This window comes from Brassica napus, chromosome A2 (assembly GCF_020379485.1).
Source record: "Brassica napus cultivar Da-Ae chromosome A2, Da-Ae, whole genome shotgun sequence".
Lineage (NCBI taxonomy): Eukaryota > Viridiplantae > Streptophyta > Magnoliopsida > Brassicales > Brassicaceae > Brassica > Brassica napus.
Genome location: NC_063435.1, coordinates 13041448 through 13183441, shown reverse-complemented (window position 1 = coordinate 13183441; position 141994 = coordinate 13041448). Strand labels below are relative to the sequence as shown.

Here is a 141994-nt window from a genome sequence, read left to right as displayed (position 1 = left end):
CGCGCGCTGTTAAACTCGGTGGAGTAGTCGCTAGTGAACTTTCTCGACGAGGATGATGTAATGCTGCGGAAAGACTCGTCAAGAAGAGAGCGAGGGACAATGATCTGTGGCTGTCCAGGGACCGTTCCGCCTTCCGCAAGAGAAGAAGCGGGGATTGAGTGCATAGCACAGTGCATTCTCCTTGGACCTCGGGTGCCAAGAACGTTTAGCTCGTAAGACACTTGAGCTATCTTGTAGCTGCCGCTAGGGACTTTGGGAGATACTCTCTTCGAGTAAAACCTGCGGCTAAGGCCTAGCGGCTGGAGCGCCTGAGAGGGTTTGTTGTATGGAGGTTGTGTGTCGTATATGATGAACTTTGTACCAAGGAAATTAGACCTGCAACAATTAAAGATGAGGAGACGATAAGACTTGAGCGTCAAGTAACTTTGGCTTCATATAGTTTTACCTAATCTTGCCAATGTAGGTGTTGCTTGATCTTGAAATGGTGTCTGCGTGCATAGAGATCACGTACTCAGTGTAAGTACTTCTTCTTATGCGTTTCGCCGAAAGTAGAAACTTTCCATTCTCAACCAACAAAGCTGGAAAATAGTAAAGATACAACCGACATAAGCCAAAGTATAACTTTGAGTTAAAGCAGAGAGAACTAAGCTTTACCAGGACTGAGACAAAGGTATAGATGGTAAGTGAGATTAGACTTATCCCTTTTGATAAAGCATTGCATTGTCGCATCTCTTGGTCCAGGCTATAACAAGAAAGATCAAAATCATGATACTAACCATTCAAAACATATGCCACTCTCCAGTCCTGAGATTTTGGGGGCTATAGATAATTAAGTAAAGGTTTATACAATTTTTCTCTTTTTTTTTTTTTCTAAAATATCAGTGGTTATTAGGCAATGCTTCACTAGTCTATGCTCAGGACCGGCCCAAGAAATGAAGATCCTTTACCTGTTTGAGGGAAACAGGGAATGTGATTTTGCCGGAAAGCTCGGGCCTTTGAACAATCTCTTTGCACATATCTCTCCATGACCTGCAGACAGAAGCACAAGCAACCACATGTCTACGAGCAGGCCAGGCGCTTTCGCTCTCTTCCAGCCTTTTGATCACATCATGCAACAGCTCAGGAGGAAGATTTGCCCAAGGGGTTTCTTGAACAAGTACTAGAGGCTGTTGTTGTACTTGTTGTTCCTCATGACAGTCTTGAACCGAACCACGAGATTTGCCTCCTTCTCTGTGCAGGCTGCTTAACTTAAAGTCGAATCTACGTCTTGATAGGCTTCCTATACTGTCTCTCACATCACGAACTATGCTGCGGAAAGACATTTGTTTTCCTCTCTCTCCCTCTCAAGGTTCTTCTGAAACACACACAAGAAACCAAACTCTGAATGATACTTAATAGCAAAGCAACGAGAAAGAAAAACGAATAAAGTAACAAAACAAGATTCTTGTTAATGGACCAAAAGCAAGCACACACACCTACAGGCTTTTATAAAAAAAAAAAAAACATTCTTTTGATTCATATTTTTTTAATAATAAAAGACAGATAAAGAAACTAACTAATTTCAAAATTTTAACTCGGTATAGGATTCAAATGTAAGAATATTCGAAATTTAAGTAACAAAAAGCAAAAGGAAACAACAGTAACAGTCTTTTCTCCTTCCAAGAACAATGGTCCCAAACAAAAATAGAGATCTGATTCCAACTAGTATAAACAATATCTGAACTATATTCTTTGAAATCAATCAAACAAAGGAGGAAATTTTGGAGATTTACAGATGGAGAAACAAAGACGATTGATTCCAGATCTTACCTAATTTATTGACATAACATGAGTAAAGCAACAAACAGTTACTTGATTAAACTGGTCTATAAGATGAATAGATCTAGGATACAGAGCATAGATCTGTAAACATAAGCTGAAACAGAGAGAACAGAACAGGGAACCAATCAGTTTCAGAGATGGGTCTTACAAAGTTTCTTTCTTTGTTAGTGTTTCGATCTCCTCGTCTTCTCCGTTTCAAACCCTTTTCTAGCTTTTGTCTCCGTCTCTCTCTCTCCTAGAAACCAACTACGTTATCTTCCGCTACACGAACACGAACACATCTTATTATTTATTTTAATCAACATTTTTATATGACTATATAATAGTAAAATACTATTTAGGAAACTGTTTATTACACTGACTAAGAAAGAATACTTTCTGGCTTTATGCATGTTTAATTTAATAAATAGATCTTTTAATGATACAAACAAAATCTATTAATGTAAGCAAATATGTGAAAACTAATTATTAATATACATCCACTGACTATGAGAAAAAAAATATATATATATATATACAGCAAGTTGTTTTTAGCCGTTGACCTCCCACTCCTACTTCTTATTTCTTGGAAATTTCCGAGAAGTAATTTTTGTAGAGATAATCACATTTTAATAACTCACAAGTTACTAATGTTGACCTAATTGTGTTATCATGTTTGATTTATGTGCAGGGCTGTATAATTTAGATAATATTTTCCTATGTAAAGAAAAAGATTTCTCTAAATGAAAAAAATACAATTAATTTTGTAAGTAGTGAATTTTGAAGGGCTTACCTACCAGTCTTTCACTAGATCATTCAACTTTGGTTTTTAACAAAACGCTATTTCAATATGGATCAATTCAAATTAATATATTAAAGGTTATGTGGGAACTAAACCCTTTTCAATATTTATTTACAAAATTTAAGATAATTTCGTTAAAAACCAAATATTTCCAGTATTTATTACACACCAAACTTATCCAAACACTTTCTTTAAATACACTAGAGTAGATCTATTATGCTGAAACGACAAGCTAGACTCAAAAAGCATTTTTAACCTTTTGTAGCAAAAATGATATCACTTTGATTGGACTTCACTTTATAATTGAATCTCCACTATCATTTGGTTATCGTTCATTTCTTCAACCTTCAAATTATTTGCTACCATTATTCAATTAGCATTCCCATCAAGAAATATACTAATTATATTCTAAATATAAAATGATGTATTAGATCGATTACGTTAGAGTGTGATAGATATGTATAATGGATAAGGTTAAAAGAAAAATATATAATCTTTATATCTGAACGGCTGAGATTGATCAAAACGTGATGAGGTTTGTTGAGCGACACACTCTCGTCATAAAGACGAACTTATGAATGAAATGACCGTCTTTCTCGATTCAACATGATGTTAAATGTACTACTATAATGTACTTACTACATACAATTATAACTGATGAAGAGGCGTTTCTATAATAGCCACTGAGAATTTGAAAGATAGATAACTTTTTTTCAAAGGTGAAAGATACATAACAAACATACCCAATACATTATCCTAATTTGTTGTGTCAACTATATACTAGTATATGATTATTTTTCTTGTTAGTTATAATCAAATTAACCAAGAAATACAAAGGAGAGCAAAAAGATCATGACAATACGCATAGGTAGAGAAAGATAGCGATGTGTTCAATTTATCATGCTTTTAATTGAATATTTATTTATTTTGGCATCAACGCTATGAACGATTCGCAAGCTAGAAACAACTAATTCAGAATCGAGTTACAGCAAGATGACAAAAGGAATAAATTTCGTAGATTTCTGGATTAGATAAAAAGAATAAATTTCCTTTTGAAAAAAAAATAAAATAAATCTCGTAGATTTTTGGATTTATGTTTTAAAGCGATACGTCGTGGCCGGTAAGGCACATCAAATATGTTGACTTTGACCTGTGAAGCCTCCGACTTTCAGAGAGGCTTAACTAAAGAATAAAACTCCGAATGGTACATGCGGTTTGAGCGATACGGGACAAGCGGTTTAATTGCAGTGCGGTTTTAACAGTTATAAATATATATATATATATATGATATATGTAGAGATTTTTGTTACTGTTAACTGCGGTGCAGGGCAGAACGGTTCGTAACATTTGAAGCCTAAAATTAAAGAAAATCATGTTTTGATATACTAAAGCTTCGAATGGTGACCATCGTTCCGCTCCGCCCCGCAGTTAACATTAACAAAATTTCTACATGTACTATATATCTATACATTTTTATAACTGTTAAAACCGCACCACAGTTGAACCGCTTGTCCCGCACCGCTCAAACCGTAGTCACCATTCGAAACCTAAAACGAAGATCATAGGAAATTGCAAATATTTTGGCAGTTTTATAAATATTTTTTTTTGTCGACGGAAGTTTTATAAAAAAAAAATTAAAATGTTGACTGCCAGATTATTTTGCTCATTTGTCAAATGACTATTTGGAATAATTAGCTTGATTTAATCAATCTTTTTAATTCTATATTGTAAATATACTTGTTAATTAACCGTGTTATAAAGAATACTGTATAGAGGTTAGTGTAAGGAATTACATAGAAAACAAAGCAAATTCATTGGAAGATAAAAGCAATTCAAAATATCATTCTGTTTAAAACTGTTTTAAATCAAAGTTGGCATGAAAAAATGGAAACCAACCCAAAAGCAAAAGTCCACCGAGCCGATAGTGTACCGAACAGTCGGGCTGGACAAGTTAATTTGATTTGATTTGTTATTTGTTTCGATTCGATCCGAAAAATTTGGATATCTATAAAATTTCAAAACAAAACAAATACTAAAAATCAATATTCCTTAAAATAAAAAAAAATCACAAATACTCAAATTTTAAGAAGTGGATATCCGCTCTTATGTATAAATACATGTATATTTTGATTAAATTTAGAGTTTTAAATGTATAAATTTATAAAATTATTATTTAACAAATATTTTAATAAATTATATTCATATTATTACTTATAAAAGTATTAAATCAAAAAACATTATATGACAATCATAACTTTTTCTTAAGTTTTGTCTTATTATTGTTAATTAAGTTTAAAATTTATAAAACATATACTTTCACTACTTCTTTTAATATTTATTTTATATATTATGTATAAGAAATATTTTAAAGAATAAATTTAGATCAAATTTTCTAGATTATTTGTATTAAGTAAAAACAGATTTGATATCCGTAAGTATTCATAAATATCTTTAAATATCTATATATTTTTTGGATATTCGTATTTTTTTCGAACCAAAGCAAGTAAGAAAATTATAAATACCGAAAATTTGGTAGTATTTTCTTTGTGCCCAGCCTAACCGAACAGGTTGAATGATTGCTGTTGACTATTTTAAATACGGAAAACATATGTATAATTGCATGTTGAAGTGTGAGCGAGACCTAGTCACCTAACTACCTAAGACTATGAGAGGCTTCAACATACGGCAAGAGAATATAATAAGGCCAATTTGGTTATATTTTTTTATCAATCGACTAATTTTTTTTTTTTTTTTTTAACAGGAGGTTCAAAGGTGACCCGTAATCCGCACGTGGTTTCCGTTTGCCCAAAGGCCCGTAATCCGCACATGGTTTCCGATTGCCAACCATCTAATCCCCCTGGCCCGGAACCAGCCGGCACTAATACCCATTACCCAAGGACCCAGCACCAACGCCGCGATAACTTTAAACTTGGGGAGGGCATAAAGCATTCCGTGGCCACAGGGGGTATTCGAATCCGGGTCCGTATTGGTGTGTTAACTACCTCAAGACCACTAGCCCACCACCCTGTTAACTATCGACTAATCTAACTCAGCGTACACACGAACACGCACAAATATATAAGATGGTTAGATCATAATAATAATAATACCGTGACCGTGTTTTCTTATAAAGAAAATAAAATCGCAAGTATTCAGATCGAACATAATCTTAACCGCTTTGTCGAATTTTTATTTATAAATACACTTGGGTGGAAACAGTGGAATATACATACATGCGCGGGGAAGGGTGGTCCTGAACATAGGCTACATAGCGAACTGAAGCATTCCACTAGGATCTCCAAATTTTGAAAAACAAAACACCGAGAAAGACCTTCGAAATGATAAAAAAAATTGTTAAAACTTTACTAAAATGTTTATGGTTCCCCCAGCATTTCAGGGAAGCGAGCATGGGCAACATTGTGTTTTATATTTCGATAGCAAATTAACAATGATATTTAATATCATGTACTCTCTCCGTACCTAAATATAAGACGTTTTAGGTAAAACACGGTTATTAAAAAATTTATTTTTATCTAAAATATATTATTAAAACTTTAAATTAAAAACAATTGAATCAATTACAAAATAAAACTATTAAATTTGATTGGTTGCATAATTTTTAACAAAGTTAAAGTTATCACGAACTATGAAAATATCTTACATATTGGAACATAAAAATTTCTTCTAAACATCCTATATTTAGGAACATAGGAAGTATGATTTCTAATAAGAGAAAATTACTAGAATGTTACACATTTTATGGTTTATTACTAGAATGTTGTACATCTTTGTTTTATTACTAGAATGTTTTCTCTTTCCTAGTAATTTACAATAAGGGGCTTTTGTTATGTTTTATTTTCTGAAACTAATTTTAAAGATCAAAGCCACATCAGTTATTAAAAATCCACATCACATCAGTTATTTTCTGAAACCAAACCGTCTCTATCACTATCACTATCATACATACGGTTTTGTCAAAAAAAAAAAAACACGAAGAACTGTGTTGTGTCGAAGAAGGAACCGCAAACCGAAATCCTCTCACCCTTCGAAACCCTCGTCGACATTGTTCTTTACTTCCTCGAACTCTCTCTAACTCTCTGTCGTTGAACTCTCTATAACTCTCTGTCGTTGAACTCTGTCTCGTCGGAGTTTTTAGAAACCGTCGTCTGTACGAAATCGCCTTCACCGCATTCTCATCAACGAGTTCATCTTTTCCGGTAAGATGTCGCGACGTTATATATTGTATTTTGGTTGAGTTTGTGGGTCAGTTATATATTGCGACTGAGATTGTTTGTGTTTTGGTTGAGGCTGTAATATGGGTGTGTCGAGGTTTTTGTTGCGACTGAGTTAGGGTTATGTTGACTGTGCTATGGGTTTGTCGAGGATTTTGTTGTGTCTGAGTTAGGGTTATGTTGCGGCTGAGATATGTGATTGTCTAGGCTTTTGTTGTGTCTGAATTAGGGCTTTTTGTTGTGGCTGAGTTATGGTTATGTTATAACTGAGTAATTATTATGTTATGGCTGAGTTATGGTTATGTTATAACTGAGTAATTATTATGTTATGGTTGAGTTATGGTTATGTTATAACTGAGTAATTATTATGTTATGGCTGAGTTATATATATGACCTAATATATTTTAATATTATGATATGGCTGTGTTATTTTTATGTTGTGGCTGATTTATTGTTGTGTTATATGATCAGACGGATGTTAGTCAAGTCGAACCACGTGATTACCCTCCAAGACTTTACCCTTCTAACCTAGAAGGTAAAGATATCAATCATAATTTCCGTGCAGGACATTTCCCCCACATTAAAGAAACAATAGGACTCGATGTGTGGGAAGAACTGGTGAACTCTCCCATTGGACTAGTTGCTAGGCTACTTTCACGCGAAAGCATTTGGTCTGGTAGGACCGTACACTATCTGCTATGTAGACAGCTGCGAGTGCATAAAAAGGAGATATGGTTTGTTGTGGTTGATGATGTTATCAGGTTTAGCTTGCTCGAGTTTTGTGAGATCACTGGGTTAAACACAGGTCCATTGCCAACAGAAAGTTTTGAACCTGATCAATACAAAGAGTTTTGGGAGGAGTTGAAGGTGCCGCTTGGGATGGGACCCAAGTATGATGAGCTGAATGCAGCATTAGAGTTCTGTCCTGGTTGGAGTTTTGAAAAGCGTAAGTGGTTGGGGATGTTATTTCTTCAAGCTATGGGACTGTACTGTTTGCATCACAATTCAAGGATACCCTTTCAAAGTGCAATAAGGGTATTCGACGATGAAGCCATGAGGTCGTATCCATGGGGTCGGACTGCATACGAAGTTCTTGTTGACTCTCTGAAAACACTGTCTCCAGATGGAAAGTCATACACAGTAAGCGGCATGAAGGACGTTTTATTGGTTTGGGCGTATGAGTCCATCGTCTGTTTCGGTGAGAAGTTTGGGAGAGTGGTCAACAATGAAGACGTTCCTCTTTTGCGATGGGGTGGAAGGCGTACACGTTCAAGTTTTGATACTGTCTTGTCTGACGAAATCAAAGATCATGGCGAGGTAATGTTTAACTGCTACTTATACGACTGAGTTAACAGCTACTTAATGGTTGAGTTTATTTTATATTGTTGCCGAATTAGTCTATTTGATGGCTGAGTTTATTTTATATTGTGACCGAATTAATTTATTTGATGGCTTGGTTTTGTGTTATTTGATGGCTGAGTTTATTTTATATTGTGACCGAATTAATTTATTTGATGGCTTGGTTTTGTGTTATTTGATGGCTGAGTTTATGATAAACTGGTGTTGCAGGTCCGTTTGAGGAGAATGGTTATGAATGAGTCAATTGAAGAGATGTTTCCTGTATGGTCGGATGAACCTGACGACCCACAACTCGTTAGGTTGGTAGAAGACATACACGCAGGTAGATACGTGAAAGGTTTCTGGGAAGTACAGAGGGATGAGCAGGGGAAGGGGAATGAGAAGAAGAAGAAGAAGAAAACGAAGGGAGTTTCATCAGAAGCTGAGCCATCAACAAAGAAGCAGAAGAAAGAAGCTGCTGAAACGAGAAAGGGTTCTAGCGAGGAGGAAGCTGTATTGGACAAAGCGACTCTGACGAATCTTGTGAGTGCTCTGCAGAATATTTCAGCAAAATTTGACGCTTACGATTTTGACCGGAACCGGCCAGTGATGGACGAGAAGACCCTAGATAACGTGGTGAAAGCTGTAGTGCAGCAGAGTCTGAAAGTTTTGGGGGAAAGGAAAATTCCCGACAACGATGCTAAACTCTCCTCCGCCGGCGTAGAAAAATCTTTATCGGTGACATCATCACCTCGTAGGAGGTCGCCACCGGAAAAGTCGGACAAAAGTCCAGTGGTAGAACCGCAGGCCCAGGAGGAGAAGTCTGTAAAAACTCCAGTGACAGAACCGCGGCAGCAGAAAAAGCCTGTCAAAAGTCCAGAGCCGCCGCAGCAGAAAGAGAAGGCTGTCAAAAGTCCGGTGCCGCCGCAGCGGAAGGAGAAGGCTGTCAAAAGTCCGGTGCCGGCGCAGCAGAAACAGCAGAAGTCAGTCAAAAGTCCAGCGTTAGCTGAGACCCCTGCAAAGAAGAATTCGGAGCTTGAGAAGGATACAGTGGTGAGAAGGATTTTGGGTGATGATTTTAATGAAATTGATTTCATCAGTGTTTCTCCTGCAAAGATTACTAAGGATGCTAAGGATGGTAAGGATGCCAACGTTCCAGCCTATGGACGCGGCTTACGGGGCAAGGCCAAGCGTACTGTTACTGTAAAGGATGAGGCTATCGAGGATAAGAAAAAAGCACAGCGGGCAGAGGCTGCGTTGAAGAGGAAGGAGAAGCAAGAGGCTAAGAAAAAAGAGAACGAGGAGAAGAAACAGAAGAGAAAAGCGGCTGAGTTACAAAAGAAACAAGAGGCTGGGTTACAGAAGAAAAAGAAGGAAGACGAGGCTGAGTTACCGAAAAAAAAAAAGGAAAAAGAGGCTGAGTTACCGAAGAAGAAGAAAGAAGAAGAGGCTGAGTTACAGCGGTCTGAGGAATGTGTTGTGACGAACGACGAAGTTCTTGCGGAAGATAACGCATTGGCGGCGGAGTCTGATGTCGAGCCAGCTGAATTGATTAGATCTTCCGTGATAAAGGAATTTCGGGAGAAATCAGTTAAGTTATCTCCACAAGGGTTTTCATTGACGAACCTTGATTCAGCACCAGTTTTTCCGTACATTGGAGACAATGGACAGACGACTTGCATGAGGAAGAACATTACGCCTTCATCAGCAATATACGACCCTTGCGCACCTGTTGATCCGGCGCGACTGGAAAAACTGAAGCAACACATTAAGGCAATTCCACCCAAACCACCAGCACCTAAAGATAAACCAGAAAAACTCTCGGCTGATCATGAGAGTGACTTCTACAGCATACTCATGCATGAAAGACCGTGGCCTGACAAAGAATATGGATGGATGTTTGATAATGTAAGTCTTTATTAAGTCTGACTTATATATTCTATAAAGGCTGACTTATATATTTAATTCATTATATTACGGCTGACTTATTATTTTTCTTTGTCTAGCATATCGCTGCGTATATGAACGTCCTCATACAAAGGTCCATGCGAGATCCCACTCCATTATGGTCCAAGCGGATTGGTTTCATAGACCCTTGGTTGTTAAGTTTTTGGGCTTACGATTACAGGCAGTTCAGGATGAAACCTGCTTCGTTCAAGTTCAAAGACAGTGGTTATGAAGCGTTGGTAAACGGGAGATTCCCCGAAGAATTTACAACAAACTTGAAGTGGTATGCAGATGTGGATCACGTGTACGGATGTCTTCAAACCGGCGGTAATCACTGGGTGGCGTTTCACGTGGATCTGATCAAGGAGAAGATAGATTGCTACGATCCAATCTATGGAGAGTCAACACCCGAAAGTGAGCAAAAAATGATAAATGCTTTTAGACCTCTACTGGAGATGCTTCCCTGGATGTTGAATGAGCTTATTCCTGCCGATATCCGAAAGCATTCTAGGAAGAGGTTCGCATTCAGACGGAGGAGCAAAAGATACATTCCACAAAACAACTTGTCAGGTGATTGTGGGGTTTATTCGTTGAAGTTTGTGGAGTGTCTAGCGTTTGGTGTATCTTTTGATGGCATAAACGATAGTAATATTCAAGGGTTACGGGTGAAGATGGCAGCAGATATCCTTGAGGAAGGATGAAATGTTGGAATGAACAATTTGTTGTCAAAATGAAACTGTGTTTGTTTGTGAACCTGTGTTTGTTGTTATGTTAACTATTTGACTTTGGATATTATATGTCAGTCTTTTCGTTTTTATAACCCAGCCCTGTCATAGATGAGTAACTAAGCCAAACCCTAAATAGTCCCTAAAAACGAAAACTGCTGTAATAACTCAGTCGTATCGATTAGTAATACTCAGCCAGTACTCATTGATAACTCAGTCATACCTCAAACATACCCTAGAATCAAAATAATTAATAATTTTTCATTCGAATGTTATATATAAAGTCCAATTATCAAAATAATTAATAATAACTCAATGTGTGAGCATGATCTTTGTTGACTATACGAGTTTGGAATCGATTATAATCTTGAGGTATATGTTGTCTCTTACGAGTACCTAAAACTCTAAGCAGTGATATGAGGTGTGAGCATGATTCAAAACACGTAAACTGTTATTGTGTTATTTATTATGAATTTGTGATATTTATCATATCTTGTGGTTCGTACATCATAAATCATAACCCTAAACAATCTTATTCGGAACCCAAACCCTAAATAACTAAACCCTATACCCTAAACGGCAAACAACAAATCAGCCGTCAAGGTTTTAATAACTCAGCCTGTTAGTGTAAGTTAATATTTACATATGGCGCGAAAATTTTAGATATTTTATCTCGCGACCTTTGATGTCTTGCTTGACCAAACCCTGGCCCGGGTGTCTTGCTTGACCAAACCAGCGTAATCTGGTTTAAATTTCTAAGCGATCTCTCCCTGGCCATCCCGTCGATTTTAGCTGAAGGATGGGTTCATGATTGGCCGACATGGCGCACCATTCCCGATCATTTTAAGGAATGCTGGTTTCTTCAACTCGCTGTAAGGACAACATCTTTGAATTGTTTTTGATATTAGACATAATAACAGCACTTACATTTGGAAATTGGTTTTTTGTTGTAGCGCAAACGCACGTGGGCACGAAGATATAATTTTCAAGTTTGGACAAATTTTAATCTGGTGGCCAGAACGGTGTTTCGTTGTCAGATACGCCTCTTGAAGAGGAGGTGGACACATGGGGGTGAGAAGCCTGCGTGGATGCTAACTAGAGTTTGGCGTGATCTTGTCCACATGTTTGAAGAATTTGGTCCTGATAATTTTGGTTTTAGAAATTGATTTGTTGTTTTTGTTTGTATTCAGCCGTCAAGGTTTTGTAAAGTTGTTTAACTCAGCCGTTAAGTTTCTATAAAGTTGTTTAACTCAGCCATTAAGTTTCTATTAAGTTGTTTAACTCAGCCGTTAAGTTTCTATAAAGTTGTTTAACTCAACCGTTAAGTTTCTATAAAGTTGTTTAACTCAGCTGTTAAGTTTTTATAAAGTTGTTTAACTCAGCCATTAAGTTTCTATAAAGTTGTTTAACTCAGTCGTTAAGTTTCTACAAAGTTGTTTAACTCAGCCGTTAAGGTTTTATAAAGTTGTTTAACTCAGCCGGAATTGTTTGCGTCAAACGTCAGTGTTTCAGTTAAGTAACTCAGCCGTAATACTAATTAAGACTCATTATTATACGGCTGGCACGCATGTATTGGATTATTTACATAATCGAGGTATTGTTATTTTTAATGTAACTCAGTCAATACGTCTACGTTAACTCAGCCAAAATATAGACGCTAACACAGCCGTAATACGAATTCAACTTAAGTGTTTGATAAAATAATAAAGAACCTTTCGTATTTCTTGATTTGATTGAGTTCTGTAATAATTAAAGTGCATCAAGTGTGTGGAAAAATACGGCTCAAACCTAATATCGAGGCATTTAATAGTTTATTAATTTAAATTATTCCTCTTTATTTGAATTTTTTTAAAAAAATGATTTTATATTACTACCACTATTGTTTAACTTTGTCTTTCACACCAATTTCTCTTTCATTCAAAGAAAATGTCTTCTTCATCATCTGTGTCTGGTAACACTTACTTTCACCGCCGGCATGTGGAAAGAGGAACGCCGAAACAGTGTTGGTGTGGTGAACCCGCTGAATTATGTACATCTGCATCACGGGCTAATCCAGGAAGACTGTACTATTGCTGTCGCAAAGGATATATTAAGGTTTGATTTTTAATTTTATTCATTATACTGTCAATGTGATACTAAGAGCTGGGCATGTTGGTGAAATCAGAGACATTTATTCAAATGGGCGGACGAGTGCTTGGTGGAAGAGGTAGAAGATATGAAATCGGTGATGAGTGACATGACCAAAGGCATATCAGATCTGAGAGTACACGTTGGTCGGTTGGAGAAAGAACTCGGTAAAGCGGAAAAGATGAAGTGTTTGATGTTTCCAGTGGTGGTTTGTGGGTTTGGTATGGCCATATTTTGGCACTATTTCTTTGCGTAGTCATGTGTTGTAATCATAATTTAGACGCAATGTTTTTAGTAACTCAGCTATTACGTTCAATGCAATTCAGCCAGTACGTTAATTAATTCATAATCAAACAATAACCCAGCCATAATACGAGTATTCGTCAGTCATAACGTTTTAATAACTCAGTTATAACGTTCATTGCAATTCAGCCGTTACGTTAATTAAGTCACTATCAAACAATAACCCAGCCATAATATGAGTATTCGTCAGTCATAATGTTTTAATAACTCAGTTATAACGTTCACTGCAACTCAGCCGTTACGTTAATTAAGTCATAATCAAACAATAACCCAGCCATTATATGAGTATTCGTCAGTCATAATAAGATAGTAACTCAGCTATAACGTTCAGTGGAAGTCAGTCATAATCAAACAATAACATAAACAATAACTCAACCATAATATGAATATTAGTCAGCCATAAAAAGAGACATACATAAATTTCTGGTTCGACATACATAAGTTTAGGTTCAAAATCACTCTTCCCTTTCCGGACATACACACATTAATGGAGTAGTTTTCCCATCTCCAACCACATTGAACACAAATAAGTCTCCTATGGTGCATCTGTTAGCACGACAAAACTTTCTCCAGCCTCTTCTGATGTAATACATGCCGTCTGCTTCGCTAAATCGCAAACTCACAGTCCATGAATTTCCCTCTTTGTTGACAAGTATTATCTCTTGGCATTGTTTGTTCAAAGCAGTACAAGTCGTAGCTCCCTCAGGAAGATACTGCAAACAAAGAACGTAAAGACACAGAACAGATCAAATCATATGTTAATAACTAACTAAATACTGCAAACACAGAACGTAAAGACACTGAACAGATCAAACCATATGTTAATAACTAACTAAATATGGTCTATAACTGAAAATAGACTCACAAGTTTGTCTTCTTTTAGATTCGAAGCAGTGACCTCAGCCTGAAAAAATAGTCAAATGAGAAAGAAGGAGCATCATCCGCATCGGCTTCTTCCTTGATGATGTGAGGATGTGTATACTGAATCTCACAACAGCTAGGACCAAATGGTGTGACATGAAACACCATATCTCCTTCGTGTTTGAAGATGACAATGTCACCGATTTGAAGGTCATGTGCTGTGGTGAAATCTTTCCAACCTCCGGTGAGTCTCCTGCCTTCTTGTATCACTTCCCAAGTTTGATCTGTAGCGTCCGATCTTAGTTTCCATGTTTTCCGGTTTGTCTTCCCTTCTATGTGCTGTGAGAAGAAGCCAAGTGGTATTGTCTGCAGGTCAGAAAAGCCAAAGTTAAGCAAACTCTAAAATAGGAACATATACACATGAGAAATAGAGAGTGTGTGTCTACCACGCCACTGTAGAAATCGGAAAGCAGAGGCTTCAAGAAATGAGGTTTGTGCGAATTAGGCATCTGCAAACAAGAAAAGAATGGGAAGAAAACATCATCGAACCTAAGCTGAATCCACAAATGTGCAAAAGAGAGGCTTCGGTTTTACCTTCGTATCGAGACGCTTCGAAATCGCCTTTCGTCGAGAGCTTTTCTTTTTTTTTTCGCGTTGGGACGAAAATGATTTTTTTTTTTCCTTGTGTAAAGTAAATAATGCCGGAAAATAGAACTCATCCGTAACATTGTTAATAATTATAATGCCGAAAAATAAAACTCAGTCGTAACATTGTTAATAATTAATAATGCCGAAGAATAAAACTCAGCCGTAACATTGTTAATAATTAATAATGCCGAAGAATAAAACTCAGCCGTAACATTGTTAATAATTAATAATACCGAAAAATAAACCTCAGCCGTAAAATTGTTAATATTTAATAATGTCGAAAAATAAAAGTTGACCAAAAGAGTCATACATAATTTAACTCAGTGTCGAGTTATGTCCTGACACGCATGTCCGAGTAATTTACGATATCGAGGTCATTATATGTTTATTTTATTTGGACACGCGTGATCTTTATATTTAATATGATTTCTCTATTATATTTCGAATATTTACAAGTAAAAGATAAAGGAAAAACCAGAGTCGACTTCTAAAACCTAAAGTAAGTCTCTTTCGTCCAAAATCGATTTTGAATTATTTTTTGTATTTTGGCCTTGTTCGATTTTGCATTATTTTTGTGTGCTATGATGTATAAATTAGATGGATCTACAGCGTGGAATTCCAAGAACGTGCGACTGTGGAGCTGCTACCATTGTGTTAACGTCAGGTACAATAAAGAATCCGGGTAGAAGATTTTATCGACGTGGAGCAAATTCGGGTCAAAACCATGTTTTCAAATGGCTTGATGAAGCACATGATGAAGAGTTTGTAGTTGTGGCAAACAAACTCGCGACGATAGAGCAGGATTTGGCCGCTATAAAAGCAGAATTAGATGATATGAAGAAAGACATAACTGAGATCATAAGAATTATTGAATGTCTTAGGATGAAGTCTTAAATGTATTAGTTGCTACTACTACTTCTTTGTTTACTCAGATTCTGTACTCATAAGTCAGTCTATATTTATGTCGTCCTTAGTCACATCAATGTGCCATAGGCAGAGACATTGTCGGTCCACAACATTTGCACATTGGCAAAGGTAGAAGGACGAAACATAAGTAGAAGTGAACATGGCCTTAATTTGACGGAACTCGTCAGTATGCCACAAACCCCATCCCCATTTCGCATCTCGAACAAGTTTCCCGACCCTGTCAACAATTGCTCTTGGAATTCTCTGAAAATACTGCGCATCACCGTAAAAGATTGCTTGAGTCATAGCGTGTGTATACACTACTTTCGTATTCCACTTTAAAATCAATAATTACGTAGGGGCTATTACGTAACGTAGGGAAATTAAGTACGGACATTTTGTTTTTCGATGTCTGTGTCTCTCTTAAGTAATGGGAAGCGGGCTAGTCCCCGAAAATGCCAATACAAGACTTGCTTATATTGGTCAAGTAATAATCCAGCCGTAGTGCAAATCAATGAAAATAAAAACCCAACCACAATACAAAATTTGAAAAACATTAACGCAGCCGTCATAGAACATTAAAACAAAAAAACCCAGCCGTATTACAACACAAAACCCAGCCGTATTACAATTAATAATCCAGCCGTTGTGCAAATCAATGAAAATAAAACCCAGCCGTATTACAACACAAAACCCAGCCGTATTACAACACAAAACCCAGCCGTATTACAAAACAACATGAAAAGCAATTGCTTATATCGGACAAGTTCTCGCATTATGTCCACTTTGACTGCAACGAGAACATATGTGCTCTTTCCTAGGACGTTTGTTTGCAAGTGCAACTTCTAAAGCAGATTTCATCCTATTTTTTTTAGGTCTTCCCGGTTGTTGACGAATAAACGGTGGAAAGCACTGTACGTTAGCCACGTTATCTGGAAGAGGTAGCGCTGAGTCAACCGGCATGACCGATTCAGCGTATGCGCTAGCTAAATAAGTGCTTTTATAGTAAGGACTGCACAGTGATATACGAGAAACATTTCTTTCCTCTGCAGCTGCGATTGCGTGTACACATGGTATTTTCTCGACATCGAAACGCCGACATGTGCACTTTCGCTCAACCAAATTAACAACATTCAAAGACTCGCCAGCAGCGCCATATTTAACTTCAGTGTGATGGTCATCAATCCTTTGAACCGTCCAATCCCGGGAGGCACTTACACGTCCCTATTAACAAAACCCAATATTCGTGAAACGGCTTACTTATTATTTATAAAGCTGGCTTATGCAATATAATGACTGACTTATTAGATTTAAAGACTGACTTATTTTATTGTTACGACTGACTTACTTGTAATAGTTTCTCCACACCGCGCGTGAGTGTGGTTGACTGCGATCTGGCATATACTCTTCGTTCAGCAAACCATCTGGTCATCATAACCCGTATCGGTTCCAATATTCGAACAATGTTAAGACCTCTAGCGTGCGATAATGCTCTGTTCATTGATTCCGCTATGTTCGTAGTCATCAAATTGTACCTCTCGCCCGGGAAATAAACACGTGTCCACAGTCTGACATCAGCTCTTTCGAGGTAGCCGTGGAGATCAGGATTAAGTGCTTCAATCTCCTCGAAAATCATATCAAAGTCAGACATTCTAAAACATCTCGCCGCTTTCTTCACCAGCCGAAATACATCTTTTCCTTTGTACCGTCCCAATGTATTTTTATACAAATGATAGGTGCATATTCCACGAGCAGCTAACGGATACACATTTGTAACTGCATTCCCTATCGAGTTATGCCTATCTGATATTATCGCAAGACCCTCCTGGTAAGGAATCAACACTTTTAGTTGCGTAAAAAACCAATTCCACGAATCATCATTTTCAGTGTCAACCACTGCGAAGGCTATTGGAAAAATCTGAAAGTTACCATCCTGAGCTAGTGCTGTGAGTAGCGTCCCTTTATATTTACCATTAAGAAACGTACCGTCGACGACAACAACTTTGCGCATGAAAGGAAACCCATTAACGCTCGCACAAAACGCAAGAAACACATACATGAATCTTCCAAACTCATCGATTTGAAGACGCGTAACTGTATTCGGATTTGCCCTTCTTATCATGTATAAGTAAGAAGGCAAGAGTTCAAAACCACACTCAGGTGTGTCCTCATCGATTTCCCTTGCACATTTAAGCGTCCGGTGTGATTTCCAATAATCCATCTGCTCACATGAAAAAACAATTTACATAACTCAGCCACATCATATCATTAAGACGGTCACAACGTAAACATAACTCAACCATAGTTTTGTAACTCAGCCATTTCTAACATAAAATAACCCAGCCTATACTCTACCATAACTCAGCCGTTGTAACATAATTACCTTTACACCAAACTGCTTAGTGATAGCTATTCCGACACTCTCAGGGCGAACGGCCGGACCAACGTCGCCGAGAAAGTTCTTGTACAACTCTCCTAAAATATCCGGTGTTGCATTTCGAGATCGATTAGAACGCTCAGTTACAGAACATGCATCATCCGAGTCGTAAATACGAATATAAAACTGCGGGGACAATCCTTCGGTAGATGCACGAACTCTCCATGTACATCCATCAACCCAACACTTAACAACGTATGTTGTCAGGTTTGATATTTCTACATCAAAATCAAATTGATGCCTCACTGTAAAAAGTTTCAGTCGTCTCTTCAAATGCTTTTTAGTCAAGTATCGTTGTCCTACCGCAAGGTCTAACGACGACATCTCCAACTTCAAAACCTCCAGATTCCCTTTAGATTCGCTCATCAAGAAGTTCTGATATCTCTTCTTGTAAGGTAGCGTTGGTGAATCTTCGTCTTCTTCGATAGGATACTCACCGTATGTGCTGAAGTTATCATCTTCAGATGACGCACCGTCCGAGTCATCGAACATATCAAATCGACTTTCAAATTCATCATCTTCTTCGTTTTCTTTGCCTATTTCATCTTCTCCGGCTACGTCGTGTATTTCAACGTTACTAAAGCAGTCATTCTCAATTTCATCTTGTTCATCCTCCAAACTGCAACCATCGTAACTCCCATTCTCTATAGACTCAACTTCTATAGCTTCTTCTTCTAAAGCTTCTTCTTCTGAAGCGTCTTCTTCTGAAGCTTCTTCTTCTGAAGCTTCTACGTCTGAGCTGTCATCCTTTTTCTCTGTAATCTCCACACAGAGACGTAGTTGTTCGCTTTTCTTTAAGCTTAGAAAACATTGCAATTGTCGAGTGTTGGACACGTAAACTGGTGGAGTGTTGTGCGCCATTGTTTTCAATGTTTTATTCGAAAACATGTAGCTAAGCAGAATATGAACCTTCAAATCATTCAAACCGTAATCGTCGATGACAGACTTTGTGAAATCTTCAAGTTTAGTTTTATCATCTAAATGAAGAACTCTACACCCTCTACTGTCGACGTTGAATACATATCGTTTTTTCATAATCCATTTACCGGAAACAATAATAACGGGATCCATTACCATATGAGAAAGATGAAGAGGATAGATAACTGAGATGATGAAGAAGAAAAGAAAGGCTGTGTAATCATTCAAAAATAAGATGAAGAAGACAACTGAAAGGTCTCGTAACTCAGTTGTAAATTGGGCGACCGTTAGTGATGACATGTCAAATCCGAGTTGATGACATGGCAGATGACATGGAACATCGGTTAATCAGCCGACAAACAAATCAGTAACTCAGCCAAAATAAGTCAGCCATCATGTTTACACTTTGTCAGCCAATACATGGAAACATTCTAGTAATTAATCTTTTGACAGTAAGTCAGCCGCAATAAGGATGAACAACCATATGTCAGCCGTATCGTTACGTAAATCAGCCATCAAACGAGAACATTCTAGTAATTAATCTTTCGCTCATACGTCAGCCGCAAAGCAGCTGAGTTTACTGTTTATCCATGCTTTAACGGCTGACTAATACAAACCCAGTCGTAACACCATCCCATAACTCAGCCGTGGCTTCAATAACCCAGCCCATCCATGTTCCTTTACTCAGCTGAAAAAAAGTTTCTCAGCCGTTTCTTAACCACGACTCAGCCAAATTTTTCAGAAATCAAACCGCCGATGTATAAGTCAGCCGTCATTTGTATCATTAAGTCAGCCGTGGTCACATAACTCAGCCGGATTTCTGTAAATCAGTTGTATCGGCAAGCTGACTTGTAGTTTTAAGTCAGCCACTTTCTCTTAAGTCAGTCGTATGTATTAAGTCAGCCGTAACGTAAAGATAAATCGGCCGTAACTACGTATCTATCGCTTAACAGCTGACTTAATGAAAATACGGACGCAAATTCCTCCGTGGCGCCGGTTTTTTGCCTACGTGGCAGCGAAAAGTAATGGCATTCTCGTAAATACGTTTTTTCTCATAACCTAAAAAAAGGGTACGCTTGGTATCGAAAATATTCTAGTAATAAAAAAAAGATCTGTATCATTCTATTCAATACACCTAAAATATGTAACATTCTAGTAAACTTCCCTTTCTTATAAATGTATGATTTTAGATTTTTAGTCTTGCTCTCGTATTCCATTCGTCTAAACTCTAAAGAATCTCTACCAACTATGAGCTTGATAATATAACCATGATTTAATAATTTTCTTGTTCAAGACAGAAAGAGTCGTTGGACAAATCTCATATTGTCACTTTTTGGATTCTCTCCGAGAAAGAAAAACAAGTATAAGGATATCTCCAATGATCTATTTTTTATTTTAAAATAGAGTTTAAAATAAAAATGATTTAATAGTACTGTATTTCTTATTCTATAATAGAGTGAAAATAGATTTACTCCAAATATAGAATAAAATACTTTTTTGGTTCATTATTTTATTTCTACTCTAAAATAGAGTACAATCAGAGTAAACTTAAATTATTTTATATAGTTACTTTATTTTAGAGAAAAAATAAAGTAAACCATTTAAAATGTTACGAGTGAAGCTTGTGATGGTAGAAACTAGAAAGTTGATCGATCTCTTTGGGGAGAAATTTATAGCATGGATTTCACGAAAAAAAGACATCTACGGACAATGATTAAGGGAGAATAAATGTTTTTTTTTTGTTTTTTTACAGTTTATATTATGTTTTAGATAACTGCGTTAGTAGTTTATTTAGAATTGTCATACACTATCCTTTTGGCAATTGAGAATTAGGTATATAACTGACTGAGACATCGTTGAATGTTTGTGGCGACCTATTTGACGGGTTCATGTTTTTCTTTCACAACTGTCTTTGTCATTTTTTTTCTTTAAATGCGTATAGAGTTGTTTTTGGTCTCATGTTATTTGTAGGTCAGTATGATATTTATATTTGTTAGAATGCAGGAACAAAAACAATGAAGCTTAGAGATCATGTGAGTAACTGAGTATCTTATGAAAATTTAAGAAGTCTGTCATGAATTAGTCGCTGACGTAGTTGCTGAAACAGACGTCGTAGTGAGTGGTGAAAACCATGTGGAGTCAAGGTGATGAGTAACTGAAGCTTAGAGTAAGGAGTCAAGGTGCTGAGTAACTGAAGCTTAGAATGCAGGAACAAAAACAATGAAGCTTAGAGATCATGTGAGTAACTGAGTATCTTATGAAAATTTAAGAAGTTTGTCCTGAATTAGTCGCTGACGTAGTTGCTGAAACAGACGTCGTAATGAGTGGTGAAGACCATGTGGAGTCAAGGTGCTGAGCTGGAGTCGTGTAGACGTAGAGAGCAAGAGAGTATCTTGGAGATATGGAAAGAGCAATAAATTTGAGGAACAAGTTTATGACTGAAAGACAGAGAAATAAGTGCATTCCTAGAAAAAGAAAATTGCACTTATTGATATGGAAGATGTCCATACATGTTGTCTTGGAGACTATGATTTTGGGAACGTGGAGAATAACTATAAGATAGCTATGGGGTCATCTGTATAGAGACAGAGACACAGAAGCTGGTCTTATAGAAAGAGAGAGAAACTCTTTGAAGTGTTATGGGTCGTGTTGAAGCTGTGGCTGAAGTACTCGACGGAAGAGAGACACAAGCGGGTAGCTTAGGAATCTTTCAGTAGCAGTTATTAGGGTGTAACAGACTGTGTAAAGCTGATTAAGCAGAACTTGTAATAGAATATACAAAGCGATTTCTAATAAAGCTTAAGGGTTGCTTGTAGTTGTTTGTCTCTTACTTTACTTTCTGCATTACCTTATTGTGTTTGCATCTTGCACTTACATCTCAGTTATATATATATATATATATCGGTATCTAAACTATTTTTGGTTCAGTACATGTGAATACAAAGCAACCAGTGCAAGTAAACAAAAACTTGAACAAGTAGAGTAGAGCTTTTTTTTTGTCAACTTAAGTTTCATTGATTAAACCTATTGGGCATTACATTTGGTATCAGTTTATAATATACAGCGACAGAGTAGCCCACTAGATATTAAAAGCCCAAATAAAGAAACATCTGGAAGCTTTGCCATGCGTTGACGAATCGATCGACTCAAAACCACGTCTGGGACACATGTCTCGTGAGTGTTGAACGGCAATCTTGCCCGCACTGCCAAACAACACCATCGCCAGCTTCTCGAAAACGCCTCTTTAACTCTATCTCTCCGCCGTATAGCTCCACCATAAAGTTAAAAACAATTATCCGATACGGGAGTTCTGATACCAAATATGAAACGCCTTCCACTTTAATCTGCGGGTACTTGAGTAAAGAGGACCTGATTCACCGTAGTTATACCTGAGGAGACTTAAAATAAGATGAAATAAGACTCTTTGACGGACCGTTTCGGAAAACGCCGGTTCTGCTGAATCGCTTCATACACGATTCAAGGTGATAGAGAGCGGAAGCTAAGGAATCGAAGATGAAGGGTTTGATCTTAGATTAGGTAACATGTTTCCGAAGTTAAATTCGAAAACGAGATCGATAGGCGCAAATACTTTTCGCAATGCTTGGGAAAGCTCTTTAAAACCAAAACTCTAAATCTGTTATTCAATAATCAAAATGTGCCTTTACATTCATCCCTTGTCTATATATATATATATAAGAACTATAAAAGCCATAACCTAAGGGATTTGTGATTCCCTTAACTAATAGGAAAACATACTATTCGTAAAAAAGAAAACAAAGCCGACATAAAAATAAGAAAATATGCCTAAGATGCCATAGTGGCAGGAACGTCACGGATGATCGGTGCTGCATCACAAGGCATCCTATAAAACTCATCATTCTTCCATTAGAGATTCTTCGTAACATCCATAGACGGTTATAATAATAAACTAAGACTGATTCTCAAGGTAAGAAATCTTGAGTGAACGATAAATTAGGATCTTGCCCCAGTAACCAAACGGGATGAAGTTGAGAACAAAGCGGAAAGCAAGTTACAAACCCTATTTTTATTAATCAATTTGGAAATCAGAGATAAAAGAAGAACTTGAAGCAAAGCTCTGAAACGGACCGAGAGGGGACTTGCGAAATATTAATCCGACAAGCGGAAAAAGAGATTCGCCGAGTGAAGATATCTACAGACAAAAAACAAAAATTAAAAGGGGGTTGGTGACGCAACGCCACCTTATGCATCTCTAGACTGTCTAGTAGAGCTAGATTCTGTTATTTTTCTAAACAAACAACATTCTTAAAACCATAAAACTCAAACTGAAAAATCAAATAGGCCATCTTATGCATCTTTTTTTTTTTTTTTTTTTTGTCACTGACCATCTTATGCATCTCTAAACTAAATGTAAGGTTACTTGAAATGAGATAACTGGGTCTGAAGCTATCGATTTGGGCTAGGCCATTTAATATAATGCCCAAAACTAAAAATCATTTTTCAATCTTATATACCCAGCAATAGCAAAGCATATTAATAACATATATGTACATATGCATACATGTGTGTCCGATGTACATGATACTCGACCCGACGAGAAATAATACATTAAACAAATAAGCAAATGGAAAACGCCACAAATACTATAGTACCACTTTCATGTTTACACTAAGCACTTTTACCATCACTTTTAATAAAAGATAAGAAAACACTTATACTCTTAAGGATTGACTAATCTAAATTTAGGGTTTAGAGTTAAACGGTGTGGTAGGATTTTTGGAATGTAAAATTTAGAATTCTAATAAATATATAAATAAATACTTAAAATATATAAAAAAATTTAAAAATAGTTTCAAATATAATTTTTTGATTTTCAAAAAGAAATTTTGAAAAATAATAATAAAAAAACAAATTTATAAAAAGTTCAAATTTGAAAAAGTATAATTCGAAAACATAAAAACAAATTTTATTTTTTTCTTATTATTATTTTTATTTATTTAAATAATGATCTATTATATATGTAAATAACAAGGGTATAAAAGTCTTTTGCCACTTAATAGATAAGATATTCTTGAAAATATTCATTTAGTGGTGGTAAAGATGAAAAATGGTACCACGAAAGTGATAAACATAAAATTTTGCTATAAGAGCACCTCCAATGAAGAGTTTTACACAATTTAGGGGACACCATAACTGCATACATATATACAATATATACATACACATATTCATATTTAAAACTCCAATGAATAGAACTTCCATTCCAGTGGAGGTGCTCTAATTAATAATGGGTCCCCTTAGATAACTATTTTTTATTGTAGTTTAAGTTTTTAACTAGATTTTGATCCGCGTTTGAAAAGCGCGGATTTGTTTTCAAAATTAAATAAATTTATATTAAATAATTTTTATACAATCTAGTGTAGTTTTGGACACATGTATCCGAAACCGCGAATCGAATTATACCAAGCTGAAAAAATGAAACTAAACTTGAACTGATTTTCATAAACAACCGAACATATCATATATATCTAAAACCAAAAATTATTTAAAATAAATTTACTTAATGGTGCTAAGAAAAAATTCTAATTTTACTAATTAACTTAACTCTTTTTAATGGATAAATATGTGGTTTATCGACGATTAAAATATGATATTCGACCCGGACCTGTGGTCGTAGCGGTAACCCCAATGACCATATATAATTAAGATTGATATATGTTCTTCATATAGTATTTTATTATAGGTTCTACCAACTGATATATTTCTACAAAATTCGAATTTATTGAAAACCTATTAATTCAAAATTCGGTAAAATCTAAAAACTCGCCATTAACTTTTGAACCGTTTGACCCAAAAAAAACCTAGAAAAATATGAAGAATTGTACACATCAGTATATAAACCATTTATTGGTTTAAAATATGAAGTATTATACATGCATCGGAAAGATTAATAATATAGTTATTGTGTATAAAATGTGTACCGAAAAATTCCTTCTTAGGACATCAATTAATAATAACTAGATCATGACCCGCCCGACCGGGCGGGTGTTTATTTTTTGTTTCAAATTTGTTTTGTTTATATTCATGATTTATTTGTAATAGTTAGTCTGTATTACATTGAGTAGTGACTGTATCCGTGTTAGTAATCATATTTTATGAACGATATTTAATATCAAATAGAGAAAGTGGAAAATAAAAATGAAGATAATGATGCATTAAAATAAGAAATATAAAAAAAAACAATTTTGCCAATTTAAAATATAATGAAATAAATAATTATGAGTTAGTATAATATATATGAAAAGGAAAATTAAGGTATAATTTTTTATTGAGATATATTTATTCTAAGGCTATGGAAATATAACATATTAAAATTTTGATTAAGAGTAGTCTAAGAATAAATAAATTTATGAACAATCGTAGTTACAATTTAATTAAAGGCTTATGTTTGTGTTAAATAGATAACTATTTGTGTGATTTTAATTTAAAAAGCCCAACCATTTCGAAAGCTCATCGAAATTAGTTAGAGATAAGAAACTCCTATCATTACGGTAGTCAGATCCAGTAAAAACTTTTTTACTGGTAATACTGATATTATAGTAAAGTCCTGTTGGTCGATATTTTCCACCTGCTTTGGAAACCTTAAAATTCTCAACAACACGCCACTCTCCAATTGGAAAGTTACGTTGAGTACGAAACATGTGAGCTTTATTGCAGGATGCATGAATTTTACCACCCTGAAATTCACAAAATAGTATTAGAAAGTAATAGTATTGACAGATGGGAAATTTTGTGTATGAATGACTTACTGCTTCATCAGCTAAGACCATTTCAAATGTTTCTTCGGCATAGCTGGGGGGGGGGGGGGTTTGTTTCCACGAGTGTATCAGTTTCACTCGCACACGCCATGCCGACTTCCAAGGTTTGACATTGGAAAGCAAAGAGAAACTTTTGTTTAATGACATGATTTTTTGTTAACAATGAAATGTTTTGGTGAATATTGGTATGAGGGAAACTATATATAATGGAGATATGGAACCCTAGGAATTCTAAATCTACACAACGCCCACTTTGCCCACTTTGCAAGTAAACCGAATATGCTGTGCATAAAAATATTTTTATTACCAAGAATATAGCTAATCGTTTGATAGAAATCAATTATCTTTGTTATGTTAAATATATTCTTGTTACCAATAATCGATAACTTTTAATTATTTAATGTTAAAAATAAATGTTGATTGATGCGCAAGGTTAGGGGAGGAATGATTTTGGTAACTAATTATATGCAATATATTTTTTTGGTAACATGAATATAGTATTGATATCTTTTTGGTTAAATCAGAATCGCTCTCCATTTTTTTCGATTTAATATATTTTTTCCGTAATTGAAGCTATTAAGTTTCTGAAAGCGATTTTCTATGTATTGATAATGATTAAATAGTTTAAAATTTTGAATATATGGGGATCAAATATTGTTGGTAAGTAGGATCCTGTGTGCACTCGGATTTAATCAATTCTGTTTTCAAATTTTGAACTTGTTGTAGAGACTTTCGCATGTAAAGCAAGGAAGAACTGATTTGGAAAAATAATTTATACCATATAATATTAACGTAAATACCAAAACAAATTACACAATATATTATTAACGTACATATAAATATTGCTGTTATAGTTTACAGTACCAGTAACATGATTTTAATGCTAATTAGTGTTTTGGAGGAATGTTAGATACTATATAATTATTATATGATATGAAAGAAGAATTGAATTGATGATTTACTTTGAAGTCATCCGATTTATAACATAACATTCCATCATGGTGAAGACTTTAAGTCATTGTTTCCGTTTTTGTAGTGTATAGTATAACATTAAATAATCGAAAAAGACAAGCTAATTTTAAGGAAAGAGTAATAATAGTTTCAGTGGCTTTCGAAAGTAATTAACATTAAAAATTCAGGGTTAGTTTAATTTTGTACTCCTGTATTAATAGATTAGATGTCATTTACACTGGTTAATGGTTAACCGTGGATAGGATTGTGTTTGGTATTATCGATACATAAACCCAATTAATAAATAAGCCAATCCCTTATATAATAAAGCACAAGTCACATGATCAATCAAATTCTGACACATGGCTTGTGCTTCAATATAATTTTAAAATAAAAAATAAATGCATCAGTAATACAGTTAAGATTTTTTCGATGAAAAATGAAGTTGCATTGTTAAGTCTAAACCGTTCCTTGATCAAAGCCACGATCCCAACAGTTTCCACAAATAATTTATTTTCTTTTGTGCATGGAACTTTTAATCATCTCAATAAATATTTTCTTTTACAAACCGGTCTCCGTTCTGATGGTTTCTTCATATCATCTTTCGTTTTCTGTGAAACTTTTATAATTCATTGCATAGATTCATTTGTACGACGGGTTTTTACGAAATGGAAAAATCTGAGTAAATAAAAACATTAAGAGATCCATCTTTGTATTATTCAGTTTTTGAAACTATTTTATTTGCTGCAGACGTGTATGAGAAATCAAAGGTACAAGAAGAAAAGAAGATATGACGAATGTAGTAGAGAGAACTGCAAAACGTTTGACCATTCAAAATTCAGGTAAACAATATTTTTATTTACTATTTAGTCTTTACAATTTAAAGAAATTAATTGTCTAATTTTTTTCTGTAATTAATTTTGGAATTTCTCAAGTTTGGTTACTGAAATTTGTTTTTTTTTTTAACAAAACAAATTCCCATGTGTAGCATGGGGTCAATACTAGTCAGTATATAAACAAAAAGCCACTTATTTGGTAAATCAATCAAAATACATGGTTATTAAATAATATAGATATTGACTAAATTATTGTTCGAGAAATATATGAAAATATGTTGTTAGTCTAAATTTAAGGTAAGACCAAAGTATTAGTAGTTTAAGGAAATGGTCCAAACAATTTTTATAAGTATACTTTTTTAGGATTCTTTCTCTGATTTGGGTCAAGCCAAGCAAGGTTACGGGTAAATCAAAATATGTCAATTATTCCGATTATTATACTTGACATCGACCTGGGTGATAGCGATGGACGGTAACGAACTTGGCATAACAAATGAGGTTGAACAATATAATTTAACCTTTTTGCAAACATCGATTAATCTTTTTTTGTGTAGGGGATAAACATTGATTAATCATAGTTAAAAATTTAAGTACTTTCTAACGATTTAATATATAAAGGGAAATATACCTAGGATTAGATTAGCCTTTTGTTGACAAAAAAATATAAAAAGAAATAAAATAAGGGAAATTAGCCTCAATAACTATAAAAAAACACAAATCCACTATCTAACCAAAAACATCATCTTTCTTTAATTCTTTTCGTATTTCGATTTAACTTTCTAAAAATCTAATTACTCCTTTTTTTTTTATTTGGCAAATAAGCCCATAAAACAACCCAATCACCACTGTGGTTATTTTCTATATCAAATCACTGTGTTTATGAAACGTAAAGTGGTTTGCTTAAGAATTTCATAGACAATTTTTCTTTTTAGTGATTCGCATGGTTTGTTTCAAGTGTTTTATTGCTCAAATGCAAGCCTCTCTCACTCGATTTTGGTTGGTCTTATTTATAAGTTAGATATGTTTTTCTTAGGAGGTTATTGGCACAAGAATTCTTAATAAAGTTAGAAAATTTTGAGGATCTATTGTTACTCGTATATGAATTTTTTAAAAATTTTTACAAAGTATATTGTTATTGATTTGATGATTTTAACAATTTATTTAATCTATTGTTATTTAAAATGTTATTTTTACTCATGAGACGCAACTTTCACAATATCATGTATATCTATGAAATTTTCAAAATATATGTAATATTTTATTTAAGAAACAAAATAACTATTGTTAACAAAAACATAATTCATCATATTTTATACTTTATTACCTTTTTCATGGTACAATAATCTTTTAATGGTGTTTTCACGACAATTTATAGACAAAGATTATACAGTTAAAAGTGTGTACATATTAACATAATTATATATATATATATATATATATATATATATATATATATATATATATATATCTCAACGAATGATAGGAAGGTGATAAACTTTTATACCGGTGCAATCGCACAGATATTGGTTTTTACATTTTTATATATTGATATTTTTTTCATAATTAGTGTTATATATTTTAGATGTGTCGTAATTTAATTAATTGTATTCAAAAGATCTATACCGAATCGGGTAATGTAGATATTTTTGGTACAAATATCCAAACCCGTTTCAGATACATTTGGTATTTAGATATTTTAGGTTTCTATACATCAGAACCGAACTAAGCAAGACCTAGAAGGATTCATCTCAAAACTCACACATAAATTTATAATATTCAAGCGGGACCAATTTTAAAACAAAACAAAAAAACGATATCCAAAAAACAACCCGTATCTAAATGGATAGCCAGTGTTCATGCCTAATTTATTTTTAAAAATAACAAAAATGACTTTTTTCTATGTGTTTGGCTAAATTAAGTGAAACTAAAACTGTTTTTTATTTAATAAAATAATTATACGAAGTGAAAAATTAAGTGACAATAAATTTAATATTTTTTTAATTTTGATTTAAGTTATTATTTCATTCACAAAAACATGTATTTGAGTTATGTTTTTGGCTACGTAATTTTCCACCGATTGAAATTAAAATAAAAAAAAGTTTTAGTAAAACAAACTAAAACAAACGTTTAAGCATATGCAAAACACAGTTTTTTAAAAAAATTTAATTTTATAATTGACATAAAGTTAATATTGTATAACTAATAAATAACAATATGTACTATTATTATTATAGTAATATAATTAATGACATGATGTATTGTTAAAGTAATATAATTAATGAAATTGTTAATAGATATTTTATTTACAAAAAGATAAATAAAAATGCTACATTAGTTAGAAAAAATATATTTAGAAAATACATTTAAAAAACATACATCACATATTTACTTTACAAAAATAATGACAGAAAAGAGGTTATACAATAACAAAAATCTGTAACAATCTATAAAAAAATTTGATAGAATCTTAAAGGAAAATTGCCACAAATAGCACATTCACAGTACCACTTTTCATGTTTACACTAACCACTTTTATCATCACTTTTAATGAAGGATAAAAGATAATTATACTCTTAGGGTTAACTAATCTAGATTTAGGGTTTAGAGTTGAGGGGTGCGATAGGATTTTTAGAATGTGAAATTTAGGATTCTAATAAATATATAAATAAATACTTAAAAAATATATAAATTTTTTTAAAAAATAGTTTCAAACATAATTTTGTTTTTCAAAAAGAAATTTGTAAAAAAATAAAAAAAAATTCGAAAAAATAATAATTTCAAAAAACAAATTATAAAAAAGTTCGAATTTGAAAAAGTATAATTCGAAAACATAAAAGAAAAGTATTGTTTTTTTATTATTATTATTTTTTATTATTTTTATTTTTATTTAAATAATGATTTATTATATATATAAATAACAAAAGCATAAGAGTCTTTTGCCACTTAATGAATAATTTATTTTTGAAAATGTCTTCTTAGTGGTGGTAAAAATGAAAAGTGGTACCATGAAAGTGATAAAAATGTAATTTCCTCAATCTTAAAAATAAAATAAAAAATGTATTTGCATAACCCACATAACTTTTAGAATCTATCAAGTATCAACGTTTAGAATTTTCAAACTTTACACAAATATTAGAATCATTGGTAGAGAAAATAGGTGTTTTATTCTCCAATTATTTGTAATCAGTACATTTAATATCCAAGTATTACTCCACAAAGTTATTTTTGAACTAATTGTTGATTGCACAAAATTGGACATGAACTTCTTTTGTAGTTTCTCATACAGTTATTGGTTTTTGTTTTTGTAAAAACCCTTTTTTTACCAATCAAGATTTTGGAGAAATAGATTCCCTAAAATATAGAGAAATCAGATTTTGTAGTTAACTACGTATTTTCAAGTAAAAACCAAAAGCCACTATTTCTTGGTTTTTAACAGTGTATGTGGTTTTTTTTTTTTTCATTCATAGGTTTTTAGTTTTTATTTATTATTAATGTATTTGTATATTTATGTAATATAACCAATCTACATATTCCTTATTGCTAATATACAAATACATAATTTTTATTTATTTATTGATTTTTTACTGTCACATTCATTAAAACCAATTTACTTATAAATCATATTTTTTAAAATAATTACATAAATAATAAATCAAATTTAGAAGAACAAAATATTTACAGAATAATCAAATAATTAATATCTAAAAATAAAAATATTGCCAATGTATTATACATATTACAATTTTATTTAATAATCTAGCTATTACTTTGTATCTTTTAATTTTTGAACTACATAAATTTTATGCATTTTACCATATTTTTTAAAAAAATATAAATATTTAATTCTATTAATATAAAATCAATTATTCATTGTCTATAATTAAATACGCTTTACATGTCCAGATATTTATATTTATTTTGTTATTGCAAAATCAAAATCAAAAACCAAAAACCAAAATCTAAAATCTAAAAACCAAAAACTAAAAACAAAAACCAAAATTCAAAATCTAGAAACTAAGAGGGCGGCTGGTTTTCCCGCTACCACCCGCAAACGCAGCTTTTGCGGCTGGTAGCGGTTGTCGGTAGTTTACAACAACCACTCAAATCGCTCTAAACCGCTTCAAACCGCTCCGAATCTCATAAATTTAAAAGGTGGCTCCAGCTAGCGTTTGCGGTTGCGGGCGGTTGCGGGAGGGTAAAATTTTTTTCTTTTTTTTTAAACAATATATATATAAAAGTAAAAATATTTAATAAAAAATTTAAAATTGAAATTATGAAAATATTAAAATACATCTATTTTATTTTAATTAATATTATAAAATTTTATAATAAAAAAATTTCAATAAATTTTCAAAAATTAAAATTATAACTTTCTTAATATAAATTTTATATTTATTATAATTTTTATGATTTGTGATATTTTTATAATTATATTAAATGTAAATATTGTTAATTTATTATTTGACTATTACCGCATTTGGTAGTTAACCAGTCATAAGTTAACCGCAAACGCACCAATTTTTAACCGTAGTACCAGTCGTACAAATCTCTTAAAACCGTTAGAAACTGTAACCGCCCGCATGCACAAACTCTCGCAACCGCAACCGATGCGTTTGAACCAGTGGGTCTGAGAAAACAATCATCACCTAATTCATAAGCGGAATACTCCTGATTTCATCTATTTTTAATGGTTGAATATTTTAATCTCAATTTTATCCAGTCAATCAACGATTAGTCCTATAAATTAAATTGCAAATATTACGTGGATATTGAATGTGCCGACTGCTAATAGTTGGGTTTGTTTGTTGTGACCCCTATAATTAAATATCAATCGATTTTTAAATATTTGAGTTATGAAAAAATATCAATTATGCTTACTACAACACAAGATTGACTAAATCAGAGATCGAAAACCATATATATAAGGGGGAATTTGCAAAATATGATTTAGAACTTGGTTCTTACTCTAAATGTATATCCAAACTTGAATCAAATGTGAAAATAACCTAAAAATCCAGTAAAATTACAACCAACCTCTTATGAACAAACAAAAAATCAGAAATCATTTTTACGAATATAACCCCGTAAAATCTTCTCAAGTTTTGTAAGTCTTTTCATATAGTAGATCTTAAAAATAATTTATAAATTTTATAAAAAATATTATTTTTGGGCAAAATTGAAATCATGTAATTATAAACATTTGTAAATGATATAAATTAAGATATAGTAAAATTGAATTGTTTTCAACATAGATGAGTCATGGTATTATTTGGTTAATGGTTTCGTAACATATGTTGTAGTATGTATGTATTTTTAGGGTTAGATTTTAGAAACTTAACATTTAAAAAAAATTAAATTAAATTTTGATCTATATGTGTTTAGTTTTGTGTATATTAAACACTTTTATGTTGAATTTTAGTTTAATGAATTGTTTGTTTCTATTGAATTAGTTATTTGAATTTATGGTTTATATTTAGGGTATAGACATGAGAAGACTTCAATGAAGTCTTATAAACCGGATTAATATTCCCGCCAACAGTTTTAATATACCCGTTAAATTTTTTTTTTAAATTTTATCTTCTGCTTAAATATTAATTTTTCTCAAAAAACAATAATTTTTTAGAAAAATTTTACATAATAATATATTTTACTTTATTATATCAAAATTCAAAACCCAAATCTCATAATTTTTTCTCTTCTCATCCTCTTCTGTAGCTTTCTCCCATGGTTTAACCTCTCCTAGTGACTCAGTGATGATGACAAGAGCAGCATGAAACTGATCACTAGACAGCGACGACGACAACAAATTTGTCGAACTCAAGATCAGACTCAAAATTTCTCACGCTGGACCACCTCCCTTGGCGCCACACCAGATCTCTCTCTCTCTCTCTCTCTCTCTCTCTCTCTCTCTCTCTCTCTCTCTCTCTCTCTCTCTCTCTCTGACACCGGGGATTTCTATCTCTTGCTTGCCCTCAGGTCTCCTCTCTTGCGGCCACGCGGCCATACCATATTTCCTCTCGCAGGACCTCTCTCTCTCTACGTCATTTCCGTATTTAGGTCGGTAGTGCACTATCAGATCTATAGAACTCAAGAATCAAAGTAAGAAACACGTTTTTCTTATTAATCACTTCAATGCTTTAGATAAAACCAACTCAAAACCCAATGCTCTCAAATCACAAATCACAAGTTATGCAACACAATATGCATCTCCTTATATAGAACTAGAAAACTCCTAATCCTAACATATATCATAATTCCTAATCCTTTAGATAATCATAACATAATAAGAAAAAGGAAACTTGTGATTCAAGCTTATCCAACATTCTCCCCCACAAGCTTGAATGCACCTTCGTCCACGTCCTTGACACCAATCAGATTTCTCATCTCGACAATCTTAGCCCTTCCCAATGATTTCATTAATATATCAGCTCTCTGAAGACTTCCGGGTATGTGCTCCACCTCAACTTGCTCCTTTTCAACACACTCGCGTATAAAATGAAATCTCCGATGTATATGCTTGCTTCTACCACGGAAAACTGGGTTTTTAGTAAGCGCAATTGCAGATTTATTATCAACTCTTATCTTCACTTTCTCGCACTCTCTCCCCACAATCTCACCAAGTAATTCTTGTAACCATATCGCATGTTTTGCTGCTTATGTGGCAGCCATGAATTCAGCGCCACAAGAAGATAGTGCAACAATCTCTTGCTTCTGAGAACTCCTAGTTATCGAACTATCATCGAGATAGAACACATGACCCGTTGTGCTCTTACCAGCATCTTCATCGACATTATATGAGCTATCACTAAACCCAACTACTTCCAGCTTTGTTGATCAAATGAATATAAGACCAAGAGAGATAGTTCCACGTACATATCTCAGTATTTGTTTCAACGCTGTGCCATGTGATTCTTTTGGTTCCTGAATGTATCGACTTAGTAGGCCAACGCTGAATGACAGGTCCGGACGAGTATGCAACAAATATCGCAAGCAACCTATGTTTCTTTTGTACTCTGTTTCATCAATCTTCTTTTCTGCAGGAAACTTGGATAGCGTCACATTAAAGTCCATGGGAACATGGGGTAAGCTGCACGTACCCATTCCACTTTCCTCAAGGATCTTCATCGCATATCGGCTCTGTTTCAATGTAATGCCACCATCAAACTTATGTACTTCAATACCCAAATAGTATGTCAGCTTTCCAAGGTCGCTCATCTCAAACATGATTGCCATGTTCCTTTTGAACTCCATTATAGCTGATAACGATGAGCCTGTGATGAGTAGATCATCAACATATACTACTACGATAAAAAAACTCGACTTGTCTAGCCTCTTGTAGAGCGTGGTTCTTTAGAGCATCGGTGAAAGTTTAAACCAACAAGTATCTTTTTTAGCTTAACGTATAAAGCTTTCTTTAGTTTGTACACCTTTCCTTCTTGCCATGCGATCACAAAACCCTCAGGCTGAGAAACAAATACCTCTACCTTTAGTTCACCATGTAAGAATGCAGTCTTTACGTTGAGGCGATGAATTTCCGAACCGGATGAAACGGCTAATGCAATGACCAGACAAATTGTCTCTATTCTAGCAACCGGAGCAAACAATTCATCGTAGTCAATTCCATGTCTCTGAACATACCCTTTAGCTACTAGTCATGCCTTGTATTTGTTAATACTCCCATCGACATTGCGTTTTATTTTAAACACCCACTTTAATTGGCACATTTAATATTCAGATATAAGTTACGTAAAATTATTCTTAAATTTATCGTCGTTGCTGACTGTGAAAATTGAAATGAATATAATCAATACTTAAAAAATAGACGAAATCATTATTTTCATTTATAACAATCAATAATTTATTCAAGAATAATTTTGCTTCATGAATACTTAAATATTCAATACCGATCATTTTCCCATCATTTGAACCGTCCTCGAACAATAGGAGTCCATTGGTGACAAAATCTCATTCAATGAAAACAATTTTGTCAGCGTTTTTAAAAAAAATGAAAACAATTTTGTCATATTTCATCACCATTTCCGTGAATACATGGATTGATTACATATTAGAAAATTAACCTTATTATAAATTAAAAAAAGTTGCAAAAAAAAAACCTTATTATAAATTTGTCCTATTGTATGTTATATTACATATGCGGTATATGCCTTAATAACGATCACGTTATTCGCTACTCACGCTGGTTAGCCTACCATATAACGGTCTGCATACGTAGAAAGAAATCAAGTTGAGTTCACTTTACAGAGCCATACGTAGTTGAAATACAACTGAATCCAGCTCATTTGTAACCACTGCTTTTAATTCATTTCCTCTCGTTTTATCTATTTTTATCCCCTTATAAATAATAGGAAACTAATAATAATTCGAATACATCTAAGCAAAAAGTAAAATGAACATAACTCAATCAATACAAAAAAAGAAACAAAGACATGCGAAAAATATGCGAAAAATGGGCATGAGTTTGGTGTTTCGGACAAAAAAGCAAATTAACTGCCAGTAAGATTATCCATTCTCCTATTAGTGTTTCACTGTTTTATTATACTTAAACAAAACATCTCCGTAACTGAAATGTGATCGCTTTCTCCTAAATGTGTATATAAATTTTTAATGGCTATTTATTCATAAAAGTATCCATATATACACAAATTCATAATAAAAATGCAAAAATATGATCCTACTATTGTGAAGAACAAACCTTGCTCTGCGCCAACAAGATCAGAAACGATCAGTAGAACCAATGCGGCTTGGAACAAAATATCAAAGCGAACCGGTCTCGCCTGGATCTTCACAGGAGAAAGAATGAACTCCAAGTTGGAAGGATCAAGTACGCAAGCATTCGTCAAGTCCCTCCTGATAGCCGAAGCTTTCGCGATGCGACTCGCCCTCATCAAGACAGCAACCCTAGAGATCTCTTTTCTCATGATGTCCTCCGATAACCTAACTCTCATAAGACCAATCAACAATGACATGCAGGTGAAGGAAATTCATGGAATCATTTGTGATATCCAGGCAATCTGCTCTGCGTTCGTCAAAATCTCTTTTTTCATACTTCTCGTGATTTCAACAAAGAAGCCGACGTGTTGGCTAAGCTCTTAATTAGATCTGTCTTTATTGGATCCTCCAATGGACTGACTTGGGCCTGAGGCCTTTCTTTAGTATTAATATTATGAATTGTGCACAAAAAAAAAAGTTTTGGAAAATTTTTTAACTGTACATTTGAAAGAAGCAGTTTAATTGTGTTTTTATTGAAATAAGTTTTAGGGTAAAGTTTGTAATCTTCTTGGTTCAGGGAGATGAATCAATTGTTATATCCACTTCTGCAGTTGATGAGATTCAAATATGACACTTTTACCTTTTGAGAAGAAGGCTTTACTAATAGAGATAGTAGTTTCGATTATTTTAACTGTATTTTTCTGATAATTAACTGGGAAACATGATTATATAAAACTATTGAATAACTTATATATTATTTTGAGCCCGTCAATAAAACTTAAAATCATTATCTAGTTTTAGCAAGTCCATTGTTAGGTGGTAAAAGCGTACGTAGTAACGTATGGTCAAAACTGGCAAGTGAAAAAAGACATATATAATCTAGGGTTAATTTGCCAACTAACCAATTTCGGAATCAATACTAAGAATATAGCTATCGATTTGACATAATTAAATGGATAACACTTTTTTTCTTTTTCCTTCCGGTTGTAACCTTGTGTTTTGCAGGTACACGGTAAAAAAAATAATTGATGACATTAAAATTGAAAAAGAACCCTGGTTCGAACCCCGCTGGCCACACGGATATGGGCTATTGCTTTCGGCTCATTTGAATGCCCAGGAGAGGGTCTATCCGTGGGCTGTACCTCCACCCGGGGGTTAGGTCTGTGTCTTTAATAGACCCGGGTTTAACCCTTCACAGTTCAAAAAAAAAAAATTGAAAAAGAAAAGAAAATGAAAGGAAGTTATGAGATTTGGGTGATGACAGTAATAAAAAAAACAGCAACGTTTATGAAACAATCGGTGATGATAATGTGCTAGATAGCTAAAAATAAAGCATATTTTAGAATCTAACTAAAAAAAAAAGTCTCCATTATTACTATATTATATACTATATCGCCCTTAGTATCCGGTCATTAAAATCTCAAACACCTTCTTCTTTAATTACTAACTAGATTTTGACCCGCGCTTTTTTTAAGCGCGGGTTTGTTTTTGAAATTAAATAAATTCTATTGAAATCATTTTATATAGATAATATATAGTTTGGGCATATTTATCCGGAAGTGCGTATCGAACCATACCAAACTAAAAACAACAAAATCAATTGAACTTAATTTCATAAATAACCTAACAAATCATATATCTCTGGAATAAAAAAAATAAACAGAACCGAGAATCAAACGGATACCTGAATTTTATAATTTTAAATAATATAATTAAAATATTGGATTAATGAAAACCTATTTATATATTCAAAGTTTGACAATCCAAAAATTTGTCATTAACCCCTGAACCAACACCGGTTGACCTGACAAAGACCCAGAACAATCTTATAATATTTTTAAAATTTTGATTACATTTCAGATATACATTATAATAGTATATAAAACTGAATCAACTATTTGATCCGCGATTTTAAAGAGCGGAAATATGTTGTGACAAATTTTACTTTAACAAAAATAATGATATTTGTTCCTTGCATTTTTATATTTGCAATATTTTATTAAAATACAAATCTGAAAAATAAACTGCATCCAATTTTTATATTCAAGAAATCATTTTATTAAAAATTAAAAATAATAATTTTTTGACAATATATTTTGAGGTGTATATTCATATTCTAGAGGTTTGAAAAAGTTTGTTAGTATATTTTAAGTTGCAGACTTTTATATTCATATTTCTTAAAAATTAAATTTGTAATATTTTTTATACGATAGAAAATAAATGAAAACATGTATTTAAAGAAACTAAATATTTCACATGTTACGCTAGAAAATAAATAAGGACATGTATTTAAAGAAACCAAATATTCCACATGTTACGTTAGAAAATTAAATGAAGCAACATTAGCAAATTATCTCAATATATATGGTATAGTTAGAGAAAATAAGGGTAAGACTAAAAAAATATTAATGAATAGATGCAACAACTTTTTATAAGTAGATTTTTTTGGACTCCTTTCCTTTTAATAGTATAGATCACTACCACCATCGTTTCTTTCTTAATCACCACTGTCTCTTTTATTGTCACTGCTTCCACTACAATCACCCATTATAGCCCAATTTTTCTATAATGGGTTAATTTGCCAACTAACCAATTTTGGAATCAATATTAAGAATATAGCTATCGATTTGACATAATTAAATGGATAACACTTTTTTTCCTTTTCCTTCCGGTTGTAACCTTGTGTTTTGCAGGTACACGGTAAAAAAAATAATTGATGACATTAAAATTGAAAAAGAAAAGAAAATGAAAGTAAGTTACAAGATATGGGTGATGACAGTGATGAAAAAGAAACAGCGACATTTTGAAACAATCGGTGATGATAATGGTTTCGATGTTACAGTGCTGGCGGTTATCGGGGTGATGGTGATTATCGCATCGGCGGCGGTCGTAATTATGGTAGGGGCGGCTATGTATCGTGACAGTGATGATTATCATAGTAGCATAACAATGGAGATGAGTAAGGTGGTGATGGTGAAGCGGCGATAATTTAAAATATGTAAAAGAGACAATGAGATAGGTGGTGGTTGTGGTGGTAGTAACAATGGTGGTGGTGGTTTCAAAGAAAGTGACGGACGTGGATACGTAGAAACCAATGATCATTTATAACATAGATTTGAAATAGTATAGAACAAACTAGATGGTATAGCAAGTATTAGTAAAATTATTAAATATAATGGTATGACCGGAAATGAATTGTGTTCACCTCTTCGACATCTATGGCTGATTTCTACACATAAATCAAACACTAATCACTAAATCCTAAAGAAAATATAAACCCTAACGGAAATATCAAAATATGCACTATGTACATAATATGAAGTATTATCAAAATAAAATAGTAACAAACGAAATGACATAGTACATATTATTCAAATTTTAAAATGTCTATGAGATATTATTTACACCAACGTCAACCCAATCTTTCCATAAACTAAACCTAAAACACTAATCACTAAATCCTAAAAGGGAATATAAACTCTAATCCAAATATCAAAACATGCACATATATAATACATAATATGAAACATTATTAAAATAAAATAGCAACAACAAACTAGAATAGTATATATTATTCAAATAGCATAGTACAACTTAAAACATATAGTACATACGAGTGGTGGTGGTTATGGTGGAAGAGGTGCCGACTGATATCAAGGAGATGGGGTTATTTTGAAGAATGCTATGGAAAAAATATGAAAGCGAAGATTACAGATTTTAATAATTAAAAAAATGATAACAATAGCGGTGGCCAAGTGACAGAATAACAGAGTTGATGGAGGCGGTGTTGATTATAGAAGAAGAAATGCTGATTGATACGATTGTGGTGTACAAAAATATAAAATAATGAACAAAGATTACTGATTTGTGGTGATTGTAGTGGAAGCTGTGACAATAAAAAAACAGTAATGATTAAGAAAGAGACGATGGTGGCAGTGATTAGGAATTAAAGAAGAAGGTATTTGAGATTTTAATGACCAGATACTAAGGGCAATATAGTATATAATATAGTAATAATGGAGACTTTTTTTTGGTTAGATTCTAAAATATGCTTTATTTTTAGTTATTTAGCCCAATTTTTCTATAATCTAATATCAAATAATCAGAAAGAAATACGTAACGGCATGTAAAAAAAATTAAAATTAGTGGTAGTCCAAGAACATATTTACGTAAAAGATAGATACATTATTACTTATTAAAGAATGTTTAATGGATGATTATTAGGGTGTGATTCTTAGCGGAATATAAGAACTCGTCTCTTAACTTTTAACTAGAAAAGTTAAGAACCGATTCTTAAATAAGATTTCCGTTAAGAACTTCACCCTAAAAACTCTCATTAAACATGTTCTTAGGCACCGAAAATATTCCAATACCATTAAATAAGGTAGGTCATAAGCTAACTAAACCATGTCTCTACTTGCTTTTTCTCATAAATGCATTGATATCCGCCTAATAACCATATAGAACTCAGACATTTATCTAACTCCACGTCTAATTTAATACCGTAACTTGATGTTACATCAAAACTTCCACATGCAATATTAATCACACCACACCCCATTTCTACTTCAGATCAATAAAACTGATAAAATGTAATGTTTCAACATCTTATATATTAAAAGAGAAGTCACAACCTTGATTCATGTGTGATTTTTTTAAAAATGGACTTAATGGACCTATTCATAAAAATTCATACTATATTTTAATTCAGACTAATAATAAATATAATTTTTAAAATATTTTAATCATAGTATCTTTTGATATCTTTTCATTTTAAATATAAATATATTTATTTTAAAATTCTACCAAATCTGTTTAAAAAGATTTTTACAAGATCTTCATTTTCGAAATTATATTTAAATATTTTCACTAATTTCGAAATTAGTTTAAAATATTATTATACATTAATATATTCAGTTATATAAAATGAAAAATAAAAATTCTATAATATTTTAGTTATTATATAATCATAATCAATCATATTAAATTAAAGTTATTATATTGAGCTAAATATAATAAAATTGTATTAAATTTATATATTTATATATTTTATTTTCGTAATTATAAATATTTATGTTCAAAAATAAAATCTAATATGCTGGTAAGATGGGTTAAAATTATCAAACTATATAATACATGTATAAAAATTAACATGTATTTCTTTAAAGTTAATAATATAAAATCTTTGTAACTACTTTAATCATAATATATTTTCATTTTAAATATAATATATAGGGGTTTTTGCAAAATTGACCTATTAAAAATCATGTTATTATTATTATTTATGTTATATCTATACTATTAAAAAAGAAGTCATAATGTGTGATATTCTAAATGGACAATTCTTAGAAAATTGCTTACATTATTTATTTTTTGTATTTTCATAACAATATCCTAACAAGATATTTAATTCTCTTTTTATTTCATCAAAATGTTATTAGATATGGATAATTTCGAAAATATATTTATTCCATCAATATATAATTATAGTTGCATATAACCATTTATAATATACTAAATAATAATAACATTTAATTATTCTAGAGTTAATACCTGCATATGATCTAATTAGTAATAATAATAATAATTAATATTTATTATGCAAATAAAATCATGTTAGAATTACACCATGCAAATAATAAAATCGAATCAAAAATCATGTTATTATTATTATTTATGTTATACATTATACATGTGTCAATATTTATTAAGATATTGTGTTAACAAAAATGTACTGATAAATATATAATATTTTAAAATACATTTCTATGGATTCAACCATACACTGGTTTTAATTTGGACCATTCCTTAAAATTTTATTAAATTTTACATGAAGTAATTATAATATTATAGTATTTATCTTTGTAATTGAATACAAATGATTTTTTTAAAGAAAGTTCTAAACAAAATCTTTAAAAACATTTTCAGAATTTTTTTAAATTGTATACAAAGTAATAAATTTTAAATTATTTATCATAAACTATAATTAGAAATTAAAGTTTATTTTAGTTTTGATTTATATATGAAAATTTAAAATTATACAGAGTATTATAATTTTATATTCAATGATAATAACAATTTCAGCTGATTAATTTTCAAAAATAAAAATTACAAAGATTTTGTTAGAAAGATTCATTTTTATTTCAAATTAAAAGAAGATATTTTATCCAACTTAGTGTATTTCTCAAATATGATGTTTACGACAAACTTATTTTGAAGTACAATGTATTATAGTATTTCTTTAAAAGAAATTCTTTAGAGTATCTCAAAAATTTCTTCTCTACTATATTGATCCAAATTAATTTGCTTTCATATAAATTTTAAATTTTAAATAAAAAGTATGTAAAGTAATATTGTTACATAATAAAGTTTCCAAAATAATTTTTGTTACAAAAAAACAAAATTTATAGTAATAATATATAAGCCATGTAAACATAGCTATTATAGAATTATATAATATATAACACTAAATTATATTAATTTATTGGTAAATGTTGTTATATAAACTAAAATATTTTAGTATAGAAATAAAAAGCCCGCACGGTTGTGCGGATCCAGATCTAGTTTATATATTAAATGGAAATGATGTATCATAACCGTGCGGCTCGAGATCTAGTTTATATATTAAATGGAAATGATGTATCATAACGGGGAACATGACGTGTCAGTTATTGGGTTACAAACTAGTTGCATGATTAGATTAGATATGTCAACATTAGGGGGTAAAGAGGTAAATTAACAGTCATCACCGATGTATCCAGCGGCGGTGAAAAGCTAATATGGGCCCACGTGGGCTCATGCTACCCGAATACTATCTCTATCGTCTATATCTGCAGCTGTTCTTGTTGATTACCTTAATTATTTTAAATTTTAATTAGAATTTAAAAAAAATAGAATTAAAACAAAAGGCACCCATTATGATGTCAATCATTTTAAACATTAATGTAATTATATTCTTAGGCTTTTCCAATCTCCACAGCTCACAATCTCCAAGTATTGTTATTATTTCATATGGAATCATCATCTTGATTATTTATTTAGGGTGCAACTGAGATGTACTTTTTAGAATAAAAATTTCTTAAATACTTAATTTTTGTGCATTCCAAAAATTATTCACCAGTTAGAATAAAAAATGAAAAAGTATTCCATTGCATTCAACAATATTCCATATTTTTTTAGAAGAAATTAACTTTGATTTGCAAAATCATTCCAAATTGAAATATTTTAGAATAAGTGGAATGCTAATTCTATTCCATTAAATTTCATATATAATAATTTTTACCATTTTATATATTTCTTTAATTTGTCACCAGTTACACTTTTATTGTTTACTGCACTATACTATATACTTTACATAGTATACAGATATGCAATTCCCAGTAATAATTTTAAGAGAGGTGTGATGGAAAAAAATTCTAAGTGGGACAGTTAAAGACTCTTCAATTATACTTATACATCCACGTTAGAATCTCTTTTTAATAATTATATGTAAAAGTATATGGATTGACGTAATGAATGAGCAACTGTATCTTGTATCGGAACGTAATTTTAGAGTTTATAGAATTCAGTTCTAGCAGTTCATAAATTATTGATATCAAATTATTCAGTCTAATTAGGGTTTTGATTTTTAACCAGTTTTAGTACCACAACCGATGGCAAGTTTCTGGAATATTCATTGCCGAAAAAGCTGATAAACCAATCATTAATCAGATGTTACATCTACTGAGAGAATGTTCAAAAAAACTCTAATTTATATGAAATTATTTTCTGGTACCAAAATTTTCTTATAAGCAATGAGAAGATTCCCAAATTTAAAAAGACAGAAAGAAAGTTAAAAGGTTTCCCTTTGAAGTCCCACTCCTCCTTTTGTGATATATTGAAAAATAATTATGCAAAATATATAACGTATACAAAAATGTCTTGATATATGGTCCTCCCACCCAATTAAAAAGATAAATTTTACCAAAAAAAAAAAATTAAAAAGATAAAATCACAATAGACGAAAAAACAGAAAATTCAACCACAACCTTCTCTTCTCGTCAAACTCTTCATAAACTCTCTCTGAGGCATCCGGATTCGAATCTTAAGTGTGTCTGGAAACTCTTCAGGACTGTTAGATAGCTTCGGCAGTGGCGGCATGGGCGGTTCAGGCGAGGATGAGAAAGATATGAAAATGGAGGAAATCGGAGAAGTAGGCGGAGGAGGAGGAAACCGGTGGCCAAGACCGGAAACTCTAGCTCTCTTGAGAATACGTTCGGAAATGGATAAAGCCTTTCGTGACTCCACTCTCAAAGCTCCCTTATGGGAAGAAGTCTCCAGGTTTTTTTGTTATATACATATATATTCTGATACATGCATATATATTCACTGGAAAATGAAAGTGAAGTTTTACGATCTTGTATATACGCTTACACATTTTGCACATGCCTATATTGTCATATTTTCATAATTTTATTTGAATGATCCTATACGGCTAGTTATATGTTTGTATATATCTTAAAATCTACTTACAAACTACATTTAATTATGTAAAAAACTAGATATATCTAATCGCAAATTTACATTTAAATATGTAGTAAACTAGATACATGATGCATTAACATTTCATACTGAAAAAACATACAGAAATTTTATGATCGTGTATATACTTTTTACACATTTTTGGATATATCTATATTATCATATTTTTGGTATTTTCATTTGAAAATTTCTATATGTTTATATGTATCTAAAAGTATAATTATAAGTTTATATTTAACTATCTAGGAAAAATATATTTTTGTGATGTTTTTTACGGTGTTTATTGTTTGATAAATAATTAGGAAAATGAAGGAGCTTGGTTACAAAAGAAGTGCAAAGAAATGCAAGGAGAAGTTCGAGAACGTGTACAAGTACCACAAACGTACCAAAGAAGGTCGTACCGGAAAATCCGAAGGCAAAACTTACCGGTTTTTCGAAGAGTTACAAGCTTTGGAGGCTCTCAATTCCTATCCACCCGAACCCGGGTCACAACCCTTAAAATCTTCTACAGCCACAACGACCGTGATAACAACGACTTCTTTGATACCATTGAACCATCATCAGGTTAGTGTGAAACCAATCGCCACAATACCTACCTTCCTAGCCAAGCAACCGTCTCCTACAACACCTTTCCCTATATATAGCAACAACCATGCAACTACTATTGATACTGGTTTTAGTCCAACTTCAAATGACTTGATAAACAATGTCTCGTCGCTGAACCTTTTCTCGAGCTCAACTTCTTCATCTACTGCATCTGATGAGGAAGAAGATCATCATCATCAGGACAACAGATCAAGAAAGAAGAGAAAATATTGGAAAGGATTGTTTACGAAGTTAACTAATGAGTTGATGGAGAAACAAGAGAAGGTGCAAAAGAGGTTCTTGGAAACTTTTGAGAATCAAGAAAGAGAGAGAATCTCAAGAGAAGAAGCTTGGAGGGTCCAAGAGGTAGCGAGAATCAATAGAGAACACGAAACACTAGTCCATGAGAGGTCTAATGCCGTGGCTAAAGACGCTGTAATCATATCCTTCTTACACAAAATCTCAGGAGGACAACAACAACAACAACAGAAACATGAAGTACCACAAAGGAAACAATATCATAGTGAACATTCAATAACATTTGAGAGTAAAGAGCCAAGGCCGGTTCTATTCGATAGCAACCATTCACTATCTCCTAGTTCTTCAAGATGGCCTAAAACCGAGGTCGAGGCCTTAATAAGGATAAGGAAAAATCTTGAAGCTAACTATCAAGAAAATGGTACTAGAGGGCCATTATGGGAAGAGATCTCTGGAGGGATGAGAAGATTGGGATACAATAGAAGCGCTAAAAGATGCAAAGAGAAGTGGGAAAACATAAACAAGTACTTCAAGAAAGTCAAAGAGAGCAACAAGAAACGACCTCTTGATTCTAAGACGTGCCCTTATTTTAACCAGCTCGAAGCTTTGTACAATGAGAGGAACAAAAGTGGGGCATTGTCAATATTACCTTTAATGTTGACTCCGCAGCTTCTCCCACAAGAAACGCAGACTGAGGTTAAAACTGATCAGGGGGACAAAGCTGAAGAAGGAGAGAGTGAAGAAGATGATTACGAAAATGAATATGAAGAAGGAGACAATGAGACAAGTGAGTTCGAGATTTTGTTGAACAAATCATCACCTATGGATTAACAATAATATTTTCACCTTTTTTTGTATTCCTCTATATAAACTTATCTATTAAACTACGCAATGGGGTGAAAAAGAACATATACAACAAATGTAAGTAAATGGATTTGATTTTTAGAGTTCCTTTTCGTGGTGTTTTATAAAATAATTAAATTTGTATCTATATATATATATATACTAGTATGTTTCCCGTGCTAAGCACGGGTAATCTTTCATTGTTTTTAATAAAATTGAAAATGTTATTTTTCTTCTTCATAAATAACAAAAACCTTTTTCTTTTAGTTCAACTTTTAAAAGCGTTGCGACCAAAAAAATATATTTATTTTACATAAATTGAAATTTGAACAATTATAAGAAAAAATTGACGATAACATGACATATTAGTATATTTATTAATGATGTATAGTAAAAGAAACATTGCATAATTTAGATATTATACTTGTTTGATCAAAATTTGAGATAGTATAATAAATTTTATGTGCAAAGTTATTTAGTTGTCGACAAAAAAATGTAAACATATTTACTTTTGTTTTAGTCGGGCAGTTTTGGTTGGAAGAAGAAAGTCATCGTTGCGTGAAGATGGTAACATTGGTTTTTCTACAAAACAAAACTAACATAAATTCAAAAATGCACATAATAAATTAATTAAATGCTGAGACATAAAGATAACTCATTTGCTAATAACAATAATATGAACTTGTCTCGGATACGCCACTTACCAATGTATACCGGCAAATTTATGTAGATCATCTGTAAGGTTCGCTTCATCTTTTGCAATATCATTTTGTACAGATCGTTTTCCTAACTTCAAAAACTTTATAGCTAGCCACTATTAGATTGAAGGATAGTCTTTATTAAGAAAAGAAAAGAGAAGAATAAGAGGATGATCTTTGTTAAATTCGTGGAAGAAGTAAACAGCTTGAAGTTTTTTTTTGTAAAGTTATTCGCTTAAAGTTGATGTAACAGAGGAGGTGGTGGAGATCATGGCTGTACGTTGAGGCTGATACAAATAAATTTGCTTCTTCATTTTTTAGTGGGGGAAGAAATAAACTGTTTTTGTTTTTTTAACGTAAACTGTTTTGTTTGGATTGTTATTTTTCAGTAACTGTTTTATTTTTTTTTGAAATTTGTTTTAACCAGGTGGCGAAACAGGATTGGTTGAGCGACTTGCGCTTTAGTATATAAGGGATATATATATTACTATGCGTATATCTAATTATAGAACCACAAGGTTCAATGGGATCAACCGATGAAATTTGAATTAAAAATTAGCTCAATTGGTGGGGAGAAGCCAACGGTTAATCAAGCATCCATCTATATCCATGGTACCGACACACGTAGTAAAAGATTGGACCTACGAATTGATACTGGGTCGTCGCTTTCATCAATTTTCTTCCTTCGAATATTATTGCAAATTGTGAAATCTCCGTTTTTTTTTTAAATGGAATGTTAAATTTCACTAAAAAAAACATCCCTGTTACATCAAATGTGACCTTTCAAATCTGAATAAAAGAGTCTACTACTTTCTATACTCTATTTATATAGCTTTGTCTTGTGACAAACTAAAATACTATTCCTCCTTCATAGTCACCACTTTCCTTCCTTCTAATAATAGTAAATCTATTTCTCATGTTCTTATCTAGCATCTTGATTAGAAATGCTACCGATAAAGAAGTTTTTCCATATCTCCTTCTATTCCCCTCCCTCCATATACTATGAATCGCAGATTGAAACACATATCGAATGACAAAGATCTTAATCTTACTCTGATTTGTATTGGACACTATCCTCATCAGATCATCTCACTCTGTTGTATACTGATCACATAAGACTCCTCTCATCAGAGCATTCCAAATTTACGCAGAGTAAGGACATTCAAAGAAAATATGTTTTCTTGTCTCCATAGGATCTTGACATAACACACATGAAGGATCGATATTTTCATTCGAACTATGAATGTGATCCCATGTTGATAATATTTCCTTGATAGCAATCCATATAATGAAAGAGTATTTTGGTGTAGCATATATGAACCAAACCGCTTTCTCCCAGTGATATTCTTGATGTCTTTCTCTTAGCACTTGCCAAGTTTCACTAGAAGAGAAAGTTTTTTTCAATTTGCCTCCACTATTTCTTTAATGATATGTCTTCTTCCTCCACTATGTTGCTTTTATATCTTTCTATCTCCATTTCTATTCTGTTGAGAATTGTGATCATGTGGTGCCTTCTCCGATGACTTCTACTTGCACTCACTACTTCACTAATTGGAATTCCCAGATCAATATATCCTTTACCTTCCAGTATATCTGCCAGACAACCCAATGAATTTCATGATTCATGCCAGAAATAAGTTTTTCTCCCATCCTTCACTTCCATTTTATAGAATTTTTTTGCCACTTCTCTGCACTTTAGAATCTTTCTCCACATCCATGAACCTGATTGAGTAGACTCTTTTATCGTCTATATTGATCATTTTCTTACCAGATAAACATTTATCCAATCAACCCATAGAGAATGAGCTGATAATATCCGCCAAATCAACTTCAAACAACACACCAAATTAATCTTTTTCAACGGCCTAATTCCTAATCCACCTTCCTTTTTTGTTTTACAGATATCCTTCCAATTTATCTTCACCTTCCTTTCATTTTAAATCCGGCCTGACTACAAAAAGGCTGAACATAACCTTTCTATTTATTTTACACATGAGTTTGATAGACGAAATGCAGCCATCCAAAAATTGGTTAAACTTGTAATGACTAATTTAATCAATTGCATTCTTCCTGCATAATAGAGGAATCTCATTGTCTAAGTGCTTATCTTCTTTCTCATCTTTTCAATCAAAGGAAGGTAATCTGTAACCTTCATACTAAGAGTCAGCAAAAATAGATCCAGATAACGAATTGGAAGCTTTGCTGCTGCCAAAAAAACTGTCTAATTAAAAATATCCTCCTGATTCTGATTTGTAATACCCGCCATAAACAGAGTAGATTTTTCCCCTTATAAATTTTGGATATATAAATTTACCTAAAATAATCTAATCATAAGTACCGTCCGTGTGGTGGATGGCATTGGTGTGTTTCTTTCTGTAATTTGTGCCTACACACCACGAGGTGGACCAAACAAAAACACATCATATTCGAATTTGTACAGTATAATTTTTGTTTTCTTTTATTGAAAAGACTACATTGTCTTTGTAACATTTCAGTAGACATGTGAATTCAGAGAATAATATTTCCCAATCAAATGATATATTCAAAAAAGAACAGAAAGGAAAATAACGAATAAAGAAAATTACCAAAAATAGTATATTTGAAGTTCATAAGGAAGGTGCATAAAATTTCTCATTTAGTATATTGGATTCTAACAATTTCATTGAAATGAGCTGCAATTTTATTTGGATTCTAATTAGACTAAATTTAAATAAGTTTATTATTTACATATAGTTTAATTTTTTATTTTGTATTTGCAAATACTACATATATATTTTAAAAATTGGTCTCTAATTCTTTTTAACCCATATTAAAAAGGTAAATACATACTTATCTTTTTAGAACGAAAACAACATTAATAACAAGCAGTCATATTAATTCAAATTCATCAAAGTACATATGTAGTTATTCTGTAAAATTAATATTGGGTCACAGAAAATAATCTGATTTTCCAAATAATATTCTATACTATTTAGCTTAATTTTTTTTCTCCTTTAATTTTTTTGTATCAAAATTAGATTATTAGTGATATTACAAAGGGTTACAAAAGTATATATTATTGAAAATAGTGATAGTAATACTTTGCAACTGCATAAAATTATAGATTAAAGATGTTTCATGACATAATATAGTTTTAGACTTTTGTTTCTCAATCGGTCAATCCTCAGCACCATGAGAAATCTTCTGCTCAAAATTTATAATGCCCTACCCCTACACCCCCACGAAATGTTGATCTTTTCCGTGTCAAAACAAAAATAAAAGCTAAATTTTATATTATATTATATACAAACTAGTTTTTCAAAAATCTATCTATGGCAAAATATAATCACTTTCTTTTGATATGTTGCTTCTTTTAGGTTAATTAAAGCAAATATTCCAGTAACATCTTTAATCGAAAATGGGATTACAAGATAATTGAATTTATTATTGGTGTGTATGGGATAATAGATAGACGGAGGTTAGTTCTATTTCACTTCTAGTTTGAATCCCAATAAAAATGGTTTAAACTATGATTCAAATTTAAAACAAAGACTAGGGAGAGATGAAAGCTAGAAGCCCAACTTCTTTTGAAATAATTAAAGATGGGAAATTACCACGAATAACACATTCATAGTACCACTTTTCATGTTTACACTAATCACTTTTACTCTCACTTTTAATGAAGGGTAAAAGATATTATACTCTTAGGGTTAACTAATCTAGATTTATGGTTTAGAGTTGAGGGGTGGGATAGGGTTTTTGGAATGTGAAATTTAGGATTCTAATAAATATATAAATCAATACTTCAAAAATATATTAAAAATTTTTAAAAATAGTTTCAAACATAATTTTTGATTTTCTAAAAGAAATTTGAAAAAAAATTTAAAAAAATAGAAAAAAATTCAAAAAAAAAAAATTTATAAAAAAGTTCGAATTTGAAAAAGTATAACTCGAAAACATAAAAAACAATTATTTACTTTTATTTTATTTATTTTTATTTATTTTTATTTTTTTATTTAAATAATAATTTATTATATATATAAATAACAAGGATATAATAGTCTTTTGCCACTCAATGAAGAATATATTTTTGAAAATGTCTTTATAGTGGTGGTAAAAATGAAAAGTTGTAGCATGAAATTGGTAAGCATGTAATTTCCCATTGAAAGATCTGTATTTTTTATAATATTCGTTACGCTTCAAAATATTTATATTTTAGAAAAATTGTTTAAAAAAGATTTATTTTTATATTTTCAGTGTATTTTTATTAAGTAATAATTGTAATTGTAAATTTTTTTAAAAACTTAAGTGTGATTATTGAATTTATATTAGTTAAATATTATAGGTAATAGTTACTCACAAAAACAATAACTTATAATCAAAATTTTATTTTTAAATATGTGAAAATTTTAAAATATGAATATTTGTTTTAAAACATATAGAGTATTAAAGAACTCATCAATTTCAAAGGATTCAATGAAAATATGCTCCAACATATGTATACCTAGTTTCCATCATTTCCCCCCTCATACAGTCTTTAAGTTTATTTTAAAAAGTGCGCTTTTTTATCAAAAAAAAATGCGCTTTTATATATGAATATACATATTGTTATAAGTAAGACGAGAAAATAAACAAATGATGTATATGATTTCATAAATAATGAATTCTTTATGTAGAGATATGATGTAATAGAAAATTTTTGTTTGAAAACTATATTGAACTTGAAAAATAAATAAACTTTGATATATAAGTAAATTTAGGATTTTACATATAGGATATCACATAATATTTATAACATATATTTAATATTCAGATGGTCATCACTGTTGTAGACCCTCAAAAAGAGACAAAGAAAATCGAAATTATAAAACATGTATGCAAAAGAAGAAAATGAAACTTCTTAGGAAAGCTTTTTTTTAGTTTATTTTCATAAAATAGCTTTTAATGAAGAAAATGACCAAAATAAGTTTTATTAAAAAATAAAAATATTATAGGGTTAACTAATCTATAATTTAAGGGGGGGGGGGGGGGGGGGGGGGGGGGGGGGGGGGGGGGGGAGTTATTGGACAAAGAATTCTAGAGGAATTATTAAATTTTGAGATTCCATTGTTATTGGTTTGTGAATTTTCAAAATCTAAATAGAATCCATTGCTATTGGGGTGATGATTTTAAAATTCTACTCAAAATACTTTGTTATTGAAAAAATTTAGTTTTAATTGATTTTAAGATTTTATTAAAATCTATTGTTATTGGGATGTAAATTTTCTTTGTTTTTACTCATAGTACTCAATTTTGAGAATATCATCTATACCCATATGATTTTTGAAATCAATGTAATAAAATACACTCACATACAAAAACTCAAATTGAAGAATGAAATAATATACAAATCACAACTTTAACATAATACAATTCACAACTTAAAAAATAGAAAAATATTAAAATTTAAAATAAAAATTGTAAAAATAGTTTGAAAAAGCACTTTCAAATTAAAAAAAAAAAATTCAAAATAATAATTCAAATTTTTTTTACAAAAATTCAAATTTAAAATATAGATTTCGAAATTATATAAAAAAATAATTTTTATTTTTTATTATTTATAGATCTATAAAGTAAGAAGTAAAAAATAAATTTTTTGGTCATTTTATTTCTTGAGATCTTTTTTGTGACAAAAACTTTTTTAAAAGTTGTTTAAGAATTGCCTTTATTGAAATGATTTTCGTTCCTTTTTTTCTACCACCATTAATTTTTTACTTTAAAAGTTAATAACAATCAATAGAATTCTATACACAAGTAATGAAAATCTATGTAAAAGTATTTGATAAAATTTGTTAAATCTAGTTTACTTGTAAAATCCTCTCAACTATTAAAATCATCAAATTCCACAGAAATTCATATTCCAATAATCCTAGAATTTTGAGGATACATTTCAAATTTTTCAAAAAAAAAAAAAAATTCAAAATAAAACGGAGCTATTTTTGTCATTTTTTCATTGAATACTGTTTTGTGATAAAATTTTAAAAAATATTATTTGAGAAAATTACCATGAAGAAAAGAAGAAATAATATTAACATTTATGGAAAAGAAAAAGAAGAAGATTCCGTTCCTAATGAGTAGCCACCATTCTTTCTCATAAATCATTTTCCCTTTTACATTCCCACTTCGGATTTTTTTTTTTGTTGTAACTTTCCCACTTCTGATTTTTTAAGTTTCATTTTCAGTTCTTTTAATTTTCAGTATATAGTTTTGACAATTATTTAATTATATGCTAACCTAATACAGATATGTATAATTAGACATTAACTAACCAAAAAGCAACGATAAACTTATATACATTGTAAGAAGATTAAAATTTGGGGCTAGATCGTAAGCACGACTGCTGCATCGAACTATATCTAGATTATGTATTTTATTTTTCATTGCAAAAACATATTTACTTATTATATATAAGGACTAAATGTCATTTTGTGGGATTAGAAAAGTATATATTAAGCAGAAAATAGGTGGAAAAAATGATTGGAGAGCATTGTTTTCAGATACAGCGATCAAATGCTGTCCGCTGGTTGATTTCTTTTCATGGAGGTACTTACTAGGTAGTAGGTACCACAAATTGTTCGAATTGATTACAGAGCTAACGTCTACACCATGTTATACACGCAGTACAATTTTATATATTCTTGAAATAATAATGATTCTGAACGAATAGTGTTATATATATATAACTTTTTTTTGGACAACACGAATAGTGTTATATATATTTGTATTAGGATCGGTCCGCTCTACGGACGAGATATATTTTACTTGTAATTTAGGTTATTATTTTTTGTATGATTTTGTGTGTTGTGTTTTTGGTTTACATTTGCAAGAGATGTATATGATGATAATGGTTTTTATCTTTTTGAAAGTTTTAGGTAAGAAGAAATTATATATGATAAAATATATTTTGCTTGTTTGCAATAGTTGTTTCTTTACTAAAGAGTTGTGGTATTGTTATATTGTGAGGGCTTCAAATGGTCTCCATATTGTTTCTTTTTACAAAAAGTTTGATTTCGTATTTGGTGTGTTATTTGTGGTTTGTAATATTTAGGTTCAGAAGGATTTGGTTGTGGGTAATTTTTTGTGTATGTTATAAAAGTAATTACTCTTTATGTTGAAGTCATTGTTTTTCGACATGTTATTGGAATGGAAGTGGTAATTATTTGAAATTGAATTTCTTATTAAAAGTAAAATTTTAAATTAAATGAAAAGAAAGTATTAATGCAAAGCTAATCAAAATAAGAACACAACGAAACTGGAAAGTGCGAAAACTTAGTAGTGGTCGATGAGTGTAGGCACTTGTCAGTTACCGTAAAACCAACACTAAGAACTTCTCCATTTCTACATAGTAATAACAATCACTATATAGATTATTGAGATGTGGTGGCATTAGAAAGATCATATTAGTCCCATAACACTTCTTTTTCATTATAAAATGCCGCATAAAGAACGATTGATATATCTCATCATTTGTCTGCCCGAGACATGTTGGTTTTCTGTTCATAACGATCAATAAATTTCATGCATTCCTTAATTTATCATGTGCATAACAAAATTATGGCATAGAGATAGTTGCCTCACCAAACCACAGTGTTGTTTGCTAATATGTGAAGATGTTTTAGTCTTGTGGCGGTTTTGTTTCAGAGTCAAAATTATTTGTTTTTTTTTCCTAATAATAATTCTTGTATAGATTAAGTAAATATATTTTTTACTTAATTTCATACACTGAATTTTACTGTCATTCATCTGAAGAGAACGGTTATGGGATATTTTAAATTTTCTATGTTACAGTTAAAATAAAAAACAAAGAAAAACACATTGGTTAAGTATGTATAATTGGTTTAATAGTTGTTCTTATTTGAGAATTCGGCCAAAAAAACACGAACTTTTCACGAATTGCCAAAGAAAACCTGTACTCAAGCCTGGCCAAAAAAATCATTTACTTTTGTTGACTTTTTTAGTTTATTAATAAACTTAAGATTGTCTTGCCAATTTAGCACGCCGTGAACTCACAGTTAACACAGTGTTAACTAGACGTTAAATGTTGGCATTAAGTGAAACGACGTCGTTTTCATCTCATTTGAAAACGACGTCGTTTTACATGATTTGAAAATACAATCATGTAAACCCCTGGATTCGAACTCGGGTTAGTTGGTTTAAATAACAAGGTCTTTTACAACTGGGCAAGTGGAACTTTCAATGTACTTACTAACATGTTTACTTTTATTTGGTACTGATTGAATATAAAAATATTCTCTAAAAACTTAAAAGATCTTTAAAATTCCAAAAAATTGAAAAATAAGAAATATTTTATAAAATTAATTTTGAAATTTGAAAATAAATTTTATTTTTCTTTTTAAAAAATAAAAACTCTTCCAAAATTTTCTAAAAAATTAAAACGATCTTTAAATTCCAAAAAAATTGAAAAAAATAAAGAATTTTTTTATAAAATTAATTTTGAAATTAAAATTGAAAATAAAATTTTATTTTGGAATAGTTTTTATTTTTTAAAAAGAAAAATAAAATTTTATATTTAATTTTAATTTCTAAATTAATTTTATAAAAATCTTCTTTATTTTTTTTAAATTTTTTTGGAATTTTAAAGATCTTATTAAGTTTTTAGAGTATTTTTTATATTTAATATGTATCAAATAAAAGTAAACATGTTAGTAAGTACATCGAAAGTGCCAGTAGCCTAGTGGTAAAATACCTTGCCATTTGACCAACCAACCTGGGTTCGAATCCAGGAGTCTACTTATTTTTAATTTCAAATCATGTATAACGACGTCGTTTCATCTCATTTGAAAACGACGTCGTTTCACTTAACGCCAACAATAAACGATATCAAATATTTCTGTTAAATTTATTGACGGCGTGCTAAATTGGCAAGTCAGCGAAAACATTGTTAATTAATTCTAAAATCAATGAAAGTTTGGTGTTTTTTTGGTCAGCCCAAAAGTTCATGTTTCTTTTGGCAATTTATGCAAAGTTTAGGTTTTTTTTGGCCGAATTCTCGTTCTTATTTGGGAAGGTTTGGTTATATATGTGGTTTGAATAATTATTTTCGTGGTTGCTTTATTTTATGGGGTTTTGTTATGATTTTTCACTGTCTTTTAGCAATTAAGTAAATTTATACTTTAATGGTTGAAATGATTCAATAGAAATGTGTTCTTCTTTATGTAATATAGATATTTTGATGGTTTATTTTATATTTCCTACTTTCATTTATACTCCTATATCTTATCATTTTTATTATGTTTCAATTTAAAATTTATAATTACATAATTTTTATTTTCATATCACAATTAAATTAGTTATATTGAAACTCTCTTTGAAATTCATGAAGTTACTACATTTATTTGCATATGGTTGCTTTAATGTGTTATTATATAAATATAATTTTCATTTATTTTTTATAATTAATTATTTTAGTTCTCTTATTTTAGTTCTATTTTATTATATTTTTCTCAATTACTTTTTAAAAATATTTTAAAATTATGTGACTAATTCCATTTTTATAATATTTTGTTAGTTTCTCGTATTTTTGTGTTTCACACGGAATATTTGTTATTGTAAAATACATTCTAATTTTCAGAATTATGTTTATGCTATTGAATTATTTAAAAAAAAATCATATTCTTTACAATTACTTATTTTTAGAATCGTATTTTTTGTTTGAGATATTTTCACAATTGTGGCTAAAAAATATATATGCTTTTAATTTTCTGTTGACTTATTCTTTTTTTGTGTGGAACTATATTATTTTCATCTTAAAACAAAATATATATGGGTCCAAAAAAATTTCATATTAGTATAGGTTGTCTTATTAACTTTTCATTGTTTTGGTGTAAAAAACATGATGAGAACATTTGTAATTTGATTTATTAAAAGTTACATGTTATATATAATTATGTGTGCAGAGCCAAATAAATTATAAAGTTTCTTTAACTTTTCTATACTATCACCTTTGTATACTTTATAACATTTAAATTATGCACTTACCTCTTTAAGAATTTAGAATTACATTTGGTTACTTTACTATGATATTTCCATTTATGAACAAAGTTTGTGTTTAAAAAAAATACAATACTGTTTTTTTTTTGCTTAAAACTTTTTTATTTTTTTTTTGTCTAAGAAATTTTTTTTTAAAAGAATGACCAATCGCGGGCCGCCACGTGTTCTTGGGGCCCGCGAACAGCGCACGCAACAGCTGCTTGTAAAAATATAATTCTAAGAGTTTTATATGGTTCTCTGCGGCAATAGATAACGTACAAGAAAAATATTTTGTCAGAGATATATACATATTTTACAATATGGAAATTGTGAATGATGTAGCCGCGATGAAAAATATAATACTGTTATATCACGCGGCTACATCATTTACAGTTTTCATATTGTAAAATATGTATATATCTCTGACAATATATGATTAAATGTGCTCTAGATATCCCATACTAAGTATTAAGAAATAAGAATTAAAAACATTACGTATAATCTTTTTTTTTTGAGGATCGTTAGGCATATTCTAAATTTAGCTTTTAGGGGTCACTAAATCATATTCCAATTTTTTTTAAAGAAAATTAAGATATAAACTATAAATAATATAGATGAGAAGTTGGTACGTAGGAAAGGAACTCGAAAATATAAGGGAAAATATCTTCAAAATAACCAATTTACTTTTCAAATCTAACATGGTATAGGTATGAAAGATATATTAGTGTAGATTTGATCAAATAGATAACAGTTGTGGTTAGAATATTCGGCCTAAATTATTGTACGTAGATCTTTTTAGATATAAAGATTTTCAAAAAAAAATTAAAATACACCATTATAACACAACACTATTATATATATGTACCATTTTTTACTAAACTCAACCTATTTTTATTTAAATAAATGACTATAATTTATATTAGATACGTGTATGAATATATATTTAATATAAAGAATTGTACTGTGTTATGTAGAAAATATGAGAAAACGTTTGTAATGTAATGTGTCAATCGGATCTAGACTTACATGATTTGAGTATGACATTCAAGCTTATTTGTTTACTATGTTGTGTTTATAATAACATGTTAGATAATGTGATAATGTAATTAGCTTAAGAGAGGAATAAGTGATTTTGGATTATATGCCATTTGATAGACTTATAATAAAAGTCATATTCAAACCTCGCGTAAGTATAGAGATTGTTAGAATGTTTAGTATAGTGAAAGATGGAGAAATATGAATTGATCAGGTTTTTGGTGTGTTGTAGGTAAAGGTTGTGTACAGAAGAGAAACAAATATAATTGAAGCACTAACTTCTCTATAGTCACATAACTGGTGAACGTGTGAGACAATAAAATGTACCGACTAAACATTTTTGATAAGCAATAACTTTTCTTTGCACTTATATTACATGTGATGTAATATTAAGTAATGTCAGTTTTAGTTAGTATTGAAGCACAGTCAAAGGGACGATTAGTATAAGAGTATTTGATATTTGTATTATTCTATTAAATAAATAACCGAAGTATGGTATGGTTTAATATGAAACTGGTTTAGATTAAATAATATGGTTTAGATTAAGTAACTTTAATAAGGAGCGTGTCATATAAGTGTTAGGTTCTATAATGAGTCCAAAATTTAAATGACAACAGTAGATAAAAATAAAACTCTAAATTAATAGATTAGATTCAATAAATGTGTGTGTACATATATATGATATAAGTAAACATATATATGATATAAGTAAGCATACATAAAAACGTTAGGAGACATCATTCTTTGGTTATTATACAGATCCGGAAATGCGACCAAACATGTGTTTCTAGCACTTAGCAAGTAAAAATGCATGACACACCGAATCATCGTCTCAAATAAGAGTTGTGTATATACATCGTTGGATCTGTCACGTGCGTTCGTCAGTTCAATTTATGACTTACCTTTACAAAAACAAAAGAGAGTGTCGCACTTTTAGGGCAACGAAGAGGACAGAGAAGGAGATGAAGATTCCTTTTTACACGTGGAGCCCAAACCCCATGCTATCTCTCATTGCGTGCATGTGAACTTTGATAACCGAAAGTCATAGTCCACCGAAGTGGTCCAGACTAGAGACCGAAATGATTAAAGACCTAATTTGTATTGATCACTATGTGGGTACCGTAAATGGTCTTCGGTCTCGAGCGTTGAGCAGTAGCGGATCTAGAAAATATATTGAGTGGGGCATAATTAATTAATTGATTATTCAATAATATTCCTTAAATGTGTTTTAATATTTTTCAATAAGAATAACATTTAGAAGAAAAATAAATTTGTGAAATAATATAACTAAAAAATAAGTGAAGAAAAAGAGTGAATATACTAACAAAATGATATGAAAAAAGTACTTGAACTCAAAATATATAAAAACAAAAGTTTTGAATGAAACCAACATAGGAACAAGGAAAAAAGAACATGAAAAAAAATAATGAAACACGTGGTCAAGAAAAAGAAACCAGAAAAATAAAGGAAAGATGTCTTGGATGGCTAGGAAACTGTTGAAACTTAGGGAAACAATCTACCCGTGGATTCAGCTTCGAGTAGGGAATGGGGCAAGAACTCGTTTCTGGTCCGACAACTGGTCTCCTTTTGGGAACTTGACTGACTACCTCTCAGCAACTAAGCACTCGCATCTTGGCATCCCCTGGAAAGCATCGCTTGCATCACGCCATATCAACGGCTCATGGGCACTGCCCCCTGCGAGATCAGAAAATCAAGTAAATGTGGCAACCTACTTAACTACAATTGAACTGCTTGATCAAGATGATTACTATGAGTGGAGTGTTAGTAACAATGCTACTCTCCGTTACTCAACTTCGGAAGTGTACAAAGAGATTAGGGGTTCTTACTCTACTGTCCCTTGGTATACTGCAGTTTGGATTAAAAGAGGCATCCCACGACACTCTTTTCTTGCTTGGCTTTTTGTCTTGAACAGATGTCCCACCCGTGATAGGCTACAGAGCTGGGGATTGCAAACACCTACTAATTGCCTTCTCTGTAACTCAGCGAATGAATCCAGAGACCACTTGCTATTCGATTGTCCTTTCAGTTTTGGAGTCTGGACGGCAATCGCTTCTAGATGCTCGATGACTGCTGTCTATGACTGGCATACAACACTACTTCGCATGCAGACTCTCCCAAAGAGGAGCAAAGCTACCCAACTATGCCTTTGGTCCTGGCAGGCAACGATCTATTTGATTTGGACTGAGAGGAACGCACGACTGCATAGACAAACTTTCAGATCGAAAGACTCCCTGATCAGACAGCTTGATCTCCTAATTCGAAACAAGATCTCTTCTATCAGACCTTCCAACCCTCGCCTCTCCTCATCTCTGATGCAGTTGTGGCTGTCGACTTCGTAAAAGTCCGCCGGGATCAACTACCGTTCATTACTATTTTATTGGCTAAGTGAGTCAATTGGGTTCTTAATTATGGTTTTCCTTTTGTTATTCGTATTGGGCTAGGCCCGTCTATCTAAAGCTCTAAGCTTGTAAACATTTTATTTCCTTTTGCATTTTATAAGAAAGCCATGTTACAAAAAAAAGATAAAAATAACACGGGTATTTAAGGTTGCAGATGGGTTCGAACGTTGGTCTAGTGGGGGCAGAAAAAATGTTATAACCAATAAGGCAGCAAAACACATTGTTCTCCTAGCCTATTTAAATTTAATTAGAGATTTTACTGGGGGCAACTGCCCCCATGCTGCGTAATGTAGATCCGCCCATGGCGTTGGGGTTCCGTATGTATACTGAGTTTTATTACTTATAAACTTAAATACATACTCAATTTTATTTTATTTATTTTACCAAGGTGTTACTGAAAAAGAAAAGGATGAGTAACTCTCGTCTCTCAGTCCCACCTTGTATTATAATGTAGACAAAACAATAGCAATAATATGTAAAGAAACAAGTACACATCGTCACCAACAACAAGAACCATTCATTTATTGGTTCTACAGGCATTAAGACCATGTCCAATGGTGATACTCCCACTTGAGTCCTTAACAATATTTTAAGCATATAATTTTTTTTTTTTTTTCATTAGTTAAGGATTCGGATCTAAAATACTCGTCCAATGGTGATCCTGAAGAATGAGTCCTTAGGAATAAAATAATATTTTTTTTAAAAAAAAATTAAAATTGAAATTTTATTAATTGCATTATTAAAAAAAAGATACAATGATTTAATAATATTCCAAAGAGAACTAATTATTAATCTTGATTACCAAATTTATTCCAAATGTTTTCGATCAAATCATTCTTCAATCGATCATGAGTTTGCCTATCACGAATATCATTGCGGTCGGGAAATGTATCATTGAACAATGTAGGAATTTCGTTTAGGACCTCCGAGGTTCTGGAAGATTCTCCTTCTTGAAAATCTGAAATATTAACCCGGTTTGTATAACCATCTCGTTCATCTTCAACTATCATATTGTGTAGTATGATACATGCTCTCATAATCTTCCCTATCTTCTCTCTGTCCAATGTACGAACCGGGTTTTTCACTATCGCAAACCGAGCTTGCAATACTCCAAATGCCCGCTCGACATCTTTTCGGGCTGCTTCTTGCCATTTAGCAAATGACGCTTGTTTGGGACATTGAGGGAGTGTGATAGATTGGATAAATGTTGACCACTTTGGATATATACCGTCCGTGAGATAGTATGCCAACTTATACATGTGTCCGTTGACCATGTACCTTACCCTCGGAGCTCGACCTTCTAAGATATCGTCAAAAACAAGAGACCGATCGAGGACATTAATATCGTTTAAGGTACCTGGAAGACCGAAGAAAGCGTACCATATCCAAAGATCTTGTGAAGCTACAGCCTCTAAAACAATCGTCGGTTTTCCGGATCCACGTGTGTATTGTCCTTTCCAAGCGGTTGGGCAGTTTTTTCACTCCCAATGCATACAGTCAATGCTCCCGACCATCCCTGGAAAACCGCGTTGCTCTCCAATATAGAGTAGTCGTTGAAGATCCTCCTTTGTGGGTCGTCGTAGATACTCATTACCAAATAAGTGTATAACTGCGTCAGTGAAATGATGTAAACAAGAGTGTGCTGTAGTGTCCGCAAGTCGGAGATATTCGTCAACCGAGTCAGCCGCTGTACCATAAGCAAGCAGACGAATTTGCCGCCGTACACTTTTGAAGTGATGATAGACCGCACCTCCCGGTTGCATCTTTTCTCTGCTGAAAGAATATAAAGTTCTGCTTGAGGGCTCTGACAATACGCAGGAATAAATTCTTGTTCATGCGGAAACGTCTTCTAAATATTTGTGCCGAGTATGTCGGGTCTTCACTGAAGTAGTCATTCCATAACTGATCATCTCCTCCTTCACGGTCTCGTTCAATATAAGCACGGTTCGCCTCATCATCGGGTTGGTCCTCCACTATGTCGTTGTAGTAATCTTCAACTATTTCATCAACAAGTTCGTCTATTCTTTCGTCTAGACCATCGGATGAAGATGTTGACATTTTAAGAAGTCCTAATATGTTATTATAAATTAAAGTTCAAAATTAATGTTGACATTTTAAGAAGTCCTAATATGTTATTATAAATTAAAGTTTTAACATTTTAAGAAGTCCTAATCATAGAAAACTTTAATTTTGAACTTTTTTAAATAAAATCCATCATATTTACAATATTATAAAACTTTAATTTTGAACCTTTCATCAACAAATTTTTATCATATTAACAATATTATAAAACTTTAATTTTGAACCTTTCATCAACAAATTTTTATCATATTAACAATATTATAAAACTTTAATTTTGAGCTGTTATTTAAAATACTAGTCATATTACTAAAAAAAAAAAAAAATTTGATGGTTTGTGATTTTACAAACCGTTTGTGTCTTGAACAAGTGTCTTGTACGATGTAACCTTCACGTGGAATGTTGAAAGAGGAATCAAATGTGCATATCTAAAACAAGATTAATAACAAGATTATTAACAAAGATGGATCAAAGAGATATGTAAACAAGATTACTAACAAGATTGTTTACAAAATTATGTTAACATGATTATTAACAGTTATATTCTTTCAGCAGATTATGTAAAAAAGATTTGTAAACAAGATTATGTGCAGCGAATGTCTCAAAGAACTTGCTCTACAAGTAAGCAAAGAAGAAGATAATGTTACATAAGTTTTGATACAAAGAAGAAGATAATGTTACATAAGTTTTGATACAAAGAGAAGCTTACATATGATCCGAGGAAATGTTACATATGATCCGAGGAAAACAATGAGAGTACTTTAGAAACTCTCTGAAAACATGAACTTGACTCTCAAGAGGAAACAAGTTTATACTACACTACAAAGACTACAACTACTACTTATAATACATATGCTAGAGAGAGTGACCCGTGACTCATACAACTACACCCGTGATTCCTCCTCCATCACCCGTGAATCCTACTCCATCACCCGTGATTCCTACTCCATCAGATAAAGACCCGTGACGCCTTCCCACATGCGAACCTGTCAAAACAGAGTGACAAGAGTTAGTACCGTGTAATAACCATTAAAAAACAATCAGTACACAAACAGTTCTACCTCAAAAGCAAGATTGAAAATAGATCATATCATTTCGGACATTAGTTTGAGCATGAGACTGTTTTCCATATCTGAGAGAGGTTCTTTCTTAGCTAGTAAACGATCAAGAAGCTTTTGTTTAGACAGTTTCTCTTTAATTTCTAAAACCCCATGTAGCCTCGACAACTCCTCCTCCCTGCCACTCTTCTTCTTCTTGGTACTAGCTTTGGCCGCTTTAACCCCGGGAGGTCTAACTTCTGGATCGACACCTTGGGCCACTTCTGTATCCACCTCCACAGCTTGTTTGCGCTTCTCCTTTCCAGCGTCCTTAGCAGGATAGTGGGAGCACCATTTCTGGTCGTATCTCAGCTCCCTCCAGCAGTGATCCATGGCGAACTTGTAGCCGACCGTGTTGAAGAAAATGTCCAAGGCGGTTTTCATCACATCATCATCGTTTTGCCCACTTCTCTGCTCCCTCAGAGCCGCATCGTAGGAGCCACAGAACTTGGATACATCGCCGTTAATCCTAGACCACCTCTGCTTGCAAGGGGTGGTCTCTCTCGGTACTGTCCCAGCGAGGAGAGGACTTGCGTTGTATTACTCTACTATACGCTTCCAGAAAGAAGTGGACTTCTGCTCGTTGCTCATCACAGGGTCCTTACTGGTGTTAAGCCAAGCACCAATAAGGATTTTATCCTCTCTGGGAGTCCATTTTCTCCTCTCAGGACCTGAGGCATTTGGATTCACACCAGACTTTGCCCGAACGTCCGGAGAAGAGCTCACAGGAGACTTAGCAGGAACGTCGGGAGCACTCATGAAAGGAGAGTCATCAGGACCTTGACTACCGAACCAAAAAGGTTCTGGTGAATCAAGGTCAACTGGAATTTGACTAAAGAGAAGATTACTAAAAAATTTTCCATTAGCCATTGTTTTAATTGTTTCTCTGTGACACTCTACTAGTGACACAGAGGGCTTAAGTAAGCCTTCTACTCGATTAATAGCAATCAGATCAGAGCAGTTGAGAAGGTGGAAAGCAAATGAGTTCATTAACTACTCGACTAATTAAAAGCACATCAAATCAAACCTAAATTACTACAACCACTTTCTTTCCTTCCGGTTTCGAATCTAAGTAACTACAACTACTTTCTATCCAAGCAAATCAAAACCTAACAAACATTTAATTTTCCTTCCGGTTTCGAAACTAAATTACTACAACTACTAATAAAATAATTACCTCGTTAAAGAAACAAAGCACGTACGCCCCAATCCTTTGAATCCTTTCCAAGTATTCCTGAAAAATAAATGAGTAAACAATCAACTTTCACACACTTTCAATATTTGTAATACATATGAGAGATGAAAAAATAAAAGGAAGTAACTCACCTAGCACAATAAGCAACACCAACCCTAACACTAAGCTGAAGACCATTAGCTTAGCTCCTGATTTCTTCTTTGTGAACTCGGAAACTTGCTTCTCAAGACGGAGTAACTTCTGCTCACGTTGATTCGCTTCACCCTTAACCGCATTAAGCTCCCTCTGAAATTCTCTCAGCTCCTCCTCCACCGCCACGTCCCACCATTTCCAGACGTGGCAGTCTCTATCATCGGCATTGGGGCACGTTATGTAACGTCGGTATGGATCTTTTGGCGTTTGGGAGTATCCGTGAACTGGCTCTGAACCACAGTAGCATGTCCTTGGGATGCCATCATCACCCTCTGCTGATGGTTCCCAGTCACTGGCTTCTGCATTCCACCGAGTAATCTCAGCTTCAGCCGCGTACATCTCACATTCGGCTTCAAGGAGGGAGGTTAAGTCTGGAGAGTGTGAGGATGAAGAAGGCTGGCTGTAACTGTATCGTCCCATGATCGTTTATCTGCAACCAAAACAAGTAAACACTTAGTTAAGGACCAATTAAATCAACAGCAAATAACGAGTAAGAACAACGTTAATCAATTACGTATGTTAAAGAACAACAACAAACAATGTTAAATAATCAAAAGCACATGAAGGAGAAGGTAGCAAACCAACGACAAGAAACAAATTTTAAGAAGAAAACAGCTAAGAAACGACAATCGATTAAGAAACAAACCCGATACGGTTTCAATCCGTATAACACACAGAGAGGAGATCCGAGACCGATACAAACCATAAACGTTTGGAAACCCTATCTAAACCCCCAAAGAATCCTTAAATCGATTTTGCCCCAAATATTTTTGAAACCCTAATTTGAAAATTTTCTCAAATCTGTCGGAATCCGAGAACCAAACCCTTAATACAGAACAAACAAGATGGAGAGTGATCTATAATCGATAAATCTACGAGTTAAAGCTTTGATTTACCTTACACGAGCCGAGGAAGAGAGATCGAGCAGAATCGTCTCGAAATCGCCTTATGTCGAGGAGGAGTTTTTTTTTTCGGTTTGGCTCGAGAATGTTTTTTTTTTTCGACCCTACACAAACCAAAGACAAATTCCACCCACTCACCACGTGACACGTGGCTAAGGATTGAATCCTTAAGTCCGCTGCGACGGACCAATCCTTCGTCGATTTAACGCTAATAATAGTATTTAATTACAATTATGCTTAAGGATTTCTCTTATGGACCGGGTGAAATCCACCGTTGGACATAGTCTAACACTACTAGTTACAGTTTTTATCACTTGCTTAAAAACCCACACATTGTCCCTATCGATTAACACTTTTAATTTATTTATTATCCCCAAAACAATTAATATCACATTTATTTAATATTTTCAAAATATTAATTTTTCCTCAGTATATAAAAACCAAAGATAAAAAACACCCCCTTCCAATATTTAAATTCTCTTCTTCTGTATCAAAACTTACAAAGATTACTAGTCTTTGTTATTGCTCGGTACAAGCTCAAACTCACCTCCTTCCTCTTCTTGATTCTCTTCATCGTCTTCCTCATCATCATATTCTTCTTGGTCTGTACCTTCTTCATCATCAAAGTTCTGATCCAACGGCTGTGGAGGATGTTGATCGGGTTTAACCGTTGCACCAACCGTAGTTGCCGTAACTGGAGGCCATTGTTGCTCCGGTTGGACCATCAAAGGAACAGAATTATCCGGTTTGACTAAACCGGATGTTGAAGAAGAAGATGCTACGTTGTTGTTGGTGTGGAATTTGTTCCTCTCTCTATATAAAGCATCAAGCTGGTGAAAGTAAGGACAAGTCTTGGAATCTTCAGGGCGTTTCTTGTTGCTCTCCTTGACTTTCTTGTAGTATTTATTGATGTTTTCCCATTTTTCTTTGCATCTCTTTGAGTTCCTGTTGAATCCTAACCTTCTCATCCCTGCAGATATATCTTCCCATAACGGTCCTTTAGGTCCGTTCTCTTCATATTTTGAATCAAGATTCGTCCTCAGCTTTATCAATGCCTCTATCTCCACTTTTGGCCACCGCGAAGAGCTCAAGGCTCCTGCCGACACTGGAGTCATGTTCTGATCACCATTGTCCGTTTTCATAGTGTCTAAGGCCGATAACGGCTGAGGAGGGCGAGGAGGTGGCGTTTGCTGCTGTGTCGCCTGCTGGTTGTTGTGGATAACCTCCATTTGCGGTTGTGCGATTGATTGGCATTGAGGGTTCGGTTTTTCTGAAAACTTCTGAAGAAACGCCGTGACCGCAGCGTCTTTAGCCGCGGACATGGAGCGTTCTTGAGCTAAAATCTCGTGCTCGCGGTTTATTCGAGCAATTTCTTGAACTCTCCAAGATTCTTCTCTAACCATCCTCTCGTGCTCACGCTTTTCAACAGTTTCCAAGAACTTGCGTTGAAGCTCCTCTTGCTTACCAACAACCTGTTTCATTAACCGCTCGAAAAACTCCTTCCATTTCCTCTTCCTCTTCTTCCTCCTCGTGGTTGTTGTCTTCGTGTCGCCAACCTCAACGTCAGAAGAAGTCGAATAAGAAGACGATGTTGAGTTATCCGACAGAAAGTCTCCAGAGATGTTTGGAAACGAAGGAGTGATGTTTGTTGTCGGCGGTATAACAGTTGTTACCGGAGGAGGAGTGGAGAACATGGAGCTGTTATTGTGAGGTTGCGATTGCGGTTGATGGTGGTGTGAAGACGAGGTTGAGTGAGTCTCGAGAGCTTCTAACTGATCGAAGAAGCGATAAGTTTTGCCTTCGGATTTTTCGGTACGGCCTTCTTTGGTTCTTTTGTGGTATTTGTAAACGTTTTCAAATTTCTCTTTACATTTCTTTGCGTTTCTTATGTAACCAAGCTCCCCCATTTTCCTGACAACAAAAAAAAAAACTTCAGAATTTAATCATCTTTCCATCTCTTAATAGATAAAAAATATTCAAATTTGTATGAAATGTTCACTGAAAATAGTAGTTTTGTTTGTTTAAATAACAAATCAGTAGAATGACGACATATATGTAGCTGCCTAGTTGGGAAGTGGATCAATCAGCATGAGTTTGAGTTTGTGAAAGTACTAGGCCTTCACAATCTCATCACGAATAAAACATGATACAACTTATTTTATGTTAATTAACAGCTAATAAATTACAAATTAAAAAAAAAATAGACACACCTCAAGAACTATCCGAATCTGAATAAATTTTTCGTAAATCTCATTGAAAAAACATTTTACGAAATAAAGGGAAACAATTTCGCAGAATAAAACTCAAAAAAAAAAGTTTTACAGAAAAAAGACAGATCTTGGGTTTGATTGGTGACATGAGTTAGACTTGATTAAGTTTGAGTTAGGAGCATAACTCAAAAATGTTACCAATCATGAGGTTATTTTATTTTTTTGAGTTAATGTTTGAGTTATAATGTATTATCATTGAGTTATAATTTTGAGTTACTTCTTTGGAAAAATTGATAACTCAACTCTTAACTCAACATCAAACAAAATTGAATGTATTAGAAGTTGAGTTACTATTTTTTTTGTATTGTGTTAGTTATCCTACGTTATATTTTATATTTTTTAATAATTTTATATTTTTCAATACATCCACTATCTCACGTTTAGCTTTTGGAATTCATAATATGTTTTCAAAAAAAACTTAAATACCTATTTACTCATTAGTCAAAGATGTTTATAAACAATTATTTTCATTTCAATTATTTAAACAAATATGTTCATATAATTTTAGCTGCTAATTCTGTTTAATAGCTCAAATTTTTACAAACATAAAATATTATACATAAATATTAGGTATTTTTTACAATATTCAAAAATTATATTTCCTTAATTTTAATTTCATTATTTAATATAATATACTTTTTGTAAATTATATTTATAATAAATATTAATATTATTGTATTCATTATTTTTAAAAATTATACATACTGCAACTTACACATCAAAAATGTTACCAGTCAACAATTTTAATAATATAATAATTTATATTTTTACAGCGAACTCACTATATAAATCTACAGTTTCTACCACATAGTTCTACTGCGAGTTACATCAGATCGTAACTTTTATTGTAACTCAACTCTGATACAACATGTCACCAATCGGAGCCCTTAAACACTGTCACTTAAACTAAGGGGGTGTTATTGGTTTGGGAACTTTAATGGAATTGATTATAACTGTAATTAGGATTCTACTAAGATTAATAAGATTAGCTTGGTAATAACCATTTCCATTCGATTTTTTTTAAGAAAATAAAGAATTTTTTTTTCCAAAGAAAGGGACAAAGGAATAAAGGAAGAACTGGAAACGCACCTGGAAACCTCTTCCCATAAGGGTCCTTTAACGGTTGCGTCTCGAAACGCTATTCCCATGTCAGATCGTATTTTCAGTAACGCAAGCGTTTCCTGCCGCGGCCACCTGTTTCCTCCAAAACCACGGTCACTCATCTCCTCCGACACCTCAAAAGCTCCAACCGCTGCTGATGTTGCTGCCGCAGCTTCTGTAGCGGCTGACTCATTATGTTGTAGCGGCACCGCTTCTGTTGCGGCGGATGTGGTTGTACTATCACCCTGCTGCATCATCGTTAAGGGTTTTGACTTGTTCCCCTAGATTTTTTTATTTATCTTCACCCTCTCTTTGACGGAGAAGTTACAGAAATTAAAATTTTAAAATAAAAAAGGGAAAATAAAAATTCATAGAAGAAAGAGAGAAAAAATAAGAGAGAAAGAGAGAGTTTACATGAGGAAGAGGAGTGAAATCTCTAGTTGGAGGGTTTTATGGAGTTGAAGAGTTTGTAAATATTAGCTAGCAAAAAAAAGTTTTAAATACTTTAAGTAAATTTTATTTTATTTTCTTCTGGTGATGGATCTGCTTGTCAACCTCAAGGTGCCATTCTAAAATTATTAATATTATATTTTCTCTCTTTACATATTTTATTCAATTTTATTACCTTTATTTGATACTTTTCCTTAGTTTGAGACACAATAGAATCTTCATAATTTCTTTCTCCTTTATATTTCAAGTTTTGAATAGTTATATTTCAATTACAATTTATTACCTTAGCACAATTTGTATACTGTAATTGTGATTTAGATTTGTATACCATCAAAATTATCCTAGCTATGAGAAGAAAATTAGAATTATTAGTATTCTTATTATGTAAGTAAGAGGGTTTCAAAATTTAACTTGATTTAGAATTGTTTGATAATTATATATTTATAGAACTGTATCAATGTAACGGTTAGAATATCATAAACGAGAAAAAATATTGGTTGAATTTGAAATCGTATAATAAATTAAACATTTATACTAACTAAATTATTAAAAGTATATACATTGCTGATTGACCTAATTTTACATATATTACAGTTATGGTAAAAAACATTAATGATACATTTTTGTATATAATATTTTAAGTTGCTAATAAAATGTATTTAATATATGTAGATTTGAAAAGCGTTACGGTTAAATAATAAATAACATAATTAGAATTTGTATTATAGTGATTTGTATTATTGTTAACGTGTCAAAATTTAAATTTGAATCTAATAAATAGAACACAGTTTTAAAAGAAAAATAAATGTAACTACTGCCTAATTCTTTATTCTTTTGAAAAAAAATGAATAAGAAGTAAAAACATGATCATGACATATACATGTTATATCCGGTTATATTGTTATACTAGGTTAAGATCCGCACCTTGCGCGTGATGAATATTATATTAATTATTTTTAAATATTATATATTTTGTACATATTATGAAATAATAAATATATATTGAATAATTAAAAATTTAGTAACTATTACATATATAATTAAATTGGTACAAATACTTAAATAAATTTTATTTATCCAGACAAAAACCTTTTTCTATTTTATATGTTATAAAATTAAGTTTAAATGATATTAACATAGATATATAGTATATTTTTAATATTGACATCTGTTAAAAAATATTTTATACTCATATTATTTTTGATCGTTTGTATTTTTTTATAACAAAATTTTAAAATCAATGATAACAATAAAAAATTTATGGGATGTTTAATAGTTTTAGTAATTTATAATTTTAAAAATATTCAATGCAAAGTTTAAAATCTAAATATTAAGTTGTTAATAATTGTTCAAAATGTTTATCAAAAATTTTCAAATCAAATTCGAAATTAAAATACTTATGTATTTTATATGGTATATAATTTATTTTTAAAAATATTTAAATGCATATATAAAATATTTATTAAATGAGACTTCCTACTTATGTAATTTCGTAATCATTTGTATCTTGTTATAACATAAATTTTAAACCATGGATCACAAAAATTTCAGTGTGAGATTTTTAACAACTTTAGTGAGTTATATTCGTTTTTTAAAATTTAAAATATAACATATACGAAAAATATAAATTTTTATTATATAGTTAATGTGGTTATTTAATTTATTTTAAAATAAATTAAAAATGATAGAGAATAGACTGATTTTTATCAAATGTTTATTATTCAAAATCATTAATTATCATATGTACTTTAGCCACATTGGGTAATTCCGTGATTTTTATTTAAGAAACAATGAAAAATATTTATGATTAATTTATGGTTAGTTTAATAAAAAGCTTATTATATATTTATATAAACCAATATATTTTTCTAAAAGTTTTAAGAATGATTGTGGTGATGACATGTGGCTACAAATATATGTTGTAATGCTTCTTTTTTTTAATATATAGGAGATTGTTCGGACGCTAGATATAATATGCAACCGTTTGTTACCATTTTAATCGAGAGATGGGTAGACTTTCAAGGACTTTTATTTTCAAAAACCAACTACTACTATTCTAACCGAAGACTACATGTCAGATTTAAATCTTTTATTATCAAGACTTGCACGAACATCAATATACGCAAATAGTGAATCATTAACTAATCATAAAATTTATATCACACATCTGTTTACACAACCAACCAATTTAAATCGATGTCAAAATGTAAAAGTAAATTATTATTGTAGAGATTTGCAAAATTCTTTCGAGTTAAACCCATACAACAATGATCACACTCTCATAAATATAATGGTTACAACTTAATTTAAGTAATCATACTTTTTCATGTTTGTCTCAATTTTATAAATATCAAAGCTCATTTGAAATCATAAACACTCATGGTTAAATGTAATTTTATTTAAAGTTAGTGAAGACCATACTAACCCAGTTACATATCTATACGTATTTATTAGAATATATTAAAAATATATTTTTTCTAACATTTTTCAAAAATTTGTTTGGTTTTCAGTGCGGATTGAATTTGATATTGGTTTTCAGATATAACTTAAAAACTGTTCTAGTATATAGGCCAGGTTTAATAGAGTATGAGACTTTGATTTTCGGGCCGATTCCAAGTTGTGTTTTTTGGGTAGGAATATTCTTGATTAATTATGTTAGGTAACTACTAAGAAAATATAATATGTTGCAGACTTTAAGAATAAAGTTTAAAAATAATTTTTGAAATGCATATGATACAAGTGTAAAGTTATGAAACTTGACATATTTAATATAGTTACCAAAAATTATGATTACAAAAGAAACACACATATAAAATTAAATTTTTCAAAAAACTTAAAAAAAAAATGTACCCAACCTTAATTAAATTAATATTAAACACAAATATGATTATAAAAAAACACAAATATAAAAATTAAATTTCTCAAAAAAATATTAAAACAAAAAACAGTTTTTCATCATGGGATGTATGTATGATGATGAAAAATTGTGCACTAAAAGATGCACTATACCAAGAAAATTGAAGGATAAGTTTTTACATTAGTTATTTTAATCATGACAATATTTGAACTAAATGAAAATGGTTAAATTATTCTAATACCCATACAATATAAGAAAAAGAATTTAGAAGATTACTTAGATATTAAAAGTTTAAATTAGGCATGGACGTTCGATTTTTGGTTTGGTTCCGGTTCAGTTTTTTGGGTTTTCGATTTTTCGGTTTTAGAGATATAGGAACTGTTCGGTTATCTATAAAATTTGGTTCGGGTCCAGTTCGGTTCTTTCGTTTTTGGTACGGTTTCAGGTTCGTTTTTTTTTTGGTTTGGTTCCGGTTCGATTTTCGGTTCTCGATTTTTATGCCCATGCCTAGTTTGAATCACTTCTTGGCTATTAAAAGCAGAAATTTTGTTGCAGTTAAGATTAAAATGTTACAAAAATATAATAAATGTAAGCTGCATTGTCGAGTTTCGCATGTTGATTAAGGTAAAGAAAGTATATTAAAACCTAGCTTGCATAGAAATTCGGGTGAATGTCCGTTTCATCTATCAGAAACGTTTCAGAATCATATTTTTTTTGGGAACTCGTGAAAATACATTAAAATTTTATTTCTTAAATTTGTTTATATTAGAACTCCATGAAAACTCTTTATAAAAAAATTAAAAACAGATTTTGTAAATATTAATAAGTATAAGGATATATTTTGCAAGAACAGAAGATTTTATATTTGTGCATACTATTCTTCATTTTCTATCTAGACGAAGTTTTGCATAGAAGGTCCCAATCATGTATGATATGTTGGAAGAGATCAATTTGATTCATTAGATGAGATTAATTTTTGGATACTTGAGATTAAAATTCTTTCTCTTGATGAATTTGAGCTGAAAGCGGTTATGTTTGCTGGAGCTAATTAAAATGAGGTTGAAAATAATGCTATTAATTATTGATTTGTCGTTATAGTTTGTACCTTTAGTTAAACTAATTAATATTTAAATATTGAAGTTGTATTATTTTGAATCTTTTTTTATGATTTTGATATTTAACTATTACTTATTTTATTTTTGTAGGTTATTTGTTGGTTTGTATTCTTAGATACATTAAACATAAGAAGTTAACTGTACTCATATATATTAATCCATCACACACATTATATATATATATATATATTACAGATGTTACGAAAATGTTTTCATTCCAAAAACAATTTCTGTATCCATTTTCGATTCTTAGCAACTTAGATTAAAAGCATCAAAATAGCTATTTGCATTTCCTGGAACGTACTTTTGAGGATTTCAGTGGCGGTGATATTTTTTTTAATACGTTAATCACCAGATTTAGTGGCGGGTGACTTACGTATTATTTGGAATTACGATGCTGACCCTAACGTGGATCCCATTGACCATTGAGGGATATTTAGCTACTATTTTCTTAGTTCAACACTTAAATTTACCATCACAGCATGATTAGCTAAGAACCACATTTTTAGTTAAAAAATTAAAAGACGAAAAAATCTCATCCTAAGAATTCCTATTAATCATATTCTTAGTATACTAATGAATCCTGATTGGTGATCTGGATTGTCCTTCCCCCCCCCCAGAGCATGATTAGCTGAGAACCGTTAAACGGTTTTTTATATTCCGCTAAAAACTTCACCCTAAGAATTCATAGTAATCATGCTCTTAGTATATTAATACATCCTGATTGGTGATCTGGATTGTCTCCTCCCCCCCTCATATTCACAGAAATTATTCTAATAAAAACAACTACTGATCGCCCGCACTATAAACACGGGCCTGAAATGGTTTTATAAATTATTATTATTAGTTTATTACTACCCAAATTTAAGCAATAAATAAATAAACTAGTACTGGGTAAATAATGATGGGATGTTAGAAGAGAGTGATTAGATGTGAGTCATTTTCGGGATTGAAGTAGTCACCATTTCCCGTTGAGGCCATACATAGCCTCCCTTATTACTCCGTACTATTTATTTGAAGAACTTGTTATTGGCTTCGAATGGTGACCATCATCCCGCTCCGCCCGGCAGTTAACAATAACAAAAATCTCTACACATATTATATATCTATACATTCTTATAACTGTCAGAACCGCACCACAGTTGAACCGCTTGTCTCGTACCGCTCAAACCGCAGTCACTATTCGGAGTCATTATTTGCCATTGATATTTTTTTCATATCGAGCCGATTTGATGGCTGTTACTTAACTAAATCAATAATTTAAGGTTGTAACTGATAATTAGTAGAGTAAAATAGTGGAAATAAAAATGTGAAAATGGGAGGAAAGAAAACTATCAAATCCAGAGTAATATTTTTATCTAACAAATGTTTAAGGAACATTTATCTCTACTTTTTTTACTCTGTTAGAGTGAATGAGCTGAAATATTTTCCACTTGACTGGATAAAATCAGAGGAAATTGGCTGAATTAAATTTCTACTTACTTTATTTTACTCTAATGATACAATACAGCACAACTGTTTTTATATCCTCCTCTATATTAAATGAGAAGTCACTTTAGTGATTTCTGTTGACGTGTCGCTCATAGGTAAAGTTTCAAAAAAATGTTATAATTTGATTGGTTGATTGTTCTTAATTTTTATTTATTTAATTTAGATCTAAAAATTTAAGGTAAGTCTAAAATCATTTAACATAGCTTGCCATATAATATAAGGAATATTACAAATAACAATTTATGAAAACTAATTTATGGAAAATATTTATGGAAACTAATTCTGGAAAAAAAAATTTATGGAAACTAATTCTCGAAAATATTTATAAACTATATAATATAATAAACGAAATTTTATATAAGATAATTATAATAGTTTTATACTCTACTTGATGAATTGTATTCGAATATAATTATATAATAACTATTTTAAATATTACAAAATCCAAACATGTTTATTAATATTATTTTTAAATTATTTATCGTTGTTTAAAGAATAAATTTATCAAAATTTTAAAATAATTTATAAAATATTTTAAATTATTTATAAAAATATAAACCTACTATATATTGAATGAGAAGTCACATAAGTGATTTTTTATTACGTATCGATCACAAATGAACTCTTCAAATTGTTATAATTTGATAGGACGATGATTTTTAATTTTATTCATTATAATTATATCTAAAAGGAAAAGATAATTCAATTACCACTTTCCAAATAATCTACATAATTTTAGAAATAATTATTTATGGTAACTAATTGTTTAAACTATGAAAAAGTAATAATGTGATCAAATTTTTTATATATTTATAAATTACATAAAATAAGAAACAAAAATGTTTATTTAAATTGATATAATGATTTTATATTCGTATAGAAAGCCTTATATTTGTATATAAAGTATGATAATAACTATTAATGTCTAATAAATTCCTTGCATGCTTTATAAATCATTTATTAAATTATAAATAAATTTATAAAATTATTTATATTGGCTTATCAGATGTTTTAAATTATAATAAGAGGTTCTAAGTCATTTATAGAAGCTTATATATTAATTTATAAAATCTATTTTGAAAATTTATTTTATATTAAATGAGAACTCACTTAATTAAATTTTTCTTAGGTGTCTTTGAGTTTTAGAAAAACTATTATAATTTGATTCGTTAATAGATTTTCTATTTTATTTATTTTATGAGTAAAACAATTACTTCTAGAACCAATTTTTATCAGTATCCAAACGATATAAATATATTTCATAATATAATTTATGGCAATTAAATATGTGATTTATATAAAATATATGTATTGCTCATAAAATCATTTTATTACTCAAGTATTTACAAACTATATAATATATTTCCAAATTAATTTATATAATTGATATAGTAGTTTTATGTTCCTTTGTATTTGAATATGAATATATAGAGAATCTGTAACAATCATATTGTTTTATCTTTTAATCTTAATAAAGACATATGACTTTAGCTATAAATTATTTAAAAATCAAATGTTTCAAAACTACATACCTTCAAAACTCATTTTTATTAAAAACTGAATTATGAATATTATATATAACTAATTTTAGTAAAACATTTCAATACAAAATATCAACACATATTTAAAATAGTCATAATCATCTTTTTCAAAAATAATTATTCTTTAAAAATATTTAACAGTAAACACATATACAATTTTTGATGATGAAAAAATATCTTAATTTGACAAACTATAATAAATATATTGTTACAAAACATTCAAACCCGCAAAATTGTGGGCATCCACCTAGTATTTATTTAAATACTTGAACATTACTACCAAAACAATCAAGTTCAGTCGTTAAGTAAATAATTTCTCCAGCCTTTTTTTGTAACCTAATTTCTCCAGCCTTTAAACCAACAAATTTTATATTTCTTTTTATTATTATTATCATAGATAATCTCGATAAATCCAACTAATCCTACGGTATGTAAGTTCGTAAAATATATTCATACCATGTTCAATATCTTTTTTTTTTAATCAAAGTTTCAAAATCTTATCATCTCCAACCCCACTTTATTTTTCACTCTAAAATAGAGTTTAGAGTAAAAAATGCTCCAATGATACTCTATTTCTCACTCTATAATAGAGTGAAAAATAGGTTTACTCCAAATATAGAGTAATTTTTTTTTTTTGTTCATCACTGTATTTTCTACTTTAAAATAGAATACTATTAGAGCAAACTCAAACTCTATTATAGAGTTACTCTATTTTAAAGTAAAAAATAGAGTAAGCCATTGGAGATGGTTTTATATTCTCTATATCGTTGTTAAGAGCAAATTATTTGTGAGTCAAGCATGATATATTTAAAAGCCCAGCTTACGAGAGTTGGGACATATAACAATAGACACACAGTGCTGCAGATCTACTAGAAAATATATATATTCCTATAGTCGAGTTTTAATAGGAAGTCACTACAGTTATGTCTTCGAATGGATATATATATATATATATATATGGATTTAATAGGAAGATCAAATACATTTTCCCCAAACACTTGATTTTTGTTTAATTTTCTACAATATATATATATATATATATAGATATGGCTAATTATCAGGCTATTTAGCGTAGCGTACAGTACATGGCATTGGTTTGGAAATTTACAGCATCATTACAAGAAAAATAATGCATTGAGAGGTGATATCAAGGACCATCCCTTTTGGTAGCTCCTAAAACATTGAATATGATGCCACTTGATTCTCGTAGGTGCATCTGAAGTTAAAAAAATATTAATCGGGTATCAGAAATAGTAATTCGCCCAATTATAGAATCCATATATATGTGATTATCACTACAATATCTTTACCGAGGAAGTTTAACGAGGAAAAATAATCCTCGTAAAAAAACGTTGATTTTGCGAGGAAAATACGTTGAGAAAGAAAAGCATCGTTATTTCGTCGTAAGGTAACGACAAAAAATATTCGTCGTAAAGACGATGTAAATTGACGTGGCTTTTACGAGGAAATAGTTTTTCCTCGTAAAAGCCACGTAAATTTCGCGAGTGCTTTACGACGAAATATTTTACGTGTACTTAACGAGGAAATTTTGAATCCACCAACTTGGTAGGTGGCTCACGTTTTTTTTTGGCCATACAATTAATTTTCGTCGTAATTTCATAGTAAAATTACAACTACCAGATTCGAAATTTTCTATAAATATGGATGTTGGAACATCATTTTAAACACACCAACAACAAAAAACGTGAAAGAAAAAAAAATGGCTGGCTCTGGGACTATTTACGAGTTGCGGAATTGGATGTATATGCATAGAGATGCTAACGGGAGAGTGACGAAAGAATACCTTGCGGGGCTGGAGACATTTATGCACCAAGCAGATTCAACACCGCTCGCCCAAGAAAGTGGTAAGATGTTCTGTCCTTGTCGGAAATGCAACAATTCGAAATTGGCAAACCGTGAAAATGTTTGGAAGCATTTAATAAATAGAGGTTTCACGCCAAATTACTATATCTGGTTTCAACATGGGGAAGGTTATAATTATGATCAGAATGAAGCTAGTAGTAGTAATAGCAATTTTCAGGAAGAACCGGTTAATCATCATTTGCATAATGAACATAGTTACCATCAGGAGGAGATGGTAGATTATGATAGGGTTCATGATATGGTAGCTGATGCATTCGTAGCTCATGATAAAGATGAAGAACCTAATATAGATGCAAAAAAGTTTTACGGAATGTTAAACGCGGCGAATCAACCACTTTACAGTGGTTGTAGAGAAGGTCTCTCTAAATTGTCGTTGGCTGCTAGAATGATGAATATTAAAACTGATCACAATCTACCTGAAAGTTGCATGAACGAATGGGCGGACTTGTTTAAAGAGTATTTGCCGGAAGACAATGTGTCTGCTGATTCTTATTATGAGATTCAGAAATTAGTTTATAGTCTTGGGTTGCCTTCGGAGATGATAGATGTCTGCATCGACAACTGCATGATCTATTGGGGAGATGATGAGAAGCTAGAAGTATGTCGATTCTGCAAGAAGCCACGATTCAAACCGCAAGGACGGGGACGTAATAGGGTACCGTACCAAAGGATGTGGTACCTACCAATTACAGACAGATTGAAAAGATTGTATCAATCAGAGCAGACTGCTGCAAAGATGAGATGGCATGCCGAGCATACTCAGACGGATGGTGAGATGACTCATCCATCAGATGCAAGAGCCTGGAAACATTTCAACAAAGTACATCCGGATTTTGCTAGCAATAGCCGGAATGTGTATCTCGGATTATGCACAGATGGATTTAGTCCGTTCGGAATGTCAGGGAGACAATATTCATTGTGGCCAGTCTTTCTTACGCCATACAACCTGCCACCGGAGATGTGCATGCAACGGGAGTTGCTATTCTTGACGATATTGATACCTGGTCCGAACCATCCAAAAAGGTCCCTGGATGTTTTCCTACAACCACTGATAAAAGAGTTGAAGGATTTGTGGTCAACAGGGGTGAGGACGTATGACTGTTCAACGAAGACGAATTTTACGATGCGAGCTATGCTTTTGTGGACCATAAGTGACTTTCCTGCATATGGGATGTTGTCTGGATGGACTACACATGGAAGATTAGCTTGTCCATATTGTAATGGAACGACAGATGCGTTTCAACTGAAGAATGGTAGGAAGACAAGTTGGTTTGATTGTCATCGTCGATTTCTTCCCATTGGCCATCCTTACCGAAGAAACAAGAATTTGTTTAGGCACAAAAGTGTTGTGAGAGACACTTCTCCACCATATCTAACTGGAGAACAAATTGAAGCACAAATCGACTACTACGGAGCTAACGAAACAGTTCGTTGGGGTGGTAATTGGCATGTCCCTCGTAATATGCCTGATTCTTACGGTGTTCATCACAACTGGCACAATAAGAGTATATTTTGGGAGTTGCCATATTGGAAGGATCTTCTTCTGCGACACAACCTCGATGTGATGCATATAGAGAAGAATTTCTTTTAGTATATTTTTATATATATTCTAATTAACAACTTTCTTAAATGTTTTTTTAGGCCAAAGAGACGGGAGAATTCCCGTCTCTTATGCAACTTTACGAGACGACCCACAAGAACAAGGCGGGCCGATTTATAGATGGCAAGTCCGAGCAAATCTACAACGATTTGGCTGCTCGGGTTGAAGAACGCCAGACCCAGCTGACCCAACAGTCCACCGATGGATTACCCGTCACCTTATCCACACCTGAAGTGGATAAGTTTTACGAGGAGGTAAATTTTCTAAAATTTTAATTTTTTTAAATATTCATTTAATTTAACTTTAAATTTTTACTAACAAAATTTATTTTTTGTTTTTAAGGTTGTCCCTAAAAAAAAGGGACGGACGTTGGGGATTGGTTCCGTCAACGATGTTCCGAGAGCGACATCGTCTTATGTTCAGCGACGGGATGAGGAAGTCTCTCAGCTGCGTAGGGAGTCCGAAGAGCTGCGTAGAGAGTCTACTCAGCTGCGTATAGAGTCTACTCAGCTGCGATCTCGTATGGGTGGACTCGAGGGCTTCTTGGACGTTGTAGCGGCCACAAATCCGGAATGGGCGACTTTGTTGAGGACCATGCGACAACAAAATCCTATCCCAGGCCAGTCACCGACCGACGACTCACATGCCGAGGCGGATGTTCAGGCGAGGAGTGATGAATTCTACGAGGCGATTAATTAACGACCACCCTTAGTTCGTTTTAATTTCGGTTATTGTATTATGAATTCAAAACTTATTTATATATAAAATATTTTGGTTTTGATTTTTTTAGAATTTTAATTTTATTAATAATTTAAATAATTTAAATTATATTTATAATTATTATTTTTTATATTTCTATAAAATAATGAAACGAAGTAAATTCGTAGCTAATTTTGCGGCTTCTTTACGTGGAAGCTTAACGTGGTTTTTACGAGGAAACATTTACATGGAAATAACGTGGAAATCTATCAAGGTTTTTACGTTTTCTTTACGTGGAAAGCTCTCAAGGTCTTTACGTTAATTTTACGAGTATTTATTTACGTGGGTTTTACGAGGAAAGCTTTTCGTGGTATTTACGAGGAAACTTAGCGACGTCATTACGTGGAATCTTTACGTGGTCTTTACGACGAAATATCCTCCTTCGCTTTTACGACGAAATTATTTCCTCGCTAACTTACGACGAATTAGCGAGGATATATGTGTTACGACAAACGTATAACGACGAAACGGGTTTCCTCGCTAATTCGTCGTAACACTGCTTTTACGACGAAGTAACGAGGAAAACTGCCCTCGTAAAACTTGTGTTTTCTTGTAGTGTATTACTAATTTTAAAACTAGCGAGTTTCTGATAGGAATCTTGGTTAAAAATGACAGATTAAGAACTTGGTGAGAAAACTCAATAAGTAAATAAATTAACATAGACATTATTATACAAAAAAAAAAGGAATGATTAACGCCATAAAATTGAGTAATTCAATTATTGATGGGGCATGGTAAATTTAAGGTGGGAAAATAAGTGAAGCAGAAAAAGCCCATTTTCAAAAAACAAACAACAAAAGAGAAGAAGCAACATGCAAGGGCATGCAAGTGGATTGAACAAGAAGCTATGGGGTAATTGAGCAAAAGTACTCAATTACTATTGTTTTTTCGAACTGAACTCAATTACTATTGTTTTAGAACTTTTTTAACATAAGATCAGCTTTAGTATTTTACTCGCACTGAAAATCACACATACACATGTGTACACACACACCCACAAGGCCACAAGTATATGTGCACGGAAAATCACAGACACTCAAATATATACACACGAATATGTGTGTGAGATTGCATCTGTCTGATTTTTCAACGTGTCACCAATATAGAAGATCTGGTGTTACACTTTTAGGCTTTGACTGTATGTACTTGTTGGAGTAGAATTTTACTCTGAATTTAAATTTTACTCTCATTCCAACTTTTCTTTACCAGTCAGGTGAAAAAGGTAAGTAAGAGAAAAATCCATTGGTTTTGATGAAAAGCTATAAAGCAGTGTAATACCTCCCTCCACTAAAATGTAGCGAGAATGAGAGTAATACATTTTTTCCACTTTTCATTCAGCCTTTTTTATTTCCACCTAATTACTATACTTTTTTACCAGTCACACTCTTAGTTGTGAAATGTATTTGTAGATTCTGTACCAATCAGATATATATATACACACGCATATATATATATATACTAGGGTCCTCTCTCTCTCTCTCTCTCTCTCTTAATTTCTCTCTAAGCTCTCGCTCTCTCCTCTTCGCGTTTGCCTCCGGCGAGTCCGTGTCCTCCTCCGGCGCCGGAGGGCTCCTCCCTCTCCCCTATTCCTCGTCTTCCTCTTTGCCCTTCTCTCCCCCCTCTAATCACCCCCGATATGTGGACGTCCCTGGAAGTTGAGCTCTCGCCGGCGAAGGACCTAGGCTGACTCCGGTGCTTGGCTTGTATTTCTGGTGACTCGACGAGGTGGGTGTGTAGTGGTGGAAGGAGGTTGTGGTCGGCTTTTTGGGTTGGGTTCCGTCTGACGTTCATCTTTCCCTTTAGATCTACGGCGGCTCCCTTTGTTTGACGGCGCGTGACTTCGTATGGTGGCTCCTCCGCCTTGGATCTGCTCGTATCCCTGCTTCCTCTATCTTTCCGATGTCCCGGCGGAGTGGTGCGGCGGCGCGTGCTTCTCTCTTTCACTTGGTGTCTCGTCGAAAGTGGTCTCACGGTTTGCTTCTGCTCGGGAGGTTTCGGTGTTGTGCTCTGCGTCGACGTGTTCCACGGCTCTCCGGTTCTCGTCGTGTGGCGAGTCGGTGGTTGCTGGAGTAAGCGCGTGCTCTTTCGACTAGGTTCTGGACAACGAGTCGTCTATGGCTTTGGTTCCAGCTTAGCTCGAGTGCTTCCTTCCTGTTCTCCTGCTCTCACGGCCTCTCCCTCGTTGCGCGTATGGTGGTTCGCCACTGCGAGTTTCTCCGGTCTTCCTCCTTGCGGCTGTGCCTCACTGTTTTGATCTTGCTCTGTTTGTCGGTCAGTCCTCTGGTTCTCAGAATCTGTACATGGTGAGTCCTCTCCTCCCCGTGTGGTCATTCGGTTTGGTTAGGTGCTCGTGTCTCCATGTTTTGATCACATCATCCCAGCACTGGAACCTTGCGCCTCGGCGTTGTTGTGTTCCTGTGGATGTGTTCTTCCGGCACTGGTTTGGTTGGTCCGGAGAGCTTCCTGTGGACGTGGTAGCTGTCACACGACCCTCTTTTGTATAGGTTTTGTCGTTTCAGGTTTGCTTTGCAGCCTGTGTTTGTTGTTTGAAATAAGGCTCGGCTGGCTTGTGGGTGTTTGGTCTCTGGTCTAGCAGTGTGCGTGTTGGAATCAAATTAGGAGGTCTTTAGCAAGCTGTTCTTGGGTGTACCTATCATAAAGACCTGTTCATCGGGTACGCCAATTTCTACCGGGCTCAGGATCTCGTATTCACTGCGGTTCATCCTTTTGCGGCAAGCGACTAATACCTACTCTGTTGGTTCCTTCGTGTGGGCTTTTAGCTGGTTGTATCTTCCCCTTCTTGTTCAATTTGAGTTGTTGTTTAGTTAGTGTAGTTGTTTTTATTTTCTGCTTCTTGTTTACTCTGTAATTCTGTCAAAAATTAAAATTGGTAATGATATTTTAACATTTTTACCAAAAAAAAAAAAAAAAATATATACTAGGGTCGGCCCGCCCTACGGGCGGGATATGCTTTACTTGTGATCTAGATTATTATTTTTTGTATGATTTTTTTATTTGTTTTTTAGGTTTGCATTTGCAAGAAATGTGTATGATAATGATATTCGTCTTTTAGAAAATTTTAGGTGAAAGATTTATATGTGATAAGATATGTTTTGCTTGTTTACAATAGTTGTTTCTATCTTCAAAAAAGAAATTAACTTTGTGATACTATATGTTAGTTAAATTTTATGTACTTAATTAAATTATTTGATATATAATGTGTGTTGAATTTGATGATAGTATATTAATGTCTTTTATTTGTAATTCAATGAAAACATCAGAATAGTGAAAAAAAATTTAAAAAGAAAGATGAATTCATTTTTAAAAAGATGATTTGTTTATGTTTATATAAAATTTATATATCTAAAAGTTTTGTTATTATTATTTTATCAAATTAATTAAGTTATATTTTACATATGTCCAATTCAAAACCAGTAAAATTTATTAATTAATTTGTCTATTCATTTACCGAATATTAATTTATAAACTTTCTACTATATGTATATTATTTATTTTTTCATTATTTTATGTCGATATAATGAATCTCCATGTTATTAGTTCAATATTTTAATTAAAGCAAGAACTTCACTGATTGTACAATTTGTTAACAAAATAAATTTGAAACTGAAGCGCACATATAATAGAGTACGAACCAAAACCAAATTGTTTAGTGTTAAGAGAATCTCCATCTCTCTCATTCTATCAATTGTCAATACAAATAGTAAATTTGTATAGTGGAGATCTCATATTTTTATAATGGTTATGTAATATTTACATGGACTCATCATATTCTATGCGCGGGAAGTTTCTCTATTATATTTTGCATAACATTTGTTTTAAATTTAAATTATTTTATTCTAAGTAATGTATGGAATGTTATTTATATTTTCTTTTTAACTTTTATCATTCTTTTTTTTTGTTGAGCTCGTTTACTGTAAAAGACACAAAGTTAGTTTCGTTAGGTGACTAAATTTTCTAATATAATTGGTGTTATTATCGATGATAACGTGTCTATATTTATTATGTTTATATATATCTTTATATATAAAAAGGGTTTGTTTCTCTCATATATATTAATCGATTTGTTTTAGTATAAGTTATATAATTTCATTTACGTTACTTATTTTGTTATAGGTTACTTTATATTATGTCTGTCGTTGGACTATGCAAATATATATATATATATATATATATATATATATATTAGTTTCATTTATGTATTAAATTATGGTTGATATTTTTATTTTCGTATTTTGTAAAAGTGTCATATTTAATTAAATAAACTAACTGTACATTTTGTGTTCACAATACTTATTTTACCCTTAAAACCACTTTGATGTAATTTTTAAAAAATGTTTAATTCATTTTCAATTATATGTGACATTTATTTCACTATTTTTATAACAACTTTCACTACTTATTTTATCATTTTTTCTGTAAGTTATATACAATAGAATTTTTTTTGATATATACTTTTTGTAAAATTGGTTTGTTATTTTTTACAACAAAAAATATTTTAAGGTAGGTAGCATGAAAACCTAATATCAATTGTTACTACTTAAAAATATAGGTATTTATTTGAATTTCTTATATGCTATTATATTTGGACACGAAACAAAACCATGATATCTGAATAACTAATTATAATTTTTAATATAAGATTTATTGATTAATTTTCGGTATAAGAATTTACATTGACTTTATTTTATAAGTTATTTCTTATTCTTATAGTGACATTTTTACTACATTTTGTTATTGAATTTAATAAGTTATTTCTTATTCTTATAGTGACATTTTTACTACATTTTGTTATTGAATTTAATAAGTTATATCTAAATTTGTTACACTTTTTTTAATTTAATAATTTTTTTTGCTCTAGTTTATTTTTATATTGAGGTTCTTTGGTGATGTAACTAACATGAGCTCATCACATACCCTTTTTTTTTGGTCAACTGAGCTCATCATATACCTATAGTTTAAATAGACAGTCTATAGAAGTTTGTTGCAGTAGTATAAATATTCCACGGGTGTTTAGGACCAAATCAAAAACTTATAAAAGCTTACATTATAGGGACAATGTCTTGTATACAATTTTCGTCAATGCAAAAAAAGATACACATATTGGCCTAATACAATGTAAACAATCAACATGACATAAAAGAAACATTCTCATAAAACTACATTAAACCAATTCTCTTTCACTTGCTATCGCCGATGTAATGGTCTCGATCTCTGTAGGACGCCACTATGACTTCTGAACAGAGATCACTCCTCCACCATATCTGGAATGTGTCATTCTTACATTCCATTTCAGTGATTCCACCATCTTCTCAATTTCTCCTATCTTTTCCAAGTCATCACTTACTATAAATGTTCCTTGTGGTCTAAGAATTCGGTCCACTTCAGCCATTACAGACACCAAGCTGCACCTAAAGGTTTTGTTTACACATCAGATTTTGCATTCATAAATATAAAAAAGGCAATAGAGATGTATATACATGAGAGTGCTGTATATATACATACCTCTTCTTCAGTGCAGAGAATAGATGAATCATCATGAAGGTCGTAAGTTTGAGGAAAGTACATTAATCACACTGCGAAAACCCAAGAGATGTTAATTTCAAGATGACTTTTGTACAGAGGAGAAACGAAACTAAAATTTGCAGTCATACCATCAATATGTGTTCCAAAATCCACTTTCATAACATCGTCATATGGAAGTACAGTATTGTCTCCGGAGTTTGGTATCCAATGAGCAGCAACCCTGGAAGTTAAAAAACCATCACAGATGAACATGGGTAGTAAAGAAGAATAGTGAATTGTGGATAGGAAGATAAAGTTGAAACCAACCAATACCAGCTGACTATTCTCTGATATAAGCTTACGAACAGTATCCTCCAATGTCTCGCATATATCAGTCATCAACATTCCAGGCTTCGCTATGCTTCTTACATATTCTCTAACCTGAAAAATTATCAAAAAAATATTAAAAAATTCCAGGAGGAAAAATAATATGTGGTCATTTAATTTGTTAAAAGATCAACCTGGCGATGAACTTCTGCAGTCTGGCGTACAGAGTTGTATATTAGCTTCTCCAAACGCTCCAAATCTCTCTTCTCTTCAGATGTTGTTCTCCACAAATTGCTACAGAGATCAAGATCCATAGTCTTAAAATCTAATAGGGTTCAACAGAAGCAAAAACAAAAGCTGTATGGACACGCATATTGCATACCAAAACGTATTAAAAATTTCTCTTAAAGCTAAATAGAGTTGTATGAAACTTACTCGTCCTTATACTGGTGGATTTCACCTTCAGGAAACTCTCCAGATGGAAAAAGCTTAACGACATGGATTGTAGGTGGATCAGTCTGTTGGGTCTTCTTGCTGCAAACATAAGAGGCACCATCACTAAAGAAAACAACAAAAATGGCAAATTGAAAGAAAAGACATAACGAAAACACTTCTTACTTGCTTTTGCTCTTATTTTTCTTCTTCTTCGTTGAAGTCTCAGTTGAAAGAACAAAAGAAACATGCAATATATTAATCAATCAACAATGAATCAATAACAATGAATCAATCTTTCTGGACCTGAATCTGGACAACACAACTTTCCTCCGGCAACAGGAACTCTGGTTCACTGTTTGTTGATCTCTTTTAACCAGGAAGAATCACTTACTTCGTCGCAGGAAGCGGAGAGACAACCTTCGTTTCTTGTCTGCAGCCGTATTAGGGTTAGAGGCTCCATCAATTCTATCGGGCCGGACAGTTTTAAATTCTACAGCCCAGACACACAACACGTGTACAAAGCCCACGACAGTATAGAATAAATGAAACCACGCGTTTTGCCTACCCGGACACGTGTCGGCTTCTGGCTGCACGAATTTCCGACGTGGCATCCGACGTGGAGCCCTCAGGAGAAATACAATGCTTATTTTATATATAAAGATATATATATAAACTATACTGACTTCTTATTTTTATGCTTATAATAACTTATAATTTTTTCCGTGCAAACTAGCATATATATTAATATATGATGCAAATAAATATTCTGTTATATTATACTAGAAAATACCAAGGTTCAAGAATTCGCTAGCGTCTAACCAGAAAATCGGAAATTAAACATGGACTAGTTTTTGGATTATTTTGATATTTAATTTAATTTTATAAATATAATATTATTGTATAACTTTTATTTTTAGACTTTTGGACTAACTTTTAGACCAAAATTAACTAATCTGTACCAAATTAATTATTATAATATATTTTATGAATTAATTTTAGTGAAAAGACTAATCGGATGACCACCGCCTAGCGGATACGCGGGAGAGTAATCAGTCTAGGCGGAGAGTTTTAGAATAGAGAAAAATACACTAGAATAACAAGTAAAGACATGTTTGTTCCTAAGTTAGTACATAGATAAAAATTTCTAAAATATCATCAACTAAAATTTAAAAAGACCTTTTTATTTATTTATATTTTAGTTTGAAAGTGACTAGAATTTAGATTTTAATATTTAAGGGATGCGGTTACGGTAAATTTTTAGTGTTTAGAATAATTTAATCATTTTATCTTTTAATTAATGTTATTATGGGGTATTTCCTAGTTCTTCACAATTTAGTGTTTTCCATGCTCTTCGTTATCATGATCATCACGGCTTCTGAGCAGCAACTGAAGGGATCGCTGTTACGCAGCGACATGAGGCAAATGCAACTTGTAGAAAAGATGATTGGAGTTTATGGGCCTAGATTGGGCCTTGGCCCAGATAACTATTAATAACTTTGTGGGCTCTAAATATCGATGAAACATAACAGCTGTCGCGAGATAGATCATCTCAGAGTTTGTGTCGGGTTACGATTCGTCCGTATCGAAACCCTTGAAGAAGTTTACTTTCCAAGCAGTTAATTTTATTTTGATACGATGTCCGGCGAGGAAGACGCCACCGTGAGGGAGCCGCTAGATCTGATTCGTCTGAGTCTCGACGAGAGAATCTATGTCAAGCTCCGCTCAGACCGCGAGCTTCGTGGCAAGCTTCACGTACGTTTTTTCCTCTCTTTACCACTCGTGGGATTCGAAAGTTTCAGTTTTTAGCAAAAGGGTTCTTGATTAGCTCTAGTTGTAATGTTTTGGTGGACGAAACGAAACCTCTTTTAAAGTTGCCCACTTTAGGTTTTGTTTTTGTTTATGTGGGCAGGCGTTTGATCAGCATTTGAATATGATTCTGGGCGATGTTGAAGAAGTTATCACAACAGTTGAGATTGATGATGAGACATATGAAGAGATTGTCCGGGTACTTACTTCTTTTAACTGTAGGATCAATGTTTAATTGTATGATAATTGTGGTGGCTAAATAAATATCTCAAAGTTTTGGTATTGTAAGATTGAGAACAAGAATAGGAATGTCTTTTAGCTGTTACTACTGCACACAAGTTTCAGGTCAATGAGTCTGTGTATTACATTTACTCAACAGCACTAATTGAGAGACTCTTCACAAAAATAGAGTCTGTAAGCTTCTTAGGCACATTAGTTGATTAGAGAGACTCTCCTATAGTTTTGCTAGCTTCTTATCTGATTCTCATGTGTATATTGATTGGTTTGTTACCATTCTTTGATTTGCAGACGACAAAGCGCAACATTCAGTTTCTGTTTGTGAGAGGAGATGGAGTTATATTGGTGTCTCCACCACTCAGGGCACCCTAAGTTAAAAACTTGAAGTCTTCAAACAAACATATCTTGTGTCCTCTTTGTGTGACTATTGGTATTGTATTTAGTCACTGGTTGTCTGAAACTAAAAACAGCTTGAAGGAGCTCTCTTGCTTAAATCCCAATTGCTCTCGGATATTTCTACCTTGGCTACTTTTTGCATTCGTGTGACATTCTTTAATTACAACCCAATTCATCTGAGTTTACAAACAAATGTTAGTTCTTAAGAAGCACAACAAACAGACAAAACAAATACATGTTACGTTCCTCTGTACAGTTTCTTTTTATCTTCGTCTGGGTAGGGCATGAATCGGAGAACCTGAGGATTGTTTGCCTCTGTAGTTTCTGCTTGGAGAATCCATCGGTCCTCTGTACGAAGCTTTAGGTAATAGAGGAGGGGTTGGCTCTACGGGAACTGACTCTGCAAAGCATGCTGTGTTCACACTTGTTCTCTCCATTTCTGTCTGTAGCAATTCGCTTGAATACTGTTTCGTTAGAACCTGATCACAAAAACAAAACACAATTTAGGACTTGAAGTTTGTTTATATATATATATATATGTTGGAAAGAGTAAGGAAGATAAAAGATGTTTACGAGGAGCTCATCAGCTGAAACAGATGATCCTTGTCTGTCATCTGAAGCTGTGTCTTCGCTGCCACGAGTTGGTCTGCGATTATGCCCTGGAGTGGTCTCAACTGATTCACTGACGCTCTCTAGAGCAATCTCCAAGACTGTTTCCTTGTAGAGTTTTATGAGACGCGGTTGCGTCGCTTGTAAAATATAGATTCAGTACTGTCTCGAAATATTCAAGCTGCAGCAGATGTTGTGCACAAAACAGAATCAGCAAATCATAATTCTACAAACCTTTTCTTCCACAAGAAGAAGAAATTACCTCAATATTACCTGTAGTTTACAAAATTATAAGGGTACTTCAGACTACAAACACTGTCGTGTCACTCGAGAGGAAACACATTAAAATCATCAGTGAACATGTTTGCATATAAAGAGCAATACCTCTGCATGGACGGCTACAAGAGTATGCAAGAGCTCAACAGCTGCATCTCGTACTTTAAGTAATCATCTTCTTCCTAGAAAATTTAGAGGCTAATCGTTAGTCATTACGCAGAGATTTCTTACTATCACTTGAGGTGCTGATCCCCATTGAATACCCGAGTCCAGCAAATAACTGGTGGCAGCTGTTCTGATCAAATTTGCCTTAGAAAACGTGTAATGCTCGAGGACCTTCTCTCCAAGACCAGAGAAAGACATAATTAGATCTTGAAGATCGCTGAAAAAAAAAAATCAATCAAGTCTTATGCACAACTTGTCTACCACTTAGAGAAGAGGTAAATAAGTATTGAACTAATGACAGTCAAGTAAGCAAGGGCCAACCTAGACTTCAATCAGTTGTATTTGAATTTGTTGTAAAGCTCTGAAGCAAGTTCATCTTTGTAGTAACCTATATTACTTAAGACCATCAACAACCGCCTGTGAGGATCCACAACACTTCCATAAGTGTTGGCTGATGTTACTTCCTGTTGATCATCAGAATATCCGTTTTTCCAATCCTCTCGTGTGGAAAGATCAGCACCAATTTGATCCAAGTGAGCTGATACATGAAGAAAACAAAATAGCAAACCAACTTAATAACTGTACAGTGTGCGCATTTTCCTGCATACATGAGGGGTAAAGGAATTACGGTGAAAAATAGTACCAGCAAAATCCAGAAAGCAGTTCAAAAATGCCAGTCTAACAGATATAAGCATTTCCTCAATCTTCTGATTTGGCAGCTTCACCTTTGACAGACAATCATCCTGAAAAAGGATGCACATAAAGTAACCACTTAAGTAACTGTGTATGCAGTTTCCTGAATACCAATGGCACACAAGTCATTTTTTTTTTTTTGTCACGAAACTGTTATATTAAATTAGATGTCCAAAAGACTTAAACGGTTACAACCGGAAGTGAATTTGACGGCTAAACAAAAGCGAAAAGTACTACAACAAGAGATAGGAGTGTTAAAGGGGTGAAGAAACCCGTAGACATGCTTCACTTGAAACCCTGAAACTGATGTTCCTAAGAACATACTAATGTCGGTACAACAACCGATGAAAGGGGACCCTGAAGAGCGGGTTTGAAGATCGTTGGTGAACACCAACACTGATGATAAGCCCACTGAAAAGCTAGATTTGGCTATGTAGTCCATTAAACAAACAAGATCAGCTCTTATACCAACTATGATAAACCGGGAGACTAGGTGAATCTCAACTTATAACTCACAAGTCATTTAAGTTCACATGCCACAACATATAACTCTGGAGAAGCTTGAACCACAACTAGTGAGTGACTGCTAGAATTCTGTTTTCTCTAATGTACAGGGAGAAAAGACTAAACCCTAAGGTCTTCTAAGGAAATATAGATGTCTGGAACAGCAAACACAATAAAATAAATCAGACAATGCAACTGTTCTATATAAGTTTACCAAAGAACATTTGAAACTTACAGATTGATTTGTTCCATCCCAGAGACAATAACTGAACGGAATGCAAGAGGCAAGTAAGAGATGGCATAAGGAGATTTATTCCTTTCAAGAATAGAAACAGGGATCCACGTCTCCTCTTTTGATATTCGTTCAGTGGATGCCCTCATCCAAGAGCAAAGCCTTTGGATATAAATCTTAGTGATTTCGGCCTGGACTTTTCTTAGTGCGACAACTGCCATAAGTATCAAAAAAACATACACAGTCTTATCAGTATACTTTCATTTAGACATTAAAACTCAAGCTTCGGAATAAGTTCAAATACCCGAACTGTGGGGGCACTGAATCTTTGGCTTCAAAGGCTTGACATGCTTTTGATACTTCTTGAATGGCATTGCTCATAAATGGGCGGAGAATGCACGATTCATCAAAATCACAAAATGTGTTGTTCACCTACAACAGCAGTAACCATGAAAAGAGAATGTTTAGAACCACTTTACAGCACATATACCAATATGGAGAAAAGCTTCACTGGAAATGTCATCTAACAAACACCTTTGCGAATCATCCCAGCAACTTCTTCCAAAGAATGAGTTGAAAACCTTGCCTCTGTGACTTTCTCCTCAGATTTATTGGCAGAAGTATCAGAGCGTCCGCAACGGGGGTTCATCCCGAATCCTTAACGCTAAAGCATATGTAAGTTTTAATATAATAATAATATTTAGGCTAATAAACGTAAGGATTGGTCCGTAATTAGGAGGTTTAAGGACTTGATCCTTGTGGTACGTGGCCGAATTTGAGTGGATCGTTCGTTAAAGCTGGAAATTTATTAGTTCTTTAGAATCAGTCTTCTTCTTCCCCTCAGCGATCGTCGGAGAGATATTTTCCCGTCGAAGAAAATGAGGATTGACGATAACGAAGGCGTCTCAGCTTCCAGCAAGCACCTGGTCTTCGCTTACTACGTCACTGGACACGGCTTCGGTCACGCCACCCGCATCGTCGAGGTTTTCCTTCTCACTCTCTCTCTCTCTGCATCATTCTTATCTGTGACTACTGTGTTAGTTCGATCGTGGCTAATTTGTGGCAATTCAGGTTGTCCGTCACTTGATCGCGGCCGGGCACGACGTTCATGTCGTCATCGGCGCGCCTGATTTTGTCTTCACGTCCGAGATTCAGTCTCCTAGGCTAAAGATTCGAAAGGTTTCTATCGATCATTTACTTGCTTACTCTTTCAATTGTTTACTGGAAACATAAGGATATATTGATTAATTGGCGATTGTTAGGTTCTTTTGGACTGTGGAGCTGTGCAAGCTGATGCTCTGACTGTAGATCGTCTTGCCTCCTTAGAAAAGGTTTTAACTCATGTGATCACTTGTAAATGATTATTGGTCTTATCTTGATTGCAATTTCCAGTTTATGAGCTTTACACTTTTTTGTGATGCTGCGTCTTCCACAGTATGTGGAAACAGCTGTGATTCCTCGAGCTGAAATCTTGGAAACAGAAGTGGAGTGGCTTCATTCTATCAAAGCTGATTTCGTGGTAATTAACCTTTTCTTTTCATACAATTTCTCAGCCCATCGTTAACTTATCTTGGACTTTTGCTTTGTAAAATTCACCTGGAGAATTTTTTCACTTTTGTTAAACACAGGTGTCTGATGTTGTCCCCGTAGCGTGCCGTGCAGCGGCTGATGCTGGCATACGTTCTGTCTGTGTCACCAACTTCAGGTGACGTTTTTTAATATCCTACTTTCAGTTTTGGTGTGTCTTGTTTGGCCTCCTGAGGTCTTGAGCGTGTTGTAGTCCACGTTCACAACCTAGCTTTTGTTATCAAATGTTCAACTCCCCTGTTTTAAAAGAAAATGTTTATAGTGAAAATATAGTCACAAATTGATTTTCTCCGGTGATCGAATTGAATAGCGCAAATTGGTTTCATGCTCAGCTTGATCCTTGAAGTTAGACTTTCCATTGATTCATGATTGACCAAAAATTTGATGCTGAATGGTTGAGCTAGGATTCAATATAGGTGACACCATTGCACACATTATTTTTAATTACAATCCTTAACTATTCAAAAAGTAAAAAAAACATTAAAATTTAATATTCTAATCCTAAGGACTCTACTTCCCAGCCTCACCGTTGCGCATGCTCTCAGTAACTTGGGATGACTGGACAGATAAGAATTTAGATTTAAATGAAGTAGGGAGCAAACCAACCTCATCATACGGAAAAATAACTACAAATTAGCAGAAGGATAGCTGATACCTTGGCAAATTTTCCACTGAAAACTGATAGAGCTGTTTTCCAAAACGCAGGGATGTGATGCACAAGCACACCGGTTATTATTTTGATGTATCTTCCCTTCAAAGCGTCAATCTCTTCGCTGGGAAACTCCACTGATTGTAGGTCAACTTGAACTTCGTTACTTTCAGTAGAAGATGCAGCATCTGACTAAAGGATCGGAAAAAATGCAGGTTATCATCTAAAGAACAGAATCTCTAATAGTCTTTTAATGATATATATATATAGCTATTCTCAACGTTGGACTCACATATGGAACGACGTTTTGTTGTATTTGTTGCCACTTCGCATCTGAGATGGCTCTCTCACGAGTCTCGTTGCGCAAAGTTTCCACCCTTGCTTCATGATCATATGTACATTTCTCAAGCAAGCCATGAATTCTATGATTCTGGTAAATTAAAGAGCCAAGAAAGATGGGATTATGGAGATGACACAATGATTATAACAAAAAGTGTGTAGGCACACAAGTTCAACATGTGTGTGTTTCCCAATTCTATAGAGGTGCTGTATTGAAAGTCAAGACAGCAATCATAAAAGATACAAATGAATGATTCTATAACTATAAGCTAAATGTCACTCTTGAGTCTCTGATTGTCAAATCTATTAGGAATCTGGATACTACGTAAAATATAGCAAGAGGGATAAAAGAGTGACATCTTCGAATATACCTACCTGAACATTTATATAATGCCACACCGGATCAGATTCGGGTTCCAGCTCCAGCAAAAGCCTCACAGTATTTTCCAGCTAAAATTAAAAATACACTGGAATGTGTCAAGCCTGATTTCAAAGTTTCCAAGAGGAAGTATGAAAGGTTTCAAGAAGTTGTACAAATATGCAGAAACCAAGTAAAAAATTAGTCACTTTAATTTATAAAAACTGTAAAAATGAATATGGGAATTCGTTTAACTCAAGTTAAGATTGATGAAGCAGATAAGATGAACAAGAGGCTGAAATATTTGACTTGATGGCATCACCATGCCTTTGGTAGATATATGTATCGATGAATGTTCAGTTAAATAACTAGCTGACATATGAATTAAATTAATAATAAATGACATACACTTGTGAAGTCTATTTTAGTATCTTCCATAGTCTTGTAAAGAGTGCCTTTGAATTCCAGCATAACTTTCTCAACCTCCTCGAGTACACGCTTCAGTATATTTACCTGAAAGCAGCTTGTTTTTCTATGTTGTCAAGAGCTTTGTTATGTGAGTAACTAAAAATCGTAATTATAATTAAAAACGATTCACTGCTAAGAAAGTGGATAACATCTGTCTCAAGAGAATGTGATAGAGAGTATAGACATACATGAGAAGGGAGAGCAATAGATTTCGCCTTCTTGTATTCTCGAACAGCCAAATCATATTCACCCTTGCTAATACTGTTACGAATGATACTTGGTAAGTTGAAGAGTGTCCGGAACCTCTGAAGCATTCCTTGTACAGACCTGATTTTCTCAGCTTGAGCCTAACAGTGGTTGAGAAAAAAAAAAGGCTTCAACAAACTGAAAGAGTGAGACAGCAAAAAAAAAATCCAAAATTAGACCGTACCAACCTGTCTCTCAAAAAGAGGCTCAAATGCAAGATTAGCCCTTGATGTCACACTTTTCATACAATTGAACACATGAGTAGTTCCTGACCCTTCTGGATCTTCTTCAATCCGCTTCAGTTTCGACTCAATATCTAGTTAAGAAAACCAAAAGTCTAGATATAAGAAGAACACAAATAAGGCAGTTAGTGCAATAACACATACATACCATCAATTGTTGTTTTACACGAGACGAAGCAGTCAAAATTGTCTTTTACCAATTGTTTTCTTTGCAAATTTCGACCCTTTAAGTCACTTTTCAAGCCAAGAGCACCAGCTTCCAAATCTGCTGCACTTGTGTCTTGGTGAATGCGAGAAAGAAACAGCTTCGGATCGAAATGATCAGAGAAGTAAATCAACTTTTCTGCAAAGAATCCAAAGAGGACAAATAGCATTAAATCAAACTGACTTGTAAGAGCTACCACTATTCTCAACTCCAGTTGTAGTTATTATTGAGAAGAAGAAAGACAAACCTCCAAGTGTATTGTCCACTTTCTCAGCTTTTGATGGGCTGCCTAAACTCTCACTGATTAATCTCAGTGTCTTGTTGTCTATTATCCTATATAATATAGTACTCAAAGTTAGGCTCACATAAGTAAGTATCGATGTGAGCGAATAAAGACTCCTAACTGGTTTTCAAGGTAAGCAGAAAAAAAGAGAGAGAGAGAGAGAACAACTACCCTAGTTTAAGTGGATCAATGCATTCCATCACACGAGGGAGTGACTGCAAACTAGTGAGAACCACTTTCTTGCCAGGCTCAGATACCTTATCCTCAAGTTTCTGAACCACTGGTGCGGTTCTTGATTCCCTCATATCACGAACCCTACGTGCAAGCTGCCAAAACGTGATCAGAGTTTAAGTAAGTTTAATAGACATCTAATTCCACGAGGTGTTCAAAAAAAAAAAAACATCTAATTCCACGTAACATCACTAATGTCCTTATTATATAGCTTTATATCTAATTCCACGTGCGTACCTCAGCTTCATTGACACGTTTCCAGCAATCAGGCTCCTCACCATCCAAAGTTCCTCCTCCATCATCCTCCTTCTTCGCTCTTCCTCTCTCCCTAACATCGCTTTCCCTCTCCACGTCATCATCCTCGCTCGAGATACTTAGCAACTCCACCTCCGGCTCATCCATAGACGGTTTCCTAGCAGGGGACGGCTTGTGCTGACGTGGCTGCTGGACCAGATTGGCAACAGGCCTGCTAGAGGAAGAGGAAGGAGGTTTCTGATAGGTGAGTGTTGCCGATACGATCGCGATCCTCTGGTTTAGCTAACTCGATTCTATCTAACTCTCACGCTCTCTCTCACTCACTCTCTCTCGTTTGTGTTAAAGAAAAGAAAAGCAAAGACACAAGCGAATTATAGAGTTCCCCGAATCTCCCTGGGTACTTCTCTCTTCAGGATTCTGTTTCCTGGAATTCACTATACTGATCGTTTATCAAGTCCCAAGCCAACTCTCAACAACCTGAGAGTGACTTTATAGCTGCATCACAACATACTGTGAGCTAACTGCTAGATGGGCTTCACCAACATTCACGTAGGCCCATTAACTCCCTGGCAGTGATTGATCAGTCTTGATACGGCCCAGTCAATACGACTGTTACGGTCGCAACTCCATTTGGGACTCAAGCATAGAACCACAAACTTCCACAAACTCCACCTTGGTTCATGCTTCCTCCCAAAATTGCATATCAACTTCGAATGCATTTATAGTGAACTCCTGAATCCTGGCATCTTCCAAGTTCTGTGTTGCTTCTGAACTTGACTACTGTCCTCAGCTTCTTGAACGCAAGCCCCTGCTGATTCCGGGGTAATGAGATCAACCCACCTGACCTCTTCTGCATCATCTCATTACGCTGTCACCTGAGATGATCCAACAGCTTGATATTCTCAAGCTTCCAAGACCTTTAAGGTCTTGATATGCTCCCTGAACTTATCTCCGGGTAGGACTTTAGTTAACACATCAGCCGCATTCTTCAACGTGTGAACTTTAAGTACCCTGACTTGTCCATCTGCCACTACCTCACGTATGAAGTTATACTTTACCTTCATGTGTTTCGTTCGTTCATGAAACATGTTATTCTTCGAGAGGTATATCGCACTCTGCGAATCACAGTGAATCTCTGCTGCTTCCTGCTCAAACCCCAGGTCCTCACATATCCCTTTCAACCATACTGCTTCCCTGCTAGCTTCTGAAAGTGATATATACTCGGCCTCTGTTGTTGATAGCGCCACAACTTTCTGTAAGCACGACCGCCAACTGACTGTATTACCTCCAACTGTGAACACAAACCCTGAGATCGATCTGCTCTTATCTTGATCTGCTGCGTAATCTGAATCACAAAAGCCTTGTACCAAGAAGTCTTTCCCTCTTGTAAATGTGAGACTATACCCCGCTGCACCTTTCAGATATCGCATGATCCACTTCACTGCTGCCCAATGTTCCTTCCCTGGCTTTCCCATATATCTGCTGACCAGACCGACAGCATATGCTAAATCTGGACGTGACCCAACCATAGCATACATTATGCTACCTACAGCACTCGCATATGGTATGTCTTCCATTTCTGCAGCTTGCTCCTCTGCTTCCTTCTTGCTTAATGCCTTAAGCTTAAATTGTGATCCAATAGGTGTCTGAACCTCTCTTGACTCCTCCATGTTGAATGCCTTTAGTACTTTTCTCAGATATCTCTCCTGTGATAGCACCAGTAGACCTTTATCTTTCTCTCTGAAGATGTCCATCCCCAGTATACGTCTGGCTGCACCCAAATCCTTCATATCAAACTCTGTCTTCAACAATGTCTTCAGCGTGTTGATCTCTACTCTGCTCTTGGAGGCAATCAGCATATCGTCGACATACAGTAGCAGAAACACTCTTGCCTCAATTGTAGAACCCTTTGAGTAGACACACGGGTCATATTGACTTCTAACATACTCCTCTCTAATCATAAACTCATCAAATCGATGATTCCATTCCCTCGGAGATTGCTTCAACCCGTAGAGGGATTTTCTCAACAGACAGACCTTGTCTTCCTGACCCTTCTTTACAAACCCCTCGGGTTGATCCATATAAATCTTTTCCTGTAGAACTCCGTGCAGAAACGCTGTTTTAACATCCATTTGGTCTAGTTCCATGTCGAAGTTGACAACAGCTGAGAGCAATATCCGTATCGACACATGCTTGACTACGGGTGCAAAGACTTCGTTGTAATCTATGCCTTCAATCTGAGCAAAACCCTTAGCTACAAGTCGTGATTTGTACCTTGGTTCTTCTACTCCTGGGATGCCCGGTTTCAATTTGTACAACCACTTGCAGCCAATCACCTTCTGATTCTTTGGTCTCTGAGTTAGGTCCCACGTGTGATTTTCATCTAGAGAAGTCATCTCTTCTCCCATGGAGTTGTTCCAGATGTCCCAATCTTTGCTTAGCTTTGCTTCTGTAAAAGATCTAGGTTCTTCTTGTTCTATGTCTTCAGCACTAGCCAGTGCATATGCCACCAAGTCTGCGTCTTCGTACTTAGATGGTGGCTTTGTTTGACGTCTGACGCGATCTCTAGCCAGTAGGTACTCACTGAGATCTTCTTGATTACTGCAGCCGAGTCCGTCTTCTTCATCTGAACTACTCTGGTCCTCAATTCCCACCTTTCTACTGACTGGATCTGCTCCACCTCGAACTGAACTCCCTGATGCCGGTTCAATTAGTTCCTCCTTGAAGGTAACTTTCTTCTTAGACTTTGGCGTAGAGTGAACCTCAAGTTCCTGAGGATTGTTGTCCTCAAGATCCTTATGTTTGTATAGATGTTCTTCATGGAAAACCACATCTTTACTTATCACAACTTTCTGTTCCTCCAGTAGCCAGACTCTGACGCCTTTAGTTCCCTCAGCATACCCAAGGAAGATCCCCTTAGTAGCTCTTGGGCTAATCTTGTCAGCTATTGTGTGTACGTATGCCACACAGCCAAACCTTTTGAGATGATCGTAGCTCGGATCTGACCCTGTCCAAACTGCCTCTGGAACTTCATAGTCTATTGCCGTTGTTGGTGATCTGTTTATGATGTACACAGCTGTTGACGCTGCCTCTGCCCAGAACTCTGCCTCAAGTCCTGTTTCAACCAGCATGCTTCTCACCTTGTTCATTATCGTGCGGTTCATCCTTTCTGACACTCCGTTCTGTTGGGGCGTATAGGGGCATGTCTTATGACGTTTAATGCCTGACTCTCTGCACACCTTATCAAACAAGCTGTTGCAGAATTCTAACCCATTGTCGGTTCGCAGGCACTTGATCTTCTGTCCTGACTGGTTCTCTACTAACGCTTTCCACTCTTCAAACTTCTTAAATGCTTCATCTTTTGTATGTAAGAAGTATATCCAAACCTTGCGTGAAAAGTCGTCTATGAAGGTTAGGAAGTATCTGCTTCCTGACAGGCTTGGTGTTACATTGGGTGATCCCCACATGTCTGAGTGTACATAGTCTAGGATGCCCTTGGTGGTGTGTTTCGCCTTTGGGAAGCTTTGCTTATGAGATTTCCCCATTGCGCAAGCCTCACAAAATCCCAGCGTGTTGATCTCAGCTTTCTTCAGATAGCCTTTCCTCACTAGAGCTTCCATCGATGATTGGCTCATATGTGCTAATCTCGAATGCCACTGACTTGTCTTGTCAACCAAGTTGCAAGACGCTCCTCCATTTGCTTTCCTGACTGAACCTTGTAGGTAGTAAAGCCCCTGATCATATTTTCCCGTGAGTACCTTCTGATTTCCCTTGAAGAACTGAACCTGAAAACCTTCTCCGCGATATGTGCATCCAGACTTTTCAAGTTGTCCATAGGAGATCAAGTTTCTTCTCATCTCTGGCATGTACCGTACCAAGCCGAGGGTAACTACAGTGCCATCTGGATTGTCTATTGTGACAGTCCCTACTCCCTTTACCATGCAGAACGTGTTGTTTCCCATCATCACTTTGTTTCCTTCCACCTCTTGAAAATCCGATAGTACTTCTTTATTAGGCGTTATATGAAACGTGCACCCAGAATCTAGCACCCAGTCTTCATCTGATGCTTGTGTGCTTGCCGTCAAGGCTATGGAGTCTGGAAGCTTCATGGCTACGTTTGCAGAGCTAGAAGAGCTCCCTTTATCGTACTGCTTCCTTTGTGGACAATCTCGTTTCCAGTGGTTTTCATCCCCACATACCCAGCATGCTTTTGGAGCAAACTTCTGTCTTGACTTCGATCTTGTTCTGTCATAGTCTCTACTCTTTCCACGGTTGTTATAGCCCCGATGACCCTTCTTATCTGACCTCCCCCTTGATTCCACGTACAACCCATCTGAGCCTTGTCTTGATTTGTTTAAGGCTCCCTTTTGTCGTAGCTCAGCTTCCTTGGCGTACGCTGAAGAAACCACTTCATTAACCGTAAGAGTCTCTTTGCCAGTTCCGTACTTCAAGGTGTGCACAAGGGGTTCATATGATGATGGTAGGCTCGTCAGAAGTTGGATTGCCTGATCTTCATCACTCACTACAATCTTTAGACTGGCTAGGTCTGCGATCAGCTTCAAGAACGTGTCTAGGTTCTCCTCTATCGACTTTCTCTCCTCCATCTTGAAGCTTGCAAAGCTTTGCTTCAAATAGATCCTGTTAGGCAAGGATTTAGTTTGATAGTCCTGCTCCAGGGCCTTCCACATTCCCAGTGCGGTAGGCTCGTGCATTATCTTTCTCAAGATAGTGTCGCTTAGGCAGGTGCTCAGCAAGTTTCGAACTCTGACGTCTTTCTCAGCTGCCTTGGGATCAGCTTTCACCTCTTTCTTCTCTGTATCATCTTCTTCCTTAGTCTCAGCTGTTGGTTCAGATTCTTCCCTTAAGACTGACGAGAGGCCTTGAATCTCCAATTGCCCCAGTAGTTTGTACTTCCATAAGCTGAAGTCACCTTTGCCGTCGAACTTCTCCATAACGAATCTTCCCGGAGTTGGATCCATGTTGCTCAATCTCGATCGATCTATCACCTGCAGATAACAGACAGATACCAAAGACTCAGCAAATATCTAATCTCAAACACGGATCAACAAACTTTGAAGAATCAGTTTCAGATTCGATTAGTCGGCAAAATCAATCTCAAACTTGTCAATCTCTAGAAGAAGTTTAGTATATCTCCCTGATATCTCTGAGACGTTCAAGATCAGTCGATTTTCCTCTAGGCCTGATCAGAACTCCACTGGTACAGCTGAGATCGGGGATCTTGATCGCGCTTGTCAAGATCTAGATGATCTTGCTTTGGTGAATCCCAGAAGCTCGAGTCGCCTTCTCGTATCGTCGTCGCTCAACCAGCGCTCTGATACCACTTGTTGCCGATACGATCGCGATCCTCTGGTTTAGCTAACTCGATTCTATCTAACTCTCACGCTCTCTCTCACTCACTCTCTCTCGTTTGTGTTAAAGAAAAGAAAAGCAAAGACACAAGCGAATTATAGAGTTCCCCGAATCTCCCTGGGTACTTCTCTCTTCAGGATTCTGTTTCCTGGAATTCACTATACTGATCGTTTATCAAGTCCCAAGCCAACTCTCAACAACCTGAGAGTGACTTTATAGCTGCATCACAACATACTGTGAGCTAACTGCTAGATGGGCTTCACCAACATTCACGTAGGCCCATTAACTCCCTGGCAGTGATTGATCAGTCTTGATACGGCCCAGTCAATACGACTGTTACGGTCGCAACTCCATTTGGGACTCAAGCATAGAACCACAAACTTCCACAGTGAGATCTCTCTGAGCCTGCTCTTTCAACGCCATTTGAAGAAGCTCGTCTTCGTCGCTGTCGCTCATCGACATGGTTCGATGTTCCGATGGTGATGATCGTCACTCCTCCTCCTCCTTCGTTTGAGATCTCTCTGAGAAGATTATTGTTTTCCTTTTTTTCCTAGAAATATTAGTTTTACCATTAAAATATAAAAAAAGGTTAGACGGAAAAATCAAAAGATTTTGCGATGATAATGAAAGCGTTAATACAGGGTAGACTAGTATGAGGGACATACTTTCTTTTCTTTGTCAATGGCCGACACATTTATTATTTTACTTTTCTTCTCAGAAACTCTTTGATTACTTACACATGTATTAATATTTCTTTTTTACTAGTTTCATTTTCAGTCAACTGTAATTATATATACGTGGAAGTTAATCCAGTAGTCAAAGAATAAAAACTTCTACACAAAATGTAAGATTTGGAGGTTGATTGTTGTAGTAAAGTGGTTTTTGGCTTTTGTTTTTGAAAAACTACTTTATATACCAATCAAGATTTTGTTGAAAATAAATTTTTAAAAATTAGGGAAACTTGTTTTTCAGAAAACTAACTAGTTCTAAAAAAAACCGTTTAGACCTTGATTGATAAAACATTAGCATTAGCATTATGCTCTATATTATTATATCAATAATTGGCACAAAAGCATTTAGAAGAGCATTTACTAAATGCTAATGCTCTCCAAATGTTCTTTGGCCAATGATATCAACCGAAGCTATTATAAAAGCATTTGCATTTAGAATTTATAAAATTAAGAAAAATTATATAAATTAATTCATTTATTTTATTTAATAATACATAAATTATTTTTATATCCAGAAAATAAAATTTTGATTTCTAAAATTAGTTCACAGAAAAATATCTTTTTAAAAAATTAGGTATTTCGCATATAAAATATAATTTAATTTATTTTAAATGTGAAATATTATTTTTAAAATAGATATTTTAATTATAAATTTATTTTAAAATAATATTTTTCGATATAAACATAATTTTTAAATTACTAAATAAAATAAATAAATTTTATATTTTAAAATTTATATGTTAATATTTATATATATATATATATATATATATATTAGAAATATATTTATTAAAAATAAATATATTATACATTATATACTAATTTTTATAATAATTTTAAATAACATACTCATATTGCTCTACCAATCATCTTATTAAACAGTTTAGCAAAAGCATACAGCTTACTGTTTTTATAGCATACTGCTACTGCTTTATCATCTGCTCTGCCAAGCAAGGCCTTAGTGATGATTGTTTTGTTGGTTTTTAGATTTTGGTTTTTGATTTTTGGTTTTTAGCTTTTGGTTTTTAGTTTTTGGTTTTTGATTTTGCAGTAAATTTTAGTTTTTTTGAAAACTTGAATGGTAATTTTAGATTTTAGTTTTTTAGTTTTTAGTTTTTATTTTTAAAAATAAAATAAAATATTATTAATATTAAAATGTTTATTCTAGAAAAACAAAAAAAGAAGATACTATTATCAAAACGCTCTCCAAACTTATTAAAAAAATATTTTAAAACAAAAATAATAAACATAAAATAAAAACTATCTTAAATCCCATCAAGATGCATAAATTTGATCTTGAATGCTTTCCATATAGTGCACATGAATGTTATTATTTTCTTCGTTTTCATCTGAATCAGAGTCTTCAACTGGTCCATTACCACCATTTGTATCGTCGGCATCAAAATCAACATCTCCTAAATTTGATAGCCTAATAAAATTATGTACCGCCATTGTAGCTGCAACAACTATTCTTTGAACTTGTATGTTGTATCTTGGCTTCTCTCTTAAAACCCGCCATGTTTCTTTCCAAACACCAAAAATCTTTTTAATAACAGATCGTCGCGAAGAATGTCGTTTGTTAAACATTTCTTTATAAATAATGGGCGGACTAGCTCCATCGTATTGGCTAGGACAATATATTTCCCTTCTTATAAGGAGTAAGAAATCCAGGTCGAAGAAAATAATCAAAATCTCTCAAATAATACTTTTCAAAAGGTGCTGTCGAAAATTGATGCGGCCCCTCTATTGCTAGAACTTTTGCATCATGAGCTGATCCCAAAATACCTATATATATATATATATGTAAACAACATGTCCATATTGCAAATAACTAAAACATTCATGCTCATGTCATTTTTTCGTGTTCCAATATTTTTCTGAATCTTTCCCTGCAATAGTGACAGGAACATGTGTTCCATCGATTGCACCAAGAAATCCTTTAAAGTAAGGCCAATATCTATTAGATTGTAATCTAGGAAGAGGTTGTGTAAGCTCATCTAGACCAGGTATAAGAAAATGAACCGCTATCTTTTCAAGAGCACTCAACACTTCATGAAATTTCCTGCTTATGGTTTCATGTGCAATACTAAGTAAAACCAAAAAAATAGGAAATATAGCTTATATGTATGAAACAGTTAAAGAAATAACAGAAACTAATTTTATTGATAAGTTAAGATAATTTATATGAGTTATTTTAACTACATCAATTTATTATTAGATAAAAATAATATTCAGATATTTTATAATAGTTGTAGTAAAATAAAGTTTTCTTATGATTAGCATAGATGTAATTTACTCTATTAAATAAAAAATGTGACCGTTAGTTTATTATTTAATAAAATATTTAAATATCGTTATAATTTTAGTGAAACTATGCTGTGTTATAATTAAAATAGATGAAATATGCCTTATGTATGCCCTAGGTATTATATAGATGTGGGGATTATTATTAGCAATCAAGCATACCTTAGGTAGAGTGCCTTACGTATTATCCTAGTACCAAAATGTCTTGTATACGTTTTATAGCAAAAAAAAAACTTAAGTTATTTTGTAATTATAAACTAGGTGTTTTGCCCTACATGCGGAAATAATTATTTTATAAATATTTATTAATAAATATAATATTAGTTTAGAGATAAAAAATCAAATCAAATATTAAATTTATACTTTTAGCATTTTTGAATTCTTAATTTTTGTTTATTTAAAAACATAATTTGGATAACAACATTAATATTTTTATTTTAAAATTTGTTGTTATCTTTAACAATGTTTTAATATTAATTTATAAATAATTTTCTAATTAAATAAATAAATCTATAATTGTTAGTATAAAGTAAAGTAATTAAACTAAATAAACGAAAACACCTAAAATTATGGAGAAGCTGACATATAAATGAAATCACTTCATAAATAATAGTATAGATAAATGTAACAAAAATTCCAAGCAAAAAACTAGAAAAAATTGGTTTTTGGTTTTTGTTACAAATCGACAGATATTCTAAAAACTAGTTTCCGTAGATTTCAGTAAATCTATTTCTCAAAAAGTTTAATTGGATAAAAATAGTTTTTGGAAAAAAGAAAAAGCAAAAACTATTCTAAAAATTAGCTTTTGGTTGTGGAAGCACCGTAGCCTATTGGTTAAGGTTTAAAGGTTTCTATACTCAGGTTTGGAGTTCAAAGCTCCAATAACTCATCGTTGATACTGATAAATTTATGTGTTATGATGATAATATTTCATATAGTTACTAATTTAAGAAAACCCAAATTTTTTTGTTAAATTTATAAAATGAATCAACGGGCTTTTGTTTTTATTAAATTTAAAATATTGATAATTTCACTAATAAGCTGTTAATAAATATCATTTTATATATAAGAGAAACATTCTGGTATTTATATATTATAAAAATAGAAAAAATATTTAAAAATAAAAATTTAATTTAAAATTATTATTTTAATTAATTTTCTGGAAAATTCTCATTAAAATGAATAACCACAAACATAGGTATGCAAAAGGTGATTTAGAAACAAAATTTCATATGTTAATTTGTTTTATTTGTAGATATATTTTATTATTATTATTCTTATTATTATTATTATTGATTTTTATTTTTAATTTAATTTTTCAAAAAATTGAAAAAACTAGAATCCAAAATCTCAAATCTAAAATCACCATTCAAGTTTTTCCAAAAACTAAAATCTACAGGTAAATAAAAAAAATTAAAATTAAAAACCAAAATCTAAAAATCAAAAATCAGAAACCAAAATCTAAAAATTAGGCAAAAATCATCACCTTAATTTCTAAAGTAAATTTTTTTGACTATAGATGCAATAAATATTAGAGGTTACAGAATACTACATTGCATAAAAATACATAATGTTGTAAAAAAAATTAAACCATTCATGAAATAAAAAGATATTTATTGTATTTTAAAATAGTTTATTTATTTTAATAATTAAATAAGTTAATAATTTGTAATTATTAATTATTAGAAATGCATATTTTTAATAAAAAAAAAGAGTTAAAACAGTATTAAACAAATTATGTACCTTATAAAACCGATTCAGTAGTATTTAATCAGCGTTAGAAATTGCGACTAGTGAGAATCGGGTATAGACACCAGCGTTTTATTATCTCTCTCTTGGCTCAACAACCCTAGGGAACCTTCACACCGGTTTAACAAAACAAAAGAGCTTCGCTACTCCTTCTCTCTCTGCGCCGCTCTATCTCTGAATCTAGCTAACCCTCAACCGATTCATTCATCCCTCTCCGCACGTAAGGTAAACGCCTCTCTCGATTCTCCTCTCAAACACACAGCATCGCTTTCTCGTCCTTAGGTCTGTGCCGATCTCGAAAATCGTAGATAGATTTGTTAAACCTAAAACTGATTCCGTTCGATTGCAGATAATTTATCGATGGGGCGGAAGAAGCCGAGTGCTCGTGGTGGAGACGATGAACCCACTGCTTCATCTCTCGTTGGTGGCGCTAAATCCAAGAAGAAGTCCGTTCAAATCGACGACGATGAGTACTCCGTAGGAACGGAGCTCTCTGAGGATCCGCCTAAAGGTGAGGAAGACAAGGTTGTTATCACTGGGAAGAAGAAGAGTAAGAAAGGGAATAAGAAAGGTGCGCTTCAGGATGATGAGGAAGACGATGTTGTCCCGGAGATTGCTTTTGAAGGGAAGAAGAAGAAGTCTAAGTCCAAGAAAGGTGGTGGCTCTGTTAGCTTTGCTTTGCTAGATGATGATGAAGGTGATAAGGATGATGAAGATGATAAAGTGGAGGATGAGCCTGTCATGAGTAACAAGGGTAAGAATGGTGGTAATTCGTTTGCGGCTTCAGCTTTCGATGCACTTGGTGGTGATGATGAAGATGACGAGGAAGCGGAAAAAGATGAGGAGGAGGTGTCTCCCATCACCTTCTCTGGTAAGAAGAAGTCTTCTAAATCGTCCAAGAAGAGTGCTAATTCATTTGCGGCTGCTTTGCTTGATGATGATGATGATGAAGAGGAGACTAATGCCGTTGAGGAGGAAGAGACTCCTGAGATCATGTTTACTGGTAAGAAGAAGTCGTCTAAGAAGAAGGGCAGTAGTGTTTTGGCCTCGTTAGGTGATGATGACTCGATGCTAGGAAGTGAAGTTGCTGAGGAAACGAGTAAGGATAAAGCTTCGGATACTAAGAGTGCAGAGGTTGTAGAACCTGCGAAGAGTAAGAAAAAGAAGAAGAATAATAAGAGTGGAAGGACAGTACAGGAAGAAGATGATTTGGACAAACTTCTTGCAGAACTTGGAGAAGGCCCAGCTTCTGGAAAACCTGCTTCATCCCAGCCCGAAGAAGATAAAGTTCAAGCTCAGGCTCAGCCAGTTGCACCTGTAGAGAATGCTGGTGAGAAGGAAGAAGAAGAAGAGAGTGCTGCAGCGAAGAAAAGGAGAAAGAAGAAGGAGAAAGAGAAGGAAAAGAAAGCAGCAGCTGCAACCTCGTCTGTGGAGGTTAAGGAGGACAAGCAAGAAGAATCAGTAGCTGAGCCACTGCAGGGGAAGAAGAAGGATGCAAAGGGTAAAGCAGCTGAGAAGAAACTTCCTAAACATGTTAGAGAGATGCAAGAGGCTCTTGCACGAAGGCAAGAAGCTGAAGAGAGAAAGAAGAACGAAGAGGAAGAGAAATTGAGAAAGGAGGAAGAGGAGCGTCTTAGGCAGGAAGAGCTTGAGAGGCAAGCTGAGGAGGCTAAGCGCAAGAAGAAGGAAAAGGAAAAGGAGAAACTTTTGAGGAAGAAGCTAGAGGGCAAGCTTCTAACAGCAAAGCAAAAGAGTGAAGCTCTTAAGAGGGAGGCTTTTAAGAACCAGTTGCTTGCTAATGGTGGAGGTCTCCCACTTGCAGATGAGGGCGAGCCTGCCACAAAGCGTCCCGTTTATGCCAACAAGAAAAAGTCAGCTCGCCAAAAGGGCAATGACTCTGCCTCTGTTCAGGTGGAAGAGGAGGTAGACCCAAAAGAGAGTCATGCAGATGAGCCAGATACTTTAGGTGAAGTGGGTTCAGCAGAAACTGAAAAGGTTGATTTAGTAGAGTCAGCAGACACTGATGAGAAATCAGGTACTGCTGATGTAGCTGCAGAGAATGGGGCTGAGGAAGATGAGGAAGAAGATGAATGGGATGCAAAAAGCTGGGGGGATGATGTTGATCTTAAGTTCAAAGGTGATTTCGATGATGAAGAGGACAAAGCTCAGCCTGTAGTGAAGAAAGATATGAATGACGCTGTCTCAAAGACGCAAGATTCAGGTTAGTATGACTCTGGTTCTCTGCCCGTTTTTAATGTTCCATTGGTTATCTGTTTTTATTCTAATCTTCTGAATTTTTACACAGGCCCTGAAACGGTAAAACCAACTGCTAAACCAGCAGGTACGGAAAACCCAACAGCACCTGCCACTAAAACTTTACCTGGAGTGGAAGATGCTGCACGTGGAAAACGTGCTACCCGGGCAAAAGATGCCTCTAAGAAAGGCAAAGGCTTAGCTTCCAGTGAACCCAAAGAGGGTGAAGAAAATCTCCGCTCTCCCATTTGCTGCATCATGGGCCATGTCGATACTGGTAAAACAAAGCTGTTGGATTGCATCAGAGGAACAAATGTACAGGAAGGCGAGGCTGGAGGTATAACTCAGCAGATTGGCGCAACATATTTCCCTGCGGAAAACATCCGAGAGAGAACCAGGGAACTGAAAGCCGATGCAAAACTTAAGGTGCCAGGTCTATTGGTTATTGATACACCTGGTCACGAGTCCTTCACGAATCTGCGGTCAAGGGGTTCAAGTTTGTGCGACCTTGCAATTTTGGTGGTTGACATAATGCATGGGTTGGAGCCACAAACCATAGAATCTCTAAATCTATTGAGAATGAGGGACACGGAGTTCATTGTTGCTTTGAATAAGGTGAGACTGCTTGTCATTCTGCTGGATGAGAGTTTTTGTTCTTTGTTTGTTAATTCCTTTGTTGATAATTAATCCTTTCATCCTCCAGGTGGATAGGCTATATGGATGGAAAACATGCAAGAATGCTCCTATCGTAAAGGCAATGAAGCAGCAAACTAAAGATGTTGTAAATGAATTTAACATGAGGCTCACTGGGGTAAGTTAATACGTCTAGATTTTTTTTATGCACGGCTTGAGCTATCACTTAAGGTGTTTCGTTCGTATTTCAGATTATAACTCAGTTCAAGGAGCAAGGTCTCAACACTGAGCTTTACTACAAGAATAAAGAAATGGGAGAAACTTTCAGTATTGTTCCTACCAGTGCTATTACGTATGAATATCTGTTCATCTCTTCAATTTACATCTTAACCGACAACTCATCCATCCTAAATAGTTGGCTAACTTTGGTTCTTTATATTTCAGTGGGGAAGGGATCCCAGATCTTTTGCTGTTGTTGGTTAATTGGGCTCAGAAAACAATGGTTGAGAAGCTTACATATGTTGACGACGTGCAGGTATCTCATCTCTCTTTTAGGGATCTTTTTTTTTCCTAACTACTTCAGTATGATAATTCTTAACCCTATCTTGAAATGGTCGAACAGTGTACTGTCCTGGAGGTCAAAGTTATAGAAGGCCATGGAACAACGATTGATGTTGTGTTGGTAAACGGTGTACTTCACGAAGGTGATCAAATCGTCGTGTGTGGGTTACAGGCAAGTATAAACCTTGTTATCTATAACCAAAAAAGTCATGCACTGGGTACAAGTCATAGACTTAGAACTTTGAAAAGTAAAATTATTTCTTCCTCTTCTGTTTCAGGGACCTATAGTCACAACGATTAGAGCGCTACTGACTCCTCATCCAATGAAGGAGCTACGGGTGAAGGTACTTTCAAATTCTCCACTTCATTTGTCCTTTGACTGTTATTCCTTCACAGATATGGTTCATTTAAATTGTTTTCTTATTTCTTGGTCTGATGTTTCAGGGTACTTATGTGCATCATAAAGAAATAAAGGCTGCACAGGGTATAAAAATTACAGCGCAGGTGATTGAACAGACTCCACAATTATCTGAGTTGCTAGTTTTTGCAGTTAAATTTAATGATGGTTTGAATCACATCCTGAATACCCTTTCCCTTTTTGGTTTGTGTTTAAAAAAGGGTCTTGAACACGCTATTGCTGGCACTGCTCTGCACGTGATTGGACCTGATGATGACATCGAAGCAATCAAGGAGCAGGCAATGGAAGACATGGAGTCAGTTCTGAGCAGGATTGACAAAAGCGGCGAAGGAGTTTATGTACAAGCGTCTACACTAGGGTCACTTGAAGCGTTGCTTGAATTCTTGAAGTCCCCAGCTGTGAAGATACCTGTAAGTGGCATCGGTATAGGGCCTGTGCATAAGAAGGATATCATGAAGGCGGGAGTGATGCTCGAGAGGAAGAAGGAATACGCTACGATTTTGGCTTTTGACGTGAAAGTGACAACAGACGCTCGTGAGCTCGCAGACGAAATGGGAGTTAAGATCTTCTGCGCTGATATCATCTACCATTTGTTCGATCAGTTTAAGGCGTATATTGAGAGTATCAAAGAGGAGAAGAAGAAGGAATCAGCCGATGAAGCAGTCTTCCCATGTGTCCTTCGGATTTTACCTAACTGTGTGTTCAATAAGAGAGACCCAATAGTCCTTGGAGTTGATGTCGTCGAGGGTATACTTAAGGTAATCCTATTTTTTTAACTCACACACATGTCGACCTCCTATGGTTCACACTTTCTTAACATTTGTTTTCTTAGATTGGAACTCCTATCTGCGTCCCTAGTAGAGAGTTTATCGATATTGGCCGCATTGCCTCTATTGAGAACAATCACAAGCCTGTTGACTATGCGAAGAAGGGCAGCCAGGTGGCCATCAAGGTAATAGTGGGATCATTCTCTTCAACAAGCTCGCAAAATTGTCGCTGTGTGTTTCACGCATTCACCTTGCTTTCTCTGTAATACAGATTATTGCTTCAAACCCTGAAGAGCAGAAGATGTTTGGGAGGCATTTTGACATGGAAGATGAGCTTGTGAGTCACATTTCGAGGAGATCTATCGACATTCTCAAAACTAACTACAGGGTAAGTGTAGTCGAACTTGTTTCTCCTTATTCAAATTCATCATCATGAGTAGAAAAAATGATGCAAGCAATAAAAACAATTTAAAATGCAGGATGAGTTATCCATGGAAGAGTGGAAGCTAGTTGTAAAACTGAAGAACATCTTCAAGATACAGTAGATTCCCCGACACAACATTCAAATGTCTACTTTGGAGTTTTGAAACGCTCACACAGGCCTTGTGATGCTGTGTCTGCGGCGATGCAGAATGAACAGATTATTATCTTCCTGCTTCTGACGCAAGCATTTACGAAGATTTGAGAGAGGTTAAAGAGAGACGAAAGAGTTTTTTTTTTAATGTTATCTTTCTCCCTGAAAAGTGCTGAATAATTGGTTTATGAACCACCTCGTGCTGGCACAAACTTGCAGGGAAATAAGATGTTGAGTTTTGAGATATACAACAAATATTGTTCTACCTTGTCGTATGCTTTTTAAAAATAGTCTGGAGTTGACAAAAATCACATCTACTATAGAGGTCACCGTAGTAAAAGTTTTGGTTAAAGTTTATTCAGATTTTGATAATGCTTTTCCCATTTTAAAATAAATAAATGTCTTAAGAAATTTGCGTTTGAAGGATAATTTAAATTGATATATTTTATTAGTTAATACTTAATTGTGATAAATTGTAACTTGTATAATGTATTAAATATATAGAATTAGTGGTACTGGTTTCAATCTATTCTATTAAAAGGGAATCAGTCTTGAAAAATCTACTTATACAAAATTGTTTGGATTATTTCCTAAGAATTAATAATTTCATGGTCCTACTTAAATTTTTCCTAACAATATATTTTCATAAATTTTTTTGATTTTCTTTAGATATTATAAGTGTGACACTCCTATATTTATGGTAACTATTATATTACCTTCTATAAATTTCACCCCTTGATTATAAATTTCTCCTTTTAGTTATTGATATTCCATATAAGATTTACTAACCAATATTTTTTTGATGCAATAATATATAAACTCGTGGGTCCATAGACTAATCTATTATGTATGCGACCATATATATATTATATAATGTTTATTTTAATTCTTAAATTCATATCTATATAAAACGAATGGTATGATGCATGTCACCATTAAATAATACATGCCATTTGAATTAAAATAGTCTGGTAAGTAATATATGTATTTTAAATAAATGAGTTAATGAAGTATGATAAATAATTATCACAAAATCATGTTTTACTATAGAACCGATCAAACTTAGTAGTATATTATATTATTTTCATTTCATAAAAAATGATATTAACATAAAAATACTGAACAAATTTGAAAAAATGCATATGAAGTTAGTTAAAAATTATCCTCGGGCCAACGTATTTAATTAACTTTTTACTATAATTCATATACAACCACTTAAACTATATTATGGAAAATTAAAAAATACAAATAATTTAGAAAATATTGCTCCGTATTCTCTCTTTTTTTTAATAAAAAAATAAGTTGACTTGATTTTTACTTATGAAGCACAATTACTAAAATCCAAAATAATGATTTTTTTTTTTTGGACAACAAATAATGTTTAGTATAAAAGATGCTCAAATACAAGTCCACTTCTGTAATTCAATTTAAATAACAAAATAAATTTACAAATATAATTAGGTCCATAATTAATATTTATATTATTTGAGTTTCAAGCTTGCAGGTTTCCGCGGGTTATTCAATCATATATTATATACTAAACACATTGAGATTAGTATAAACTCTTCACTAGGTTTGGAATACCTAAGTTAAACAAGATTTTTCTCTTTTGAAAAAGTATTAATCCCGTGCTTCAAAAGTTTGAATTGACTTTTGAAAAAATATCATCCAATTTATATGAGATTTTATCGGGTCAACCAATATTGGATAGCGGGTTAATGATAGTGTTTACGTTTTTACCGACTTTTATCAGATTTTTATATATAAAGTTTTATCAAAATTCAGACCAGATTTATATGAGTCACCTGATTTACTTCTGAGACTGTAGGTTTGGTTCGGGTATGAAAACACTGCTAAAATATTAAAAATTCTACAATATATATACTATTGGATTACCCCAAAATCTGCCAAGTAAATTTTTTGTCTCATCAACTCAACAAATATAACTCTTACAAAATACACACAAAATGCAACGATGACGTTGTAACATAAGAATACACATATAAAATGTAAAATAAACTATTTGATAAATTATATAATTTTAGACTAAAATTCTTTTACTTTTTCGATATAATAGCACTTTATAACTTAATAATATACTTCAAAACATCAAAACCAAAATAATAATTCATATCAAACAATATTATTAATCGGAAAAAACCCGCGCTTTTGAAGCGCGGGTCAAAATCTAGTATGTTTTAAAAATTTGTCCCAAAATTAGTTTTTCTTTCAAAATAATATTTTTTTTTACTTAAACCGTTACTTATGGCAAGAAAATGTCTTCTTTTGTTCTGGATAATAAGAGATGTGGTATGTAACTATGTACATGTAAAAGCAAGCTGCTCCTCTTTTTATGGAGATGTGAAAAAGCATGAATGGGAATCATACGTAAGATAATATATGGTATACGACAACAATTTTAAAGCGGTTCTCCTTTTTTTTAAAACTTTATGAACGTTGTTGAGATCATCGATATGTTGCGTTCAACGTTACAAGTGATCTACCAAAATGTGCTCCATTGCTTTACTGTATATCCTTTATTTGTTCGAAGCATCATTTTCCGTCTATTCTTAAGTTAAATCATCTAAATATTTTTTTCATCTAAATATTTATTTGCTTCAATAATTCAAAACAACATACATATACACATGCTTATACATATAATATATATATATATAGGCTAGGCTGTAATTGGTTTTAAGTTACATGAATAAGATGAATATGATGAATTCAGAAAAATGGAATACAAACAAATAGAATAGTAGCAGTTACAAAAAATAAAAGGAATGGTAATAAAAGTATCTATATGACATGAATGGTAGCTTTTTTTTGCAGGAATGTAGTGGAATGAAAATAGAATTAGTTTAAATTAAATAAAAATCTATAATTAATATAAAACTCTTATTTTATTTTTTATTCTTTTAATTTTTTGCATTCACGAGACTTTTTTGTTTCTGAATGTTTTTCAACTATATTTTATTGCTATCCACATATTCCGTTTCATTTATTCCTTGCATTTTAGTTTTTTATTTAGTTCAAATGGTAATATTTTTGTGAAATCTTCGTGAATGACTCATTTCACATAATTTCATTCCAAAATATATACATAGCCTATAGTTGCAGCCATAGTTGGACCACGATAAACTAGCACTAGCCTATGACATGATCAAATAATATATTTTTTTCTTTTTTAACAACAAGCAAATAATATTTCTTTTGTAAACGGTAACCTGAAATAGAATTTATAAAACATAATAAATGAAATAAGATGAATATAATTAGTTAAAAAAATGAAATATTTTCGTTCTGTCATTCATAATTAATCAAAAGAAGTACAGCATTGTCTATAAAAAAGTTTGAATACTTTTTAAAATGTTAGTGAAATTAAGTATTTCTTTCTATTCATTGTCAAATGGCGAAAAAATATAGAATTACTAAAATAAGTCATTCTACCTTATTTCATTTCAAAAATTAATAATGTAGTTGCAGCCTTAATGAATTCATTAGAAGTAATATGTTTCTAATTTAAAATTAGATGATAATGAATTAAACAGACACAATTTATTCTCCACAAAACACAATGCAAAATATATAGAAAGAAAATCAAAACTATATTATATGAAAAACGATATTGTTTCATTAAGATTCCAATTTGACATAAAAAGAGCCATCACCGTAATAGTTCCAGGGAATATAAAACGAGCGATCACCGTAATAGTTTACAACATCCACCGTAAGACAGGTCTCTCAACATCAGTATCATCACGAATTCTAATTACATCACTTACATAAAATTAAAACATATAACCCGCATAATTTAAATACCGGGTTTTGCAGTATGAAGATCATTTGAAGTAGAACACTATATTCACGTACTGTCGTGTTTCATGGGGTTCCAACTTCCAACAAAACCTCACCGTAGAATCCGCAACGCTTACTATATAAACTCTTACAAGAAGATGGTTCACGAACAATTCAGAGTCCATGTAACCCAATGAGCTTAGTTAACCCAAACGTAACCGCCATAGCTAACCACCCTCCAAACAAAACCCTAGCCGACGACCTAACCGCTGGTGCCTTCCCTAACGCCGCTCCTAGCCACCCAAAAACCACAAGCGCCACCGTAACCGCTGCCACAACCGCAACGATCCTCACTCTATACTCCTTCACAAACGCAGCCGCCAAAAGCGGCACAATCGCACCCGCGGAAAACGCTAGCGCAGACGCAGCGGCCGCTTGTAGTGGACTAGGAAGCTTCTCTTTCTCCACTTCACCACTCTCTCTCTCCATCTGAGCCACCTCTATGTCGTACTGAGAGTAAACGGAGACAAACTCTCCTATCGCCATGCTACAAGCCCCGGCCACCATTCCGGCGAATCCTGAGAGAATCATAGCTTTGACGTCATGTTTCACGGCGCCAACTCCCATCATCAACGACGCAGTGGAGACAAGACCGTCGTTGGCTCCTAGGACGGCGGCGCGTAGCCATTGAGCGCGTTTCGAGTAGTCTAAGGTTGTTGTTGATTCCTTCTCTATGTCCATGTTACGTTCTTGATCCATTTTTCCCAAAGGAAAATAATATATTTATTTGTGTGTTTTGTTTTTGTTTGGGTAAGAGAATCGAGTAAGTGTGGAGAACACACGTCCATGCTCATTCTATTTATGGAGATTTTTGAGCTTACTTTTGGCTTGGTGGAGACAATATGTGGAGCCTCACCACTCCTTGTTTTATTTATTTTTGGGTATTAATTTAAACATTGGAATGAAACAATTTTACTAAGCAGCACTAAGTTAGGGTCTTAGGGATGAACTACTTGAGATAATATTTCAAAAACCATGTTTATAGAAGAAAGACAATTATAAAAATGATGTTGTGTTGTTTGCGACATGGACCCTTCTTATATTTCAACTTCAACGTGTAGATTAGATACACTATGATTAATTCGTTTCCATATTATAAAGTTAACTGAAATTATGAATATGCATGTAATCATACACTCTTTTAACTTCTCTCAACCTTCCTACGCTAATCAAGGTCTTCGCTTAATAAGTAGGAAAGCAGATCTACTAATTTTTAGTATGAAGTCGAACGAACAAACGTTAATATTTGTTTCTAATAAGAAATCGGTTCGAGGATAAAGTAATTAGAAAGGAACAAAACATGTAATTACAGATAAAATAATATGTGAAACCAAAGAATGCAGTTACATAGGAAGCTGTTCTGTCCTCTTCATGATAAAAGGCATGCATGATGCATGTTTTTAGGGGATAAAAACAAAAATAAAGGAAAAAGGAAATTTCAACTGGTTGCATTACTATTTACTATACGTAATCTTAACACTATTCATTACTTGCAGATTCTATGATATTATTATCATGTTTATTATTTCTATAGTAATATCTCAAGTCTACTAAATGAAACAATTAGGTACGGTGAGTCTGCTGATATCCTTAATTAGTATTATATAAGGATTCGTGTAACATATAGTTTAAGAGTGTGACCATATAAATTATCTTAGTCACTCTAAATTTAATGTATCGTTTCGAAAATAATTCGTTTTTTCTTCTAGTTATTAATATTGAATAATATATTTTTCTCTTTACTTTTTTATTCTTTTGGTAGTTTTTATACTTTCTTACGAGACAAATAAAGGATTCAAAAAGGAAAAAAAGAAGGGAAAATGAGGCTAATCAATCACACACTGTTTTATTCATTTAATCTTTTAGATTTTAGTAATGTTTGACCAAAAGTTATCAATAATTGTAGATTTTAGTAGTGTTTGACCAAAAGTTATCAAAGTTGAACGGATTTATCACAATATTATATTGAATGGATTCCATCTGTATGTTTTGGGTGTTATACTATGTTTCTGTTTATTTCAACCATATATATACAAAATGAATACTTAATAGTAAGTAGGTAACACACATTTTATGGTTTAGATAAATATAAGTTAATAAAAATTTGGATCAATGTATATAAAATAGATAGTAGTAACTAAACATACAAAGGAAATTCTATAAGAATAACACCACCACGTACGGCAAGAGCCCTGCCCCTAACTATATCTCATATTAAATAGTAGAATCCAACTATTTAATAATCAAGTGCGAATCAGATGTGTATTCACGCAACATGTTCTTAGATCCTCTGAAGACCGCAATTATATCCGTTTGAAAGTGAAAAAGTCTATTAACAAGTAGATAATATTTCTTTAAAAAAAAACAAATAGATTATATGTAAGCAGGGTTTCGTTAAATGTAAAATATAATGAAAAATAATTGGATTGGTGGATTGGAAAGCACTGGAAAGAAAATTATAGTGAGATAAATAGTGGAAAGAGATTGATAATAAAGAAAGAAGAAGAGTGTGGTTTCCACACGAAGAGCACCATCCTTCACCATCATCACTCACGCATCATCACCACACTTGTACATACACCACCACTCGCTTCATCCTCAAAATAATTAGCGTAGTCGCTGGTTAATTAATAATTTTATTAATTTTATAGGACTAATATAATAGTATACATATTACCCAACATATCACGCAGAGAACATGCATGCATACGTACTGGCCTACGTACATATACACTAATATACAACCAATGACATTGCTAAAGTTTTAAAATTATTCTAAACATGACCGACCTTGAAATATTGGAGGCTAAAAACGATTTAGTAAAAAGTTCAATAAAATCTGCCATTAAAATGATATATTGATATTTAGACCGGTCATGTGTTTACGCTGAAATTAAATAAATTTAGACAAAATATACCATTGAAATGATATATTAATATTTTGCTTTAAGCTGAGAAATACTTTAGGATCTGCCAATATTAATTTAGTAGCCGTGAAAAAAAATTAGTAGCCGTGAAAAAAAATTAGTAGCTGTGGAAACCCTTTTCTTTGTGTGTGAATTCAGTATCATAATTGAGGAAACGTTTCAAATGTAATTTACCTTTTATAAATTATAACCAAAAATATAGGAACATGAATTCCATTTCAAGGCTTCATATTATAGCATCGTATACTCTTCGAATAATTAACCTTTTATAAATTGACTCGTTTTGTGATGAATTTTTTTTTTTGTCTCGTTTTGTCTTCCACTATAATGAAAAGAAAATATATATACCTTTTTCTTAAGCATGTTCTTCGAATAAGATCAAATAAGAAAAAAATCACAAAAATAAAATTGGGACAGAGAATAAAAATGATTAGAAGACTGAAAGACATGAAGTATCAACCCATCTTCTCGTTTTGAGTGTGAACTATATATATTTCGTATGGGTCGATAATTCAGATTAAAAATGAAATTAAATGGTTCTCAAAATAATGGGCAAAATTAAATGGTTCTCAAAATTTTTGAGCCCATTAGGTGCCCTAAGGAACAAATCATCTAAAACACTGCATTTGATATGGATTTCTTGAGTTGATCAAAAAAAAAAAAAGAGATATGGATTTCTTGATGCTCACAAAATGCTCTGCATATCATGGTTCCTCTTGTGTTCTGTAAGCTGGTTCTCTAAATATGCTTAAAGTTGTAAGCTGAAGGAAGCTGTACTGTCTCACTGTAATAAGAGTTGTGTGGATCTTGATTTCATATCAAGTAAAAAACTCGAATAATAAAAAGATGATATTGTTCTTTGGTTAGAAGTTAGAACTTGTAGCTTCTTATTTTTCTCTTGGAACGAATCAAACGAAAAACTATGACTATTAGTGACATAAACAATGTTGATCCTCCAACTAACCTAATTCCTAGTTTGATTCTTCTTATTTTTCTAAGTTTGTCATTATCTTCATCTGAATCCATCTCTTGAATCACTTCAGCTTCCCAATCTTCTTCTGAGTCTTCAACTTCAACTTCTAACTCTTCTTCTTCTTCATCTTCACTTGTTTCTCTATCCACTGGTTGGATCTTGTCTCTTTCCTCAACTCTTCTTGGTTCTGTTGATCCATCTTTGTCTATCTCTTGAATCCTTTTTGAGCTACCATCTTCACATTCAGTTTCCCTGTTCTCTTTTTCCTTAAGTCTCTCTTCTTTGAGCTGATGAGTCTTTCTTGATTCCTTATCCTTGACTGTCTCTATGGTTTCTTCATATTTAAGGTTATCTGTTGATCTTTGTTGCACTTGTTCCCTATCCTTGTCTTGTTTCCTCAGCCCTTCAGTTTCTGTTGATTCATGGTCTTCAGATTTTTCCAAGACCTTCATAGACATACTCTTCTTGTCTTCTCCTTCTTGATTGTTCATTTTCTCTTCCACCAAATCAGTTATGTTATCTTGGTTATCATGTCTTTCCACCATTTTAGCTGATTCTCGTTCTTCAATCCCCTTATTCTTTCTTGTACCCTCTGCTTCTGCAGTTTTTTTCTCTTCCTTACCATCCTCTTCACTTCTGTAATAGTTTGGTTCCATGTTCTTCTTGTCATGTTCCTCAGAGTTTCTGTTTTGTTCATGAGAGTCTTGTTTTTGATTTTCTCTTGAGATGTGATCTCTACTCTTAGTCTCTTTTGCTTTACCACTTGTGTCAATTTCCACAAGCAACTGCTTCTTGTCATCCTTGATTGTTGTCTTTGCACCTGCTCTGTTTCCTCTGTTTTCTTCTTTTGCAAGTAATCCACTCATCTCTTCTTTCCTATGTCTTTCTAGTTTATCTGACTGTTCTTCTTCATTCTCATGATTCTTCCTTGAGTTATCACATTCATCTCTTGTCACTGCTTTACCAACAATCTTCTCTTCCCTTTCTTCTTTCATCTGATCACTTGTTTCTGTTTCCACCACTTCTTGATGGTCTTCCTTTTGCTTTTTACCTCTCAATCTCTCGGTCTCATTCTTCTCTGAGCTATCATCGTTAGCTTTTGAATCCACATGCGGCATTCTCTTCTCCTTCTCATTCTTCTTTTCTTCTTCCTCCTCGGCCATTATCTCTTGGATGTTTTCTTGTTCTGTATGATCTGGTCCACTTTCTTCAACATCTTGAGTCTGGCTTGAATCTTCCATACACTTTGTCTTCAGCACCTCCCTATATCCTCCTGCTTCATTCACTTCTTCTTCATCAACTGATTCATTTTCTTGGAACCCACTTAGTTCCCTGTGTTTTTCTAATCCATCTGTTTCTTGTGCTTTAATCTTCTGAACCTTTCTTGAACTAACATCCTCAGAATTTCTCTTCATCTCTTCAGCTTCTCTATCCTCCACTTTCTTTTCCTCCATTCTTTGATGCTCTCTTCCTTCAACAATCGGTTCTGGAATCTTGTCATGCTCTTCATTTTCTAGCAACTCATATGGTTCTTGTCTTTTAGTTTCTTGTTCCTTCATTATGATGCCAGTATTAGCTTGCATCTCCACTCCTGCAACTTTCTCACTTCCCTCTATACCCTTTGATTCTTTAATCTTAGCTTGCATCTCCACTCCTGCATCTGATTTTCCCTCATCTTCTTGTTTTTCTGCATCTTGTTGGATGTTTTCTTGTCTCACTGGTCTTCTCTTTGATGAATCCTTTTCCATAAACTCTTGGCCTTTTGTAAGGCTATCCTCTTCAGTCACCAGCTTAACTCCATCATTACTCGCTTCTTTCCTCTCTGGTTCTTCAATCTTTTCTTCCGGTTCTTGATCTTTCTTTTCATCTGATTCTTGCACTTTAGTCTCTCCAACCTTTCTCACAATACCATCGTCACTTCTTGTCTCATCATTCTTCTCTTGTTTGCCTTTTTGTCCTCTCCTTGATTCTCCATTCTCTGTTTTTACTTCAGGTTCTTGGACATGAACCTTTTCCATTTTTGTCTCTTTCTCGGCAACTCTTTCGCCATCTCCTTCTTTCACTCTAGGATCAGGGATCTCTTCTTGTTGTTTTAGTTCTTCTCCTCCAGTGGTGGTGTGCAATTTTCTTGAACTATCTTTCTCATTGTTTGCCACTACAGCTTCAGCTTCCCCTACCCTATCATCTTCTTGATCCAATGTTTTGTCTTCTCCTTTTACATCTTCCACTGATTGATGAATCTTTCTCTCCTCATCTTCTTTCTTGAGTTCTTCCTCATGTCTCTTATGTTTACTCAACTCTGGATCTTCCCCTTCTTGAACCTTCCTCAAGCTACCATCATCTTCAGTTTTTGTCCTTCCCTCCACAGTCTCATTCTCCTCCGTTGATCTAGGCTTTCCTTTTTCTTCTGTTTCTTGCATCTTGTCCTGTACCAAAGATCTCTGCAACTCATCAAACTCCTCTTCTGAGCTATCTTCCTCAGCTTTCACTTCTGCCTTGGGAATAAACTTTTCTTCTTCTTTATGGTCATTGTATCTTTCTCCACCGGTGTGTTTGAGATCAAGTGCTTCCTCATATGCTTCTTTCTCGACAATTCTTTCTTCATCTTCTCCTTCCACTCCAGGACCATTTCTTTGTTCCTTGTGTTCTTCATGTTCTTTTATAGTTTGCAAAATTCTTGAACTATCTTCATCATAATTTGCCTCTACAGCTTCCATTGCCACTTCATCTTCTTGATCCACTGTTTCCTCTTCCACAAAGTCCTCCTGGACTATGTCTAGCTTCTCTTGAATCTCTGTGTCATGTGAGTCTTCTTTTTCAATTTCTTGAATATTTATCATAGGATCATCTAAGGAACCTTCATCTTCTTCTTCTTCTTCTTCTTTTTGGTTCTCTTCTACCTCTTTGTTGGTCTCGTCCTCAACTTTTGTCTCAGTCTGTGCAACTTCCTCATCTCTTTCTTCTTCTTTCCCTCCTGTGTGTTTATCTCTGGGGCCAGTTGCTTCTTCTTCAACTATAAACAGTTTCTCAGTTTCTTGGCTTCTTAAGATATCATCTCCATCTTGTGTCTTTCCCTTTTCTCTGTAATCATTTGTATCCATTTCCACTAGTTCCTGGGTCTTGTCTCCAACTTCAGTTATTTTCCTTCTCTCCACAGTCTCATTCTCCTCCATTGCTTTAGTTTTTTCCTTTTCCTCTATTTCTTGCATCTTGTCTTGTCCCAAAGATCTCTGTAATTCATCAGACTTATGCTTTTCAATCTCTTGAACCTTTTCTGAGGTATCTTCCTCAGCTTTCAGTTCTGTCTTGGCAGTATCTTCATGCTGTTCTTCTTTGTGGTCACTATGGCCTGCTTCAGCAGTGCATTTATCTTTGGGACCAGTTGCTTCCTCTTTTACTAAATCTTTCATCTTTTCTTGCTCCACTCGTGTCCAACCATCATCTGTTTTTGGTTCTTCAAGCTCATGAAACTTTCTTGAATTATCATCTTCCATTTTTTCTCCTGGATCAGCAATGCTCTCCAATTTTTCTTCATCCACATATTGAGGAGTACTTCTTTGCTTTTTGCTTATTGAAGTATCATTACCATCTTGTTTCTTAACTTTTTCTCTGTAATCACTTGTTCCCTTCTCCACTAATTTATGGACCTTCTTCTTGTCTTCTTCTTGTGGCTTGTAAGGTTTAAGCAATTCTGGCTCTGCATCATCCTGAACATCTCTACTTCTTGTCTTCTTCCTCTCCAGAGTCTCTTTCTCTTCCACTACTTTAGGTTTCTCATGTTCCTCTGATTCTTTAGGATCAGTTGCTTCCTCTTTACTGAAATGTTTTCTCTTCTCCTGCCTCTCAGGTTCATGTGATTTTTGTTCTTCAAACTCATGAAACTTGTCCGAACTGTCATCTTCCACTTTTTCTTCGTCCACATCACCATCTTGTTTCTTGAATTTCTCTCTGTAATCATCATGTGTTCTCATTTCTACTGGTTCATGAATCTTGTCTCCTTGCTCACTGTGTCTCTCAAGTTCATCTAAATTTGGTTTGTCAGGAGGCTCTTGGATTCTTAAAGTATCATCCCCATCTTGTTTCTTGACTTCTTCTTTATATTCACTTGTTCCCATTTCCACTGGTTCCTGTATCTTCTTATAAGACTTACTCATTTCTGGATCTTCATCATCTTGGACTTTTCTCAAGCTAGCATCTTCAGTTTTTGTCCTCTTCTCCGCTGTTTCTTGCTTCTTGTCTTCTTGTACTACAGAACTACTTAATCCATCAGATTCCTGCTGTTCTATCTCCTGAACCCCTTTTGAGGTCTGCTTTGCCTTGACAGTATCCTTTTGCTCTTCATTATGTCCAGCTTCCACCATTTCTTGAATCTTGTATCGTTTCTCATGACTCTCTGGCTTGTCAGGTCGTTGGTCCTTAATCTCTGTTATTGTCCTAGACTCTACAAATTTCTCCTTCTCCTCTTCCTCTCTTGCTTGACCACTTGGCTCCTCTGTCCCAGTTATTTTTGTCTTACAGCGTCGTTCCTTGCGTATATTAGGTTCATGTGACTCCTGTACTTCATCTTCTTTCTCTACCTCTCCTATTTTCTCTTGTATCATTTCTTTAATCTTGCTACCATGGTTCCTTTTTGGTTCAGACAACTCATATTCTTTAACACCTTGAACCTTTCTTATGACATCATCAGTTTTGATCTCTGATTCTTCATCTTTGCAACTACTATTGATGTTCTCATCCTCAAGTTCTTGCTCCATTTGACTGTTCAGATTAACCAATTCTTGTTCTATCTTACTTGTCCCTCTTTGAAGTCTATCATCTTCTTCCTGGAGTTCTCCTTTACCATATATTCCAGATACATCATCTGAGTCTGTTCTTTCAACCTCTTGAGCTTCTCTAAATCTTTTGTCTACCTCTCTTGTATTCTTCTCGCTCTCTACACCTTTAACTTCTCCTTGACAACTTGTTTTTTCTCCTTCTATAAGTTCCTGGAATTGGTTTCCAGGTTCATCTTCTTCATGCATTGCCTCTGCAACGGTTTTATTGCCACTATCACTTACTTTTTCTTCCAGTACTTGTTCTTGAGTCTCTTCTTTTCTTTTCATTGCATCAATGTCTTGTTCTGTTTTCTTCTCTGCAGTTTCTTCTTCCTCCTCGACTTTTCTTGAAAAGTCCATCTTCTCTTCAGCTAGTTCTTGGATTTTGTCTTCACATTGGAGTATTTTGGGTCTGTAAGACTCTTGATCCTTTGTTTCTGCCTCTGAAAATATATTTTCCTCACATGTCTCTAACCTCTCCTCCACCTTTGGTTTTTCAGTCTCTGCCTCTTCCAACAATTCTTTGATCTTTTCTTCTTGGAGCCTACTGTCTTCACTTTGTCTTCTCACCTTCTTCTTCTTCTTCTTCTTCTCAACTAGTTCATGTATCATGTCATCTTCCTCAACTGCTTTTGTCTCAGTTTCTGAAATGTTTGGTGTGCCCATTTCAGGATCAACCTCTTCTTTGGCACCTGAATCTCTTTGTCCACTATCTCCAACTTTTCTTGATACATGATGATCATCATCATCGCCAAATACTTTTGGTCTATACAATTCTTGATCCTTTGTTTCCTCCTCACATGTACCAACCTCTGGTTCTTCAATCTCTTGAGTTGGTTTCGGAATATGAATCGCTACATTTGTCTCTGCTGCCGCTGGAGTTTTCTCTTCCACTAACTCTTTGATCTTCTCCTGTTGTTGTTGTTCTTTAGTCTCTTGAAACTTTTTATTTAAGTTACTGCCTTCAATTTGTCTTCTCCTCATCTTAGCATTGTCCTCTTCTTCTTTCTTTGCAACCACTTCATCTACCTCATCAGATTCAAACTCCTCAGGTTTTGTTTCAGTTTCTGCAGCGTTTGGTGTGAATCCTTTGCCCATTTCCGCATCAACCTCTTCTTTGGGATACCCATTTTTTATTTCCATTGTAACACTTTTCTTCTTCTCTTTTCCTTCATTACCTGTTTCCTGAACTGGTGTTGGAATATTTGTCTCTTGTCGGTTTTGTCTCTTTGAATGTTGTTTTTCATTCTCTTGAAGCTTTAGTAAGCTCCTGTCTTCGTCTTCGTCTTGTCTTCTCACCTTATCATTGTCCTCTTCTTTCTTCTCAGCCACTTCATGTATATCATCATTCTCATTTACCTCATCTGGTTCCGGTTTATGAGATTCAAACTCCTCAGCTTTTGTCTCAGTCTCTGCAATGTTTTGTTTGAATCTTTTGCCTATTTCCACATCAACCTCTTCTTTGGAATCTGAATCTCTTCTTGAACTTTGGTGATCATCAAACTCCGTTTTCTTCTCTGCAATTTCTTCATCCCAAAGTATTTTGGGTCCATAGGACTCTTGCTCCTTTATTTCTGTTTCTCCAGCTCCTTTCTCTTCATCATTTGTTTTGCTTTTCACCACTTCTTGGGTCTTGCTTTCTTTCTCGCATCTATCCAGGTCTTGTTGTCTTATAATCTCTTCAACTTCTCTTGAGACAGCATCATCAATCTTTCCCCCCGTCTCCACCCTTTTCTCTTTGTGCTCTTCTGGCTGCTTCTTTGTTTCCTCCTCTTGGAAAAGTTTTGGGATCTTTTGTTTTCCCTCACCTCTCTCCTCAACTGGTTTCAAAGTATCATTTGATATATTTGTTTCTGCTTCTGGAGTTTTCTCTTCCACCAATTCCTCAATCATTTCGTGTTCACCCTCTTGCTTTTGTCCCTGAGACTGCTGTTCTTCAACTTCATCAGTCTTTATTAAGCTAATAATGCCTTCACTTTTTTCCTCCTCTTTCTTCTTCTCAACCGGTTCATGTATCTTGTCTGCTTTTAGTTGATCAGATTCAAACTCCTCAGGTTTTGTCTCAGTTTCTGCAATGTTTGGTACTCCCATTTTCACATCAGTCTCTTTTTTGGCATCCCTATTTGTTACCTCCAAACTTTCACTTTCACTTTTCTTCTTCTCCTTTCCTTCTTTTATTTCATCACCTGCTTCTCCTAACGTACTCACCTCTTCTTTAATCTCTTGAACTGGTTTCAAAGTATCATTTGATATATCTGTCTCTGCCTCTGGAGCTTTCTCTTCCACCAACTGTTTGATATTTTCTTGTATGTCTTGTCGCTTTCTTGCCTTAGAATGTGGTTCTTCATCCTCTTGCATCTTTATCAAGCTTCTTCTGTCTTCATCTTTTGCTCTCACATTATCATCTTCCTCTTCTTTGTTCTCCACCAATTTTTGTATCTTCTCAACCTCATCTGCTCCTAGTTTCTCAAACTCAAAATCCTCAGGTTTTTTCACAGTTTCTGCAATGTTTGGTGCAAATCCTTTGCCCATTTCAGAATCAACCTCTTCTTTTTCTTCTGAATCTCCACCTTTTCTTGAGATATCATCATCATCATCATCATCATCATCATCATCATCATCATCATCACCAAGTTCTGTTTTCTTCTCTGGAACTTTTTCTTCCTCCTTGAGTTTTCTATTTTTGGAAAAATGCGGCTTCTCTTCAGCTAGTTCTTGAACCTCTTTTTCTTTTCCAACTACATTTGGCCTATATGAATCTTGCTCCATTGTTATTGTTTCTTCAGTGTCTTTCTCTTCATCATTTGTGTTGATTTTCGTCAATTCTTGTTTCTTGCTTTCTTTCTCGCATCTTTCACATTCATCCAACTCCTGTTGTCTAATATTCTCTTGTGGCTTTCTTGAGTCTGTATCATTTGTTTCCTCCTGAACTCGTTTGGGAGTATCATTCTCTACAGTTGTCTCTGCCTCTGGAGTTTTCTCTTCCACCAATTCTTTGGTCTTTTCGTGTCGCTTTTGTCCCTGAGATAGTTGTTCTCCAACTCCCTCAGGCTTTATTGAGCTACTTTGTGGCCCAGCCTCATCATTTTTTGCATCTTCCTCCTCTTTCTTCTGCTCAACCACTTCATCTATCTTGTCTACCTCTTCTGCTTCTAGTTTATCAGATTCAAAATCCTCAGGTTTTGTCTCAGTTTCTACAATCTTTTTCTTCTCTTTTCCTTCATCACCTGTTTCCCCTAACGTACCCACCTCTGGTACTTCAATCTCTTTAACTGGTTTTGGAATATCATTCACTATTTTTGTATCTGCCTCTGGTGCTTTCTCTTCCAACAATCCTTTGATATTTTCTTGTTTATTTTGTCGCTTTCTTCCCTTAGAATGTTCTTCTTTATTCTCTTGAAGCTTTACTAAGCTTCTTCTGTCTTCACCTTTTGCTCTCACATTAGCATCTTCCTCTTTTTTCTTTTCTTCCAGTTTATGTATCTTGTCTACATCACCTGCTCCTTGTTTTTCAGATTCAAAATCTTCAGGTTTTTTCTCAGTTTCTGCAATGTTTGGTGCAAATCCTTCCCCAATGTTTTTTTTCTCCATCTCCACACTTTTCTTCTTCTCTTCTTCTTCATCATTTGTTTTAACTAAAGTGTCCATCTCTGGTGCTTCAGTCTCCTGAACTGGTTTCGGAACATCATTCGTTACAGAAGAATGTTGTTCTTCATTCTCCTGAAGCTTTATGAAGCTTCTTCTATCTTTCTCTTCTTTCTTCTCAACCAATTCATCATGTTTCTTCTCTACATTTTCTGCTACTGTTTTTTTAGATTCAAGTTCCCCAGCTTTTGCCTCAGTTTCTGCAACTACTGGTGTTCTCTCAATGTTTGGTGTGAATCCTTCACCCATCTCCGCATCAACGTCTTCTTTAGGATCCCCTCTCACCATTTCTTGGATATTGCTTTCTTCATTGCATCTCTCTGGTTCTTCATTCCCTTGAACCTTGTTCGAGCCATCATCATCAGACGTTGCTCTACTTTTACTTGTTCCATCTAGCTGCTCATGAGGTTCTTGTTTTTCAATCTCTTTAGATGCTCTAGATCCAAAATCATCACTTTTAGTCTCTGCTTGTGAATCTTTCTGCTCCATCACGTCTTGGTTAATGTCTGGAAGCTTTCTTAAGCTGCTGCTGTCTCCACTCTCTGTGTTTGAATCAGCAAACTCACGTTGACCAACTCTTTCTTCTTCATCAGTCTGTTGACTCTTTTCTAAGTTGTCATCCTTCTCTTGACCAACTGTTTCTTCTTCAACCATTTCTTGAATCTTGCTTTCTTCATTGCGTCTCAATGATTCATCAATCCCTTGAGCCTTCCTCAAGCCATCATCATCATCAGTCTTTTTCTTTTCCATTACTCTACTTTTACTTGTTCCACCTACCTCATCAGACTCCTGTTCTTCAATCTCTTTAACTGCTCCAAATACAATGCCATCACTTTTAGTCCCTTCTGAAACCTTATGTTCCCTTCGTTCTCGGTTGTCTTTTTGTCCTATAATGTCTTGAAGCTCTTTTAAGCCACTGTCCTCATGAGATTCTTGTTCTTGAATCTCTTTAACTGCTCCAGATCCATTGTCCTCACTTTTAGTCTCTTCTGAAACTTTCTGCTCCATTACTTCTTGGTTATTTTCTTGTTCTATAATCTCTGGAAGCTTTTTTAAGGCACTGTCCTCATGAGATTCTCGTTCTTGAATCTCTTTAACTGCTCCAGATCCATTGTCCTCACTTTTAGTCTCTTCTGATACTTTGTGCTCCATTACTTCTTCGTTATCTTCTTGTTCTATTATGTCTGGAAGCTTTTCTAAGCCACTGTCCTTACTCTTTGTGTCTGAGCCACTGTTCCCATCAGGTTCTTGTTCAATCTCTTCAACTGCTTCAGATCTAATGTCACCACTTTTAGTGTCTTCTAAAACTTTCTGCTCCATTACTTCTTGGTTATCTTCTTGTTCTATCATGTCTGGAATCTCTTTTAAGCCACTATCCTCATCAGATTCTTGTTCTTCAATCTCTTCAGTTGCTCCAGATCCAATCTCCTCATTTTTAATCTCTTCTAAAACTTTCTTCTCCATTACTTCTTGGTTATCTTCTTGCTCCTTAATGTCTGGAAGCTGTTTTAAGACATTATCCTCACTCTCTGTGTCTGAATCGGCCAACTCTTGTTGACCAATCTGTTGAATCTCTTCTACGTCATCATCTTCAATTTGAGTTTCATCCACACCTCCACTGAAACCCTCCTCTTCACCTTCATTAACTTGACTCTCTCTTTCTTTATCTTCCACCATCTCACCAAACCCTTCTTCTCCTTGAATCTCAGAGTGTTCATCAGACTCTTCTCTTTCTTCAGTCTCCTCTTCAACTTCTTCTCTATTCTCAACTTCACTCACATCTCCAAAGCCCACACTCTCTTCTTCAACTTCCTCCTCCGCTTGCTCAAGGTTAAATCCAGAGATTCCTTTTACTCTTTTAGGCATTGTGATCGTAAGAGTGGCATCATCATCGTCAAACCTAGCTTTAATCTTGTCTAAATCAACAACATCTGGAATCAGAAATTTTTTCCTGAAGGCTCTCATTTCAACTTCGTTCCTCCATGCCATCCATCTAATCATAACCATTTCTTCAACAGGTTTCCTTCCTCTTATTGTAATCCTATCTCCCTCTTTATTTATCTCAATCTCAATACCTTCCTTCTTGAATCCTACAGTTTCAATCCTCAAGTTAACATTCCCTAAAACACTAAACCCTAAATCATTCAACCCTAACTATCCTAGACAAGCACACAAAAAGAGAGAGACCAAAGAGTGCATTAGTTTACACCTTTAAGATGGATGATGATGATGAATCTTGAATCTGTTTCTTGAGAAAGCACCAGAGGACCAAATGGGTCTTTGGAGAAGCGAAAATCAACTGAGGATGATACATCTTCTCTTGTTCTTGTGACCTTCAATCCCAATTCTAGCTCCATTACTAACTTATTTCCTGTGTTTGGATCTGTCTCCTGAGGATTTGATGGATTCCACTGTTTTGATTAGTTGATTGCTCCACTGAAGAGTAAAGGGAAGGAGAGGGACGGACTATATATTCCTTACTTCCTCTTTAGGATATGAATAGTCAAAGTCTTTCCTCTCTTGCTGCCTTGTAGAACAAGTAACCACTTGCTTTTTTACTTTTCTTTTCATACTGAACAATGAAAACAATGGTCTTTTGTTCTTTTTTTTTTCTTTTGAAACACACTTATATTAAAAGATCAAACCAAAGTAGTTGTAGCCATTAATGCCAGTTCAGCAGACAAGACCTGCTTTGCTAGCTTATCAGCCTCAGCATTTTTCATCAGAGAAATCCAATGAAAAGAGACACATTCAAATGAGGAGGCTAAAGAGAGGATATCTGTTAAGATCCCATAGAGACCAATAATCGATGATTTCATTTTGAGAGCTTTGATCAATATGGATGAGTCCGACTCACACCGAATCCTTGATAGTCCTAACGCTCTGCACTTTCCTAAAGATTCCCGGAGGGCCAGGCTTCAACAAGAACGCTAAATACAACAATTTTCGTTACCAGTTCCGAATCCATCTCCATTTTTGGTACTGGAACTGGAGAAGTGTTTAAAAGGAGTGCTCGTGTTTAGATAGGGATTAGAAACAATAGAACTGCGAGAAGAAATTCATGTTATATATTATTTATTTTCCATCCAAATTTATGTTATATGTATTGTTCTATCAAGCAGACCGAGATTATTAACTTTCTCTTATCTGTTCACTCATCTTTAATTTATTGGTTTGTCATGATTATTAAAATGAGTTACACACGTCTTAAACTTTTTAAGTAAATAAATTAAAAATCATGACAAACAATTTAGTTTTTGGAGGTGGTGAGCCGTCAAATCGTTATTATATTTATGTAAGTTACGAGGGAAGAGAGAGCTAAAATTGTTTTAAAAAATGTTAAATAGTTTGTATCTATATCTCTTACCAACTCAAACAGCAACTCTAGACTAGCTAGACATTAACCAACACTTCACATATTTGTTGGCTCAACTAAACTAAGTAGACTAGCTTTACTCTTATTCTCCTTGTTGTAACTTCTAGTTGGTTACTTCTTCATCTTCTTCTTCCTCTTTCATTCCTTTGTACCTTCTTCTAAGTTACTCTTCTTTTCTTGGAGTATTTAATTAAGATTCAATCTCAGCACTTTACCAATCTAATAAATTACCCAAAATGAAAATAAAATAATTAAAATGTCCAAAAGTACGTAAAATGTCCAAAAATACTAAAACTAAGCCTAATTATTATTTATAGATGTGATACTCTACCATTTTTTGTTAGTTTTGTTTTGTTTGGCATAATTTTTTTATTTATTAAAAAATTAGACTGTATAAATATAATTACCCATATTAATCACGAGAAACCTAACTCAAGCACTACAAAGTATTCATGGAATACTGAAGTAATTTGTAAATGTGGTATTTTAAAGATAACATATATTTGGACTTCAAAAAGGAAGAGAAATGACAAGATGTGAAGAGAAAAGAAAAAGGTTTGTCAAAAAAAAGGTTCTTCCTTTTTTTCTTCAAAAAGGAAGAAAAAAGTTTTTTTTTTTTTTAGTTATGGCTTATAGGCAAAATGATGATTTCTTTGCTGTCCCGCAAGAGATAAAAATCTATTTTGTTCGACTTAAAATTTTAAACAAAAGAATCTATCAAAGAATATATATCTTTCTTTTAAACAATCTCTTTCTTCTTTCTTCTTTCTTCTTCGCTAGAAAACAGAAAACCCTACATCTCCCTCAAACTGCTCTCTCTCAAAAATGGATGTTACTTTGATGATTTCTATGATTCTTGTTATCGTTCTCGGTGCTTATCTGGCTGTGCATAAAATCATAAACAAGGTGGTGCGTAAAGTGGTGCGTAAACACAAGAGCTCCTCGGACACAAACACGAGCAAGAGCTCCTCGGACACAAACACGAGCAAGAGCTCCTCAGACACAAACACGAGCACGGATACGCTTCCTTCAACCACTCCCACTTCTCAAGAGACTGCCATTGACAATTTGACATACATAGGTATTTGTTTAAAATTTTATATCCCTAAACCCTCAGTTTTTAATCAGTACGCCCTCAACTTTGTTTGAAGAAGTTGTATTTGACGAAACCGAAGTTTGTTTTAGGTTTGTATACTTGTAGTTGGATTTGGCAGATAACAATGACTGATTGTGATATTGATTACTTAGCTTAGCTTTGTTTTATATTTGTTCTTCTGTGGCCGAGCCTTACGGGTAAGTTCTGAACATCTCTGGTTCTTCAGCTTCATCATGGATTTGGGCCTTAATTGGCTTCGTTGTTCAGTTGTGGTTTATTTCCTCCTCCTCCATATCTCTCTGATAGTTGCCATAATTTCTTCGAGACTACTCTTCTTTCTCATTTGCCTTAGGTTCTTCTACTGCAGGCTTTTCTTTTCTTCATTACATACAGAAACAGCTTCTCACACTGCTTTCTTCCCATGTTCACTGTTGCAATACTTAAAATAATATTATTGATTCTCGATCCAAATATTTAAACCAAACCAATTTATATGCTAAGTTTAGGTATTCTGATATTCAAAATTATATGTAATATATTATTTTATTTATAGATTTTCGTTACCAGTTCCGAGTCCATCTCCATTTTTGGTACTGGAACTGGAGAAGTGTTTAAAGGAGCGCTCGTGTTTAGTTAGGGATTAGAAACAATAGAACTGCGAGAAGAAATTCATGTTATATATTATCTATTTTCCATCCAAATTTATGTTATATGTATTGTTCTATCGAGCAGACCGAGATTATTAACTTTCTCTTATCTGTTCACTCATCTTTAATTTATTGGTTTGTCATGATTATTAAAATGAGTTATACACACGTCTTAAACTTTTTGAGTAAATAAATTAAAAATCGTGAGAAACAATTTAGTTCTTGGAGGTGGTGAGCCGTCAAATCGTTATTATATTTATGTAAGTTACGAGGGAAGAGAGAGCTAAAATTGTTTTAAAAAATGTTAAATAGTTTGTATCTATATATCTTACCAACTCAAACAGCAACTCTAGACTAGCTAGACATTAACCAACACTTCACATATTTGTTGGCTCAACTAAACTAAGTAGACTAGCTTTACTCTTATTCTCCTTGTTGTAACTTCTAGTTGGTTTACTTCTTCTTCCTCTTTCATTCCTTTGTAGCTTCTTCTAAGTTACTCTTCTTTATTCTTCTTTTCTTGGAGTACTTAATTAAGATTCAATCTCAACACTTTATCAATCTAATAAATTACCCAAAATAAAAATAAAATAATAAAAATGTCCAAAAGTACGTAAAATGTCCAAAAATACTAAAATTAAGCCTAATTATTATTTATAGATGTGATACTCTACCATTTTTTGTTAGTTTTGTTTTGTTTGGCATAATTTTTTTATTTATTAAAAAATTAGACTGTATAAATATAATTACCCATATTAATCACGAGAAACCTAACTCAAGCACTACAAAGTATTCATGGAATACTGAAGTAATTTGTTAATGTGATATTTTAAAGATAACATATATTTGAACTTCAAAAAAGAAGAGAAATGACAAGATGTGAAGAGAAAAGAAAAAGGTTTGTCAAAGAAAAAGGTTCTTCCTTTCTTTTTTTCAAAAAAGGAAAAAAAAACGTTTTTTTTTTTTGGGTTATGGCTTATAGGCAAAATGATAATTTCTTTGCTGTCCCGCAAGAGATAAAAATTTATTTTGTTCGACTTAAAATTTTAAACAAAAGAATCTATCAAAGAATATATATCTTTCTCTTAAACAATCTCTTTTTTCTTTCTTCTTTCTTCTTTCTTCTTCGCTAGAAAACAGAAAACCCTACATCTTCCTGAAACTGCTCTCTCAAAAATGGATGTTACTTTAATGATTTCTCTGATTCTTGTTATCTTTCTCGGTGCTTATCTGGCTGTGCATAAAATCATAAACAAGGTGGTGGTGCGTAAAGTGGTGCGTAAACATAAGAGCTCCTCGGACACAAACACGAGCAAGAGCTCCTCAGACACAAACACGAGCACGGATACGCTTCCTTCAACCACTCCCACTTCTCAAGAGACGGCCATTGACAATTTGACATACATAGGTATTTGTTTAAAATTTATAACCCTAAACCCTCAGTTTTTAATCAGTACGCCCTCAACTTTGTTTGAAGAAGTTGGATTTGACGAAACCGAAGTTTGTTTTAGGTTTGTATACTTGTAGTTGGATTTGGCAGATAACAATGACTGATTGTGATATCGATTACTTAGCTTAGCTTTGTTTTAGATTTGTTCTTCTGTGGCCGAGCCTTACGGGTAAGTTCTGAACATCTCTGGTTCTTCAGCTTCATCATTGATTTGGGCTTTAGTTGGCTTCGTTGTTCAGTTGTGGTTTATCTCCTCCTCTTCCATGTCTCTCTGATAGTTGCCATAATTGCTTCGAGACTACTCTTCTTTCTCATTTGCCTTAGGTTCTTCTACTGCAGGCTTTTCTTTTCTTCATTACATACAGAAACAGCTTCTCACACTGCTTTCTTCCCACGTTCACTGTTGCAATACTTAAAATAACTATTGATTCTCGATCCAAATATTTAAACCAAACTAATTTATATGTTAAGTTTAGGTATTCTGATATTCAAAATTATATGTAATATATTATTTTATTTATAGATTTTCGTTACCAGTTCCGAATCCATCTTCATTTTTGGTACTGGAACTGGAGAAATGTTTAAAGGAGCGCTCGTGTTTAGATAGGGATTAGAAACAATAGAACTGCGAGAAGAAATTCATGTTATATATTATTTATTTTCCATCCAAATTTATGTTATATGTATTGTTCTATCGAGCAGACCGAGATTATTAACTTTCTCTTATCTGTTCACTCATCTTTAATTTATTGGTTTATCATGATTATTAAAATGAGTTACACACACGTCTTATACTTTTTAAGTAAATAAATTAAAAATCATGACAAACAATTTAGTTCTTGGAGGTGGTGAGCCGTCAAATCGTTATTATATTTATGTAAGTTACGAGGGAAGAGAGAGCTAAAATTGTTTTAAAAAATGTTAAATAGTTTGTATCTATATCTCTTACCAACTCAAACCGCAACTCTAGACTAGCTAGACATTAAACAACACTTCACATATTTGTTGGCTCAACTAAACTAAGTAGACTAGCTTTACTCTTATTCTCCTTGTTGTAACTTCTAGTTGGTTACTTCTTCATCTTCTTCTTCCTCTTTCATTCCTTTGTAGCTTCTTCTAAGTTACTCTTCTTTTCTTGGAGTATTTAATTAAGATTCAATCTCAACACTTTACCAATCTAATAAATTACCCAAAATGAAAATAAAATAATTAAAATGTCCAAAAGTACGTAAAATGTCCAAAAATACTAAAACTAAGCCTAATTATTATTTATAGATGTGATACTCTACCATTTTTTGTTAGTTTTGTTTTGTTTGGCATAATTGTTTTATTTATTAAAAAATTACTGTATAAATATAATTACCCATATTAATCACGAGAAACCTAACTCAAGCACTACAAAGTATTCATGGAATACTGAAGTAATTTGTTAATGTGATATTTTAAAGATAACATATATTTGGACTTCAAAAAGGAAGAGAAATGACAAGATGTGAAGAGAAAAGAAAAAGGTTTGTCAAAGAAAAAAGTTCTTCCTTTCTTTCTTCAAAAAGGAAGAAAAAAGTTTTTTTTTTTTTAGTTATGGCTTATAGGCAAAATGATGATTTCTTTGCTGTCCCGCAAGAGATAAAAATCTATTTTGTTCGACTTAAAACTTTAAACAAAAGAATCTATCAAAGAATATATATCTTTCTTTTAAACAATCTCTTTCTTCTTTCTTCTTTGCTAGAAAACAGAAAACCCTACATCTCCCTCAAACTGCTCTCTCTAAAAAATGGATGTTACTTTGATGATTTCTATGATTCTTGTTATCGTTCTCGGTGCTTATCTGGCTGTGCATAAAATCATAAAAAAGGTGGTGGTGCGTAAAGTGGTGCGTAAACACAAAAGCTCCTCGGACACAAACACGAGCACAGATACGCTTCCTTCAACCACTCCCATTTCTCAAGAGACGGCCATTGACAATTTGACATACATAGGTATTTGTTTAAAATTTTATATCCCTAAACCCTCAGTTTTTAATCAGTACGCCCTCAACTTTGTTTGAAGAAGTTGGATTTGACGAAACCGAAGTTTGTTTTAGGTTTGTATACTTGTAGTTGGATTTGGCAGATAACAATGACTGATTGTGATATCGATTACTTAGCTTAGCTTTGTTTTATATTTGTTCTTCTGTGGCCGAGCCTTACGGGTAAGTTCTGAACATCTCTGGTTCTTCAGCTTCATCATGGATTTGGGCCTTAATTGGCTTCGTTGTTCAGTTATGGTTATCTCCTCCTCCTCCATATCTCTCTGATAGTTGCCATAATTGCTTCGAGACTACTCTTCTTTCTCATTTGCCTTAGGTTCTTCTACTGCAGGCTTTTATTTTCTTCATTACATACAGAAACAGCTTCTCACACTGCTTTCTTCCCACGTTCACTGTTGCAATACTTAAAATAATTATTGATTCTCGATCCAAATATTTAATCCAAACCAATTTATATGCTAAGTTTAGGTATTCTGATATTCAAAATTATATGTAATATATTATTTTATTTATAGATTTTCGTTACCAGTTTCGAGTCCATCTCCATTTTTGGTACTGGAACTGGAGAAGTGTTTAAAGGAGCGCTCGTGTTTAGATAGGGATTAGAAACAATAGAACTGCGAGAAGAAATTCATGTTATATATTATTTATTTTTCATCCAAATTTATGTTATATGTATTGTTCTATCGAGCCGACCGAGATTATTAACTTTCTCTTATCTGTTCACTCATCTTTAATTTATTGGTTTGTCATGATTATTAGAATGAGTTACACACACGCCTTAAACTTTTTAAGTAAATAAATTAAAAATCGTGACAAACAATTTAGTTCTTGGAGGTGGTGAGCCGTCAAATCGTTATTATATTTATGTAAGTTACGAGGGAAGAGAGAGCTAAAATTGTTTTAAAAAATGTTAAATAGTTTGTATCTATATCTCTTACCAACTCAAACAGCAACTCTAGACTAGCTAGACATTAACCAACACTTCACATATTTGTTGGCTCAACTAAACTAAGTAGACTAGCTTTACTCTTATTCTCCTTGTTGTAACTTCTAGTTGGTTTACTTCTTTTTCCTCTTTGATTCCTTTGTAGCTTCTTCTAAGTTACTCTTCTTTATTCTTCTTTTCTTGGAGTATTTAATTAAGATTCAATCTCAACACTTTACCAATCTAATAAATTACCCAAAATGAAAATAAAATAATTAAAATGTCGAAAAGTACGTAAAATATCCAAAAATACTAAAACTAAGCCTAATTATTATTTATAGATGTGATACTCTACCATTTTTTGTTAGTTTTATTTGTTTGGCATAATTTTTTTATTTATTAAAAAATTGTATTGTATAAATATAATTACTCATATTAATCACGAGAAACCTAGCTCGTGTTTGTGTCCGAGGAGCTCTTGCTCGTGTTTATGTCCGAGGAGCTCTTGTGTTTACGCACCACTTTACGCACCACCACCTTGTTTATGATTTTATGCACAGCCAGATAAGCACCGAGAACGATAAGAAGAATTAAAGAAATCATCAAAGTAACATCCATTTTTGAGAGAGAGCAGTTTCAGGGAGATGTAGGGTTTTCTGTTTTCTAGCGAAGAAGAAAGAAGAAAGAAGAAAGAAGAAAGAAGAAAGAGATTGTTTAAGAGAAAGATATATATTCTTTGATAGATTCTTTTGTTTAAAATTCTAAGTCGAACAAAATAGTTTTTTATCTCTTGCGGGACAGTAAAGAAATCTTCATTTTGCCTGTAAGCCATAACTAAAAAAAAAAAAAAAAAAAACTTTTTTCTTCCTTTTTGAAGAAAGAAAAGAATAACCTTTTTCTTTGACAAACCTTTTTTTTTTTGACAAACCTTTTTCTTGTCATTTCTCTTCTTTTTTGAAGTCCAAATATATGTTATCTTTAATATATCACATTAACAAATTACTTCAGTATTCCATGAATACTTTGTAGTGCTTGAGTTAGGTTTCTCGTGATTAATATGAGTAATTATATTTATACAGTCTAATTTTTTAATAAATAAAAAAAATTATGCCAAACAAAACAAAACTAACAAAAAATGGTAGAGTATCACATCTGTAAATAATAATTAGGCTTAGTTTTAGTATTTTTGGACATTTTACGTACTTTTGGACATTTTAATTATTTTATTTTCATTTTGGGTAATTTATTAGATTGGTAAAATGTTGAGATTGAATATTAATTAAATACTCCAAGAAAAGAAGAATAAAGAAGAGTAACTTAGAAAAAGCTACAAAGGAATGAAAGAGGAAGAAGACGATGAAGAAGTAAACCAACTAGAAGTTACAACAAGGAGAATAAGAGTAAAGCTAGTCTACTTAGTTTAGTTGAGCCAACAAATATATGAAGTGTTGGTTAATGTCTAGCTAGTCTAGAGTTGATGTTTGAGTTGGTAAGAGATATAGATACAAACTATTTAACATATTTTAAAACAATTTTAGCTCTCTCTTCCCTCGTAACTTACATAAATATAATAACGATTTGACGACTCACCACCTCCAAGAACTAAATTGTTGTCACGATTTTTAATTTATTTTCTTAAAAAGTTTAAGACGTGTGTGTAACTCATTTTAATAATCATGACAAACCAATAAATTAAAGATGAGTGAATAGATACGAGAAAGTTAATAATCTCGGTCTGCTCGATAGAACAATACATATAACATAAATTTGGATGGAAAATAAATAATATATAACATGAATTTCTTCTCGCAGTTCTATTGTTCCTAATCCCTATCTAAACACGAGCGCTCCTTTAAACACTTCTCCAGTTCCAGTACCAAAAATGAAGATGGATTCGGAACTGGTAACGAAAATTGTTGTATTTAGCGTTCTTGTTGGAGTGCTGTGAGCACCGAATCCTTGATAGTCCTAGCTCTCTGCACTTTCCTAAAGATTCCCGGAGGGCCAGAGCAGTCTCAAGAGTTAGGTCTCTCGCAGCATTGTCTGTCTCCCTCGTTCTCCTTTGCTCTATAGATGGGCCAAGCCTCAGGGTAATTGGGATCCTTTCCATAGAGCGTTCTGTCTCAGGGGTAATCTCTCTTTCCGCATTGTGTGTCTCCCTCAGGGAAGCTTTTGTTGCTATGCGTAAAGCTGATTCTTCCATCTTCTCCTCTGCCAAGCGCATTCTTTCTCTTCGGGCTGCGCTTTCCGTTGGATCTGCTACTTGAGTATATTGAATCATTGCTTCTCTTACTTCATCTCTGGCCTCATTGAGGGTTTCAGTTGGGATGTGAGGTTGTCTCTCTGTGTTGCGCTTTGATCCTTCTGAGCTATTACTGTTCTCCCTTAATCCAGTTTGTTCTTCTCTTCTTGTCAAAGACCGCCCTCTCTGAGTGGGAGAGTAGTACTTTTTCTCTCTATTATCCGGAACGTTCCTCGGAGGTCGAGAGGATACTTCCCTATTCTGATGACTAGGTTCTCTCAGATGAGACGACCTTCTGTCATAGCTTCTTTGTCTCTCCTTGAATGCTTCTCTAGTATACCCTCGACTAGATGTCTCATAGCTAGAGTGGTATCTGCATCTTTCTTCCAGTGTTCGACGAGCATCATAACGTAGACCTCTGGGGTCGTAGCTCCTCCCCCTTCTATACTCCTCTCCATTGGGGTTGGTTGCTGAAAAGTGATATACATCAGAGTTTGATCTTCGCTTTTCAAGCTGGTCCTGAGGATCCCTTTCCTCAGTAAGTGCTCTGTTTTTAAGTTCCAGAGCTTTCGCCTCCCTGTCTTGGTGTTTAGCGACTAAGCAGTCACGGACTTCATGGTCCAATCTGAAACACTTGGAGCAGTGTCTTTCGAGATTTTCGTAGACAAAGGTTGCTGTGACTTCATCTCCATTGGAGTATTCAATAACTGATGATTTTATCAGAGGTAGGAGGCCGTTTACATGGACCCTCATTCTCACTGAAGTTTGAGTGATCTCCATCTTATCAAACAAACCTATGTTTTCGCCAAGGTCTGTTACTGTCTCTTCTGACCACAGATGAATTGGGATGCCTTGTACTTTAATCCAAAAAGGAATTAATGAGGGAAAGTCTTTGGATACTGTTGGCTCCCATCGCTGAACAATAACCATCCATCTAGAGTAGTGATATGGCCTTTTCTCCAGTACTGCAAGCAGATCCTCTTCTTTCTCGAATTGGAATTGAAATTCCCGTTTCCGAGGTCCGCGCCGACGGGTCTAGTGTCTGACTTCCAATGCTCAGTGAAGAAGGGGATGAGGGACCAAAGTTTCTGAGTTGTTTGGTTTGTTACCCTGCCAATAAGAGTGAGGGAATACTTTTGTAGTGCTGAATTATCCGGTGCTTGAGCTTTGATAGTTGGCTTTCTTGGTGCTTGGTGGTAGCCGTTAGCTAGGTCTTTGCCTTTGTCTTCTTTAGAGAATCTTCTAGCCATTGAATCTTGTTGTAGTTTCTCCCTGTGAGGTTTTCTCCGGAATAGGGTTTTGTTATGTTGACTGTAGGAGCT

At 33.7% G+C, this 141994-nt stretch overlaps 17 protein-coding genes across 30 annotated transcripts in view; 6 read left to right on the top strand and 11 right to left on the bottom strand.

The window, feature by feature from the left end:
- The window catches only part of LOC106346884 (tubby-like F-box protein 1), a 2636-nt gene extending 442 nt beyond the window's left edge, over nucleotides 1-2194 (bottom strand). Inside the window, exons 1-5 of one of the 4 annotated variants that reach the window (XM_013786346.3) lie at nucleotides 1970-2194; nucleotides 948-1354; nucleotides 655-742; nucleotides 446-578; nucleotides 1-375 (exon numbers count right to left, since the gene is read on the bottom strand). The exon at nucleotides 1-375 is cut by the window's left edge and continues 442 nt beyond it. In XM_013786346.3, the coding sequence (XP_013641800.2) occupies nucleotides 1-375; nucleotides 446-578; nucleotides 655-742; nucleotides 948-1322 (971 nt within the window). In that variant the 5' untranslated portion in view covers nucleotides 1323-1354; nucleotides 1970-2194. Of the gene's footprint in view, nucleotides 376-445; nucleotides 579-654; nucleotides 743-947; nucleotides 1355-1809 lie in introns of all 4 variants that reach the window. The other 3 variants (XM_013786347.3, XM_013786348.3, XM_048758199.1) reach the window with 3 other exon arrangements.
- Nucleotides 2195-12770: 10576 nt separating this feature from the next.
- LOC125584250 (uncharacterized protein At4g04775-like) lies at nucleotides 12771-13227 on the top strand. The gene is made up of 2 exons (XM_048752445.1): nucleotides 12771-12938; nucleotides 13009-13227. Exons 1-2 carry the CDS (start codon nucleotides 12771-12773, stop codon nucleotides 13225-13227), a joined length of 387 nt encoding a protein of 128 aa, XP_048608402.1.
- A 502-nt stretch (nucleotides 13228-13729) lies between these two features.
- On the bottom strand, nucleotides 13730-15995 carry LOC106393419 (B3 domain-containing protein REM17-like). Its single transcript, XM_048752438.1, has 5 exons — nucleotides 15762-15995; nucleotides 14582-14644; nucleotides 14173-14501; nucleotides 14059-14074; nucleotides 13730-13987 (listed from the first exon to the last, which is right to left on the bottom strand). The coding sequence occupies exons 1-5, from the start codon at nucleotides 15993-15995 to the stop codon at nucleotides 13730-13732; spliced, it is 900 nt and encodes a 299-aa protein (XP_048608395.1).
- A 447-nt stretch (nucleotides 15996-16442) lies between these two features.
- LOC125584248 lies at nucleotides 16443-18618 on the bottom strand. Its single transcript, XM_048752436.1, has 3 exons — nucleotides 18073-18618; nucleotides 17038-17910; nucleotides 16443-16913 (listed from the first exon to the last, which is right to left on the bottom strand). The coding sequence occupies exons 1-3, from the start codon at nucleotides 18616-18618 to the stop codon at nucleotides 16443-16445; spliced, it is 1890 nt and encodes a 629-aa protein (XP_048608393.1).
- A 15664-nt stretch (nucleotides 18619-34282) lies between these two features.
- Nucleotides 34283-36615, bottom strand: LOC125584246 (uncharacterized mitochondrial protein AtMg00810-like). The gene is made up of 3 exons (XM_048752434.1): nucleotides 36342-36615; nucleotides 34502-34899; nucleotides 34283-34453 (listed from the first exon to the last, which is right to left on the bottom strand). Exons 1-3 carry the CDS (start codon nucleotides 36613-36615, stop codon nucleotides 34283-34285), a joined length of 843 nt encoding a protein of 280 aa, XP_048608391.1.
- Nucleotides 36616-44139: 7524 nt separating this feature from the next.
- Nucleotides 44140-46674, top strand: LOC106346883 (trihelix transcription factor GT-2-like). Its single transcript, XM_013786345.3, has 2 exons — nucleotides 44140-44677; nucleotides 45181-46674. Exons 1-2 carry the CDS (start codon nucleotides 44496-44498, stop codon nucleotides 46550-46552), a joined length of 1554 nt encoding a protein of 517 aa, XP_013641799.2. The 5' UTR covers nucleotides 44140-44495; the 3' UTR covers nucleotides 46553-46674.
- A 13103-nt stretch (nucleotides 46675-59777) lies between these two features.
- Nucleotides 59778-60665, top strand: LOC125584245. The gene has a single exon (XM_048752432.1). The coding sequence runs from the start codon at nucleotides 59778-59780 to the stop codon at nucleotides 60663-60665; it is 888 nt and encodes a 295-aa protein (XP_048608389.1).
- A 1740-nt stretch (nucleotides 60666-62405) lies between these two features.
- LOC125584244 lies at nucleotides 62406-62783 on the bottom strand. Its single transcript, XM_048752429.1, has one exon. The coding sequence runs from the start codon at nucleotides 62781-62783 to the stop codon at nucleotides 62406-62408; it is 378 nt and encodes a 125-aa protein (XP_048608386.1).
- A 643-nt stretch (nucleotides 62784-63426) lies between these two features.
- LOC106397683 (trihelix transcription factor DF1-like) lies at nucleotides 63427-70136 on the bottom strand. Its single transcript, XM_048758974.1, has 5 exons — nucleotides 69550-70136; nucleotides 66185-68101; nucleotides 65228-65718; nucleotides 65079-65135; nucleotides 63427-63790 (listed from the first exon to the last, which is right to left on the bottom strand). Exons 1-2 carry the CDS (start codon nucleotides 69816-69818, stop codon nucleotides 66700-66702), a joined length of 1671 nt encoding a protein of 556 aa, XP_048614931.1. The 5' UTR covers nucleotides 69819-70136; the 3' UTR covers nucleotides 63427-63790; nucleotides 65079-65135; nucleotides 65228-65718; nucleotides 66185-66699.
- Nucleotides 63681-64771, bottom strand: LOC106416863 (glutathione S-transferase T3-like). Its single transcript, XM_048752423.1, has 3 exons — nucleotides 64456-64771; nucleotides 63925-64410; nucleotides 63681-63790 (listed from the first exon to the last, which is right to left on the bottom strand). Exons 1-3 carry the CDS (start codon nucleotides 64769-64771, stop codon nucleotides 63681-63683), a joined length of 912 nt encoding a protein of 303 aa, XP_048608380.1.
- Nucleotides 70137-86305: 16169 nt separating the features above from the next.
- LOC111205357 (methionine aminopeptidase 2-like) lies at nucleotides 86306-88011 on the bottom strand. Of its 3 annotated transcripts, none has more exons than XR_007325361.1 (7): nucleotides 87727-88000; nucleotides 87544-87642; nucleotides 87303-87402; nucleotides 87109-87222; nucleotides 86931-87022; nucleotides 86782-86852; nucleotides 86306-86687 (listed from the first exon to the last, which is right to left on the bottom strand). XR_007325361.1 is itself a non-coding variant. In XM_048761573.1 (7 exons), exons 1-5 carry the CDS (start codon nucleotides 87788-87790, stop codon nucleotides 86969-86971), a joined length of 456 nt encoding a protein of 151 aa, XP_048617530.1. In that variant the 5' UTR covers nucleotides 87791-88011; the 3' UTR covers nucleotides 86306-86687; nucleotides 86782-86852; nucleotides 86931-86968. The 3 variants fall into 3 exon arrangements, 1 of the variants encoding a protein (XP_048617530.1); XR_007325362.1 differs by having other exon boundaries at nucleotides 87115-87222; nucleotides 87727-87999; XM_048761573.1 differs by having other exon boundaries at nucleotides 87115-87222; nucleotides 87303-87433; nucleotides 87727-88011.
- Nucleotides 88012-89052: 1041 nt separating this feature from the next.
- LOC106397672 (sm-like protein LSM3B) lies at nucleotides 89053-90099 on the top strand. Its single transcript, XM_013838297.3, has 3 exons — nucleotides 89053-89295; nucleotides 89453-89548; nucleotides 89878-90099. The coding sequence occupies exons 1-3, from the start codon at nucleotides 89179-89181 to the stop codon at nucleotides 89956-89958; spliced, it is 294 nt and encodes a 97-aa protein (XP_013693751.1). The 5' UTR covers nucleotides 89053-89178; the 3' UTR covers nucleotides 89959-90099.
- A 24-nt stretch (nucleotides 90100-90123) lies between these two features.
- LOC106412372 (exocyst complex component SEC5A-like) lies at nucleotides 90124-103591 on the bottom strand. 9 transcript variants are annotated; one of them, XM_048761553.1, is made up of 20 exons: nucleotides 103088-103591; nucleotides 97307-97573; nucleotides 97010-97164; nucleotides 96803-96888; nucleotides 96499-96693; nucleotides 96297-96424; nucleotides 96051-96209; nucleotides 95803-95907; nucleotides 95412-95486; nucleotides 94990-95127; nucleotides 94704-94889; nucleotides 94594-94606; nucleotides 92996-93088; nucleotides 92766-92893; nucleotides 91676-91775; nucleotides 91354-91570; nucleotides 91131-91203; nucleotides 90854-91049; nucleotides 90556-90772; nucleotides 90124-90461 (listed from the first exon to the last, which is right to left on the bottom strand). In XM_048761553.1, the coding sequence occupies exons 1-14, from the start codon at nucleotides 103154-103156 to the stop codon at nucleotides 92874-92876; spliced, it is 1689 nt and encodes a 562-aa protein (XP_048617510.1). In that variant the 5' UTR covers nucleotides 103157-103591; the 3' UTR covers nucleotides 90124-90461; nucleotides 90556-90772; nucleotides 90854-91049; nucleotides 91131-91203; nucleotides 91354-91570; nucleotides 91676-91775; nucleotides 92766-92873. The 9 variants fall into 9 exon arrangements, with proteins under 9 accessions (XP_048617510.1, XP_048617524.1, XP_048617523.1 ...); XM_048761567.1 differs by having other exon boundaries at nucleotides 90976-91049; XM_048761566.1 differs by having other exon boundaries at nucleotides 90556-91049; nucleotides 91131-91249.
- On the top strand, nucleotides 93145-94288 carry LOC106416928 (L-arabinokinase-like). Its single transcript, XM_048761582.1, has 5 exons — nucleotides 93145-93444; nucleotides 93533-93640; nucleotides 93724-93792; nucleotides 93897-93980; nucleotides 94090-94288. The coding sequence occupies exons 1-5, from the start codon at nucleotides 93340-93342 to the stop codon at nucleotides 94168-94170; spliced, it is 447 nt and encodes a 148-aa protein (XP_048617539.1). The 5' UTR covers nucleotides 93145-93339; the 3' UTR covers nucleotides 94171-94288.
- Nucleotides 103592-107500: 3909 nt separating the features above from the next.
- On the top strand, nucleotides 107501-112992 carry LOC106397661 (eukaryotic translation initiation factor 5B-like). Its single transcript, XM_022703216.2, has 13 exons — nucleotides 107501-107703; nucleotides 107828-109699; nucleotides 109784-110346; nucleotides 110435-110542; nucleotides 110616-110716; nucleotides 110809-110899; nucleotides 110987-111097; nucleotides 111204-111269; nucleotides 111370-111429; nucleotides 111544-112101; nucleotides 112176-112295; nucleotides 112382-112498; nucleotides 112590-112992. The coding sequence occupies exons 2-13, from the start codon at nucleotides 107839-107841 to the stop codon at nucleotides 112653-112655; spliced, it is 3822 nt and encodes a 1273-aa protein (XP_022558937.2). The 5' UTR covers nucleotides 107501-107703; nucleotides 107828-107838; the 3' UTR covers nucleotides 112656-112992.
- Nucleotides 112993-116303: 3311 nt separating this feature from the next.
- Nucleotides 116304-117331, bottom strand: LOC106422604 (vacuolar iron transporter homolog 2). Its single transcript, XM_048760020.1, has one exon. The coding sequence runs from the start codon at nucleotides 117242-117244 to the stop codon at nucleotides 116660-116662; it is 585 nt and encodes a 194-aa protein (XP_048615977.1). The 5' UTR covers nucleotides 117245-117331; the 3' UTR covers nucleotides 116304-116659.
- Nucleotides 117332-120268: 2937 nt separating this feature from the next.
- On the bottom strand, nucleotides 120269-131277 carry LOC106412339 (golgin subfamily B member 1-like). The gene is made up of 2 exons (XM_048752420.1): nucleotides 131114-131277; nucleotides 120269-130994 (listed from the first exon to the last, which is right to left on the bottom strand). Exons 1-2 carry the CDS (start codon nucleotides 131259-131261, stop codon nucleotides 120343-120345), a joined length of 10800 nt encoding a protein of 3599 aa, XP_048608377.1. The 5' UTR covers nucleotides 131262-131277; the 3' UTR covers nucleotides 120269-120342.
- Nucleotides 131278-141994: the final 10717 nt, after the last annotated feature.

Coding starts and splice junctions, on each gene's coding strand:
- LOC125584250 (XM_048752445.1), top strand. CDS start 12,771: ATGTCTTCTTCATCATCTGTGTCTGGTAACACTTACTTTCACCGCCGG. Junction 12,939..13,008: donor GTCGCAAAGGATATATTAAG/GTTTGATTTTTA, acceptor TGGTGAAATCAG/AGACATTTATTCAAATGGGC.
- LOC106393419 (XM_048752438.1), bottom strand. CDS start 15,995: ATGACTCAAGCAATCTTTTACGGTGATGCGCAGTATTTTCAGAGAATT. Junction 14,645..15,761: donor TCTGCCTATGGCACATTGAT/GTGACTAAGGAC, acceptor TCTTGTTTGCAG/ATGCCTAATTCGCACAAACC. Junction 14,502..14,581: donor CCGATTTCTACAGTGGCGTG/GTAGACACACAC, acceptor TCTGACCTGCAG/ACAATACCACTTGGCTTCTT.
- LOC125584248 (XM_048752436.1), bottom strand. CDS start 18,618: ATGTTCGATGACTCGGACGGTGCGTCATCTGAAGATGATAACTTCAGC. Junction 17,911..18,072: donor CTAAGCAGTTTGGTGTAAAG/GTAATTATGTTA, acceptor TCATGTGAGCAG/ATGGATTATTGGAAATCACA. Junction 16,914..17,037: donor GTGTGGAGAAACTATTACAA/GTAAGTCAGTCG, acceptor TTTTGTTAATAG/GGACGTGTAAGTGCCTCCCG.
- LOC125584246 (XM_048752434.1), bottom strand. CDS start 36,615: ATGTCATTGTTGATTGGTCTTATGAGAGTTAGGTTATCGGAGGACATC. Junction 34,900..36,341: donor TCTTGTTGGCGCAGAGCAAG/GTTTGTTCTTCA, acceptor TACTCATCACAG/GCTCATCGTTATCAGCTATA. Junction 34,454..34,501: donor TGAAACAAATACTGAGATAT/GTACGTGGAACT, acceptor TGATCAACAAAG/CTGGAAGTAGTTGGGTTTAG.
- LOC106346883 (XM_013786345.3), top strand. CDS start 44,496: ATGGGCGGTTCAGGCGAGGATGAGAAAGATATGAAAATGGAGGAAATC. Junction 44,678..45,180: donor TTATGGGAAGAAGTCTCCAG/GTTTTTTTGTTA, acceptor ATAAATAATTAG/GAAAATGAAGGAGCTTGGTT.
- LOC125584245 (XM_048752432.1), top strand. CDS start 59,778: ATGTCTTGGATGGCTAGGAAACTGTTGAAACTTAGGGAAACAATCTAC.
- LOC125584244 (XM_048752429.1), bottom strand. CDS start 62,783: ATGTCAACATCTTCATCCGATGGTCTAGACGAAAGAATAGACGAACTT.
- LOC106416863 (XM_048752423.1), bottom strand. CDS start 64,771: ATGGCTAATGGAAAATTTTTTAGTAATCTTCTCTTTAGTCAAATTCCA. Junction 64,411..64,455: donor GTCCACTTCTTTCTGGAAGC/GTATAGTAGAGT, acceptor TCGCTGGGACAG/TACCGAGAGAGACCACCCCT. Junction 63,791..63,924: donor TCTCTCAGATATGGAAAACA/GTCTCATGCTCA, acceptor CTGTTTTGACAG/GTTCGCATGTGGGAAGGCGT.
- LOC106397683 (XM_048758974.1), bottom strand. CDS start 69,818: ATGATGCAGCAGGGTGATAGTACAACCACATCCGCCGCAACAGAAGCG. Junction 68,102..69,549: donor TTATGGGAAGAGGTTTCCAG/GTGCGTTTCCAG, acceptor TTTTGTTGTCAG/GAAAATGGGGGAGCTTGGTT.
- LOC111205357 (XM_048761573.1), bottom strand. CDS start 87,790: ATGTTTCTTTTGTTCTTTCAACTGAGACTTCAACGAAGAAGAAGAAAA. Junction 87,643..87,726: donor AAAAATAAGAGCAAAAGCAA/GTAAGAAGTGTT, acceptor TTATGTTTGCAG/CAAGAAGACCCAACAGACTG. Junction 87,023..87,114: donor TATCAGAGAATAGTCAGCTG/GTATTGGTTGGT, acceptor TTTAACTTCCAG/GGTTGCTGCTCATTGGATAC.
- LOC106397672 (XM_013838297.3), top strand. CDS start 89,179: ATGTCCGGCGAGGAAGACGCCACCGTGAGGGAGCCGCTAGATCTGATT. Junction 89,296..89,452: donor AGCTTCGTGGCAAGCTTCAC/GTACGTTTTTTC, acceptor TTATGTGGGCAG/GCGTTTGATCAGCATTTGAA. Junction 89,549..89,877: donor CATATGAAGAGATTGTCCGG/GTACTTACTTCT, acceptor TTTGATTTGCAG/ACGACAAAGCGCAACATTCA.
- LOC106416928 (XM_048761582.1), top strand. CDS start 93,340: ATGAGGATTGACGATAACGAAGGCGTCTCAGCTTCCAGCAAGCACCTG. Junction 93,641..93,723: donor CTAGGCTAAAGATTCGAAAG/GTTTCTATCGAT, acceptor GGCGATTGTTAG/GTTCTTTTGGACTGTGGAGC. Junction 93,981..94,089: donor CTATCAAAGCTGATTTCGTG/GTAATTAACCTT, acceptor TGTTAAACACAG/GTGTCTGATGTTGTCCCCGT.
- LOC106412372 (XM_048761560.1), bottom strand. CDS start 103,156: ATGTCGATGAGCGACAGCGACGAAGACGAGCTTCTTCAAATGGCGTTG. Junction 97,165..97,306: donor AACGTGTCAATGAAGCTGAG/GTACGCACGTGG, acceptor ACGTTTTGGCAG/CTTGCACGTAGGGTTCGTGA. Junction 96,694..96,802: donor AGTGGACAATACACTTGGAG/GTTTGTCTTTCT, acceptor GATTCTTTGCAG/AAAAGTTGATTTACTTCTCT.
- LOC106397661 (XM_022703216.2), top strand. CDS start 107,839: ATGGGGCGGAAGAAGCCGAGTGCTCGTGGTGGAGACGATGAACCCACT. Junction 111,270..111,369: donor TGAAGGAGCTACGGGTGAAG/GTACTTTCAAAT, acceptor CTGATGTTTCAG/GGTACTTATGTGCATCATAA. Junction 111,430..111,543: donor GTATAAAAATTACAGCGCAG/GTGATTGAACAG, acceptor TGTTTAAAAAAG/GGTCTTGAACACGCTATTGC.
- LOC106422604 (XM_048760020.1), bottom strand. CDS start 117,244: ATGGATCAAGAACGTAACATGGACATAGAGAAGGAATCAACAACAACC.
- LOC106412339 (XM_048752420.1), bottom strand. CDS start 131,261: ATGGAGCTAGAATTGGGATTGAAGGTCACAAGAACAAGAGAAGATGTA. Junction 130,995..131,113: donor CATCATCATCCATCTTAAAG/GTGTAAACTAAT, acceptor TTGAAACTGTAG/GATTCAAGAAGGAAGGTATT.